The sequence below is a fragment of the Chlamydotis macqueenii genome, chromosome 20 (genome assembly GCF_036417535.1).
Source record: "Chlamydotis macqueenii isolate bChlMac1 chromosome 20, bChlMac1.mat, whole genome shotgun sequence".
Lineage (NCBI taxonomy): Eukaryota > Metazoa > Chordata > Aves > Otidiformes > Otididae > Chlamydotis > Chlamydotis macqueenii.
In genome coordinates, this window is record NC_141575.1 from 10732035 (window position 1) to 10858156 (window position 126122).

General features: G+C 52.4%; 4 protein-coding genes across 11 annotated transcripts; all 4 read right to left on the minus strand.

Moving 5' to 3' along the window:
• Positions 1–1130: 1130 nt before the first annotated feature.
• LOC104482066 (discoidin domain-containing receptor 2) lies at positions 1131–61392 on the minus strand. Of its 6 annotated transcripts, XM_086763985.1 has the most exons (18): positions 61258–61392; positions 33515–33652; positions 29016–29118; positions 26143–26371; positions 22246–22393; positions 21950–22055; positions 19089–19275; positions 15569–15815; positions 14520–14612; positions 13864–14021; positions 13434–13629; positions 11984–12228; positions 9773–9894; positions 9216–9413; positions 6237–6471; positions 4725–4874; positions 3915–3952; positions 1131–3584 (listed from the first exon to the last, which is right to left on the minus strand). In XM_086763985.1, the coding sequence occupies exons 2-18, from the start codon at positions 33576–33578 to the stop codon at positions 3536–3538; spliced, it is 2568 nt and encodes an 855-aa protein (XP_086620111.1). In that variant the 5' UTR covers positions 33579–33652; positions 61258–61392; the 3' UTR covers positions 1131–3535. The 6 variants fall into 6 exon arrangements, with proteins under 6 accessions (XP_086620111.1, XP_086620106.1, XP_086620109.1 ...); XM_086763980.1 differs by lacking the exon at positions 3915–3952; XM_086763983.1 differs by lacking the exons at positions 3915–3952; positions 61258–61392 and adding an exon at positions 61067–61113.
• Positions 61393–75994: 14602 nt separating this feature from the next.
• On the minus strand, positions 75995–83507 carry TOR4A (torsin family 4 member A). Of its 2 annotated transcripts, none has more exons than XM_086763800.1 (2): positions 83404–83507; positions 75995–78878 (listed from the first exon to the last, which is right to left on the minus strand). In XM_086763800.1, the coding sequence occupies exon 2, from the start codon at positions 78837–78839 to the stop codon at positions 77271–77273; it is 1569 nt and encodes a 522-aa protein (XP_086619926.1). In that variant the 5' UTR covers positions 78840–78878; positions 83404–83507; the 3' UTR covers positions 75995–77270. The 2 variants fall into 2 exon arrangements, with proteins under 2 accessions (XP_086619926.1, XP_086619925.1); XM_086763799.1 differs by lacking the exon at positions 83404–83507 and adding an exon at positions 82719–82909.
• Positions 83508–90369: 6862 nt separating this feature from the next.
• ANAPC2 (anaphase promoting complex subunit 2) lies at positions 90370–101109 on the minus strand. Its single transcript, XM_086763835.1, has 13 exons — positions 100644–101109; positions 99302–99924; positions 98662–98794; positions 96624–96798; positions 96357–96476; positions 95750–95867; positions 95490–95671; positions 95199–95340; positions 94497–94572; positions 93728–93931; positions 92188–92317; positions 91607–91842; positions 90370–90871 (listed from the first exon to the last, which is right to left on the minus strand). The coding sequence occupies exons 1-13, from the start codon at positions 101085–101087 to the stop codon at positions 90659–90661; spliced, it is 2796 nt and encodes a 931-aa protein (XP_086619961.1). The 5' UTR covers positions 101088–101109; the 3' UTR covers positions 90370–90658.
• Positions 101110–104689: 3580 nt separating this feature from the next.
• TPRN (taperin) lies at positions 104690–123329 on the minus strand. 2 transcript variants are annotated; one of them, XM_086763837.1, is made up of 4 exons: positions 121044–123329; positions 106786–106969; positions 106384–106511; positions 104690–105999 (listed from the first exon to the last, which is right to left on the minus strand). In XM_086763837.1, exons 1-4 carry the CDS (start codon positions 123306–123308, stop codon positions 105937–105939), a joined length of 2640 nt encoding a protein of 879 aa, XP_086619963.1. In that variant the 5' UTR covers positions 123309–123329; the 3' UTR covers positions 104690–105936. The 2 variants fall into 2 exon arrangements, with proteins under 2 accessions (XP_086619963.1, XP_086619962.1); XM_086763836.1 differs by having other exon boundaries at positions 106384–106514.
• Positions 123330–126122: the final 2793 nt, after the last annotated feature.

The window sequence follows — 126122 nt, forward strand, 5'->3', positions numbered from 1 at the left end:
CGCGTGTACCTTTCTGCAGAGGAAACCTCACGGCAGAGGTTTGGAGATTCACCATGCTGGGGTGGAAGGCTCAGCCCTCCCCTCCCGGCCTGGCTGTTGGAGGAAACAATCCTTCGCTACCTTGCTTCACGCAGGATGAAGGTTGTTCCCATTCCCAACATCGTACGGTCACGTTATCTTGCGTGTGGTGGGTTTCACCCCACTCCAGCTGAAGGGAGGCCCAGAACAGGGATCTCCTGTTTACTGAGCAGCCACAGTGGCCAGTACGTCCTCAGGTCAAAGACCACCACAACCCAGTGCCAGCATCGTTTCCACTCACTACAACGCCAGCGGCAAAACCCTGCCTCCTGCCAAGGTCCTCACTGCGGCCTTGAGGAGCTCAGCCACAGGCCTGGCAGAACCATTCGCAGGCTTCAAAGCTACCCACCAGAAATCAGAGCATTCGAGGGCTGTTCCCATCTGTTCAGGCGCCTGCAGTCCACCCAAAATTGTATCTGAGATAAAAATGCTGCTATGACTCGCCTTTGGTGCCTAAACACTGAGATCTGGCATTTCCAGCCTTTACAAATGTATTTGAGTGTGCCCAGACACCTGAGTGGAAGACCAAGAGGTAACAGGCACAAGATGCACAAGGGGAGGCCCGCTGGACACGAGGAGAAACTTCTCCTCCATGGGAGCAGCTCAGCCCTGGGACAGGCTGAGGGGAGGTGGTGGCATTTCCACCCTTGGAGACCTTCAAAGCCCAGATGGGCAAGGCCCAGAGCACTCCAGCAGAGCTTTGAAGTTAGCTCAGCTTTTCGTGGCGGTTTGGTAAGAGACCTACCAAGGTTCCTCCCAGCCTAGACATTCTGAGTTTGAGATGAAAACATTGCTTACTGGAATGCAGCACCACATTCATGGCACCAGTGATCCCAAGCTGGTCCAGGTCCCCTCCGCCCAAGGGGGCTCAGGCCAGCATCTTCCCAGCATCTCCAGAAACTGCCTTCAAAGTTCACTCCTTTAAACAGCCAGTGGCTGCTCGTTCCAGACCTGGGGGTCACACGCTTACCAATCTGCTACCCAGTCATCAGACCGGAACATCGCTCCTCAGCGCAGACACCCCGGTAAAAGAAAGCAGAAGTTCACTCGTGTCAAGGTTACCATTAGAATTTATTGATATGAGAGAAACTTCGTATGTCAACATGTCAATGGAGGAACAGCACGTCCTGATGTCACAGAAGTACGAAGTCTGTCCAGGTGACGTTACAGTGCTCTGCCATCTCTAAACTCTGAAGCACAGGAGATCGCACACACGGCGCTGCATTACTGGGTACGTTTCTGGGACGGGATAGAAATATTCTGGAAATACAACAAATGCCTGGTTTGCCAGCCACCAGCGCCCGACACGCTGCAGCAGGGACCACGCTGGCTCTGAGTCCCACCACCCAGCTCCAGACAGACAGCGCACACGTGTAATGGTGACTCACCATGGGCCCCTCTCTTCAAAGGAGGGGAAGAAAAAAAAAAAAAAAAAAAAAAAAAAAATCTCTTTGGGGGTGAGATTCACCTGAGCCCGTGCAGCCCCCGCAGGGAGACGAGATGACCTGGTCCCTCCATAAAGGAGGCGCAGAGGCCAGCGCAGACGGAGCCGCCCACGCGCAGCCAGGGGAACCGCAGCCGGGTCTGCAGCAGGACAACCCGGGCACAGCCAAGTGAGCTGCAACGGGAAACTGCACGGCAGGGTTCGTTCTGCGCAGGGAGCACGCACAGCCATGCCGCACTCCGTCCTGCCGCCTGCCAGTTCAGGTTTTCCCTTCACCGTAACGATCACTGGAACTGTTCTGACACTGCCGCTCTCAGCAGCGCCCGCGGCACAGCCAGCCGTTCACACTGTGCTTGTGGCCAAGATAAAAATTATCTTTACAATCCTTACTGGAAATCTATGCTATGCTGGATGCTATTTAACAAAAAGCCAAGTGCTGCGCTTTCATCTTCTCTCAGCTTATGAAATATTTGGTTTGGTCCTAAGTGTCTTGCTGAACGATTCGAGAGGGAGCAGCAGAGTATTCCCCAGGCACCTGGGAAATCCACAATGGATTTATTGTGGAATCGAGCTGAATTCTCCAACTCACTCCAAATGGATTTCAGAGCCCTCTACAATGCTCCAGAGAATGAGCCGTTTGTGCCACGACAAACAGAAACCAGCCCCAAGTTCAATGAGTAAATTGTCTTGCGTTGTGCGGGGAGCATCCAAAATAACACAAACCCAGCGTAAGGGGATGTGTCAGCCCCACCTCGCGGTGCCAGATCTGACCACGGCAACGCAGCAGCCTGGGCCGGAGCGCAGCTGCCTGGCCAGCGGCACCAGCCCTGCTGCAGACCCGAGGAGGAACCGCTGACGCTAGAAAAAGCTGTGCGCGCGTGCCGGGGACGGCCCGTGCTCTGCTCCTTCCCTCCGGCGTGAGCTCTGACGAGCGACACGCGGGTTCTGCTCCCAGCCACCCGCTCTCCCCAAACCTACGTTCCCTCTTCATGTGTAACGGCATTGACTTAGAGATCTCATATTAATGGGTACTTATACAGGATTAATTGCACATCAGTCCATTGTGGCTACAAGTTCATTAGGCTAATAAATCTACGTAGTGACAGTAGTACAGTATCAGCTACTTTTCAATACAAACTCCCTACCCTAGCCTTAATTTGTAGGTCAAGAGAAGATCTTCTACTGTAGTGACCTTCCCATGACCTTTAACATTCATTTTCAAAATTTTTTTTCTAGAAAAAAAAATCCAGTGTGGGGAAAATGCACATATATAACAAAAGCAGTGCTTAACAACCACAGGAAAAAAAGAACATGATCTTGGACTCTTCTATCAGCGTCCTCTGTAGACCCTGGTAGCATGACTTCCAAAGGGTTGCTAAATCCAGCTCCGTCAGTTCTCAAGTCCATCGAACCACTCCCTAGCTCCAGACGTTTCCAGTCCCTCGCTATACATATTGTCTGCAGCAAGGGCAGACAAACACTCGCTAATGTGCACACGACTTCCATTTCATTAATGGAACAGTTTTAAAAGACTGAAGTCCTCACTTCTAGAAATCTGTTCTTGAGTGGTAGTGCTCTCCCTGACCAGTAGCCTTCTATTCCACCCAGGAGAGAGCTCCAAGTCCCTCAAAGTTCTACTCATTTGTTTTGCCCAAAGGTGTACGGGTATCTAAGAAAACCCCTCTCACAGTATTCCCAGGAAACGATTCAGAAGAGGAGATGATTTTTCAGCCAAGTGAGATCCTCTGGTCCTGCGTGTCAGACCATGGCCAATAGAACGAGCAGCTGCCATGGCCATCTCAACTTAAATACGGAACAGTCAGGGGAGGAGAGCAAGGTGGCCTGACCATCTTCCCGTGAGGTACAGGCAAAGAGACACCAAAGTCACTCTGTTCTCAACAGTTTGTCTCTTTTTCTGGAGTCAAATGTTTGATTCCATTTGTTCTAGCAGGAAGTGGTGAATCATGTCAAAAGTGGGACGATCTTTGATATCCCTGCTCCAACATTTCAGCATCAGGTCAAACACAGGGTTAGGACACAGAGGAGTCTGGGAGAGATAGATCTGAAAGGAAGAAAAACACAGCTATTTCAGTGGGCTTTTTGTAAAATAACGGAACCTCTACCAAATTAAAACCAAAAGGACAGCTCCATTCCACGTTTACAAGACAGGGCCATCATGCAGTGAATCTGGCAGTGAAGTCTGGATGGAGCTTTGACGCCATCTCAAATGGCATCGCGGACACTTCGCCAACTTGTTTGATGAGCTGGTCACACCACAGTCCTTTGTCCCTCAGGAAATACGAATGCTTCAGAGACATTAGTCTTCCCAGTGACAGCAAAACACAAACCAAAACCAAGTTTACCACAATAAAATCCAAATACTTTCACTCACCGTAGACAACTCATGAGGCTTTCTAAGCATCGTGACAGCTTGTTAGCAGAGACAGAAAAAACACCTTTTAGAGCTCATCTAAAGCACAGCTTGGCAGAATTTTTCCCCCCCTCTAGTTTTAATACACATCTTTTAGGCTCTTCACTAAATCATTAGTATTCAGGAGACAGTGAATAAAACCTTTCCATTATTTTATTTTTTAACTTGTTTGGTGATAAAGGTGAATTTTGTCAGAGCAGAAAGCAACTGGCATTCCACTTTCTGGGGTACAGTGACCCTGGGTACCGAGGTGAGCAGCAGTGGCAGGCACAGCCCTGCGTGGCAGCAAGGGAGGACAGCGACACAGAAAAGCCCTTCAGCAACTAGAGATGGCCAAAGGCTTCTCTGCCTGTGGAGTATCTAACCCCTGGACACTAACAACTCCTCCTTCCCCACTTCAGTAAGTGCTTCCTCATCTTTCACAGGAAATCCTAGTGGGAGAGAGATCTGGCAAAGGAAAAGAGCAAAAGCATTGTGTAGGAGAGCACCAAAAAGCCAGGGAGGACAGTGCATCAAGGGCAGATGGAAACACCAGTGGCTTATAAGCACTGGTCAGGGCCAAGAGGTTCTTTCCAGTGGGACTCCAAGAGAGGAAAGCCAGTGGAATGAGTCTGGAGGAAGGGGAGGAGACGCAGGACACGCTTGAAAAGAGGAGCAATAGAAGCTGAGACCTCTGCAGATGACGTAAGGCCAGCAGGAAGGCCCCACGGAGACCAACTCGGATGTGACCAGGTGAAGTGAAGGACGGAGAGGTCACATTTGCTTTCTTACCTGCCGGCCCTGGCTCCGGAAGAACTCTCCTGTGTTCTCAATGACCTGCTCATCGGAGAGGAGGCTGTACGGTTGCTCCTTGCACAGTACGAACATCTCCCAGAGGGTGACCCCAAATGCCCAGACATCACTGGCTGTGGTGAACTTGCCCTGTGAACAGACAGGATGGTGTAAGCCCGGCTGCTCTCAGCACACACACTCAGCAAAAAACCAAATCAGCCTACACCCCCTGCAGCTGAACACAAGGACGGAGAACTCATACCTGGAAAAATGCTCGTAAAGAGAGACTGCAGAGCAGGTGGCCTGCTCTCAGCAACGCACAAAGGGACTGAGGTACGACAGTGCTGCTTTGTGGGGCAGGAGCAGCGTGTCCGTAGGACCTCTGGGACAGCAGTAAGAAGGGGAAGCTTTCACCAGGGCAGATCTCTGAGAAAGTCAGAGCCTACCGTCCCTCCTGAGAACGCCGGTATTTGCAGCAGTAGGCAAAGGGACTGCGGCAGGGGGCAGACAGCTGTTGCCTACCTCCACCCAAAACAGCAGCGCAGCACAGAAAAGCCTTTGAACAGGAAGCAAAGCCCCCAGGGCGAAAGCAGAGGCAAAGCAGACTCCAGACTTAGAGAGAGGCCAAGATAATTTTGATCTTTGCACATGTAAGAAGTCAGTGACAGTCTGCTCCCTGTCCCTGCTTTCTGTCTTCGAAAAATGTGCCCAAACTGGCAGCGTTTGGAACAATGTGTTTCTGAGGAAGTAAAGAGAAGCTAAAGATTGCTCAGAAAACAACTGGGGGCTGGAGGACTCATTTGGGCAGAAAACATCCAGGACCCAGATTGCCCAGGCTTATCTGGCAACCCTAGCAGTCTGGCGGTGTTTGGAAGATGTTCGCACAAGGAAGATGGGATGTGACTGTAACCAGGAAAACAGGGTGAAGTTAGAAGAGCACAGGCATATCAGCCTTTATTGCAGAAGTAATTACAATTTTTCTGGGTACTCTGAGGGGGTGTCATAAGAAAGTATAACCAGATGATCTCACCAACTAGCCTGAGAAATAATTATCGGGCTGAATATTAAGCAATTGCCTCCAGACTGGATGTGTTTGGGCTGTTGAACAATGTCCTAAGGGAAGACAGCAGGACCCTTAAACATGAAACAAAGCCCCAACCTCAAACCCAGACTTGGCACTTGAAACTCGTGAAGTTCTGTCCCTGTCCCTCTCGGCTTCACAGCTGAGGAAATAAGCACAGAGCGGCAATTTCCTTACAATTCCAGCAGGAATCCTGAACGCCAGGCACAGAGCAGGAACTGTGGCTGTGATGACCTCTGCGGTATTTGCAAGGACATGCTCCTTTTCCAGGATCTGAGTTATGTCCAACACAACCTAACGGAAATCTCACCTGGGGCCGCCTGCGCACACATTTTGATGCTGTAAGGACCGTTATATCTACACGTGTTACTATTTCAGGGGCACAGCGAAAGATCAGAGGAAAGAGAGGAATGGTGGTGTGCAGTCCCTACCAGGAGGATGCTTTCCCAGGCCATCCAACGTATGGGCAGCACGGCTCTTCCCTGGATACGGTAGTAATCCCCGCTGTAGAGATTCCTGCTCATCCCGAAGTCCGCAATCTTGATGGTGTAGTTGTTCCCCACCAGGCAGTTGCGAGTGGCCAGATCTCTGTGCACAAAATTCAGAGATGCTAAATACTTCATTCCAGAGGCAATCTGGGTGGCCATGTACAGCAGGTTAGAGTAGCTGCATTAAAAGAAAATAAAACAAAGATAAATCAATAGAGTTCCCCAGATTCAACTCTTCTTTGCGTTTGATGTATTAGTGACCTGTCATTTTATTTTTTTCTGTAACAGTGGAACTAAACTGTTACACCTGCCAGGCTAAGCCAGGCTCCTGAGCTGACCAAGCAAGAACAGACAAGCTGTCCCCAAAATTCACGGCCCTTAAAATTTGACATCCCTTAGAGTCTTGTAATAGCAAGCATTATTCGCAAGATTTTTGAAGACTTTATGCATCAGAGCACCAATTTTTTGCAGAGAGACATGAAAAATTAAGCTGTACAATCTCAGAATCTCATCTCTAAAAAACTGCTTAGCTTGATATTTCAAACACTGCCACTAGTGCATGCGTACATTAATAAAAGTATGTAACAACATTAAAGAGAGCCTACTTTGTAAAAATATGTTTAGTATTACTGAAAATATAAACAGATGCATTTTGCATCCAATATAATTTTAATTCCCATCAGCAAAATGAAGATAATATTAATAAAACTGCACGATACACAGACAGAATTTGGACCATCTGACTTTCACCACTCTCCACACACCATTACTCTGAGATGCTCGGCTCGTTTCCCACTGTGCACACTCAAATGCTTCACATGACCAAGCATTTGTCACAACAAATCTAAAACTGTTCACAGGTAGTATTTCTCTGACAAAGCTCAGAAAAAGAAAGTCGGTCTCCTCCTCCTCATGTTCTGGTGGCAATGAGAAAAGCACTACCATGTTATCTGAATTACATCAGCGTAACGCATCTGACGATAATATACCCGTCCTAACAGATATTAATCCGTTCTAATCAACGGCTAAGCGAATGCTACAAGATTGGAAGGCAGCCCTGACAGAGCGCTGGCAGGAGGAGGGGCTGGGCACCACTTCCCTCCCAGCCTTTCAAGCCTGGTGAACACCACAACTCAGCTAGGTGACGCCTGGTGCAGTCCCACAGCCAGCTTGACGTTCCTCCTGATCTGGGTGGACCTGTTGTGCCTCCAGATCAGGAACTCTGCCACCACTTGTACCTTGTCAGCCTGGTTGTTGGCTTTTCACATCAGAGCAGGCACAGCCTCCAGACCCTACCTTCTCCCTTCCCCTGCTCAGCCGCAGTTGTCTCCCTGCCTGGAGCTGTCACTCTTCCCATCCAAGATGCCCAGTCTCTCCTGTCCCACCTGCACCCTTGGCTGGGTCCCATCAGCAGCTGGTTTTTGGCCCCCTGCCTCTGCTCAGCAAGCTCTGCAGGCCTGAAATGTGCGGCTCTGCACACAGAGGTGCAGGACAGGAGACACCTCTCAGCAGACTCATCTTCATTTGCTAGACAGCCAGAGAGACAGTAGGTAGATGCATTTCAAATACCAAAGAGCCATAAGGACTTAAAAATGTGTGACCTCTCTGCAGGAAAGGGCTGGTTGCCACATCTGGTGTGCAAGTATTGGGCTTGAGAGATAGGCGGGATGGCTGGACCTTGCCATTGCCCACAGGCACCAGCAGAGACAAGCTGTGCTCTTGGGACTCATTTGGACTGTCAGTAAACAACTATACAGACAGATAGATACCTGAGCTCCTCACACCATCTTCCTTTCACGTGAAACTCTACCTGGCTGGAAGGGACAAAAGGAGACGCTGAAGGATCAGCTGCAGAGAAAGAAAAACTAGCGGCAGAGCCAAGTAATGGAAACCAAGGAAGTCACATGTGAGTGACAGTGCTGAAGTCAGATGAGAGATGAGGAGGAGACAAAGAAGAAAGGATAGTTTGAGGCTTTGGCCAGGAGTCTACAGGTGAAAGCTGTTTCAGAAGTGCAGAAGGGACAGGAGACCGGCAAGAGCTGGAATATGTTTCTACTCAGATGCAAACCCTCTCCCATCCTACAGTTCCTGGCGTGTCACGACTCTGCAGGATGCCAGTTTAGCACTCCCTGACAGACCACTGTACCCAAGGGCAGAAACACTGGTGTTGTCTGGACATGGCGAGTCCCAACCATCTCCTGTCCAGTCCGTCAACAGAACTTGCTCTGCCTAACTGCCTCGCTCTAACTAGAAATGAATCCAATCCTTGTGGGGGTACATGCTGAAGGCTAAGCAACGCAGCAATTTCTGATCAGTGCAGGTTTCTTTATCGAGCAGAAAACATGTTAGTCCTACACGCAACTCTTCTCTGAGGACAGGATTTCCGCAATGGCAGAGATGTTTTTATGTTAGATTTAATCCTTCCACAGAGGAGGGAAATAAGTACCACTACTGACAGAAAACGGTTTTCTTTGCCAAATATTCTCCTTCTGTTGGCTGACGAAATCTTTCCTACATTCAAGTCCCCTCATGTAGCATTTTTTAGACGTCCAGAGAACATATGAACCTTCTTAAAAACCTAAGAAACATTATTGATTTTCATCCCAAAATTCTTGCTATAATACAACTGGCTTCCCATATTAATGAAATATTTGATGCAAACCCACTGATGTAAACAGATGGTCCCATCAGTAAATCATGTCTAAGATGGTCACCGTGACCAGAACAGCCCACAGTCAGGGACACTTCACAGGAACATGGACCTCCAGAGGCCTCCGGAACAACCTCCCACGCAAAGCAGGAGTGGTGTCCACAGTCTGTGCTGTGGCAACGGCCCGGCTGGAGGAAGGTCACTGGAAGGCACAGCAGACGGAACTGCTAGCTCTGTATTGATTCATCCCAAAAATGGGCTGCTCCTCTTACCTGACACAGGGAATATTGTTTGAAACAGCAAATTTGCTGTAGATCTCCCTCTGTGACAGGAACTGGTTGAGGTCTCCATTTTCCATGTACTCTGTTATCATGCACAGCGGGTCATCACGCACGCACACCCCCAGGAGTCGGATGATATTTGGGTTCTTCAGCCGTGACATGATCTTGATCTCCTTCAGGAAATCATTTCTTGTAAAACAGAAAAAGAGGTTTAAACCCTAAACTATTCCTTTGTCTAAGGAAAGCAGAAGCAGCACGTAAGAAAACCCCTGTTCAGAGACATATACAAGCTGAAAGCTGTTTCTGCGCTTGTGCTCAGCACTGACTCCTTCGCCAGCAAACAGGATTCATACAGCATTTCAGTTTGACATTATGTCTGTTCCTGTCCTCCACTCCCTGCTTGTGTCCTCCTCCTTACACACACCCATACAGCACACACCAGAGACACACGACACTTGCAGAAGTCACCAGGGTTAACCTACGTGAAACCGTTGCTGGGAGAGTATTTGCTTTCCTTCTCAGGTGGTCGGCATTGCAGAGGCGCTTACCTGGCTGTTTTGTTGACATCTGATCTCAGCATTTTCACTGCTACGAGAACCGGCTGGTGAGTGAATTCCATAGATGAGACTCCCAGGAACTCCAGCAGGCCGTCAGCTTCACAAAGGTGCACCTGCGGGGAAGAAAGCAGAGGCAATTATGAGAGCACGCAGAAAAACAGAGGAAAAAAATCACATTGAGGTCACCAGCTTGGTCACCGCTGGCAGAACGACCACGTTAATGATCTAACGAAGGCGATGCTGTTCTGATCAGAAATATAGCCCACAGGCTGGCCCTAGACTCTGGGTAAAATATGTACATACACTATATAGCCCGTGACGTAGGAACAAATGTGGATTGCAGCCCAATGTGTCCCCAGCGCACTGAATTTACTGGTGCAGTAGATTACTGGGGCAGTCCAACTTGCCCAGCAAGCACTGGACACGTTCAGGAAGGTCACTGTGCCCGGAGCTGCCAGCTTTTCTCTGCACCTGCGTGCAAACAGCACGCCAGCAGCACGTCTGGCAGGTACAGCACATCACAGCAGCCATACGTGTACAGAACTGTCCAGTAGCCTGGCCTGATTCACCGCTCAAACTGAACTGAGGAGCATCCAGGAATTACAGACAGCTCTCCAAAGCCCTCTAACTCCAGAAGAAAAGGGAGAAAAGTGCGTGTGTGTGATGTGAGCACCTCACCTGTGAACATATCCAGAGATATATACTCTAAAGTGTACACTGAATTACAAGTTTCTTCAGATAAATGAATAATGACACAAAGTTACTGCCAGGGTTGTAGAAGAAAGGCAGTGACAAGACATTTGGCTTAAGAATTCATCAGAAGGCATATTCAACTGGAGAACTGGGCAAGAGCTGCTGGGGTGGGGAAAGCAGACAAACCTGAGTGTATGGGATAGGAAAAAGGACTGGAGGAGGGGAGCAGACTGGCAGCAGTGAAGGGAATGTTTATATGAAGAACGCACCAAGAACTTACATGAGAAGCACAGTGAGGAGAAAAAGGAAATGGCACAGAAAATGGAACAAACGCACAGAACAAAGAAGAGCACAAAGATGCTGCTGCAGTTACATGGAGAAATCTGCTGCGGTGAAAGTACAGGCACGAGACTAGGAACAGGAGAGCTGCAGTACCCAGAGCATGTGTTAGAGGCACAGGTAACGTCTCACTGAGGCCAGGGAGTGGGTGGTTAGGAGAAAGGCAGAAAAATGCTTGAAAGGGAAGGATGCTCTGAGTGGAGAGGTGAAAAAAGCAATGTGCCATGTTGCTAGAAGCGAGTCTGCACACTAGAGTAGAGGAGCAGAGCATATGATGATGACCAGTTTGCTAAAGACTAAGGAGATGAGGAGAGAAGGGAGAATGCGATGTAGCACATTTGCAAAAGCGAGGGAAAGAGCCTGTGATGTGAGGACAGGAACAGGCTCTGAATCAATCTGCAAGGAAAATGGAGTCGGAGAGCCTGGCTGCTGCTGTTTGACAACACAAAGGAGGAGGAGGAGAAAGCTTTGACAGTTATTAGAAGGACAGGAATGAGAGGGAAGGAGAAACCATAAGCAAAACAATGAGAAAAAAAGCCTCTCTGTTTCACTTTTGGAGCACAGCCCAAGATAGGGCAGGATCCAGGAAACAGTAGAAGGACCTACACTGACAGCCAGGTGAAGAGGTTAAGGATGCCAGCACCTTCCCGGTACACAGAGCGATCCAGAAAGAAGTGAGAGGGACAGGGAAGGGGCTGGGGTAGGGAAGGCGTGCGGTCAGAAGAGGAGCTATGAAGATGGGCACACCACAGAGGAGGGAGCAGTCAGTAAAGGGCTGTGCTTTGCCAAAATGTAGACAGGCAGAATTTAAGGCTGTGACTGAGCAAAAGCTGGGAAGAAAAAAAAGAGGCAGTGGAAGAGTGCGAGCAGGAGAGGGGAAGACCTCTGTACAGAACTAGCAATAGTGTGGAAATGAAGCAGGGAAAGAAAAGGTGAGCTGAAAGCACTGACAGCTTGGAAGGAACTCAAGGAGCAGAGAAAGCTTGACAGATGCACGTATCACGCTGCCTGAGGCTTCTGACACAAACTGGGGCTTGAGCAAGCACAAATGCTAGAGAACATGTGAGGGCACCAGTATGTGGGAAATGCCTGTCCTGGCTTGGGTCAGCATCCAGAGCTCCACCAGAACGTCCTCCTGCTAACGTGAAAGCTGCTTTTACAGGGCTGTACCTCTCCAAACTGTCCTTCTCCCAGCTTCTCCTTGAGCCGTAGCTGCTGCCGTGGGAATTCACCCACGGAGATGTCCTTCTTGGTGAGCGAATCCACAGTGAGGGCTGGGACTGCGTACATGTTGTTGCCAGTCACACCTTGCAGATGAACGATATCTGTTTCGGCGTAGTGAGGAACGTTGTTCTGAAAGCCTTGGTGAGGAGTGGACTTGGTCAGGTCGGGCTCAGCATAGTCCCCACTGCACACTAAGGGGAAACCAAAGACAGGTGGAGTCAGACACACTCACTCCCATAAAACCAGTATGGCCTGGCTTCCACCGCTCTCGATCCTGCAGGCCTCTGGGAATTCAGCCTAGCTGCACACCTACCGCCCTGTAGCAAGGCACACCCAGATGGAAGACTGCTTGTTTTAAGTAGGGCTTAAACCAGAACGAGCCACATTTCTGCAGACCCCACAACTGTGAGGTGCCACTGAAACTGTGTTAAAGAGCTGCCTGCTCTATCCAGCTATGAGAGCGAAAGTTGTTGCCCAGACACGGAGGCATGAGTGATTTCCTATTTCTGATTCATCCTGAATATGATCTGTTGCCCCTAGCTGACGCAGGGATGCTGCCTGCAACATCAAACTTGCTCTGGATTCCCTTCTGCAACAAGAGCTGATCAAGGCTTCCATTTCCCACAGACTCTGTTAGCATGCTACACTACCTCCTATAGCTTATTCAGATAAATATCATGGGATAACTCTTCATAATTAACTCCCTGTACGGTCAGTATTACACAGAACATTTGCATTGCTTCACATTCGTATCCTGACTCAATCCAAATTAATCTCCCCGTGTAGTATAACGCTGGATCTTAGCAACTTGTCAGTGTTTGAGGAACGCAGCGCTGCCCTTCCATTCACTAATCAGCGCTGCCATGACTAAGAACAAAGCACTGCTGGAAACATTCCCTTCTCAATGCTCCAAAAGCTCCCCAGGGGGGGCTGGAAGCCAGGGCATCACTAACAATTCTCTGCTGCATTTCCCTCTGCTTTTTCTGAGGGAATTTCAATAAGTCCTTGCTGCAGGAAAAGGTGCTAAAGGTCTCCTCCACCAGCCAGTCTGGATAGCCCAGGACTGCAGCAGGTAGTGACTCCACTGCCGAGGGGCTGATGAGACAAACGATGTGTGATTGCCAAAGCCAGCTCCTAGAAGACAACCTGGCCAGCATATAAACACAGTCTCCAAAGAGAATAAAACCCCACCACCCTCTAGTGGGGCAGATGCTCCATCTGCCAAAGTGACATGCTAAAAAGTTTCAGAGCTCCAGAACATTGTCTTAGGTCCCTGGTTTAGCGCTGTATTGCACTGGAGTCATAAGACTACTTAGACACTGAGGAGTGGCACATTTTAAAATCTAAGAATAATAAAAGAATAAACACAACTCCTGGAGACTGATGGTGACATTACCTGAATCCTCTGCGCTTTGGGAGAGCTCTGGAAGCTTTTGGAGCAGCGTAGCTGGTTGGTGATATTCCAAATCGAGTGGGAAAGCACGTTCATAGGTGGGATTGGACTGGTGGATCTGGGTCTGGTTGTTGGCAATGGTGTAGCTGTAGAACGAGAGGCGAACTGTGGCATCCTCCTCCAGGATTCGACGTGGGGCCTGCAAAAGAGAAAAAAAATGCTGAGGCAATGCTCAGTTAAGTAATGTACTGGCTGCAACCACAGCAACTTCCAGTAACATCCTGGATAGGGCTGGCATCCTCCCCTGCTGTGAGAACGGTTTTAGCTGCTCTGTGGAGCTGGGGAAACCCTGTGCTTTCCACATAATTCTGAGCTCGTTAGGGCTAACACTTAGTACTGAACTTGTGTCTGAAACATAGCCCCATTTTATTACCTTTTCCAATCTTTTCTGAACATATTGCTTCCAAAGAATGATGATTATAATCATCAGGAGCAGAAGAATAATAGCCACCAGGCAGCCCACGAGGATGGAGGTATTGGAGTCATCAGCTTTCTCTCCTATCCAGGTGCTGGTTACAGAAGATGTGGTTTCTGCAATCACAGAGGTACAAAGATGAATCTGGAGCTAACAAAGCATAGGTTGTTATCTGTGCTGGCTAACTTCCTACATGTCCCTTCCTACGGCAGCTTCCTGAGCATTAACACCAGCTGTGTTCACGTTTTGCTCTTCTCGGAAATTCTCATTTTGGAGGCTCGCAGCTAAGAATTGTGCAGTGGACTTCTGCAAAGACTGTTCTTCACATCGGAACAGATTCCTGCAAGGGATCGCTGACAGAGCAGACAGTTCTGAGTTTCACTGGCTGCACATACGCCTTCAGCCCACTTGCTCTGAGGCAGCCTCGGCCAGCTCAGGAATAAGGAAACAGCTGAGGCTCAGAGGGCTGTAAGATGCAGCCCTTGCACGAGGGCAATAACCAGGCCACACCCAGACCTCCAGAAATGGAGGGAGAGACTACGTTAATGACAATGCGACTGTGAAATGTCCCAACACTTGAGCCCTTGGCATGGCTAAGTGGCAGGAGTCCTTACCCCAGGTCCCCTCAGTAACGTTGCACTCTGTTTCCACAAGATCCGTTGTGCTTGCAGCTACTGTAACGAAGTTAGGATTGACACTCTCCATGTCTGTGGAAAGGAAGGGAAGGTGTCAGTCCAACCACCTCCCTGTTCCTGCCAGCGGCCAGCACAATCCCAATGACTGCTCCTGCTTTCCCAAGCTGGACTGGGCTGAGACCCACGCAGGAGGTCACAAAACTTTTCACTCAGCACTTCCCAGCACCTCTACAGGAGTTAACCTCTACATTGAGCAGCAGGTACCTCCTGAGCACAGCAAACTGCCAGTGTGTGCAGGAATCTTCCCTGAGCTTGGCCAGACATGAGGGACTGCAGAAAGAGCTTTTTTTCTTTTTTTTTTTTTTTTCCTATTTTAGCATGATTATAAGAATCACCACCCCAGCATAGATGAAGAGCCTCCCCAGTCCCATGTGTACAAGGAAAGGTAGCCAGGAGAGGCTGCTACCAGCAACATAAGCAACAAGCTGCAGTCAGACTGCTCCTTCCCCAGGAATGTCCTCTCGCTATAGCTGATTAGGCACCTTCCAGTAGAAGTTACAGCCAGATCATTTTTTTTTGTCAGTGCTGGTGGTTTTCTCCAAGACACTATTCTCTTCCAGAGCCCTTCAAAGCACCTCACAGCACTGACTTCTGTGTCATAGTCAAGACTTGAGAGGGGAAAAAAATAAAACAGCCTCTTTTCATAGTCTGCTAAGATTATTATTATCAGTAGATATAGTTCAATTATTCATAACAAAATACTCAGTAAAGAGAGACAAAAATCAATCCCATAAGGAGCAGGCAATTGTCTCAAAAAGAAGAAATGCCCCGTAGCCAAATTTTTGGTTGCTCTGCTTGTGCTTCTGCACATGTGCATGAGTATCAGCCTGAAAAGCATCCACTGTAGACTGGACCTTTCTGCTGCTGCATTGCCCTTCCAACCCTCTGTTTCTACTACCCTCCTCCTTCCTCCTGTGTAGCCCCACAGTACCTACACTCGTGTCCTGCACCAGATCTGCTTGACTCACCTGACTGGAAGGAAATCTCGCTCATCATCATCCAGGTGTCGGCAAAGTAGAAGCGGCAAAGTATGGCTTTACCCACACGCTGGTTGAGGGGAACAGTCACAAACCTAGCGCTGGGATTTTTGTCATCTAAGACAGTTGCCACTCCAACAGGCTCAGACTCCCAGTCTGCAATCAGGCGTGGTTTGAACAGACACTCCACCTTCTGGAAGATCTTCACCCCCTTGGAAAACATGTTGTTACAATGCACCTAGGAAGAAGAGAACAGATTAATGAGAGGAGGAAGATTTACCGAAACCAAAATCAAGCCCCAGAGATTTTCTGTTCATTAAGATTTTTATTGCTAACACCTCCCTGTACGAATACTCTTAACCCAGAATGAGTGACTTTTTCCAGTATAGCTCCGTCCACTGGTTGTGTGCAATGAGAACATTTGTGCAAAAATCTGCTTTGAAATAGCTCAATGCAAAAGCTACGTTATGGTCAAATTTTGGCAGGCTCTTCAAAAGGCCCATATAAAAATCAAATCTTGCACTAATGTAAAGCCTCACAGACCAACTCTCCATGAACTTATATCTTAAGAGGGGAAAGAAAACCATACCTGAGCTCTAGCCTCTTTTAGAAAGCCTTCAGTATCTGGAGTCTGAGCTATTTCTTTCCAAAAAATGACCAAGCAAGATGTGCAAGCTGAAGAAGATAGCCCCCTGACACAGAGCAGCGGCTCTGCTGTGGTTGCTGCTTCAAGACAACTGAGGATTGAAGTTTTCTTTACACTGCCATGTAAGCCTGCATCCATCAACCCCTCCCAACGGCTCAGTACATCACTAGGTTGTCCCTGCTGCAATAGCACCACTGGTGTGGCTAATGATGCTGGAATTTGAAGGGCAATCACTGATCGCTACGCTGCCAAGCTAACATCTCACTAAAACAAAGGCATCCTCTCGTCTCTGTTACATCGACCACTTCAGACTAGGCAGGCTGCAAACTGCTCTCAGGCCAACTTCACACCTCTGTACTCGGGAGGTTTGTTTTACCCTCCCAAGAACTGGTAGCAATTTTCTCCCCTCGTGCTCTTGGGCTGCACTGAAACCAAGAGGCTCCAGCCTGGGTGACACCTTCATCTCCCTGGGCTGTGGCACTGCAGACCCATCAACATCCAACACCTGGCACTGTCCCAGACCTGCGGTGCTTCCAAAGCAGCAGGCTGTGCAGAGAGGGACACGGCTCGTAAGGATCCTTTACGCTGTTCCACTGGTTTTCTTCAATGCCAATCTCACCCTGCACCTTTTTAAACAAACTAACATGACAGTTTAAACTCTGCCATGCAGACCTGAAGATCTGGTCCACCAGATCCTTCTAGTTTCTGGTCCTGGTGACCAGGAACTAGAAGGAAAAAAGTGACCCTTAAAGTCTTCAGTATCCGTCAGTCTACTCGGTTCTCACAGCCAAGGTGGTCCAACCCTCCCTGGTGACTCTAGAAATTATTTCCTAATGACGGTGGAGCGTTAGCAACCATGACAACAACAGTCTCCAAACTAAGTGCAGCTTTGAACCCCATTAATTACTTGGCCTCCTTGGGGTCTTGCAGTGAATAGCAGGGAAGCAGTAATGAGGACAGGCCTGATGAGCAGCAAAAAGACAAAAGAAGGGTATTTGCATCTAATTAGGAACAGATGAAGCTCAGACAACACTATTCAATAAGCAGAAATAGCCATCCATAACAAGGCAGGACAGCCCGATGCCTGTGCTATACAGCTTGTGCCATATTTGGACAGGAGCTGGCTCTGTTTGCATCTTGGACCGACACACAGACACCTTCTGTTCCAAACACCGCCTACCAATGTCCAGTTTTATAACATGCAACCCTGTAACTTGCAATGCAGTAGCAATATTTGCTAACATTTCTTCTTAATACTTCCTTGGATACCGGTCAAGCTCAGAAAACGGGAATAAAGCTAACAGGTATGAAGAGAAAAAAGTATTTACAGACCACCTGGCCTGTGCAAGATAAATGCAAAGCTGAAAGAGGCAACACTCAATAAAGAATGAAGAATCATTTATGCCAATTCACACAGCTTTGTAATGAAATACTAAATGAAGCAGGTATTTTTATGAGCCGATGTGTTTGTTTGATCAGGATGGCTGTGCTTACCTGACAGATTTTTACAAGGCATTTGATTTACTCCTTGTAACATTTGACTCCAACTAGCGTAGGATGGACTCATGGATTATATTAATTTGATTAAAATTGTCAACTAGTAAGTCTTACAATTTTTAGGGCACAAATCACTCTTCTGTAGGTGTTTTTCCTAGCAGGAATGTATTCCTCGCTCAAGGTTATTTCCTACCTTTTTCAACAATCTGAAAGAGACAGCAGAATCACTAGCAATAAAAGAAATTAAATGGGGGAAAAAATAAATCAAAGTTTCCTAAAATAATCTGAAGCTTTCAGGACTGACTCATTTCAGGGTAGTGAACTCCGGGACAAAATGTAAGAGATGCTTTCTACACTGGACTTTTGTCATGGACACCAATAATTTTGAACCGACTTTTAGCATGATACCAATGTCTTAATGAACACTGGCTCGCTATCCCTTGGCTAGGAGGACTAACATCATCACAAGATTCATAAACAAAGAAGAATCATCCAAAAGCAGAAAATTGGTATCATTCTTTTATGCAGTTTGATGGAGAGCCTGCATCTAGTTCCAGTTTCTGTACCTCCAAAAGAGTACTCGCAGAGAAAGAAAGGACTGGAAGACAGCTACAAAAATGACCCCAGATCTCAGAGGGAAGGCACTGAGAAGTTCAGCCAACTGAGTTTACTGAAGCAAAGATTAAGAGAGTCATTTAATCACAGCGTAGAAGCAGAAAAATTTCTGAGAAGGCAGGACTCTTATTTTTACCAGCAAAAGCAGGCTAAGAGCCAATGGTTGCAAGTTAAAAATAGACAAAATAAAACTAGGGTAAGTAACCACCAAACCAATTTACTTAAGGATGTGGTGGGTTCTCCTTCGTTTGCAATCTCTACAAGGAAAGCCACCAATCCTTTTAAAAAGATTCTGCTGTTTACTACAGACTCAAAGTTCAGTTCATCCTTTTCCTGTGTGTTTAAGTAATTTCCCACAGCACAAGCAAAGACTGAGGCATCCAGAGAAATTTTTGGTCAAAATGGAAGCCACATTCCTTTACCTCAAAGGTCAGGCAGCCCCTAGACACTAAGAAGTCCACATCCTAAACTCATCTCAGCTGCCTCACCACTGCTTCAGGTGTTTGCTTTTTATTCCTTCAAGCCAAATACTGAAAGGAGAGTGTTTGAGCTCTGGAGAGGCAAGCGGTCCCCTGCTTCACCTTTTACATGGGCAAACTTGGGCCATCTCCTGCTGAAGTTCTGCCTGTGGTGGACTCTGCTGTCAGGCACCTTGTATCCTCCTGCTTTGGGAAGAAGACCCAAAGGAGCAATCTGGAAACGTCCAGACCCAAGGCCTGCCCCAGGCTGCTGGAGAGGGACAACGCTGACTACCTTCATGGAGGTGAAGTTCCGTGGCCGGTCAAACTGGAACTCCATTTCAACCGAGCCTGTGCTGAAGCTCTCGTTCTTCCAGCCGACGTAGTCATAGCCTGGCCACACACGGTACTGGTGGCTCTGCGTGAAATCGTCCAGTCCCAGCACACCATCCGTCAGCTGGCCCAGACCACCGTACAAGTGCCTAGCAAGAAAGAACCAACAGTCAGGGAAAATACCAGCCAGGAGAGCTCCAATGTGAAAGCACATGGGTGCTTCAACTGGTACCAGGAACACATCAGTTGATTTACTCTTGACCCATCCTGGACAAGAATTCATTCCCTGTTCTTATGCAACATCATCCTTATTTTGTTCAAGCTGGGCTTTAAACATCTTTCCCTGCCTGGGAAAAGGCAGAAGTTTTTGCGTTGATATCAAGCACTGACAGCAAAGCCAAGCTATGAGCACAGTCTCTTGAGAACAAAAGCTGAGACTACACAAAATGATACTGTACGCTCTCCAAACAGAGCTTTAATTTGCAGCATTTCACCATGGAGCTGCACGGGAGGAACACTGCTCCATCCTGTCCTGGGGGAACCAGTGGGGAAAGTTTTGCAGGCAGGCACAGAAAAGCAGGAAGAAGAACAGTGAGACCACGAGCAGCTCACCCCGCCAGCCAGTTCTAAGTGGGATCATTTCTGGCACTGCTCCTCCTGCAAGAGGAAGAAGTCATTGGCTCCGTTTCCAAGGCTGATCAGATTCTTTGCCCCGGACTCTGCCTCATTCCCCTTCCTGCCTGAGGGCGCAGAGCCCGCTATACAGCTTTCCAGCACTGTCTAGATTAGAAGATGCCCGATGTGATACACTCCTGACCCACCTGCCTTCTGGGAGCCATCCCTGGCACATCCCTTGTCCCGTAGCAGGGAAGGCAAACAGCTCAGCTGCACTACTGCCTGAACCGGCTCCCTGGACCCGTTTCCTTCAGCTGCCCCTCGGCAGACTTTGTAACCCAGGCTGGGCTGCTGCTACGCGCACTGGGGCTCTGCAAGTCCATCCCAGGTGAGTCCTCCCACCACTAGAATTTGCAGATATGCATGCCTTTGAACTCTAAAGTAGGATTAACAGCTGGAAGAGGCAGACTCCTGCTTCCAGGCCAGTCAGGCACATGACCCAAAGGTTAAGCAGTTTGAAAGAGTCCTTGCTTAGCATGCTGGGTTTGATGCCTACATCTGTGGCTCCCTGACACTCCCCAGCAGACTCAGCTTCCTAAGAGTGTACTGGACAGCTAAACGCAACACCCACCTCTTTCTGCGAATAAAAACTTTTTTTTTTTAAATATACAATCCCTACTATAGCAATGCAGCTTGAAAGCATCAGATATTAACACATAAAGACATTGTTACCTGGTGTCTTGCAACATCCCATAACCATGAAGAATGTACTTTCCATCCCATTATTTTAACCTCCATCAAGATAGAACCCAAATAAGTTTAGAAAAATCACCTCTAAGCATTAAAAAAGGCAACAGTAAGAATTTGCAGAAAGTTAATGACAACTGAAACAGGACACATAATAAAAGCACCTTAGGTCAAGGGATGTCACCAGGTCACCGAAGGGACACTGCCAGGTGACTTATGAGGCACTTTCCTGCACAGGCAGGGACCTGCTGCCCCCATGCCCAGGTTTGAGGTTTCAAGCTGTTGAAACACACTCAGATCTGTATTTACAGCAAAGAAAGTGGTCACACTAAATGTCTGAAAAGTTCAGCCAGTTATTTAACATTTCAAATACAGACTCTTAATGAATTCTCCTTCCATAAAAGTCAACCATTGGGTAAACCAGAGACACTTCAAAATACCAGAGACATGCCACCCTACCTAATCTCAGTGATGTAAAAAGTTAACAGACCTTGTAATGAGCTGTCAAAATCCAGTTACTTTAGGCTTTGTGACTCCAAATTGGAAAAGCATCATACCCAAGAAATCTTTACAGTGAGTAATCGGCCACCTTCCTCTCATAACACATTGGCAGTGGTGCCTCTGCTGACCTGGAGCTTCTCACAGGGAGTGATGCAGTTTTCCAAGTTGTTTCAAGTCCATCAGAGCTTTGTTTTCAAAAACAATATCTCAAATCTGTCCAGAAGCTCACAGGTACCAAGTGCAGGCCTAGAGTTCAGGTGTTGCTCACTCTCTCGGATGCCCAGTTTACCCTGGAGACCTCCTGCAACAGTTTAAGATGCAGTCTGCTAAAGAATGCATTTCAGATATCACACTGCAGAAGCAACAAAGGCAACGAAGAGGGGAAGGACCTTCATCTGCTCCAGGGACACTCGGACCACACAGGTAGAAGGTCCAGCCAGCTCTCCCACTCCAATCTGGGGCAACAGAAGAGCAGTGGCACCTTATGATCTGCAGTATCAACGACAGATTAAAGCTATACCTGAACCAACAAAGAAATCAGTGCAACAAACATGGTCACATTAGAGGCCAAGAGTGATGAGAGCTTTAAGGCAGACACACCAGGACTATGTCATCATATCTGCTAAAGATGGGAGCTATGAACAAAGGCAGCACTTAGCTATATAAATATACACTCTTCTCTTCAAAGAGAAGCAACAGCAACTTCCAATAACAAAAAAATTATCTCCTGACAGTCTTTGTCAGCCAGGGGAAACGAATCTGATGCATTCTGAGCCCACGCCCTCCTTTAAAAACATAACACATCAAAGGGCCTGGAATAACAAAGCCACTAGTAGGCTAGCTTGCAGCTCTGGAGGTCTCAAAGATGTGTCTGGGATACAAAATACCAGTGACAGGGTAAGTAGGAAAGAAGAGATCATTTGCACAGTGACCGAGAGAGAACAGGACGACTTCTCCCACCTGCGCTCCTGGTAGCCATCATAGGTCGAGTCATTCAGATAAACGATGGGGAAGCCAGGAGCCGCTATTGTCCCTCCTTCAGGGATGCTATAGGATGCCAAACCATCTAAAAAAGAAGGCCATATACCTCAGAAACACAGCAGCAGCCGCCTTCTATCACCCCTGTCCTTTTATTCATGATGTAGACCAACAGAAGCAGTTCCGTGGGCCTGGGATTCCCTCTGCACACGTGGGGACGCAGGCGAGTCCCCATCAGCGTTGCGTAAGGACTACTTTCCAGCAACATTGCTACTTACCATACCAGACACAGCCGTAGAGCTCCACCCTCATGCAGACAGTCATCGGCATCTCTGTGACAGGAATCACCCGGATAAAACGTGCGATGATGGGAGGTCGAAGATCTTTCAAGACCACATCGTAAGTGTCGATGTTGCCTTGGATCACCTGAAGAAGAGAGATCCTTACCAGCAACTCCTCCCTATCGAGCTGTTCATTCATACAGTGGTGTACTCACACCCTGTCAGTTGAGACTGGGAAGCTTTCCCATGCAGTATCTGCAGAGGATACGCTGCTGCTGCTCCCCTCCTCCTGCCTGGTACACGGCTTACAGAGTGCTGCTGTTTCACCTCCTGTCCTCTGCAGACCCATACCAGGCAGCACTCCGAGGGAGAGGAGAAAGGCAGGTGGCAGATGAATATATACATGGACTACACATAGCAGAAAGCTCCAGTTACTAGCATGTAACCTCCTTCAAGTGAATTTCCACGTACACGCTAACAGCAAGCAACTGAACTCTTGCCCTCACCACTGGTTTACCTGGTAGAGGGTCCTGGTGCCCTTTTTCTACGAGCCAACAAAATTCCAGAGGTGCTGCAGTGTTTGGGGGATGAAGGTGCAAGGAGCTGCACGGCAGATGTCTTGAGCTGAAGTGCTCAGCACTGCTAAAGTCACCCCATCCTGTGAAATGCAGTCTGGTACGGCAGGGACCTTCAGCCTCCACTTCCCCCCAGTTTCACCGCTGTTCTGGGAACAGTCCGCTATTTATTTTGACAGTAAGCATGTGGAAACAGCTGAAGGTGTCAATCCTCCAGCAGCGGACATAAAGTGCCTAGGAGTTTTTTGGTTTTTTTTTTAAGGACTCATACCTATGGAAACAGAATATTTCTGATATAAAAAGTCTGAATTACAAGTGTGAGGGTTCCTGTTCAATGATGCTATGGTGGGAAGGATGAATCAGAGGCTGAGGTTTCTCAACAGACCACGTGGATTGCAATTGTTGATGTACGGGCAATTTAAAAAGATGAGGGAGGCCACAAAGGGAGCAGAAAGGTGGCTCTCTCTTCATGGCAGCAGGGAAGATCTCCAGAGAGTGAGTGTGGCTGGAGAGTCCATTGAGAAGCGAGAGACCTTCCTGTACCACAAAAGGAGGCCGCTCAGAAGACTGCATCTCCCTGAAGAAGAGCCAGTCACATCTGGTGGTTTACTAGACTGCACCAGGATAGCTGTGAACTGTTTTCCTGCACCTGGTTGGACAGCTCTATGAAGGTGAACAGGCCCAGGAGCTAGCGAAAGAAACCAGAAGAAAAGCCAAAAAGGAAAGCTCGCTTCCTCATCCTCTTCAGCTCCTCAGCAGGCTTTTAATCTGCAGCTTCTTAGCATCTCTTTACCTAGAAGAAACACCCATGACTTCTGCCAATGAAGTAGGGACACATAAGCAATCCTCGCCTTCAGGAACCAAGTGACAGCGATTAATCCTTTCAGCTGCCAACCGCCCTAGGACAGGAGACCTGGAAGCCACCTAGGCCGGCTCCACAAGACCTTGTTAGTAGGAGAAAACACAAGAGGAGACAGCGTATGGCAGAATATCCCACATCTTCATCACAGAAGTTGGACAGATCCTCTGGAGTTTACCATTTGTCAGGGAGACAAATATCTGAGGCGGCAGATATGTCAAGCCAAAAAGTCCTACATGGATGCAGTGCTGGACAGAGTAAGAGAAAGAAAGCTTCAGCCATCCCCCTCAGAAAAGGTACCTTTGTACCAGCTCTGTACTGGAAGAGCTGACATCGTCACGTGTCCTACAGACATCTTCTGAGAACCAAACAGAAGACGCACTTTGTGTAGCACCTCCACAAGGTGAGGTTGCTGCTATTGAGCACGGTTTCTCAGGGACTAAAACCCCAAAGCTGCGTGAGGAACAAACTCATCACCAGCTTCAAGAATGAAGTGGCGCTGCTGGCGAACAACTGTAGGTGGCTGACCCCAGAAGTTGATGAGGGACCAGGACTCAACAGCACTGCACAGTGCAAGATTAGTGCCAGAGGAGAGCACCATCCTGAACTGGTGTCAGAGACAAGGGGACTGCAACATGACCCTTTGCCTTTACAGAGCAAACTAAAGCTGGAGGTGACTTTCCTAGTGAGGAGCAGCATGTACGTGTCTGATGACCCAACATCTTGTGAGATCTGAAACTTAGCAGCACAGTGAAGGGGTTTGTTGGGTTGTTTTGGTTTGCTTTTTTTTTTTTTTTGACTGAAACCGTGTGATTTCCTTGGGCAGAGACATGCCAAGATGGGCTCTGTGACACAGAAATATCTGAAATATCAGTGATTGGGCATCTAGCAACTGCAGGACTGGAAGAGACATAACGCACACAAATAAGTAAATTAGGATCTTGCACCTCCATCCACACCTCATTCCAAGGCTTGAATGATTTTACAGGACATTTTTACCAAATTCTTTGACCAGACAGCAGTGCTTCTGAAACATGGATCCGCTAATGGAATATGCCCCTTACTGGTGACACATTTTGAAAAATGTTTTATGGAGTCATTTTTCAGAGGAGCTGAAACTGCAGCAATTGCACCCCATTGTGTATGGCATGTTCAGAACAGCAGCAGAGGAGCAGAACCATCTTCTCCAAGGACATCAGGAGGGAAAACTTTCTGGTCTCATGTGATGGGGAACAGGTACACACACTGACAGAATGTAAGTGGACTTTGACACACAGAATAGAACAGAGGACGGCTCAAATTAGAGCATCATACACAGCTGAACACACGCTCATTACCTTATTATGGCCTAAGAAGGACATCTTGCAAAAGCTGACCTATCCCAACTTGTAACACCTGACACTAACACAGTCCTGAGAGCCTGAGAACAGGGCTCTGCACAGGACTGGAGGGCTCTGCACAGGACTGGGATGGGGGACAAGAAGCACTCAGCTGCTCGTGGACAGCGTAACCAACTCAATTTTGATGTAACCTGAGATGTGGACAGATCTCACTTAAGAAAATACCAAGGAAGAACAGTTAGCCCCATGGACCTTAAACTTCCCCTCCCATCCTGCCAGCACTGCCTCTGTAGCACGCACCAGAACGCGAGGGGTGGGCAAGATAACAGTAATGACCAAATAGCCGATCAAAGGTCTGAGTGAGCAAATAATTCAGTACCAAGCTGGAAGCTGCTAATTAACACTGCAACACACACCCCACTGTGACTTCCAACGCACCCCCAGCACTAGAAAACATCACCACGCCCAGTACCTTTTCCAGTCTGGCTTAGGTCTTCAGACTCCACAAGCCAGCCTGAGGCAGGGTGATCGGGTCAGACGAGCTGCAGACGGGAGAAAGGGATCCCTTCCCAGGGAAGTTTAATAAAGGCTTACGAGCATGAGCAGGGCACAGCTAGCACTGAGTTGTGTGCTCAAAGCTGAGACAACTGTGGCGGAGCGGGGACGCCCCTGAGTGTGTGCTCAGCACATCTCCTACCCTCTAAGCTCCCTCCTTCTCACTGCTCCCTACATCAAACAGTGCTATCAGACATCCAGAAACTCATCGCCATTCCCTGTCACCCTCTCCTTTTCTTTTTAAAATCACAAAGCAGGCACCTGCTCTGCAGCTTCCAATTTAGAAGCAAGTACCTGTTTGGCAGAGGGACATTCACAGGATGTTTTGAACACAGAAATAAGGTAGTGAAGAGCCAGCTTTCAGTCATGGCAATGGCTGGGATTTGGGGGATCAGGTCAGCAGAGTAACAGTCCAACGTCACAGCAAACACAGGGCTAAGGCAGAGGGTGCTGAGTGCCTGACAAAAGAGTCAGGATAAAGTACGTAGAGGACATGCCTTCTACAGTCCAGCTCTCTCTGACTTGTCTTCTGCGTGCTCCACAATTCTCTTCCTACCACACTCACCTTCCTTCCCTGCCGATCTTTCCAGGAGATCCAGCGCTCTCCGTTGCGGCTGTAGTCAATTCGGTAAGCACGGGCAAATTCTTTGCCTGTGGCACGGGCATGCCGTCCCTGAGTCCCGATCAAAGTGATGAAGAAGAGCTTGTGCAGGTCGATTTGAAGGAACTGTACATCTTCTGGTTGCAACAAGCCAGCTGGACACCAGGCTCCATCTCCCTCTTCCCTTTGTAACCTGAAGGGAAAACCAGACACATTAAAAAACATCACTTCCAAGGATCCAGTCTTCCCAGTAACTGAGGAAATACCTTGAAACTTTGGGAACTGGAAGAAAGAAACCAAATCATCAAGTGAGACCTGACAGCTGGCTGCCAAACACCTCTCTCCTTTGGGGTGATGGTCGATTGAGACTTACCACAGTCCTGTAGCCAACTTTGCCCTGTCCAGAACAATTCCTTCAGTTTCGGATACCTTTCATTAACTGTCAGAAGTAATTTCTTTCCCAGACACGCACTCTCACACTGATGAGAAACAACAACGCTGTACTTGCATACCTCATGCTTTTTGGCACCTTGCTGGTAATGTGCATACTTGCTTCTCCAAAACCCCACACAGTAAGGCCTGAACCTCTGCTTGACCAGCTCCTACAGCTCTAACAAGCACAAAGAGGAGCTATCTTAAAAATACATTTTAGAAAGGAAAAACTCTCCCCATCTACAAATCATCTTGGGTCATCTCGACACATCTTTCACCTTCCCTCACTGAGCAGAGCTGCTTGTGCAGGGCACTGCTAGGTACACGATGTGAAGGTCCCTGCTCCAAAGCTGAACACTGTGTCACCAGCTGCAAGGACGAAAGCTTTTTATCCCTGGAGCCCGCATGCCCAGCAGAGCGCTGCAGCAAGCAGCAGGTGGAGCCACTGAAGGAGACACTGCCTCACCTCGGCTGATGTGGGCTCAGCTGTGCAAGGCACAAGGTGGTGAGAGTTTCAAATACGAATCACAGAATGCTTAGGGTTGGAAGGGACCTTCAAAGGCCACCCAGTCCAACCCCCCTGCCAGGAGCAGGGACATCTCCAACCACATCAGGTTGCTCAGAGCCCCGGCCAACCTGGCCTGGAATGTTTCCAGGGATGGGGCATCCACCACCTCTCTGGGCAACCTGGGACAGTGTTCTAACACCCTCAGCGTAAAACATTTTTTCCTAATATCTAATCTAAATCTGCCTCCCTCTATTTTAAAACCATCACCCCTCGTCCTGTCACACCAGGCCCTGCTGAAGAGTCTCTCCCCACCTTTCCTGCAGCCCCCTTTAGGCACTGGAAGCCGCTCTCAGGTCTCCCCGGAGCCTCCTCTTCTCCAGGCTGAACAGCCCCAGCTCTCTCAGCCTGGCCTCACAGGAGAGCTGCTCCAGCCCTCTCAGCATCTGCGTGGCCTCCTCTGGAGCCTCTCCAACTGGTCCATGTCCTTTACCCAGGCACAAAAAGAACAATTTACACAGGCACAAAAAGACCACTTGGGCTTTTTAGCAGCAGGGATTTCTTAGCAAACAGCAAGCCCTTGAAGCACCCTTGTCTTTTGGACAGCTATACCGTTTCTAACTGATTGGATCGGTGAGTGTCAGCCTCCGCGCAACAAGGAAGGCAGTGCCCAGAAGGAGACACTGAAGGCCAACGCACAGCCTGGAGAAGATTTTTGACTCAGGTTGGTCAGCTGTTTGTGCAGGACTCTCTTTCAGTGAAGTGGCAAGCAAAGTTAGTTATAAGAAAGGCAGGAAGGGTGACTGCGAAATGACAGGGACAGGCATACGACAACTATGACCTCTAAAGATAAAGTCAGCTAGAGGGTGCCTTCATGTCTTCACCCTACGGACATCCAGCTGCCCTGGCAGAGATGATGGTAACAGATGGTGAGGGATGCCTGAAGTACTTGCAGAGCTGGAGATAAGCCATACCTTGGAGAATAAAAAAAGTCTCCTAGCTTTCGGAGCCACAGGCTTGTTCAAACTCCATTAAAAACACACAACACCTAGCTTCTTTGGTCTACCACAGACTAAGGAAAAAAAAAAAAACAAAACAGAAAACAAGCAGTAGGAGAACTTTATGATTTTGGACTGCCCAAATTAATCCTAAAAATATAAATATAACAGTTAACAGGAAATTCATAACTAACTTGCACTGAAATATCTTTGATATCATTATGAACAAGTCTAAGGAAACTTAGAAATGTAAGTATTTTGTGAATCATCAGTTAGTAGCTTTAAGAGAAATGAAGTGACAAAAAAATGAAAAGGCAAGCTTATGAGAAGACTGCTTGACATGGAAAAAGCAGCCAAGAGATTTTCTTGGACAATTCCTTAACTCTGCAGTTTTTGAGTCAAAGCGGACGCAGCCCATTTCCTCAGTATGATGCTGTTGAAAGATTCATCCTCGCAAATGACTTCCTATGATTTAGTCTAAAGCACTCCACAAGAATCCCAAAGGTACTGTCCCCAGCTGACCTATAAGCCATAAATCCATCAGAGATTCATTCACAGAACTACAAAATGACCAGGGTCGGAAGCCACCTCTGGAAGTCTCCAGCCCAAACTCCGGCTCACAGCAGGGCTAACTCCAAAGCTGCAGAGCTCCGCCACCTCACTCTCATGGAAGAATTTTTTCTTAATACTGACTCAGAATTTCCTGTGCTATAGTTTGCGAGCATGACCAATACTGGGTCTATGCACTAATTAGATCTAAAGTAGAAGCAGTGAACAAGCTAAGCAAACCTAAGGTTGCTTCAATGATGAGGGAACTTCTCCCTCAATCACATACTAGATATCTAGAAGGAAAAAAAAAAAGTATTAGGGTTGGTTTTTTTTTTGGCCAGAGACTGACCTACCGTGCATACTGGGGTCCTGTGGAATCATACCACTGGCTGGAAGCAGTGATGTCTTCATCCCGTATCGTCCCTTCGTGCATACCCAAAGGGTAACGGCATATAGCTGGAAACGGGAACAAAAGCAAGTAGAAAGTTAATACCAATTATTTCTCAATCACCAGACATGTTTAATTAAAAGGCTATCAATGCCTAGGGAATAAACATGGTAATGATAAAACAGAGAATGCAAATAAAGAGGATAAAATAATTACAATAAACTGAAACAAGTAAATACATTCAGAGGTAGTATCATTCAGTAGAGTCTGAACTTTACAAAGAAACATTTTAAGAACATGAAAGCCAAAACCAATCTAGTGTTAATGGTTGCGTGGACCTATTTTTAAATTAAAAAATATTTATCAGTAAATGATGGTCATCTAGTACAATCCCGTTGAAAGGAAATCTTCAACCTGATCTCCAACCAGATCAGGTTGCCCGGAGCCCCGGCCAACCTGGCCTGAAATGTTTCCAGGGATGGAGCATCCACCGCCTCTCTGGGCAGCCTGGGCCAGTGCTCCACCAGCCTCAGCATAAAACATTTCTTCCTTATTGTAAAAAAAAATTCTTCTTCTGGAATCAATTGGATGCTTGACTTGCATTCAAATAAGAACTATTATTTTTTTCACCCGTCCAGCAACAAGTTGAACAGCTTCTATTACAGATGACTAGACGAGCTTATGGCAACATCTGCTCTGTCGCGTCACTGCAGGTTAGAGCTTACGTTTGAGCCCAGGCCCCTGCCCGTCCACACTGCGCAATCCCAGTCTGTCCCCCGCCTCCAGCCTCAAGCAGAGCAAGTGCTTCTCTCCAGGCACGAGAAGGCTCTCAAACTTGGTGCCTCCAGGGAGTACAGACACAACTGGCTCAAGCCGCAGAGCTCTACAAGCTCAATACACCAAAGACAGTGCAGATGTAGCTTACAAATTCAAGCTGGCCAAGCTCTCTCCCCTGAGATAAGTTTTTAAACATGTCCTGGAATATTAGAGATGTTTCAGAAAACTCATAGTCTTAATGTGTTCATTAAGGCTCAGTATTCAAAACAGGGAAGCAGGATTTCTGTCAGACTGACATCAACGGCAGATTAAAAAGAGTGTTATATGGGATTAAATAATGAAATAATTAAAAGACAAAAATGCAGTCAATGGCATGTCCCGTAAAATAGCAAAAGGCCTTCACTATAGGTTTTGGGCGTTTGTCCCCCGAGCTGACAGCAGCCCCACCACAACAGCCCCTGCTCCTCCCCGGCCTGCAGTGACACAGCCAAGTGCCAGCACTTGCTCCAGTCACTCCTGAGTGGCACGCGTGTCGGTTGGCATCCTTGCTGCTACGTTGCGTGCTGCCCTACCAGCAGTGCCGCCGCCTTTCCCTCAGCAAGGGCGCTGCCTCGGTGTCCTCCTCATTCCTGTATCTCAGGTCTGCTACCCTCGGACCAAACTGGGATAAAGCTGTTCACTAGGTTCAGAAGCTACAAGAGGGATGAAATCCACCTTGTTGTCACCACCATGACAACTGCAGGCCAAACAACTGCCTGACAGATTTCAGTGTAGAAATGTTTGCAAGCAGAGGTGGTTTCACCAGGGTACGGCTGCAGCTGCTGTCAGGCACAGCACCAATGAACACGTGCTGTTCTGTACATTCTGAAATAATCTTGCAAAGGAGATGAGTGGTGAGGTGACAATGTTTGCTGATGATACCAAATTATTTAATACAGAATAAAGCAAGTTATGGGAATACATACAAAATCTAGAAAACACCATTATACCCCTGTCTGTATTCATGGCCAGATGCCAGTCACATATGGAACAGAGCTCTTACTCCTTCCTTCTCTCATCAAAAGGCAGCAAAGGCAACACAGAATCAGCAGCCTCATCATTACAGGAGAGATGAGTGAAGTCTGACAAAGATCATTCATATTCTGAACAATAACTCACTGTCTCTCAAAATACCATAACAGGCATTAAAAGACCAGGTAGCAGAGTTCAAAAACTAATATATGCATCCTTAATCTATTCAACACTCCTAATGCAAAGGTTCACGTGGGTTCAAAAATCAGCTAGACAAACGGACAGCTACCACAGGCAAACACATAAGTGCTGGCTCAGAAAGCTCCTGAGCAGGAGACAGCAGCGAGCCGAGAGCGTAGCTGGGGTGAAGCACTGCTGTGTGCTTGCCCATCTGTGTGCTCTTCCAGAACCAGCAGGGATGGGACCCTGCTGCAGTCAGGACACCAAGCTGGATGTCTCTGGTCTCACCCAGAACATTCCTTCATGTGTCTGAGGTTCCTTAAGGGGCCTGTTTCCAGAAGAATCCACTGGGAGCCAGCTGGTGTCTGGCTGGGATCAGGGATGATGACTGCGGCTGCTGAAAGCCAACTGAGGGCTCTAACCCTCCTCTGATACTGAACAGTAACTGTAGGAAACCAAACTAGCCTCACCTGTCTTCACTGTTACCTGTCCCACCACAGACCAGTACAATCTGATCTATTGCTGGAAAGCTAGTATGTTGCTAAACTATGGGCAAATATTCAAAGATTTTCCAAAAGAGTTGAGTCATCATCTGAAAGTAGAAAGTGTTCTTGTGTTTCTGCAGTGGGCGACCTGTCTGGTCATACCTTATCTAAAGATCAAGTGCACTCCCGAGAGCAAAGCCAGATGGAGAGCTAGCTAGCTGGGAAGGACTCTGGGGTCTGGGACTTACTGCAATCCTGAACAAAAGTCATTAGTTCACAAATTCAGGGCTGGCAGATTGAAGCCAGAGTGGCCCTGGCATTGAGGGATGCACTCTGCAGGTAGCTGTGGCTCTCACCAATACAAGCAGTACGAGGCTCTCACCAAAATGCAGATCCTCTCGAGCAAAGGAGCTCTGTCTAGGTGCCACCGGGACTCCTGCTCAGACATCCCTGACCCTTTACATTCAGGGACACACTCACCTGCCGTGCAGACAGGATACATGGAGGCTCAGAGAAGTGTCACAGCCTGTTAGTGAGGTCAGAAAACTGACACTGGGCAGAAGGACTGCACAGGATTCTTCCTACGTAGGTCTGAAATCAGCCACAAACCAGCCCCTTTGGTTTAGAAGGCAGCGCAGGAAGTATTCCAGACCACTCCTGGAGCAGATCAGAAGGTCAAGATACTCACTGGAGCACATGGCCACCACAGCCAGAGAGCATTAGCTGGGCTACGGGGGTGCTGGAGGCTGGGTGGGAACAGGGCCCCTCCCTGGGGCAGGGAGGCAGCTGAGCAGCTGGGGGAGCTGAGAACCCAGAGCTGCTTGAGGAAGTCCCAGGCAGAACTGGGAAGTGCGAGCAAAGCTACAGGCTCATTTCTTGGTGGAAACGAGTACTGCAGGAGGGTGGGAGCACAGCCCTGCGCTCAGAGCCCACCGCACCTCCCAGGATCTGGTAGGGGGAACTATTCCTGCTCCTCCGAGTGTGCTAACTTCTGTACTTACCACCACCAAGAGGGATCTGCGTGTGACTGACCCTCTAGTTGCTGTCTCCCCTTCTCTCACTAGGTTTTAGCCACCAGACCCAGACGGTAACCCTAGTTCAAAGCTGGACATATAGGGGGTGTACAGTGCAGGGCATGGCCGTGTAACTGGGAGCACAGGAGTGCCTGCTGAGCTCCCCCACAGGCCCCACTTCGCTTCTGGCTCATTGCAGCGAAGCATCAAACTTCTTCAAAGATGCACAGGCCAGAGCCAGACCCAGCGCAAGGGCTCCAGCACACACAGCCAGACCTCGCAGAGCGAACGAAGGCCCTCAGGGTAGCGCTGCTGCCTCACCACACCTCCAGCCAGGCTGGGAAAGGATTGGACTCATTTCACAGACTGCCTCCGGCTCAAATCACCTCATTACAAGGATTGTTGCAATATATTGCAGACCATCATCTTGCTCATCTCCATCACGATTACAACTTGCCAAGTGCTGCAGGACAAGAGGCCATGCCCTCCACGGGGACTCACAGGCTCACATCCCTGTCTCTGCTCTAGCTTTGTGCCAGGTCAGGTTTTCTCCCCTTCCTGCCACACTCCTCTCTCCAGAACCCCTCTTCCTGGCCGGAGAGCTGTGGCTTAGGCTTTGCTAACTGGTAATTTGCTTTCCACAGCGAGTACAGTATCTCTGAGCCAGTCTAGAGACAGGTTTGCTCTGCAGGCTGCACGGTCAAAGCGATGAAGGGATGATCAGAGCTCAGGACAGGCCTGCTGGGAACAGGAAGGAGTACATCCATGTGCCCGAGCCCTCCTGGGACCGTCAGGAGAGGCGTCCCACTCCAGCACAGCCGTCAAGGAAGACTGGCCAGCTCAGTCCAGAGGAGGACACTCAGGAACTGCATTAGTGATTATATTTACGTGCATTTGTTACATTCATATGCATTCACCATGAGAGGCAAAGAAAGGCTGAGAAGGAGCATAGAAAAGGTGGGAGATCAGAGTCCTCCCCCAGGCTGGCAGCTCCCTACCAGGGTTGACTTCGGCACCAGACGGCTCAGGCAGTGAGGCCAGCAGCAGCATGCAGAAGATCATGGTAGCAACCGGAGGCACTGCGCAGGGTCAGATGGGTGCGAGTCCTTCAAAGACAGCAGCTGCCATCTACATTTCTGAAAGATAAAGCAAAGAGAAGATGAGAGTCCTCCAAAGACAAGACTCCTCTGTGCAGCAGACTTGCTATATGTCATTGCCTCATGATGGGCTGGACGATCTTCCATGCCTTGAGGAGCATCTTGACCTCAGCCCTACTCTGACCCACCACCTGACCAGAGACTTTGTGAAGAACCAGTGACTGCCTGACTACCTATACGATCTCTATGAATGGAATTCAGCTGTTAGGAGCTCAGCTGCCATGACCACCGTGCAGACACTCTTAACTGCTCTTCAACAAGTCCAACGCAAAATAATCTCTCCCTGTTGATTCTTCACTTTCCTTATGATATTAAGAAGGACTGAACCTGCATCTACAGTGAACCTGGACAGTCCAACCAGGCTGCCCAAGCGGGGCTTGTCCACCCAACACACACCTCTACCCGCACCAGCTATGTACTCCAAGTAGCCAAGTGGTCACTCTGGAACTCGTCACACAACCTTTCGATAAATGTCTAAACCAGGGTGAAAATAATCCCTCCTTCCATATCCACATTGCAGCCAGAAGCACACGTGCACTCACACATGCGAGCACGCTTAATTTCCTGTTTGGAAACAAGGAAAATAGCAAAGGGCTTAAACTCTGGCAATTTCAGTGGAAAGCCATGATAACACCTAAAGGAACACAAGCTCGTATTAGCAAAGTGATGTGAATTTTTCGTGTCCACACTCAAAAAAAAGAGCCTCAGGAGGGTCTCATCCTCGACGATGGCTTTACAGAAGGCAGGCTGGAGGCTCTGCCTCATATTGAAGTGTCAGGCATAAAGAAAACAGACCAAATCAATAAACGAGAAGTTGCCAGGACCAGAAGGTGTTTGTTCAAGAATCCTCAGAGTGGTAGTAAAAAGGCAAAATTGAATGTTAGGATTTATTAGTGAAGGAAGAGAGGATAAAAAAGGGGCCATCACTACGCCAGTGCATACACACGTGTAAGAACGACGGAACATGAGATGCCATTAGCTCAGACATTTGGAACAAAAGGCTGTATTTCTTCCACCCACCATAATTAAACTGTACAAGTCGCAGCCAGGAGTTGCCGTGGATACCAAAACAATTGGATATATTCACAACACAAAGACACACCACAGCTTCTCAAATCCAAAGGTAAAGCCTTTGGCTCAGGAAATCTCCCAGAAGCTAAATCAGGGTTAGAATCACTGAGGCTTGCCCTGTTTTTGTTCTGTTTCCTAAGGATTTGCTACTGGCCATTGTCCCTGCTAGATTCAGTCAGAAAAGATGGCTCCGAGCCTGAAAAACAACTGAGGGCCTTCTTGGGAAAAGAGCCAAACACGCACGAAGGAGGGAGGGGAAACTAACGATCGGTGGACGCTGCCCAGCGGTGCTGTGCCCAGCCACACAACAGGGCAAGCAAACAAAAAAACTGCCAGGACCCCTCCTGCTTCAGCCACCTCCACGTGAGCGCCCTGGCAAGGCTGGGAGGAGGCTGACAACAAGGTTCTGTGATTTTGTGTGATCCTGGGCGGTGAGCATGCGAAACCAAAGCACTGGAGAGAAAAGGCAGCCCACAGCTCAGCAGGAGGGTCTGGCAATCAGGAAAGAGCTTCTGACCAAGCACTCTCTAGCTCGGTGTGCATCCAAGGTCATGGAAGCAGAACCTTCCAAAGCAGGACTTGTAAAGGGAACAGTGGAGAGCTCAGCACTAGAGGAGACTATCCTCCCACAGGACCTGAGGAAGGAAAGTGTCAGAAACATTAAGGCTTTAACTTCAGGAGGAGGTGATGTGTAACACGGTAGAGAGCTGTTTGGTGGAGTATGGGGTGCCCCGACCACGGCCCAGGCGTCTGCCCAGATCAGCTACCCCACGTACCACACGTAGCCTGGGCTAGGGAAAAGCTTTCTGCTGGGTCCCCATCACTGAACAGAGCTGCAAGCTGCGGAAGAGGGCCTGGTAAGAGAACAGCAGCTTGGAGACATCTCCCAGGTGACTTCTCAGCTGGAGGTTTAAAAGCTGCCAGCTGTACTGGAGCCCTCGCGTGGCAGAGGACGAGCACACATACACTCCACGTCCCCATCACCCCTCTGGATCCTAGAAACAGAGCCCAGCAAATGGGGAGAGGATCAGGTGTCCATACAGACACAGGCTAGCTCCCACCAAACCACCCTGGGATCTCCCTCTGTAACTTGTCCCGGGTTAAGGGAAAGGATGGCCAGAAAGCGCTGAAACAGTAATCGCACACAGCTGGGTGAGGACCGGAGCCCACAGGTGAAGCAAAAAAGAAATGTGAGCACCCCCACACATCACCATAAGTGTTCAAATGCCTTGGCTTCCCATTTGATCCAAAAGCCCGGCAAAGGAAAATCAACAGCAGGGAGACAGATGCCCGCAGCAGAGCACAGGGATGAAGGAACACCATCCTCTGCTGTCAGCGCAGAGCTCACAGCCCAGCTGCGATGGGCTACGGCCCCAAGTGAAAGGTACCAAGTTGAGATTAGCATAAAGATTTTGTCTTTTGACAAAAGAGTAGTTGTGCCAAGTGTCTCTCATCCTCTCAAAACGACATGCAAGTCATGACAACGGCCACCAATATCACAGCAATATAATAAACGCGCCACCAACAGTACCACTACCTCATCTGAGCAGGTACAGACCAAACGCTGTGATTTAGGCGCCCACTTGCTGCGTGCAAGAACGTAAAAGCTAACAGGAGGGAAGGAGGAATGGGTGGAGGGTGGACAAGGGGAGTTTGGACAGGGAAATCTCTTCCCTGGCAAGAAATGTCCGAGCACCACATCAGCTCCCACCACTGAGCCAACAACCAATGCTGGAGGAAAGGCACGGGCTGCGGCAGCACAGACAGCTGTCTGTCCCACCCCATCCTACGGGCTGCAGCCAGCGCCCTGCGAACCAGGGGCTCCTCAGGACTCGATGGGTATCTGGAGCTCAGCAGGTCACACAAATAGCGCGGCTTGGGGGAACTGCAAGCCAAAACTGGAAGGTGTGGCCACAGAGACCATCCAGAAGAGAAAAGAAAAGCTTCAGAGCTGGCCCTAGAGCTCACCTGTCTGCAGTTCCATGCCTACGACAGCTTTGATTTTGGCCCTTGCCTAAGGAGCGTCCAAGATGAGCAGGATGAATCCTCTCTGGATGTGTCTATTTTACTGATGACAGAGGAAACCCAAATGGCCGGCCTGGACCAGCCTCACCATTCCCAGGTGACCACAGTCTGGCAAGACAAATTCTCACCTTCCTGTGCAGCACTGACAAACTATTCCCAGCAGTTCAGCCCCTCGCAGGGACCCCAGCAGCTGTGCTCAGGCTGTGCTGGGTCTGCCCTCCCCACCACACTTGGTTCCCAGTCCTGGACCACCACAGCGCACGTTCGGGAGTCCCTGGAGAGGTGCTGCACACAGGGAGCAAACAGCACCATTTCTCATCTTCCAGTGCTCTACAGCAGCTGCTGTTATCTCGAGAAAGGACACCAAGGGTGTTTTTCACTCCCATTCTGTAACTCAGGGGAGCCTCAGCTCACTCAGGAGCTCGCGCTGCTGGAAATCGCTGCTTGGAGAACTACTGATGCTGATTTCTGCTGAGTCCAAATCTCAGCTAGTAGCAGACTGGATTCCCAAACTGCACACTTCCAAGTGCTAGAACATACTGCTACAACATACTCCTAAATACGAGTCTCTGTACAAACTGCTTGGACATCATCTTCCTCATGAGTTTTTCTGGGTAGATAACTCAACGCTTCTCTTTGCAGCTCTTTCCGCTGCACCACAGTCCCCTGCTGTCCTCGGGCCTTTCCTCCTGACCTGCCCACACATACGCAGAAAGTGCCAGAACTGAAGCGCAAGCCCCAAACCAGCAAAAACAGGATTAGCAACATCCTCAGAGGCAAGAAAGTGTTAAACTCTGTTCTCAGGACTGAATGGATCAAGTTGCTAATTGCTAACAGCTGGCTGCAGGAGAATAAAATCCTGTTACAATCATTGTGAGTGGAAAAAAAAAAAATCTACTTGCTGAAAAACTCCCTAAGAAATGCAAAAGAGGGCAGTTTTTCCCAGTATACCCAGCAGATACCATGTCTAAAAGCCAGCAGCTCACCATGAACCAGCGCTGCCCCCAGCACAGCACCGGGCCTTCAAGCAGAAGTGCTGGGCACAGCGGGTGCAGGAGGGAGCTGCTCTTCAGGGATGTGCACGAAGAAGGTGGGACTTGGAGCTCCTCCAGGTACTGTTCTCCCTCCAGAGATCCATTATGGAGGTCTGGCATGTTTGCAAGCCTCTCTAGATCCCAACTGAAACAGGCATTTATTTTAACTGGTTCCTTCGCAGGTCGTTACCTCGGAGCGGGACCTCAGGGTCTGCCGCAGGATCCCATTACAGATGCCCAGGACTACAGCAAGAAACTCCATGGTCCGGATCAAGGCTCACAGCTGCATGTATGAGGCACGCTATGTATGACAGGAGGATCTCTTCTAAATCAAAGCACCCTCAGAAATGGTTCAGGAAAGGTCAAGAAGACTGGATAGTATTACCTGACATTCCTAAAGGAATTCAAGGAGGAAACAGCAAAGCTACTAATTGGGACAATATCTGAAGCCTGAAGAAACAGAGGCTGGAAAGTGTGATTCCCATTGTTGTAGCTTCAGAACGACGGTGGAACATTGCTTCAGAATTGATCTGATAGCCCAAACCCAGCAGCCTTCCTCTGGAGCGCACATGTACAGCCCCTGCAGCTCCAGCTTGGACCAAACAGAGTTTGTGGATGAAAATGCTTAGCAGAAAGGATTCTGATCACTTCTTCAAACGTTTTTCTTAGTTTACAATTCAAATACTTCTTGCTGCTCTTATCAATTTTGGGGTTTTTTAAGAGGACTTTTAAGCACCAGTCATCTCCTCCCTGTACATTCCTACATGCCATTAACAAAGATTCTGCCTTTGCAACTCGGCTCGCATCACGCTACGAGTGTGCGGGGACAACAATTTTCAGGCAAGGCACTATCTTCTGATGGAACCAACTGCTGTAAGACTGGGAAAAGCAGAGCAGGGCTGCTGGCCTGAGAAGGCAGCCATCCACTCCAGCAGTGCCACTGGAGGATGGACAGATGGGACCAGTATCAGGACAGCCATGCCTCATGGGCAGGAGCCCTGTGAGGAGCAAGCAACAAGTTTTTCCTGATGTGAACTCGGAGCATGGTCTCTGTGGCCACCCCTAAATTCAATCAACCAGGCAGCATGGGGAAAGGCCTCTGTGTGACACATGTGGCACCTGGACAAACCAACTGCAAATAGTGACACCAAAAATCAACACGCCGGGCAGCAACAAGAGCGCTGGGAAGGCCCAGCAAGATTCTGGCATGAAACACAAGGCTGCCACAGGAGATCTTGGATACAGGAGATCTTGGATACAGGTCAGAAAGAACAAAAACCCATGGCGATGTCAGGAGTGTGGTGGAGGACGTAGACAGGAACAGCGACACCACAAAGTGATGTCCGGAGCAGCAACAAGGCTGGACAGAAAAAAGCAACCAGATTTCAGGTGAAAGGGTTGGGGTAACCATGATGCATGTGAGAAGTAAAACACAGCAATGCGAAAAGTGAGACAGGAACAGGCTCCAGCGGGATGTTTGAGGTGGCATCAGCAGACCTGTCACCACAAGAGACACAAAATAAGAACACGTGGTGCTAAGGAAAGGCCCACAACATTCAGGAGTGGCACATGGGGCGGGGACAGGGACAGCACAGAGCTGGGTCTGAGGCAGTGGCAGAGGAAAGGGAACACTGAGGTCTGGGGGTACTCTGTGGTCACCCTCTTGAGGGGCGAGCGACAGGACTGTCCTGAGGTTGAGGAGGGTTTGAACCTCGTTTTCCATGTTATAGCCAAACATCTAATGGGGCTATTATGAAAAAATGGCACCTCATTCTTGCTAGATTTTAGGAGAAAAATAGCATTCCAGTCACCCTGACACAGCCATTTCACACCAGGAGAAGGTTCAGCCCACGGACTGAGGCACGAACGAGTGCCTTACCTAGCGCCTGCAGAGACGCGCGAGTGTTTCGGCAAAGGAGCTGGAGACCCACAGATACTCCAGTACTTTCCCATTGCCTGCTGGCCAGTCCCACAGGAGCAGGGTGTCCTTGGCCTGTGAAACTGCACAGAGCATTTCTGTCACAAAACCAGACTTGGGGATAAATGAACAAATGCCATTTAATCCTTCAAAGTGACGGGCCCAAAATTAGAAACCTTTAGAAAGACAAAGCCAAAAATAAGGAAATGCAATTCATCGCACTAACAACCGGTTCTCAGCTCAGCCAATCCAAGAACACAGCCACCCCTCCCCTCCAACCTCAGGGCAAGGGTACTCCGCTTACCTCATCCCAGGAACCTGGAGGGACTTTCCATGGCCCAGGCAGACCCGCCAGGCACGTCACTATTCTACACGGGACACGAATGCACACTGTCCCCCAGGAACCCCAGACCTAAACCCAGCAGCAGGGGCAGGGGAGCCTCACTGTGCTCCAGGAAGCCCTCCAAGATACAGGTCCCCTCAAGTGAGGAGCAGCCTCTGGCTCCAGTGCCACTGTTTCCGTACGCCAGATGACACAGGGAGGGTAGAAGTAGCAGGAGAACAGATGTGCTCAAATGAAAAGCTCTGATTATCTCCTTTCTCCTTGCCCAAGCAGCAGCGATCACTGTCGCCTACCTGTCCCACACAGGGCAGGCACCGGGAAGCACCTGGCACATGGACATTGTCACTCTGTTCCTTACACCAGCATCTCTCTCTAGCTTTTTATTTTTTCTTTTTGAGGAGGCTGTGTACTTTTTTTTAAACTATCCTTAGAACATATCAGCTACAAGTTAGCAACAGTCCTCTCAAGACCTACAGCCTTCCACAGCGAGAGTCTCACATCGCAACCATATACACGGCACGCTAACCACACAGATGACAGATGGAGTACTAAGAGCACTCAATATAAATCACCTTCCTCCCTCCCCGCTCTCAAGGGGCTCCACCGTAACCTTTCACTTAACTGTACTCAAACTTGCATTCAGGAGGAGCTCAGGTTACAGAGTCGCAGAATTATTCAGGCTGGAGGAGATCCTCAGGAGAGCATCTAATCCCACCTCCTGCTCAAAGCAGGGTTAGCACCAATTTCAGAGCAGCCTGCCAGGACTTCGTCAAGCTAGGTCTTAAAAGCCTCTAAGGATGGAGGCTCCTCCACCTCTCTGGACAACCTCTTCCACTGCTTGACCGTCCACAGAGGGAAAACTTCACTCCTCCTTACCCCAAGGCAGGACCTCCTGTTATTTCAGTCAATGGGCACTGTCAACCCTCCTGCCACACACCTCGGAGAAGAGCCTGTTTCTATCTTCTTCGTAATTTGCTCTTAGGTATCCTAAGATACCTGGCTCCATCAATCTCCTCAGTGAAGCCAAATTTCAGTATGAAGTCACTTAATGTTTTCTCTCAGGTCACCACTCAGGAGAGCGGGGCTCCATCCAGGCTGTGAGACAGCTCTGGTCTGATTTTCCTATGATTCCCGCTGGCTTCTTACAGGCAAACCAGGGAAGAGATGAGCTTGTCCCATACTGATGCTGGAGCACAACTCCACGGTGCTCTGTTTAGGAGCTGCGTGGATCATATTCCCACTGGTAACTATCTTTGAGAGGTATCGGGTGGCACTTTCTAAATCAACTTATTCAACGTAGCACCGACTGGCAAAACAGAAACTCAGATATTGCCACTTTAGCTCAGCGAGAGGGCAGGGACTGGTTACACCTGCAGCAAATAAAGCCCCGATACCCCCAGAACTGCCCAGAAGGGTGTTTCTCAGCTCAGAGCCCAGCAGCTACCAGCAGTGGTGAGGCGCCCTAGCAGAGCATGAAGAGCCAGAGATCAGATCCTGTGCAGGGCAAGGGGGCCCTGCCTTCACTGCCCTGCCCAGGAGCGGCCCCGGGGACCCGGCAGGCTCCTGCTCCCGCAGCAGAGCCTCCGCTGCCTCCCGGGAACAGCACCGTCCGGTCCACAGCGGGGAACTCAGTCGGGATCCAGGTATGTGATGTCAGTGCAGCTACTGGCAACCAGTGCAGGAATCTCATTAAAAACCACAATCTGAAGACTTTTCGGATGGGATCTGCATTCCACCAGAGCACATGGATCACTGAGCATGTCCTTTCTCTAATTAGACAGAGAGTTACTAACGCACCAGTTCCTCCAACTGCCTCTTGATTACCTGCTCCCACTCCATTTTAAACCATTGCTACAACATTTATGTCATCCCAAACCTCTGGAACTCCTTTGCTCTTCCCAGATTTATTACACAGCAGCAGCCAGGATTCAGAAAGCTGCTTTGCTAATTTGTTTCAAGCAAACAGGCTCCAATCTCGCTCAAGTTTCAAAGCCTTTAACAAGTTATCTTGTGTTTGACATCCTCCCTCGCTAGCAGCGTGACAGAACATATTTCGATAGCCTCATAAAGAACAATCCAGCTTCTCCTCAAAGAGGAAATATTTTACTTCTCAGTATTGTTATTCTCAATCAGTTGGGGTTTTTTTTAACCTTTCCCAACAACATAAACAGGATTGATGAAATTTATTGTTATACAGATATTAAAATATTTCTCACTGCCCAGAGATACATTTGCTATGCTGTAAGCCTTCCCTATTGTCTACCTTCCAGAATACCTAGTTTGCAGTAACAGCTACTTATCTACAAGTTTTCTTTGCAAAATGTTCCCAGGGGATTCTTTCTAAAAGATAAAACATGATTACTGGGACAGACTTTTTGCAAAACAGAAGGGAAGCACACAAAGAGCATCATATCCAGCAACAAGCTGAGGCGCTGCTGGTTTTCGCAAGGGCAGAAGCCAAGCTCCAAGAGACGGTTCAGTGCAAATCAAACCAGAAATGCTATTTCGGAACATCTGCTAATTTAGCTGGCAATCTAGTTTCCATCAAACCACCACAGAAATGCTGATACTACCAAAAGCTATATATATATATATTTTTTTTTTTTGTAAAATGTCTCTTCATATTCTTAAAACAAGAATTCAGTGCACCTGTCAGGGGAACACGGACCTTGCCCTTAGCTCAAAGAGCACTACTGCTCCCCTGTAACCTTACCAAAAAAATAAATGTTTAGAAGTGTGAAAAGCCATGCCATACATCTACAAAACCACAACAACAGTTTGAAAGAACACAAAGCAGTCTGCAAGTTTAATTTATGAAGTGCCTGGCAAAGATGGGAGCAGTGAGGGGCAACACTTCACGGATCAGCGGAAATCGCTGCTCCAGCCTGGAGACTCCCGTGGGGATTTCCAGGCAGGTCCAACCATGTTCTGCTGGGTTTGCTATTTACTAGTGTAACCCTACAAGATAAAATTTAACTTCTCACATACAGAGATGACACTTCAATTAACTGAATGTTCCAGCAAAACACCTAGCATGACTACAGATGGTTCAGAGAAGATCCTTGCTCGCCACAATGTATTTCATACAGTCAAACAAAGTATTTTGCCTATAAACAAAGGAAAAGAGGTGGGGAAAAAAGCTCTAGCAGCATTTCACAGCTCTGGAAAGCCAGAATGGCCAATTCTGATCAAATTTTCTCCAGACAGACCAGAAAACAGGAGCCCGCAGAGAAGTAATACGATTTAGCAATTACACAGAAGGCAGGTAGCTGTAGGAAAATCCTGGATTGTTTGAGGCAAAGAGGAAAGAAAGAGGAGAGCAGCAGGGGAAAAAAAAGAAATAGGTAAAACAATTACATCTAGACCAAGAAAAGGATCCCATTTACCTCTTTTCCACATTGAAAATGAACTGAAATTTAAAAACAACAAATTAAAACTGAGGAAATGAAATTCCACGGCATACCATAGGCATTCAGCCTATGGGACATATTGCCACAGAGCAATGTGGGAGTAATTCAATAAAACATTGGAAGTGGATCTACATAATAGGAACATCTGTGATTCCATTAGCAGGGGAAAAGGAGCACACTGGAGATAAATTTTCACCCAGCCAGGCATAAGCAAACCAGTAACTAACGTGACCAGAAGGTTCTCTCCTACACGGGCAGCTTACTCCACGTTTGTCTGCATTCAAGCTCTTGGGCTTTCACGCGCGTCGGTGCCAAGCAGCCTGAGATAAGAGGGGTGCCCGAGTAGGTGGGCTGTGATCTATCTCAGCCTGGCAAGCCTCCGTCTGGGTACGGAGATCATGTTTCAGTTTTCGGCAGCTTATTGTGCAGCTTCTCGAAAAGAGAAACAACTTTACCCAACTTTTTTGTTTTTTAGCAGAGATTATTCTCTGCGAGACAAAAAAAAGGCAGATGAAATTTCAGCCAAACTTATTTAAAAAATACCTGCGGAGCAGCGAGCAACCCTGGAACGGTCCAGGGGAAATACAACTATTTTGGAAAGTTCTCAGCACCTGAAAAAGTGAGTTTACTGGGGAACCAGTAAATCTAGAGGGGCTGCTACAGGAGAGCCCCATGGTTAACCCTAATAACAAGGATTCTCAGCTTCCTGCATATTCATACTCCTGTGTTTTAGGTTAAATGTGAGTCTGAGAAAGTTTGACAGCAACAAAAAGTGCAGTAGGTGCATCAGGAGGAGACAGGGAGGCTTGCATCTCCTTGGGGGAAGAGGTGAGTGAACTCGGGCAACGTGCAGCCACAGAACTCGCACGGGGCAGGAGCTGCTGAGGCTCGGAGGGCACGAGCGTGTCCCTGCCGGCTTTCCCACCGTCCACAAGCGACTCACTGTCAGCCCCAGCTTCTGCCTATCTGACTCAGCCTTAGCCCTGAAACACTGCAGGCAAGCATGTCTGACTGGGAGCCCAAACACCACGGGCTTTCCCAGAGAGCCACAGCCCAGAAACCACTTCTGTCCCAGAGAACGACACCAGCCAGCTTCACATCTCTACCCAACAAAAGATCCCGCGCGTCCCAGAGGGCCCTGGGCATGCCACGCTGCGGGAACACCCACGGGCTGGGAACCCTCCCGCAGCAGCGGGAGGGAAAAAAGAGTCACCATCTTCTCACCAGCACAGGGAGGAAAGCCTTCACCTCCTAGCACTGCCACCGCTACAAACCCCCCTCCGCTTTCAGCAAGCCTCCAAAGGCCTTTGTGCTCCAGGCAAGGACAGAAACACACTGGGGAGAGCTGACCGCAAGCCGAGAGCCGAGTTACGCTGGAAGGACCCTACCTGCCTTGCCCAGGGCCTGCCGAGCAGAGGGAACAACGGCCATGTCTCTTTTGAGCTCCATAGGTTGAGCCAGGCTGTAGTTTCAACATTCCTTGCAACTTTCCACCAGCACACATGATATGTTCAAACTTGAGTAACTCCTCCCTCCCTCCGCACACACAGACAGGCCCAGGAGATGGCCCTGCCTCTATCATCCCAGTTCCTATAGCAACTCCTGACTGAGCAGATGGAAACAGAGCTGTTTTCTAGGCAAATCTGCCTTCTTGGATTCCTCTGCTCTTCCCTGCTGTTGGCCCCTCCTTGCTCCAGCACTCTCCCTAGGGGCTGCTCCGCTGGCACTTGGCCCAGACTTCGTCTGGAGGAAGGCCAAGCTTTGAATTCATTTAGTAAAACCACAACATAAAGCAGCTCTCCTGCTCAGGAAGCAGAGCCCGTGTAGTCCCAGGGGCAAGCCAGGCCCCGGCACGGCACCACAGAGCCAGCTTGCACCTTCTTGTTTAACACAGCTGCCTGCGCACGCAGGAAAAATCCCGGCAGGGGCATCGTCACGCCGCGCTCCTCGGGTTCATTCTTCACCAGCCTGTGTCGCCCACGGGGGTAAGGTAAAAAGCAAAGACAGAACGAGTCATTTATTAAGCAGGGCCAGCCGACGGGATTATTGCAAGCAAAGTGCAGGGCAGGGCACTTCAGTCGCTTGAGGGAGAGCCCAACAGCAACACTGGGGCTCCATGCATGTTCACCACAACAGCTCCCCACCATTGCTTTCCCTGGGATGGGGTCCCACAGGAGTGAGGTTCACAACCGCAGCTGCCAGACAGCTGTGTGACACCACATTAACTTCCTTTTCACTTGAAAATATAGAAATAGAGGGAAAAATACAAAGCTCAATACCAGAACATGGCACCTGGGTGGATAATGACCAAGGGCGACAGTGGGAGCCTCACAGGCAGGTGACATTGCTAAGGCTCCACGGTGGCAGGACAGGCAGGACTGCAGCAGATGGAGCCATAGGAGGCACGGCCACGGGGCCAGCAGGCTGTGGGCATCCTGGGGAGACCACCCACACGTGCCAGCAAGGCAGCCCTTCCACCTCCAGCATCGGCTGGGCTCGGCCGTGCTGGGGGGAAACAGGGGAAGGTGTGTGGCAGGCTGAGGCTGTGGTCACCTGGGTGACAAGGCCACTGGGATTTGGGAGGAACACCTCCCGGGGTCACTGGTGTAAGGCCCCATTTAAGTGATGAGCAGCAGGGCCCACCGAAGAACAGAAGTACTTTGCTTGACTTGCCCGTTGGGAAATGCAGATGCTGGCATGCCTCCAGCCAGAAAGCTGCTCGGCAAGGCAAGCGCTGCGATGTCCCATTCAGACATCCCAGCACGGGGAAGCATCCGGTGCTGGGGTGGGAAACGGGTGCTGGTGCTGTACAGGAGTGTCCCACGTGGAGACTCCAGAGCAGGAGGCTGAGAAGCAGAGACAGCAGCGTGGCCATTCAGCCCATTTTCAAAGATTCCCATATGCGACACCAGGCTTCAAGCAGGAATCCCAGCAAAGCGTAAACAGAAGCAGCAGGTATTCTAGGCGTTCAAAAGAGAACGGTCACACATGCAGTCAGATGGCATCTTGCTGCCATCTTCCTCCCTGTCTCCTCATCCTATCCCAGCCACACAATCCACCTGTGTACAGAAAACTGAAAACTATTTACCTTTTTCCTTCCCCTTGGGTATTTTTCCACATTTGAGTGTGTTAATTAGCTCAGAGGGACGGAACAATCCCCAGGGCTCATACATGGTTTGGGACAGAAACACCTGACCAGCAGTAGGGTGGACATGGAAAGACAGGAGACCTCTCCCTGCCTGGGAAGCCGTACTCCAGGAGGGTGTCACTGATTCAGATAACACACTTACAAGGCACTGTCCTGCCAAAACAAGGATGCCTGCCCTGTCAACATAACGGTGCACAGGGCTCAAGCCTCTGAGGTAAGCTGGGATCAAAAGGATTCCCTTTGGAGGACACGGGGCAGTTTGTGGCAGAAGGTACCTCTGGGCGTCCAGGAACAGGGAGTCCAGGAGGGACATCAATGAAAGCATCAAAGCAGCTGCACATCACAGAAACAACATCAAGGGTCTAGAAAAAGCTCCCCATTCCCACATGCCACTGAAGAGCAATGGCCAAACTTGCAAAGAGATCTGAGGAGCTCCTTTCCCTGGGGAAGGACGGGGCTGCGGAGGCACAAAGCACTGCTAGCAAACTGCTGATCTTGCAGTTCAGCCTTGCTCTGCCTTCAGCACTCCAACAGGCTCTGCCGGATGCCCTCTGCGATGTAACTTGATCCGGCGGTGTACGTTCGCTAATCCATCCAGGCATAAAGCACAGCAGAAAACAGCCCTTTTTGCACTGGAATGAGCCCAAATATGCGCAATAACAGATCCCACTCAGCTATTACAAACTAAAGCACTTCAGAGTTTTGCATCTCGCATCGCAGAGGGAGCATACTTCTGCAATAGCATCATCGCTTCTCAAATTGTGTATTTGAGAGACTTCCTCATGACCTCATAGCAGCACATGTGACCAGTAAGTCATCTTCTCAAAGGACTAGAAATAACATCAACAGACCCTGTTTTGGTTTTGCACAGAGCAGCTTTCTGCAGCACGAGCGGGTTTCCAAGCAGCGAGGGAGCAGAAGTGGCTCGGGCCAGGGCTGGCATTTTTATCGTTTCTCCAGCAGATTGTGTTTGGCTCTGGGAAAGATCAGTCCAATTAACAGATAAAAACCCATTAGCAGATACCAAATTCCATATACAAATTTAGGCACAAAAGTTTGTTTATCCCAAAGTAGGGCAATTCAGCTGGTTTTAGAGCATCTGTACATTATCGTGAACCCCTGAAGCGTTTCAAAAGCATTCTCAGAAGAGATAAGAGGTGGTCTCACAAAAGAGAAAATAAGGCCTTGGAAGTGTCTAAATGCGTTTAAAGCAGCTTTTTTTTTCTTCTAGTGGTTACAAATAACCTGCTATGCTGAGTAGCAAAGCAGAAATTTGAAATTTGTGGGTGATGAACCGGTGAGGTGTTCGCACTGAAATCAGGAACTCGCCCTTTGCTCTCCCAGAGCCACTGCCTGACCTGGTGGCACTGGAGAAATAAATGAACTCCGACGAGCAGGTTGATGGGAAGGTGAGAAACAGCTCAAGACAGACAGATGGCCTTGAACATCTGAGCAGACCCCTCCTCTGTGCTGAGCACAAGGTTCTTGCAGAGGAAGAGCTACATAATCCCACTGCAGAAATGAATGTGAAACAGAGGCATGCACCAGAGCTGTGGCTGTGGCCAGAGAACTGCCCCAGTTACCAATGGTGAGATGGGAACACGCATCTGAGCGTAAGGCAAACACTAACTAGGATAGCATTAAAGCTTTTTCTGCCAGGTGTCTCCTGCAGCAGCAGCACAAGAGGCTGCTCCAGCAGTACTGCCAGACCACCTGTCCTTCCACACTGGCTCTGCTCCATGGTTCTTATCCTCCTTGCCTTCCCGCCACCCGCCTAGCCCAGCCACGGCAGGACCTCTGCGTGCCTTTATCCTCAAAGGCCACAGCACGGCCCAGCGACCCCAGTAAGCACCCATGTCTCATGTCAGACAGGACCAGGACACCACCTGAGCAGCCTTCAGCTAAGCAGGGATAAAGGAGTTGACGAGCATGGGATAGCCCCACTAAGGAGACTGGACCTGTACAACATGCAAGCTTTTTTATTCTTTCGGTGAGAGGTGGTGAAAGCCAGCTCCCGCCCTCACCGTTCCAGGAACTTTTGATGCACACAGAAGCTGGCTGCAGAAGTGCTTTGTTTACAGCCTCCAGCCCCCTTCTCTGCTTACCACAGTGTGAGAGCACAGACACTCCCACCCCACCCCAGCTAAAACATCTGTTCAGCCTCGCTCCGCCAGTATCATCCTTCCACTGCAAAGAAATCCACCTCCAGCTGTAAACCTGGGAAAAGAGGGAAGCAGGGCAGAGCTTGGCACGGCGGGGAGGGCAAGTTTGGGATGCGTGTGTGACATCCTCCAAGCAACATCGACAAACCACCCTTACACCCAGGCACTGACGAGAGCTGTTCTGCAGGATACGGGAAGACTGCTCAGAGATGACACGCTAGCACACGCAGTGATGTATGTGGACACCTGACATGGGACAAACCCTCCCCAAGCGGTTCAAGAGAAAATGGGGTGCAAATGGAATGCTCACCTTCCACCACACATCTCCTACCCCGTGCCGAGGAAGCCCTTCCTGCTCTGAAAGGAGATGACAAGAGTCCTCAAGAGGGCAAACACCACAGCAGTATGGTGTCTCCTTCACCCCTCAGCGACTTCCTAAATCTCTAAAACAAGCACAACCTCCGATCCAGCCACGGGACAGGCACATCCTCCTGCTCCCAACAGATAAAAGTTCTGAGCCGAGCTGCTTGCTCCCGGGCGCACGGGCAGCTGCCCAGCAAAGCCCTGTCCTGCTGGGACACGGAAGCAGGGGAGGGCTCAGCACCGCTTTGCCACCACAGCTCCCTCACCCAGGAATGAGAATGGCTGGGGAGGGGGCAATGGAGGAACAACAACTCCTCCCCAGCCCCCAAAATCTCACTCGGAGCTTTAATGCTACCAGGAGAGACCCAAAGAGCAGCAGCCTCCCATTTGCCCTGTCGTTTAAACACCACTGTCCCCGGCTGCCACACAGACGGGGGGTAAGAGTGGAGAGAAGGAAAGCAGTACTTACACTCCCAGGTCAGAAGCAGCGCAGTGAGATCAGTTTAGCTTCAGTTGTTGTAATGACAAAGCCCCAGGGAACACCTCACCCAGACAAGGAGTAAACTCCTGGCACAGAGCAGCGCTCAGAACACCACACTTGTAAACACGCTCCCTGGCCATCTTCACTGCGGCAACTGCGAGAAAGGGGCAGAGCAAACCATTATCTGCAAACACACCCCCCTCCCTATCCCTGGACACCGGGACCAGCCCAAGCTGGACATCTCCAGCCTCTCTGCCTTGCTCTCGTCTGCACAAAGAGCCAGGTTCCCTTCCAGTGTCCTCCAACAGATGAGGACTGCTGCCACCCCAAGAAAGGGGTCAGCTCCCATGAGCTAGCAAGCCTCTGCTCTGGGCTTCTGACACCTAATCCCTGGAAGCAGCTGATGTACTCAGCAAGCACAAGGCCTCTTTCAAAGCTGACCTTTCCTCCTGCAGCACTAGATAGTACGTAATGTCCTGAGCATTGTCCTTCATGCATTCCTCTCCCACCACTGCAGCAGGCCAGCTCCTCCTGCCCTCCACCCCTGTAACGAGTTTGGAGCAAGGCAGGCAGCGTGAGGAGAGTTCTGACAAGCAGAGCTGCACAGGTCCCAGGACCGCTGGGGACAAAGCCTTGCTCTCTCACCCCTGGCGATACTTCCCCAAGTCTGTTCCCCTCTCCCAGAAGTTTCCCAGGGGAATGTGTGTTGGCACATTTCACCTCGAAAGCCACAAACTGTGGGGACCTGAGAAGACCATGTCTGAGTGTTAATTCCAGCTCCATCTCAGAGGAAAGCTAATCAGCTCCCTTCACTGCAGATTTTATTCCAGAGACATGGAGAATACAAGCAGAAAGCCAAAGCAAACCATAAGCACTGGCTATAAGTTTCAGCGAGGAGGAACAGCGCGTGAGAAGGGAGAGATTTGGCACCAGCCATTTGCTGTTCCCAGCAAGGGCCACCAAACCAAGCGAACCACCGAACGGGCAGAGCCCAGCTTGTGACAGCAATGCCATTACAGCTCCTCCACCTGCAACGCAAAGATCCCTGCAAAAATAAGCAGTGCATGGAAGAGCTGGTGCTAAAACAAGAGCTGCCAGCCAAAGTCAGCCTCTAGCTGACAGCCCTGAAGCCCTGTACAGCTGCTGCTCCAGGACCCTCCGGCCACAGAACCCCAAACCTGACCTCTGCACTCCTGTCCGAAGCCAGCATGCAGAGAGCAGCTGACAACAGCAGTCACCACATTTCTGCAATTCCTCAGCAAGGACTATCATCTTCAGATAACCAGAAGACTGCAGAAGCCCACACTCCCAGCCCTTTTCACTGGCTCTGGCATGGAAACAAAAGGCAGGAGCGTGCTCTCGCATGCGCGGGGCAGGATACCAAAGCAACCATAACCCACCCAAGGACGCTGCTGCTCGCAGGACTCATCTGACACAACGGCTGGTTTGCACTCTAACAGGAACACAAGATGAATCTCCAGAGCAGAAGGCAGTGCCAAACAAGATCCGGACCAGCCCACAGGAGCTCTCACTTTCAGTGCCAGTGAAGGATGCACATCATTTCTGAATCTCCCGGAGACACGAGGGGATGCAGAGTCCAGGGATGCAGCCAAATTTGAGTCTAGCTACGAGACCTTAGCTAGGGAAGCTTCCGCCTCCTCAGCAGCTCCTCGCATCTCAGCCGTTTCCTTCCCAAGCCAGGCTTCCGAGCCTACATAAGCACAAGGGTGTTGCAATCCACAGTTCTGTGTGAAGAAATCCAGCCCAGCCCAGACACAGCAGCAGGCCTCTGGTCTGGCCTGACTACGTGCCATTCCCGGACACCCACTGCGTCCAGAAGCTTGTGGCATTTCTGAAGGCAAGTTTATGCTCAGATGTAGAGAGCTGTTCTGCTCCCACTAATACTCAAGACCACGATGGGCAACTTAGATGTGCACTCCAACAGGAACACTCATCTCATGATCCGGTATTTTTCCTGAAATAAAAGCAGCAGACTCTGGGGAAAACCCTCTCCTCCTGTTGCGAGGGGCTGAGGAGGGCAGATAAAAGGCAACTACATGCCTTGTGTTTGTGTGGCCTCAGCCTGGGCGCGCAGCTGGCCGGCACCCCGATCCCACACACAGCTTCGGGGCGAGGGATGCTCCCAGTGCTCATCCTGTGCCTCCTGACAAACCCAGCTCGGATCTGGGCAAACACCACAGCTAATACCGAGGGGAAAACACCCATGTGCTCATTCCAACAACGGAACATGTCCTACAGGCGCTGCTTCACCTGTAACACCCTGTGCAAACCTGAGAAAAACATCTAACGGGATCCCTGCCTCTTCCTGCAGAAACAGCACTAGGGTCTGCTCACATTCCCCACACCAGCACGGAAAAGACAGAAGGACTCAGATACATTACACGTCACGTTAGCAGCCCTCCTGGGACACTTCCTAACAGCTCACTTACATGTTTTTAAACCTGCAGGATGAGGTAACTCAAACTGAAATGCATAACCCATGCTTTACGGTGGTGCACTAGGTACAGCTCGCAAGCAAAACCAAACAAAAGCTGATCCCACATGGTACGCTGCTCCATCCCCGGACGTGTTCAAGACTTGGCCAAAGCCACGGCTGAGGGGATCACGTGCTGGAGACAGTCCCACTGCGGGTAGGAGGTCAGGCTGAAGACCTCCAGATGTCCCTTCCAACTAATATTTCCATCATTCTGTGATAGCAAAGGAGAAGAGGCAGAGTAATTATTGTTTTATGAAAGTTTTATGAAAGACTCGCATCGAGTTTCTCTGAAGAGATCTCTCCAGATTTTATCAGCAGCTTGGTTAACAAAGATGTGGGCACTGACACAATCAGGACTACCGCTGTACTGGCAGGGGTACTGGAGTACCAGTGTCCGCACCTTGATTCATTGCACAGGTCTCAAACAGGGTCAGCACACTGCGTCAGACTGTCCTTGCACAAATTTACACCCGCCACAAGAAATTTCGTCTTGGCATTTAACGTCAGCTATGTATTCAAATACAAAAGCCTGCACTAATTCCAAGAATACAGGTTAAAAGCAAGACAACCAATAGCTGTCCAGACGTTAGAAGCAACTAGAAAAATCATTTCCCACTGTAAGACTTTACTCTGGGGAGGTCTCAGAAGCACTGCTGCTATTTGGTGTCCTTCCAGTGCTGGGGTGAGGCCAAAAAGTGCCGTAGCAGAGACCGAACCACATCTATTCACTTGTGGGTTCAGTCCTCGGAAAGAAGGCAGCACGTCTGCTGGAGGTGCTCCGTCTGGAGGGGGACGGGGAAGCAGCAGCAGACGCTGAGATGAGAGAGGGTCATCGGCCACCAGAGAAACTGCCGTCAGCGCCGTTCCGCCCAGCTGTCTGCCCATGGTGCTGCCAGGACTGAGCCATGGTACCTCCACATGGCACCGGCCAGCAGAGCTTATTTTTTCAGGGTAAAGCACCATCCAGGTTGGGCCAAAGCATGGGAGAAAAATGATGGTATGTAGATGGATGGCGTCAAACTGGTGGAAAGAGGAAGGGCACTTGGGGAAGTTGGGTTATTTGAATAATACCCATTGCAATCCAGACAAATGCAAAACACATGCACTTAAAAACAAAGTCCATGAGACGAATTTACAGCATCGGGACCCCTGTCCAGGGAAGCAGTGAGGAGCTCACTGCACGGCTAGCTCTGCTAGTCTGACTTGTTCTCTTCAGCAGCTGAATCATCGCACACATGGCCAACACCTCATCCCAAACAATAACATGGCGTTGGAGGCTCACACTGCACATGTTCTCACAAGCACCCTCTGCTCAGCTCCACGATAAATGCAGAAATGAAAGACAAACAGTCCTGCAAGATCCCATTACCCAGCATGAAGACATGACAGCTTGTCAGGAACAATAGAAACAGCCCTGAGCTTCGTGAAAAGCACTCATCACAGGCTGGCGTTCTCGTACTGGAGAACACTAGTACTCTGGCTATTTCTGCTACAGGTTTGGTGGGTTGGTTTTGGTTTGATTTTTTTGTTTGTTTGTGGTTTGTTTTTTTTTTTTTACTTTTTGACAGGCAGAAACAAATGAGCACAAGTGAAATAACACAGCAGCAATACAAATGGACAGCAAAACCTGACGCTTGGCTAGTTTAGCTCTCCATCAGAAGGGAACACGAATGACTGATACCACTACCAAGTGATCTATGCAACAAAAACATGCCCAGATTCTCACCCTTCAAGGAAAAAGAAGAGCTGCAAACGCAGCGTGCTCTGCAGGCTCTGGCTCTGTCCTTGCTCGTTCTTCAGCAACTCGTCGTTACTGATGGGTGGGACGTTTTTACACCTTAAATGCTATTCCCAGAGAAACTGAACTAACTTCTCATTTTCACTGCATAAATTCATCTGGTTGGAAGAAAATACCCCACCCAACTCTTCTGGCCTCTAAGCTGCTGCTGGCAGACTCAGGACATACGACAGTCCTGGGGAAGAAACACAACTGTTCTTTGCTTGTCTGTCCCTCCTCTTGTCCTCTCGCCCTCTCCTCCATCCCCCACGGCACATATGAGCCGATCACCTCCCTACCACCTGGACAAGAGCTGACTTGTTTCAGGTTCATCAGGGACTGCAGAGCTTCGCAGACACATCTGGGCACAGTACCCGAGCATCAAGAAAGGGAAGTCAAATCAGGTCAGGAGAGCATCATCCATGCTGGGAGCCTTTCCAAGCAAACACCCAGAGAGCTGCTGCGTTAGGAGCAGACAGCCCCAAATCCAAATTTTGGAACAACTCCACCCATTTTAATTCCTTGCTCATGCATTCTGCAAGCATTAGTTCCGAGCGGGCTGGCGTTTTAACAGCTCCATACTTGAAGCTTCACGGACAAAACAAGGTTTACGCAGCACTCTTCGGGGTACAGATCATCACCTCCCGTGTGTACGCACCCCTTGACACAGCCGGCAGCCCTGCGGCGATCATCATCCCGTCTCCAGGTGGACAGACAGCCTGCGAACAGAGCCAGCAGGATCCCATCCAGGAGCAGGGTGAAGAACAAAATGGTTGAGCTGCTATGAAAAATACACAAACTCATTGCAATCCGTCAGAGCAACAAGTGTTTTACCAGTCCTTTCCATTAAAAGAAGGATCCTGGGATTATTAGCCAATGAATCAGGGCTTGGAATCAAAGCAACTTATGGTCACAAGTGTTGTATCTAAGGCATAAAATGCAGCACAGAAGTAGATATTTTAACCTGCATTGTACTACACACTCACTTCGTGCCAGACGAAGTCTGATGAGCCTGCGTATAGCTGTCTTCCACTTCCATAAGCATGACTTTCCACCCCTATAAACTACCTGTGTGAAGTTATACATTGGAAAGAGCTTCAGATAAACTCCCACAGAGCAGACGTGCTTAAGCGACAGGCAGCATAGTAACAGGAAAAAAGAAATACAACCGAGTCCGTGCTCAGCTCTAAGATTTACTTTCAGCTATTTGTTTCAGAAAGCAAGGAGTGACCCACAGAATGAGGCTCCCCTACAGGCAGAACAGTGATGGGAAGCTGCAGGTTTTAACATATGTTGCTTTACACATTCTTGTCTCCAAGTTGCATAACATATTGGTAGATTTCAGTGTGGAGATCTGAAATTTTCGCTGCCCAGTCTGACTCAAATATTTATTTATTTGTTTTTAAGAGAGATCGGGAACAAGTGGCTCCTTGGCTCCTATTTCCATAATCAATATTAGTACAACACCTCCCTCCCAACCTGTTTTTGTACAGCTAATCCTTCTTGATTTGGAAGAAGCCACTTCAGGCACGAAGCAGCCTTGGCATCAGTAAGGTGCCTTTCCACCTTGCCTGTGAGAATGAGTTGTACTTTAAAGCTGCTGCCAACAAAATTTTTCAGATTGCTCCCCTACACTGGGAACACCACCCAACATCACCTTAGAACAGCTTTGCTTAATTTTCATTCTTAAACAACAGCTGTGATTATTTTGGAAGAAGAGGCCTTTCTATTGAGGACACCTTAATCCTGTTGCCATCAACAGAAATGGAGAACAGTGTCCCTTTTGAGAAAGGCCAGAGACTGGAGGGATCCTTCCCCTACAGCAGAACATTAACATCAAGGCTTCCCCGCTCAGAATGTTCTCATGCATTAACAGCAAAAATATCATCCATTCTACATAAATTCCTTTGCTGAAGCCAGCAGAAAAACGTCTGTGGAATTAAGGCAGATGAGAGCCTTCCCTCGCTTGGGCTTATCCCAACACCACAGACACTAAGGAGAGAAACAGCGCTAAGGAAAGATGAAATACTTCCTTGCTATCTCCTGCTGCTGTCCAAGCAGCAGGACGCAGCACTTGAGAGCATTCCTCTGTATTCTTTATACTCAAAAAGCTCTTGCTGGAGCACAAAGTCACCCTGAAGACGGATGCTTTCGCAGGCTCTAGGTTTTTTATGTGCCATGAGGACACTGGGCATGTGACTTGTGTGTTAAAAGTTTCTGGCTCACCAGTATAAGTTCAGATTCTTTCCCTGCAAAACACACTGCATGACCTCATCTGCAAGCAATCAGCCTGAGAAATCAGCTTGTTAAAGGAAGCTTCTAGGAAAGGAGAGATGTCTCTGGAGAATTTGGGGGCCTATATAATTCTAACCAGTTTGTTAAACCCCAGCTGCTCTTCTCCCCATTGGGGTCACACAACCAAGAAAGCGTTTCTCCTCCCACACAACTCCAGACAGCAGGACAGTTTGCCAACACCTAACTGGAGCATCACATTTTCATTGTCCACAGCCTGAAAGCACTCTCATTTCCATGCAAATTCATTTTAAGCAGGCGCTGGAAGAGCGCAAGAGCAAACTCAGTGCTGCAACTTGAGTAGCATCCGGAAAAGCAATCCATTAAACATGCAATGGTGGTGACCTGAATGCATAACATGGAATATCATCCTCATTTCTGGGTATGTACTACAGCATTTCCCCACAATTATCACACGCACAGAAAGAGAGGAATAACTAGTACAGTGGGAGCTCTGAAGAGGAGTAAGGTAACAATAAGCTCCCGGGAAAGCCAGCTTCACCCTGAGATTGCTGGAAGTGACATAACAGAATTTTACCTACACTTCTGGCGATGCTGGAGGAGCATTCAGAGCCCTGCTCTCCTCCCCATGCTACATCTGCACGAGGAAACATCCTTTCCTCCCCAGTGCAAACCGTGAGGAAGCACGAGCACTGCAAAGAGTGTAAGAAATGAAGTGCAGTGTTTGATTCCCAGAGGACACTATCAGTTTACCTTTGCAAGGCCAGCTCCACCTTGTTCCTTCAGAGGGAGCACAGTGGTGAGTAGAACGAGCAGCGTGACTCTTGTGCCCACAAACTCAGCCACGTCTGCATCCCCTGAGCCTTCAGAAGGAGACCCACTGTTGCACCCCAAAGGGGAGGCAGGGCAGACCAGATCTCGATCCTGCCTTTCTTCACCTTCTTCCACGCAAGCTGTCACACTGCATTAGCTGTTCCCAACAGCATCTCCCAGGCAACCCTTTCTCAGCTGCCCCTAGTTGGTCATTCAAGTACTTTGAAATGCTCTCCTTAAAATTCTTGCATAGAAATCACTGTTCAGTGTTCAACACAGCACACAGGAGGGAGGGGAAGAAAAAAAAAAAAAAAGGAAAAAAAAAGCTAGCCTGTCTCTAACAAAAGAGATCAGCAGGACAGAACCTTTGGCTCTTCCCAGCCATGGATTATTCCAAGTGAAGTGATTATTCACCGCTTCCAGCACCTATTTTCAGTTCAACTTGCAAAAGTAACTCTTATGAAACAAACAGAAGGAAGCAAAGAGCAGAGTGGAAAGGCAACACACATTTATTACCATGAGAGCAGAGGATCAAGTTAACCACACTGGGTTCTCCCTCAATTTGTCTCTTTACTTAAGGTATTTATTACTTTTTGAAAAGATTACCTACACTTCAACCCATAGTTCCTGAAGCCACTGTAAGAATCACCAGGAGGGACACCGCGCTGTACGCTGCAGGATGACAGAGTCATAGTGAAATTGTTTTGGTCACCAGTGGCACCTTCTAGCTCCAAACAGAACTCTGAACCTGACGGGAATTTGAAATATTGCCCTAAAGAAGCTTTTTGCTCACTGCATCTTTAAAAAAGAAACACATAGCTCTATTTGACTGCAGACATTAAAGCTGTTAGGAGAAAAAGAGTCTCCTTCAAGCTTTTTACTCCCTAGCCAAGTTCCTAATTTTACTAGATTAAAAGCAGACACCCCCCCAAAACATATATCAACTACTAAAATCAAGGTACAGGACAACCAGCCCCAAATCCCTGGGGAACCATATCTCAGAAAATTCAAAGCATAAAGAGGAGGAGGCAATATTGAAGGGCTCAGCTGCCTATGGAGCAGCTTCTCAACCAAATCACGAAGGGGAAGAAGAAAAAGGAGCTTTTCCGGCTCAAGTTCCAAGTCCTTTTTAAAAATCAGTTTATAACCACTAAAATAAACACAGTAAGAACAACTGTGCACTAACTGGGAACCTGCAAAAACAGCTGCAGTTTAAGAGCCGCTCAGGCAATGCCTGGCAAACACCAGCAGATACAAATGGCCCCAGGGTATGGCAGGACGTCTGAAGAATGAAACTGAATTTTCACCCATGGGCTCACAGAGAAACTGCCCAAAGTTGCTCCAGCCAGGGCAGGCCAGGCAGAAGCAGCTATTCTGTCTGTGCTGCTCACCACCGTGGTGGGCATTTGCTCTGTTAGATCTGCCTCCTTCCCAAATCACTCTCTCCTCCAGGTGCCCAGGCCTCTCTGATGTCCTTAGCTGCCCCGTGCTGTCTCAGCCCAGCCAAGAGCATCCCAGTGGGCCTGGCTTGCCACGGGGAGAGTTTCAGAGCATGACTGCACCGTTCCCCAAGCACATCACCTGGGTGGCCATGCTGCTCTCCGCACTGGTCTCCCATCAGCAGGGGCTCTAGGCTGTTACCCAAAAGCCCTCTCACAGGACATGGCTGGTCCCTCCAGAGCACAGACCCCCACGGCAGCCAAACTCCCCAGGAAACAGCCACCTCAAAGGGAAGGGCAGGAAACTCAGAACAAGCAGAGCACTGCCAGACATCAGTTCTTGAACATTTCAACCCTTTTGAAGTCACTCTAGGACATCTTCAGGACAACAGCACCACATCAGATGGTACAGAACAGCAGCAGCAAGTAGCACCTCTAGAGAAAAATCACCCAGTCCTGCTGCCATGTCAGCTTTGGACTCCAGCAGACAACTCCCCAGTATCTGGAAAACCAGAAGACTTTCTGCCACTCTCTCCTCAATGACCATTTCGAACTGGAAGATCCCAACCTCCCCTCAGTGCTATCCAAGGAGCTACCTCAAGCCTCGGTAGACAGCCACATGCTTTGAACATCCTCCTTCTCTGCAAAGTTGACAGTTTTCAATTACACCCAGTTCCAGTTGCTCTTGGCTCTCCCTCCTTCACCACAGAGCTGTGCTCTGCACGGCCAGGCTTGTCACTGTGCACAAAAACCAAATTCAGGAAAGACGCAACAAATAACATCCTCCTGGACAGTGAACTGAATGAGAACAATGAAAGCCCCTGGGACAGGCAAGGAGACAGCTCTGGGGAAGGAGGCAGGTCACCTGGGCATTCCCAGGGGAGGAAAAGGACAGAGAGCCTCAGGGTCTCGCAGGGATGGCTCCTGAAAGTTTAAGATGCTGCAGGTTTCAAACTGTAGCATACAACCATCAGAAGGTCACAGATCACTTGCTAGCAGCAAAAGAATGCTCACACGCCCTGACATCTGCCCAGGGGACAGGCAAACACCTGGGTAATAGATTTAAGTCTTGTTAAAACACAATTACTTTCCTCAATTATACACCAGAGGCCAGAGCCCACAGGCTGAGCAAGCCACATGCGGCATAGCAGCTAATTCACAAAGCGCTTCTCTTGATTTCGACAGCCCACGTTACCCAGACAATCAGACTAAACGGACATGGGAGCCTTTCTAATTTTACAGTCCACGGAGAGAAGGCAGGAATGGCTGATGGAAGAGAAGCACGGCCTCTCTGCCCACACACACCACTACTCCTGGCTCCACAGCTACAGAATCACTGCTATGTTTTTTTAAAATATTTTTTTTTTTTTTTTCCAACGTAGTCACTTGAAGAGAAAAAGAAGAGCTTGGCATTTTAAAGTGAAGTGTTTCAAAACGCTGGTTTATCTTTCAACCTCAAAAGAAGAGAAATGTAAGGGAAACAAAATCTCAGTCGCTCCCTCATAACATTTTTCCATTTCTGTCTCCAGCAAAGCAAAGCACCCTGAGTTCCACTTTTATCACCTTTTTCTTGTCTTTCCTCTTCCCGTTTGGCTGAAAGGATCCCACTAGAGAAGCTGACATGAAATAGTCACAGATTCTCATATTTTATTAAAGAACATTTAGAAACCAGACCAGCCAAAGAAACAGCCAGCACGTTCAGCGCAATACGAAAGGGAAAAGCATCAGCAAACAAAAACTTACGTATCAAGTATCAAACAGAAAAAGTCAAAATAGAAGTTTAAAAGGAAAGTTTTCCCACACAGGGCAAACTTCAGAAAAAAAGTTCTTCTGCTTAAGAAAAAAAAAATGGAAAGCTTTCTTTCATGAAGGGAAAAAAAACCCCAAACAAATGAAACCACCAGCCAGCAGGAGTGCCTAACTCTCAGGCTTGCGAGGAAAAATCGGATCTCAGGACCCGAGCGTAACCAACAGCGCCGTTCCACACGCCCTCTGCTCCTACCTCACACAGCCCAACAGCTGGTACAGCCACGAAGAACCTGCCCAAAGCTGATCCAGCTGCAGAAAAGCAGAACAAGAGACAGGCCCGGCGCTGGCAGCCGGCCGCGTCCCCGCTCCGGGTCGGGGCTCGGCCGCAGGGACGGTGCCGGCGGCCCAGGGCGCTGGGCAGGGCGAACCCGCAAAACCCAGCCGCACCTCCTACCCGCGGGGAAACGCCAGGTTCGAGCGGGGCCGGACCCGCTCCCGGCCGCGGCAGGCAGAGGCCTAACAAAGAAAGCAAACCCCGCAAGAACTGCGGGCAGCGTCCGTTAAAATCGGCTCTCGCTGCCGGGCACTGCCGCACACCACCGAGCTGCCCAGAGCGGTTTCCACGGGGCCGGGGGCTCCCGCACGCACAGGCGAGCAAACCCAAGTGCTGCGGCGGTAACCGCAGCCACGCACAAAGCTGGGTGCCCCGGTTTGGGGTGCGGGGCTCAGCAACCCCGCCCCGCCACCGCCGAGCGGCCCCTGCCCACCGCGGGCTGCCCCGGGAACCGGGCGGGAGGGACCCGGCCCTAGGGGCGAGCGGCGCCTGGGCCCCAGGGACCCCGGCTCGCCCGGGCGCTGCTCCCCAAGTCCCGCGGGGTTTACCGAAACGCTCCCCGAGCCCCTCCCGCACCTGCGCCCGCCCGCGGGGGACGAGCCCTGGGCACAACCGCGGCGTTCCCGCCAGCCCGACCCGCGGGCGGCCGGTGGGGCGGGGCGGGGCCGCCGCCCCGGGCAGCGCCTCCCCCGGTGGTGGTGGTGGTGGTGGTGGTGGTGGTGGCGGCGGGCAGGGCGGGGTGGGGACGGCGGAGCCGCCGTCCTTACCTGAGCGACCGAGCGGCGGCGGCGGGCGCGGGCGGGCGCGCTGCATCACGGCCCCCTTCCGGCCGCCGGCGGGCGGGGGCGGGGGCGGCCGCGGCCTCGCCGCTCTTAAAGCGACAGCTCGGCGGGGGGAGCGGGCCCGGCCGCGCTGCGGGGAGCCCGCCGCTGCGGAGCCAGCCGGGCACCGTTGCTATGGCAACGCGGCGCGGAGGGCGGGAGCCGCGGCTCGGCAGGCGCCGGGGCCCGGGGCTGGGCCGGGGGCCAGCGCTGTGCCCTCCGTGTGCCCCAGTGCCCCGCCATGTCCCCGTGTCCCCCCGTGTGCCTCAGGGATCTGCCGTGTCCACTCGTCCCCCGTGTCCTCAGAGCTGTGCCCCCCATCTCCCCGTGTGCCTCAGAGCCCTGCCATGTCCCGTTTGCGTCCCTCAGGGCCCCGCCATGTCCCCACATCCCCTGTGTGCCTCAGGGCCCCACCGTGTCCCTGTGTGCTCAGGGCTGAGTCGTGTTCCTGTTTTCCCCAGGTACCTCCGGGCTGGGCCGTGTCCCCATGTGCCACAGGGCCCCGCCATGTTCCCAGGTGACCCCGCACACCTCAGGGCCGTGCTGTGTCCCTCCGTGTCCCCTCTCGGCCCTGCCACCTTCCCAGGTTACCTCGTGCACCTTAGGGCCCTGCCATGTCCCCCTCTTCCCCATGTACCTCAGGCTGCCGCCATGTTCCTGGGCCACTGCTCTGCACCCCGTGCTCCCCAGTTGCTGCCACCCACCCCAGATCCCCTCATTGCCAGTGTCCCATCACCGCCGTGGTGCCAGCGGGTCCCTCCCTGCCACCCCCAGCACCGTCCCAGAGCCAGTGCCCACGCTGTGTGGCCACGATTGCGCTCGGTGTTGTTGGGCCACCGGCCGGCGTGTGCTGGGGGTGGCCTCTGAGGACGCACAGGGGCTCAGTTACAACGGCCTCTCCCGCATGTGCCCCTTTTTAACAACCTTGACATCATTTCATCTGCTTTTTAGGATGACGTCAATAAAGATGGACAGCCCTAGGGCTGTCCAGACACGTGGTCACAAACAAGCTGAAGAAATGGATGGCGAGTGGGAAACTCTTCTGAGCAGGGGAAGGAAAGGAAGGAAAACACTGGTTAACAGGGAAACGTGTGCTTAGAAGAAATATTCAATACATCAGGTAAAAACATAGCCAAAACGTTAGACTAAGCCAGCTGGACAGAGTGACACAGTCTCTGGGTTTAAAGTAGATGGAAGTTTTGAAGATACTGTTTAAGGGCAAATACCGGTGGAGAACGTTGCTTTGCTCCAGGAAGCAGAAATGCTAGGTGTCAGGGTAATCCCATGGTCCTTACAACCAAACTTTTTGTCTCTTGTGAAGAATTTTCACTCATACTTGGCAGTGTGAGTGAACACAAATCCGTTTTCAATTTCAAGTCTCTGAGCCCTGTTGAGTGGCTCTTTAATGTGGTGAGGCAAGGAGAGGTACAGACCCTGGTGTGTCTTCACCGGAGAGCTCATTGATTTATTGGTTTCTTACCATGTCCCTTGACTGCTGTCTTCTTTTGTCTGAGTCTTATTTACAGTCGTCTTCTCAGGCTCCCCTTTTTCAGACATCCAGTTGTGCAATGGAGTAGCGCAGTATGTAACATCTAGGTGAGGCAGTGCAACAAAAAAACCATTTAAATATTTTTTTCCATTACGCTCCTGGGACACCATCAGTCCAACTTGGAGTGAGCCAGAGGGTGAATAACGCACCTAATGAAAACAGCTGTGTTTACAATTCCCATGGCACGCCTCCGCAGGGAGCAGTGGCCGTGCCCCTCCTGTCGCAGCGAGGGGAAGCAGTGCCGGCTCCTACTTTTGGTGGAGAATCAAAAAGCTGCCGCAGAGCTTTCTCTGCGAGTGAGGTTACCAACAGCCTCCTTACAGCTCTGAGCAGCTCTTTGTCTGCTCTGGATGGGCATGGGGAGAGGGGGGTCAAGTGTTCGTGTTGTAGGATCAGGGAAACATGGCAAGAGGTTCCCATTTAGGAACATCTTTGGAGTGCTGCATCCCACAGCACGCCTGGTCCCATAGGACACATCTATAGCACTAAATTAAGCAGTTCCTGGGGACGCTGTTTGATACGGGAATGTGATCATATGTAACAACAAACTGCCAGAGCAGTCCCTGGTCTGGGTTTGGGATAGTGCATCCGTCAGACTCCCCAGGGACCATTCCCAGTCAGGGAACATGGTGGGAATATCCCAGGGGCTGCTCCCAGTACTCATCTGGATGTTGTTTGCCAAGAGATTTTACCATCAGGGACGTGTCCTGGAGCAATGGACTCTGTTCCCGGCATCAGGGCTGGGGGACTCTGGGGCAGCAGGAAGGGTGGGCTGGGATGGTCCAAGGAGATTTGGATAAGGAAAGAGGTTGGAGGGAGGGATGGTATGAGGAAAGAAGGGGCTGGGGCTGTAGGATGGATCTGGATGGCTCTGGAGTGGGCAGAGCAGGGAACTGGGAGCTCTGGCAGAAGATGGAGTGAGACACAGGCTCTGGCCCAGGGACTGCAGGTGAGGTTGGAGGCCTCTGGGGCAACAGAGCTGGCGTGCAAGGGGCTCCCCCCCTGCAGAAGAGGCAGCAGGAGCCACAAGCCCTGTGCAGAACTGGAAATGCAAGTGCAGGGCTGGGTCCTGGCATGTCCCAGCTACAGAGCCTGTCTGGATACGCTGCTCTGCCGACCGCGGTGTAGCGCAGACACATTATCCCTCTGGGCACCACAGGGCTCCCAAAGCCATCCCGCCAGGCCGCCTGGTCCCCTGTGAGCTCAGCTGGGGCCGGCGCGTGAACTTCTGAACCGCCCCGGTGATGCACAGGCCTGGCAGGAGCTACAGCAGGGCTGGGCGAGGGGCGGCTGGGTGAGGAGCAGCTGCGTGGCAGCGCTCGCAGCACCGGCTGCGGAGCAGGGACATGTGCTCCTAGCAGTGCCCATCGCTGCTGCCCGGAGCTGGTCCTGTTTCACCACGATGTGAAACGCTAGGCTTTGTGTAATAGACTGATTGTAATCGTCCTTTTTGTATTTAGCTCATGTAAGCCACCAGGTCTGACATGAATTTTCAGTAGTTTCATTGGTTTAGGCTGTCAACGTCTGGCTTGGATGTTGGTTGACGGCAGCCTCTGTTACATCTGCATCACCATGTACCTCAGCTCGCTGTCCCGTGCTGTATGGGACAATAAAACTCACATGCAAGGCTCGGTGATGGGTGTTTTATATTGAAGACATCTCTGTATACATTTTGCAGGCTTGTGCCCCAGCACACTAGTTTGTTTTGATTGCTAGATGCTGTTTTGCCAGCACATCAGCTCCCTACAAGGCACTGACAGCATCCTCAGCAATTTCTCGTGCGTGCGTCAATACAGGTTCACATCTGGATGTCTGCAGACCACTGCCGTCGGGTCCTGTTCAGATCCCGTCTCTGCTGCCCTCTCGTGACGCCTTTTGGATGTGCTGGGCCTTGGGAAAGTCCATCACCAAGCTTATAACCAGCTCTGACAGATTTCAACACCAACACGGACGCCATTGTTGAAAGCTCTTTTTATTTTCAACCATCTTTACAACTCCAGAGTTTTACAGAACTCCACACTCGGTTATCCCTTGTGACTGCGTGCATCCCCTGCCTGCGCAGGGGATGTGGAGCCCCTCTAAGGCCTTATCCTGGACCACTGCTCACAGCAGTCATATCCCAGCTGCTCCTTGTTCCAGACAGCTCCCTGGCTGCACACAGGTTGCTCAGGTTTTTTTTCAGTAGGAATTCAGAAGCTAAATTCTGTTAGTGATTCAGCTTTTTCAGCTGCATATTTTTGTGATAAGCAGATCTCTCTGAAACTGCCGTGGGCTGCAGCTCCGTGCCGTTCTCCGTGGCGGCCTGCATGCTGCACTTGGCTTTTCCACACCTCCTCTGCAACCACTGCGTACGCGATCCAGCTTCCTTCCATCCCTGGGTAACGCCTGGTTGCTCTAGGTCATTACAAAACATTTGAGCTTTGCTCTTATCAGGGCCTGAGGAACTAATTGGTGTTTCCATGAGAAGACCTGCTTTCTGAGACACGTTGCTCAGTGAACAGCTATGTGAGGCATGCCAGCTGACTGTCGTGATGTGGCTTGGAAAAGATCTGAATTAAGTCTCAGGTAAATGTAAGAAGTTGGCCAAGGAGGTGGTGTAATCTCTGTGCTCAGAGATTTTTAAAGCTGGGCTGGACACAGCCCTGAGTAACCTGGCAAAAGTGTTCTGCAGGGTGGAAAGTTGGACTGGAGACCTGAAGGGCAAAGCTGGGGGCTGCTAAAGTGTAGCGTGGCCTTTTGGGATTGACCCTTATGGTGAGGAGCCCTGATATGTGAGATATGTGAGGCCAGAGCATGGGCCATGGCTTGGAGAAGATTTTCCAGGTGGCCTTTCCCCAGGCCTGGGCTCCCAGACATGTTCTTCACAGAGTGCTGGGCTGGGGAAACCCCAGGCAGACTTATTCAGATTTTGCTCAGGATGCCTAAATTAGGGCAGCTGAAGCCCAGCCTCAGGGATTTGGTGATAAAACAGCCCAGGAAATTCAATAAGCTCAAAGTATCATCCACGGAAAATCCTGGACTCTGCATTTCCAGCAAGGAGCCACGAGTGGTTCTTTGCAATAAGCCCCATGGCTGGAGAAGGAGCAAAAGCAGGTCCTGAGCCAGATTTCTTTATTCCTAACTCAGGCAGCCTGCTCGTGTCAGCAGCCACACTGTGAGCTATGTACCCCCCAGACACCATCACATTCACTCTGTTCAAAAAAATCCACAGACATACTGCCCTGGAGCAGTGGCCAATTCCATATTTCCTGCACAGAACCACAAAGTGTTGCTCAACTCCCAGTAACCCCCAGATAAACGCTGGAAGGGTGAAGTGCTGGTTAGAAGGGACCACTGCTGATCTCTAGCTCAGCCTTTCCCTTGACCAGCCCTCTTTCCCAGCAAGTCCCATGGTTTCCTTTAGGAAAACCTCCCAGCTTTTTCCCGAGATGATATCTTAGCCTGGTGCTGTGGCTCGCGTCGTGTCCCCTCCCATGCCTGACGCAGGGCTGTGAACCCTCTCCCCATGCTGGGCACCAGCGTGTCGGTGTCCGGGTCCTGCTCTGGCTCTGACCCCGCTGTTCTTGCTGGTTGGGCAGTTTTATTTCCCCAGAATGGTCAGCACTTTTCAGCATGTGGCAGAGCAGTAAACCTTAATTTTAAAATCTCAGATGAAGCACGTTATGAAAGTCTGATCTTAGCAGTTTTATTCTGGCAGTGTTACAGAGGGAGGAGAGCGCGCAGGATCTCTGCACTCTCTTCGGTTCGAGAGCTGAGCTGCTTTCCTCTAATTTGGGAGAACTGACAGTAAATTACAACATGCAAACAGAGGCACTGAAAAAAGTTATGCAACAGTGACAGGCAGGTTAGCGCAGTACAAACCCAGCCCAGGAGTGTAAATCTAATTCCTGCAGCCTTTTGTTCCAGCTCTTGGAAACCCAGTCTGTAATCACAGCCGTGAGTGAATCAGCACAGCTCTTGCTGCAGCCCTGGATTTTCTTCGATGCTTCTTCTGGCCCTGTGTCAGCATCCAGAGTCCTCGTGTCCCCTCGGAGCGGTGCAGGAGTTCACGGGCCACCTCTGCTGCTGATGGTGCTCCGGCAGCTGATGTCCGAGGACAGGAGTAGAACAGCTTCGCACGCACAGCTCAGTGCTCTGCTCGGAGGAAACTGGTCAGGCATCGCCTGCAGAAGGCGTGCCGTTGTCTCTTTGCTTGTTGTGGCACATCAGCTGTGGTTTGCCTGAGAGGCTGGTGCCCATAAGCGGATGAGAAAATGATTGCCAGGGCCTCTGAAATAGCTCTGTCTTCTCTGGAGCCGTTCCCTGCAGCCCCGAGCCGTGCAACCATCAGTGATGCTGGTGCACAGAGCGGCTGCTCTCTGAGGCTTTTTCCCCCAGCCGGTCTCTCTTGCTCAGGATCCTCAGCCAAGACCTGCATGAGGATGATGCCAGCAAAGAAGAGCAGCCACCGCTTGACTTGGTCTTTCTCCTGACGTGGCAAATATTTTCTCACCTGGGCTGGGTACAGCACCTTCCTGGCTTTCCTGCTTCGCTTTGTTAGAAGGCCTGAAGGTCTTCCAACAGTTCGGACAGCAAACATCGGCCCGGACAGACTTTCTGAATTGTTTTTCAGCAGATCTGTGCTGGAGAAAATATTGTCTCCGGTGTAAGACAGCATGTCCTTAGCAGCCTGCCGGGGTAGCTCTGCAAGCTGGGAGAACTCTATGGAAATATCTCTTTGCTCAAAAGTGGTTTTAATTCAAAAAGCAAATTGATGAAATAATATTAAGAAATATTAGTAATAACAACACTGGTTTTATTCGCTCTCATTAAAGAAAAAAGTGCAGAACCCCAGAGCTGAACCCTTGGCGTGATTTATGTGTCTTTCTGGGAAGCTCTGCTTTGATTTCTCTCCCTGCCCCACCTGTGCTATAAATACTTGCTTTGATGAGTGAAGCTGTGGTGGGAGGAGCTCAGCTGACTCACAAACCGCTCTGGAATGTCTCTACCCCCAGCGCCCTGTATCTGCCCGCGGGCACTGGCTGCTATCAGGAGTGTGAGAGCACGCTCCAAATCTTCTCCTCCCTGCTTCTGTTCTCCTTTATTCCAGCTGTCTATCACAAGACTTCGCCTCGAGACATTTCAGTGCTTTTGAAAGTGTATCCTTGACTAAAATTCACCTATCTGCTAGGAGGAACCGAAACGGAGTCTGAGGACAGGCGTGCTCTCACCTTCCTCCCCTGCCTTCCCATCCCATCTGCCGCTGTCTCTGGCCTCGAGCTGGAGGGATGGAGGTGAAGACCCCAGTTTCTGTTATGGCCCTGTGCAATCTCAGCCCTATGCCCCAAAAAATGAGCAACCTCAGTGCTTGCTCTGGCAAGCTCAATCGTAGATATGCCCAGAAAAGGAAAAAAAACCCTACTCGGTTCGGATTCTTTGTGCCTTAGGATGACTAAACAGGGCTTGAAAGGGCTGAGAGCCCGCAAATCTTCTGGAGAGGTCTCCAGCTCTCTGGGATCTTTGTCGTGAACTTAGAAGATTTAGCTGCAAACTTCATGTACCTCTGTCAGTGTGGGGCACCTCACACCTGCATCTTACAGGTGGGAACGAAAGATGGACTTCTGCAAAAGGGTATCCAGCTCTGGGTGGGTAATGTAAAATCAAACATAACTTGATCTCTCCTAAGTCTTCTCAGGCAGCCTTTAGCCACCACAAAGCAGCAAAGGGCAAAAATTCAAATTTAAAACTATTCTTTGATGTTTCCTCTTGCCCTTTGGGCTCCCTAAACTTGCTTTCTGCTTGTTGGAAGAACAAAATGATGTTGGCCTGAAGTCACAAGGCATCAAACTTCTGTACTTTCAGCATTGTAAATCTCCATCGTGTCACCTGCTGTCATGTGCAAACTCTCAGTCATCGGGTTTATTCAACTGGAAACTGGAAAGTTGGGGGCAAAACCAAAATGTAGCTACTAACACAGTGACTACAACACATGGAGTCCCATTTTGAGGTAGGTACCGCCCAGCAGCTCCAAGGCGACGGCTCATTAATTCCATGTGGCAACGCTGCTCATGGCTTTTGCAATCATCCCTACTCCACAGTTAAACCAAGTGCTAGAGCTGGTAACTCACCTCTAGACACCTTCCTCAGGACAGTCTCAGTGGCCAGATGAGTGCTTAAACCCGAGACACAGCCAGGGCTTAAAGACAGAACTGTAGTAGTCTTTGGTCATCCTTCCCCGCCCCAAAAGGCAAAGTCCAGAGGGCTGGGAGACAACTTGCTGTTTCCAAATTCACCTACTTGTTGGCAAGGCAGACGGCTCAAGCAGCGTCTCCAGTCACCATCTCCCATGGGAGCTGGTCAGAGTGGGGTAAAATGGCTTGTTCCTTAACGCTGACGGCTAAAGCCGTGCTCACCGGTAGTTTTCCAGCTGCACTCCCTCCCAGGCATCTGCCTCCCACGACTGGTGCAATGTTGTCAGGCAGCACCTGAATCACACCGGTGGCTTAGAAGAAGCGTGCGATAAGAAAATAATTCGTGTGGATTGCTGCTGCTTTGCCCTGTGGTGGCTGAGCCCTCGGGCCCGCCCTGGTCCCAACATGCGAATGAGTCAGGCTGGGGATTATAACGAATCCTCCTGCTCCCAGGCCGTGGGTTTCAGGCCGGCTCGGCTCAGTTCGGAGGGGAAAGTGCCACAGGCAGCTGCCCAAACTGGACACCAGATCACCTGGGTGTTGAGTGAACAGTGGATGTTAAAGGCCAAAAATAAAACATTCAGTATTACATTCATCGATCCCCTTTATTTCAACCAACATCATATCCAAGGAGAGAGACGGATCAATTTAGTTTCTTCCAGCTGTCCCATCATGAGCTGTGTTTACCTCGGTGCGGTTAACGAGCAGCTCCCGATGGACAGAAATGCAGCCTGTCCAGAAGCTGCCTCCAGCTCTGGCACCAACGGTATCACCTTGTGTTAGCCACGTCGAGGTTTCTCAGTGAAGTTCTACATCTTGCACCTCTCGCGCGCCTAACCCATCTCCCCAGCATTGTCCAGCACCCAGCTGCAGGGAGGCGAGTCGTAACCCAACCTCGAAACGAGCCCCAGGAAGAGGGGGCTCTACCTGTAGGAACAAATCCTGTTCTCATTGGCAATCATCGTTACCCATTAGCTTATTGTCATGAGAGTATTACACAGGGATGTATTTATAACTCCCAGGTGAGCTTGTCCAAGCAGGTCACTGGATCCTCCTCAAGTGAGAAGAACTAACATGAATCAGCACTGCAAGAAGCAGATCTTCTGCCCACCAGTTGCAAGGAGAAGAAAAACAATTTATGTTGAGCTGGGTCCAAAGAACTGAGTTTCATCAATCCCCTCTAACTTCAGTGTGTTTCACCAATGGGTCACCAAAGCCAAAAACTGAGCCTGGGATGCACCAGGAGCAGCATTCAGAGGTGGAGGGGCTGGATCTTTGGCATAGGGGTGCAACCTGAAAGGCCTTGGCATGGGTCATGGAAGGAACAGAGCCAGCATGGAGTGTTTTTTGCAGCTGAAGGCTGTAGCACTGATGGAGCTGAGGACACTGGGTCGCGTCAGGCCAAGGTGCTCTGCAACATTGAGTACTGTGTTCTGACCTCGAGCCATCCATAATTGCAGTGCTGTTTGTGCTGAAGAAGTCTGCAGGGAGGGGCAGAAACGCTCATTACATCATCTGAAATAGTTGGAGCAAACCCAAGGCACACCAGCCCTTTTTCGCGGTGGAGAAACAAAAACCTTGAAGCCAAGGACCAGCTCATACTCAAAGCAAAAGCTCAGAACTGCCTTTCCAAGGCCCCCGCAGCACCCAGCGATGGCAGAACCTCACCGAAGGCCAAGCAAGCCTGACTCAGAAACCTTCATCCCACGGTGGGGGGCGGGTATCTGAAGTCATCTCAGGAAGAACGAGGTGGTTTGCTGTGATATATCGGGAACAGCACGCGATGGTAACGCCAAGTTGTGCCAGCTACAGGGGTACATACCTCTTCGGCTGCAGCCTTGGAAAGCTACAGGGAAACTGAGCGCCGTGGTGTGAAAATGTGGGAGCTGGGGAGGGCTGGGTGTGAATGCAGCACCAGATTCCCCAATTTTGGAGAGTCATGCCTGCAACTCCTTATGAACCTGCACCCAGCTTGTTTGTCGGGTGGCTCAGAGAGTTTAAGACAAAACTGTAAGTTCTGGGAACATCTTTCTCCAGCATTTTGAAGATTTTTTTTTTTTTTTTGCTTGGAACAAGTGAGATACCACATGGGTCTGGTTTGAGCGAGAGCACCTGGATAGCACAGCACGTTACAGGAGCAGGAGGGGGGCAAAGGTGCAGGTGAAAACAGAGGGTTTGGCTGCAGTTAATGCTTTTCCTTTTCGTTCACATATCACTCGCTGTCCACAAAAACGTACACACATCTCACAGGGGTCAGGTGCCAGGATCTGGTGAAGGACGGGCTCCTTAGGACTGGATTCTTCATGGAGTGTTTCCCCTCACCCTCTGGGAAAGCTGGAGCTGATGCCAAAAGTTACCAAAAAGAAAAACTGTGGGGATTGGCAAGGTGTCCCAGGCTGGGAGCTGGGGATGGGGAGAACATGATGGTCCCTCCAAGCACGTCCCCAGAGTAAAGCCCCAGGGAGATGCCCCATTAGCAACAAAACCAAGTGCAGGGCACGATGCGCCCACAAAGATGTCCTGCAGCTCAAGGCAGCAGAGTGATTGCTTCCAAGGCTGTAGCAGCAAAATAAGCAGGGCCTGGCCCACAACTGCTGGTTAGCATGAGCTTGGCCTGAAGGAACTCACTCTGTTCGAGAGGGAAGACGTTGGATGAGGGTAGCTGGGTATTATGGTAGGGTAGCTAGGGGTGGGATGCAGTGTGGGTGTCTTCCGTCAGCAACACGCTGACAGCTGAATCATAGAATCTGTAAGGTTGGAAAAGACCTCCAAAATCAATCCAACCATCAAGCTGAAGCTGTTGCATCAAGGAGTACAGAGCTGCACGGGTACCACATGGCCCAGGGGTCCGACCCTGCTCAGGGAGCCCAGAGCAGGAGCCGTTGCTCAGGAAAGGTTTTCCAGGTGGCCTTTTCCCACGCCTGGGTTCCTGGGCAGGCTCTTTCCAGGAGGCAGGGATGGGGAAATCCCAGGCAGACTTACTCAGACTTCCTCAAGATGCCGAAATTAGGGCAGCTGAATCCCAGCCCGAGGGATTGTTGATAAGCTAGCACAGAAGATCCTGGACTGTGTGTATCCTCCACGGAGCCGTGAGCGGCTCTTTGCAGCGATCTCCACAGCTGGAGGAGGAGCAGGAGCTGATGCCAAGTCCCACACTGCAGAGCTCCACTCCTGCATGGTGGCCTGGGGAGCCACCAAGCAGCTCTATGCCTGTAACCGGAGAGGACCACACCGTGCTGGGGAGGTCTGCCCCGTCTGCAGGTGGTTCCTGGAGGTGGCTGCAAGTCCTTTGAGGTAGCTTTAGATGTAGATCCTGAAATAATATCTCATAACTATCAATAAACTGAATCATTAAGGGAAAAGCGTCAGGGGAAGTCAACAGAGTTCTAGATTAGTTTAGTTACATGATTAACACTTGTGCCTGCTCTAGGCTCAATGCTGGCTGGTTCCCATGTCCTTCTAACTCATCCCACCTGGGAAATCAATCAGTTTGGGGAGCTGCTTCTTGGTCTCATCACACTTCCCCAGGCTGACCGTTTTCAAATGCAGGTGCTCAAAACTTTGCACCTAAATCCAGGTATTTCAGTAACTGAAGCACATCCATTACAGAGGAGTGATGTCAAATTGGTGTGATCGCTGAAGCCTGGGGACTGCAGGTAAGACCAGCTGCATGCTGGGCAGGAGAAGGTTACAGCTGAAGCCTTGACAGGCATCAAGGGATGACAGAAAATGGGCAAAGCGAGACCTTGTGAGACCACTGAGGCAGAGTCCTGTGGCTCTGGCTAAGCCATCCTCCCCTGTCCCCAGGCTCACTGGCAGCAACTCTGCAGCATCTCTAATCCATCCATCTTGGTGCCTCTCTGCTGCATCTACAGCAATTTTCCTGCAGTTTAACCTAAATCTCCAGAGCCAACTCCACACCCTGCCCAAGGAGGACTTTGAACCGAGCACCATCGTCTCCCTTCTGCCAGTCTTTTGTGTATCTGAAACCTCTTATCGTGCTTCACCTGAAACTTTCCCCAGGCTGCCAAACCCCCCTTGCTCGCTCCGCTCCCGGAGCTCACTTTGCGGGCGAGACGGCTGGTGCGGCGCAGCGCCGAGGGCTCCCTCCCCAGGAGGGTGCCCAAATATGGCCACAGTGCTCCGGCGAGGCACGGCGAGCGGCCCCACATTACTTCATCCCTTGGACATGCAACACACCTATTTATACATTTTTTATGGGATGTTTGCCTTTCCTCACAACCCCGTGGTGTTATTCCTCATGCGGAGCACGAGCGCTGCGATCCCCCCCAGGCTTGTTTTCCTTCCAGCCCTTCGCCCTCTCCGTCCGGGAACGTGCGTTTGCTCACTCCCACCTTCCTCTGCATCCCTTCTTCCAGACCTTTCCTCCACATTGTGCTTTTCATCCCAAGCCTGTCTTCTGCAGTGCTTGCACACCTCCCACCTCCCCATCCCCTCCAAATTCCATGGGCGGACAAACTCCCACCTCTGCCTTTCCCACCGTTTGGGGAATGTTGAATTCCTCCAGCTCTGGAAAACTCTTCCCAGTTCATCCCAGTAACTATTAACAGCTGACACTGTCAGAGGGGGAACTCAGCCTCTATGGTCACAACCTGGAGAATGTTGGATGTTGTTTCTCCCATCCCCTCTGTATGCTCTCAGGTAACGCATTTGCTCCCGTATTTGCCCGAACCTTCCTCCTCCTTCCCCAGAGAGGGTGTGTTTGTCCTCCCTCCACCTTTCAGAGCCTTACCCCACCTCTGTGTGATCTGAAAAGCCATTGCAGACAGTTCCTGCTGCGCCCTCAAGTGAGTTGCATCATTCACAGCTATTGGGAAAGCTCTCACCTGAGCCGTCCTTGCCCGTCTCTGCCCTGCTGCAGCCCCTGTTCTTCCCCTGCCGTCACCGATGTTAAAATTTGCTTTCCTGGTTGCAGCTCATCTGTTCAGCTAAGACCACAGGAGTTGGAAAGAAAGCCACAAAGCACAGAACCTTCTGGGGAACATCAGTGGCTTCTCCTTGCCCTGTGTGTAAGAGCGTACGGGTAGTGGATGCAGCGGTACCTCAATTTGCATCTATCTGCAAACACTGCTCGGGTGCTCGGCCAACGTCACGCGTCCTCTGCGGGCCATGGTAGAGCCATCACGGCCAGAGGCATCAGCCAGCGAGGACAAGGTCCTGCTGGGTGGGCACGCTGCAGTAGGAGCGGCTCCAGCAGCGCCTGCGGAGCTGGGGGACCGGGCGAGCCCAAAGCTGACAGGGTGCTGCAGAGCTGGGGGACCGGGTGAGCCCAACGCTGGCAGGGTGCTGCGGAGCCGGGGTACAGGGCGAGCCCAACGCTGGCAGGGTGCTGCGGAGCTGGGGGACTGGGTGAGCCCAACGCTTGCAGGGTGCTGCGGTGCGTAACAGAGCAGCTCTGGTCCAGTACTGCACCATTGCTGCAGCATCTTCCCACTGCGGAAAGAAATGGCAGGGAGGACGCAGCTTTGCAGCCAGGCTGGCCGCATCAGCCAGCACCCGTCTCTGGAGGTGGCCTTAGGCTCGCTTTGGTTAACGGAGGCAGCTGGGATTAGCTCCTTTTTAGGAACATTTCAATACAAACCTCTTTTCCCGGAGGCAGCTGAAGTTAACCAGAGCTCACGCAGAACACGCGCGCGCACTTGCCTTCCTCTGGCTGGAGCCGAGCCACGTCCGTGGAGCAACACAGGGCACATCCCGTTCGGACCGCGCGGAGCAGGCAGCCGCGTCCCTGGTACAGGAGTGCCCCAGAACCCCGGCCACCGCGCTCCTGCCTGGAGCATTCCACGCCCAGAGCTTGGTGAAAGCAGTTCACTATCACCGTCTGTGTAAAAGAGAAACCTCCCAACACACGTGTAGGAACAATTTGAGAGTCAACTGGTCTCCAGATTTCAGCCCTTTCTTAGGAACCACTAAGGATTCTCCTGCAACTGGAAAATGGGAGAGCCTGGCCAGGAGGTTGTCCCTGATGATGCTCCTATGGGCAACTGGGGCTGTGGACACAAGGCCCCCCTCAATGTTCCCCACCAGCTGCACACTTGGCCTGATGGCCTTTCATGGCCCCCTACCCCAAGGTGCCTCCATATCAGGGGACAACAAGAGCAGGGCTGGTCCCTCAGGGAGGAGGGAGCAAGTGGGAGCAAGATTCAGCAGGGCCCACCCTACAGTACCTGCATGGAAGACCAGGGCACACCTGAGATGGTGGCCAGGTCCAACCAAGAGCCCAGAATAACCCAAAAGTCCAGATCTAGTAACACCATGGTGACAAGATGGGTGTAGTGTGAAGCCAGGAAGACAAACCACTGATCAAGGCCAAGTCCAGCCATGGCCAGGCAAGTCCATGGTGGTGGGGCAAGCCAAAATGCCAGGCTACAGGCTGAGGTCGTGGGTCAGCAGAGCCCATAGCCAGGCACCAATGGAGCTGAACTGGACACCAGCACTCCTCCAACACAGCTCCCACAGGGACTGATGACTCCAGCTGAGCTTACACAGCGTTCCAGAGCGTGCTTAGAAAACTCTTCCCAAGCAGGGAAAGCTCCTGGGTGTGAGGAGCTGTCAGGTGAGACTGATGTGGGGAAGACTAATTAGTCCCTTCAGACCTGGTGCTAATTAGTGTATTTTCGGTACTGGGAGGTGCTCCTGGAGGTGGCACAGCTGCTCAGCCAAGGCCACGCTTGCCTGCTCTCCAGCCTAGTCCCTCTGCGGGGCTCTGGGAGATGGAGGAGCTGTGCGGCAGATGGCTTTTGGCACTGCTGTGGTGTAGGTTTTGGACCTGGCTTACCACGAGTGTACCCCGAGGAGCTGCACACACCCACTGCATCAAGGTGGTCTCCAAAAACCACACAGCAAAGCTGTAGCCCTTGCTCCCAGCCCAAGCCACTGGCAAGCACAAGCGTGGCAGTGCGGCTACGCTGGTCCAGAAGAGAAATTTGGGAGGAAAACCACATTTCAGTCAAATAAAAGAAATGTGCTTTGAATTATTTTATTCAGGATAGTTTGGATTTATTCCTGACACAGCTCTGGAAGCAGGAGTTTGTGATGGAAGTCTTTGGTGACCAACGATTGGAAAGAGGCAAATCAAACAACCAGTGCAAACATCCACAGGATCACGTGTATGACAATTCACAGCAAAGTGCAGAAGGGGATTTAGGCACAAACCCAGCACCTGAAAAAGCAATGTCATGAGTATCTGCTCAGTTTGTCTGCTCAAAACAAGGACATGTGCTTTTCCTGAGGTCCTTCCAGGCAGCGTGCCCTCCCCTGGGTCTCAGTGGCAAAGAACTTCTTCTTGGCCTCGCAGGATGGGGAACAAGCCCAGGATTCCCGCTGTGCTCGGCCCAGACAGCCCAAACCGTCTTTTCCAGTGTGTGTTGCTTAATACCTCAGTTGCTATTTTGGGCTTTCTAGATAACAAGCGTGGTGAAGTGTACCCAGACGCAGAAAGCAGAAGAGTTCTCAGGACGTGTTGCCACCACCAGACCTGAAACAATCCGGCGGTTATTTCTGCACCGGCTGGTGCAGCCAAGCAGTCTTTAAGACAAGCCCAAACAGATTTGCAGGGCAGAAATCTCGCTGGAGGTGCCAAAGGTGAGCTCAGGCATGAGCTCAGAAGAGCAACATCTCAGGAACAGGTCCAAAAAGCAGTCTCTGGAGCACATGGTCACGTAGGAGCTGAAGAAGGCAGAGCTCTGACTGCCTGTGCATTTGGGGGATGAGGAGCAGTTCTCCCAGGCCAGCACGGCCTCTGCTCCGTGCACCACCGGCCAGGACCAAGAAAAGCAAAGAGCTGAAGACTGTAAGACACGGCTACGTCCACTGCAGAGACAGTAACCCAGTTACTATTTCCTCCTCCAGTTTACATCCCGCAGTGTCTGTGCTCGTCTCACAACTCCTTAACTACAAGTCTCCCAAATGAGCACATGAGGAACAAAGCATCTCACGGTTAATGGGACGTTGCTTGGGCTTTTTTGCCCGTGCCTTATTCACAGAACATTAGGAACAAGTGAAGCATCTGGAGGAGAACAGAGACCATGTTGCAGAGGCGCCTGGGCTGCCGTCCCTCTACCTCAGCCAGGACAGTCAGTGCAGGCCTGAGAAAGGACACCTTGACCAGTCTGCTGTAAAATATTCCTCCACAAGCCCAGAATTTTGCAAATCCTGAGAGCAGGACTTGGCCTCTGCAGTAAGTCCCCATGGCAGGTTGACTTTGGGCACTGCAGTTGCTACAGCAGGTTGACTTTGGCCACAACCTGCTTGCAGCCCATCTTGGAGTACTCCTTGTCCCCTGTAGTGTAGTAACTGAGCTGACTCGCTAAATTTTCAATATGCTTCTGGTCGAGATACAGCCGCTCCCTCCTCATCTGCTCTAGGAAGCAGTTTATGACATGACTCTTCTCCAGAAGAACAAAAGGGATGATCTCCGCAGACTTCCAGAGAGGGTGGACATCAATCACTACAGGCTGGACGATGCTCAGCAGTTCTTCAACACCTCTTTGCTGATGCAGAAGTTCAGCAGATGCATTCTGGATAACAAACTTCGTTATTTCATCACCTCCTATGTTGCTTATTAAAATGTAGATGGCATTGAGGAACTCATTGGTTTGATTGGGTTCAAAGAATCGGCTGAGAGTATCCAGCAGGACTGGAGACATGAGTTCAACCTCATCCAGAATAAACAACGGTATCTTCTCTTCTATTTCGGCTCTTGTAACCATGTCAGAGATCTTCTTAGACAAATCTATTTCGCAAGTAAGAGGAGCCACCCCATTGGGGCAGCGGTGCATAACAAAGTACTGAAGCACAAAGTCATTGTCCATGACGGAACGAAAATGTTTGGCCAGCAGCCAGCCAACATGACTCTTCCCAACTCCGGTCGGGCCATTTAAAGAGATCACCAGAGGCTTGTTGTGTATGTGGGTAGCCAGATAGTCTTTCAGCAATTCCATAATACTTTCCACAGCAAACTTCTGCCCAAATACTTCCCGGTGCATTGTTTTCTCCAAACCGTCCAGGTCATATTTTTGGAGGTTATCGTCCAGGTTCTCTATCGCGTTGAGAATCTGGAAGAAGATAATAACGACGAGCAGGAGGAGGCAGCGTTTTGCCTTGCTCTTCTCCTCTGTTGGAAGGTATCTTTTTGTTTTATCTGGGTACAGGACTATCCTAGATTTCCTCCGATTCTTTTTCTGCCTGCATTTTTTCATAGCATACTGGTCCACGGATGTGTCAAAGGTGAAGTACTGGGAAGTCTCGAAGCCGGCCTGGTTAAAGAAGGACACGGAAGGGCCGTACAGGCTAGTTCGGTTCAGGGAGAGCTGCCTTTGAAGCCGCCTTGTATGGGCCAGCTCTGAAGCCTTTTCGCGAGGGAGCTCTACATGCAGACAGTTTTTCTTTTGCACCCGGTATCGTCGTCGCAGGCGGATGATTGCCCTCAAGGGAGACGAAATAGAAGATATTTTCTTCGAAGCAGCAGGGATTTCAGCATCCGGTACTTCTTCCTCATCGCTCTCATAGCAAGATGCCTCTCCTTTTGCATCACTTGCAGCACAGGGCATTTCCCCTTCCCCGCCGCTGTCAGTTCCAGGCATCTCTCCTTCCACGCTGCTCTCAGCGCAGGATACTTCTTCTTTTGTGTGGGTCTCCGCACTAGGCGTCTGTCCTTCTGCATCGCCCTCAGCGCAGGACACGTCTCCCTCGGCGTCACTCTCCGCACAGGGCATCTCTCCTCCCAGATGCTCCGCGGCAGAGGAGGCTTCTCCACCCGCCTCAGCACAGGGCGGCTCTCCCTCCATCTTGTCTGGTTCTCACAGCCCGTTCACATCATCTTCCTTCTAAAAAGAGAAAGAACAACGTAAAATCAATCTTTGTACCATCAGGAAGTGTCCAATAACAGTCAAATTAGGCAGATATCCCACTGCCCAATGGGCAGAACCATCACCTGTAGCAATTGGCAATGGCAATGCGGCAGAGAGAGACTTTCCGACCCAAGCTAACTTTCTGAAGACGCTCTGGACATGCAAAACTGCAGCTGGAGTTCAGTGTAAATAAATGCAAATCGATGCGTATCACAAAACCAACCCCACCTCCACACACAGAAGGAAAGCTGAGAGCTGGCTGGAGCTGAAGCCGGGGGCTCTGCCGTGAGCGAGAGGCGGGACACCGGCCAGGCAGATCCATGCTCTGCCCCAGAGCTGCCCCGTCCCATTTCCTCACGTCCGCTAAATTTAAGCAAGACACAAAACCACAGCTCTGCCCCAGCCTACGCACGCACACGCCCCTATGGAAACAGTCACCCATACGGCCACGGAGACCTTTCGGGCTGTGGGAGTAACTTGCTCTGGGATCGCTCTTGCCGTGCAGGTTGTGGTCGCACCGCATCTTCTGGGGGGGGTGGATTTTTCCCGGCTGTGCCCACGAGCGTGCCAGCCAGTGGCAGTCACTGCTGGCAGGGAGAGGAGATGAGGGCAGTGACCGGCGGGTGCTCAGCCCTCGGCTTGCAGCTCCCCCGGCTGCCCACGGATGGGGAGGGCTCAGACGGGCTGCAGAGAACCGACGGGGTTGTGACTAAGCCTGCCAGTAGCACATGGCTGTGGGGAGAGGAGTGGGGCTGCCCCACAGCATCCCGACCCTCCCACCCCCACGGTCCTTCCCTGCCCCGTGTGCCCACTCACTCGCAGCCCTGGACACGTGGTGGTCACTGCGTCCTTCCCACACAAGATCCCGGAGCCGCGCAGGAGAGCGCGGGGACACGAGCATCCCTGGGAAGAGCCACCTGCACGGAAACGCGTGGACAAACCTTGGTCGGCGAACAAGGAGGAGAGGCCATTCTCCAGCAGTGAGATGTGATGACAAGAGGAGAAAGCAGCTCTCCAGGCCTGGATGACCCCACGCACGACCACCTCCGTGTGCTGCGGTGCCGGGAACGGCTCCGTCCCTGCCCAGCACCAGGCTGGTAGCAGCAGCAGCTGTGTCACGGTGGGAGGGCATTTCCCCGCGGCCTCCGAACCACAGCAGCGCTGACGCAAGGGACAAATTGCCGCCGCGACATTGCCAACCCCGAGAGCAGGAAGCCGGCACGGGCAGGGCGAGGAAAGCCGCTTTCATCGGCCGCCCAGAAAAACCAACCCTAGGTTTTGCCAAAGGCCCCAGGTCTCCAGGGAGGAGGAGGTCCCGAAGGGTTTGTTATTAACTCGCTCCAGCTCAGCAGGAAGTTACCAACCTGCAAAAAGTCACGCTCCGGCGAAGGTTGTGCTTCCCCCCACCGTGGGGTGATGCAGGCGGCGGCCCGCCGACACGCAGCGTGCGAAAGGGCGGCCGGGGAAACGGCACAGGGAGTCGCAGGTGCTGGGAAACGTTCCCGGCCGCCTCCTCGCTTCGCCCCGCTCCTTTCCCAGCTCCACCGAAATGCCAGGACACGCCAAGCGAAACCTTTGCTGCCGCCCTGGGGACAGGCTGAACTCTGGACGTAGCGAGCAGGGGCGAGCGACTCCCCCAGTGCTCGGTGCTGGATGAGCTATTCCTGCACAGCAATTAGCCCCGAGTGCTAATTGCTGACCCCGTGCAGGATTTGGCCGTGCCCAGAGCAAAACCAGCCGGACGAGATTCCTGCAAGTGAGCAGGGAGATGGCACCGGGCAGGAGGGTGGGGGCCGCTGCCACCTGGGATGCCACCGCCAAGGATGCACTGGGGATGCCTGGCTGTCCCCGCGCCACCCTGGGATCACACCCTTGCTCGTCCCCATGTCCCACGCTTCGCCTTGCTCACGCAATGCCTGGAAGTCCCCGATGGGCCGGCCGGCCCCAAAGCTGCTGGGGAGCAGCCGCCGTGGCGCAGACCAGCATGGGCCATTGTCCCCAGGGAGCGGGGACACTGCAGAGCTCAGCCTGGGGCTGGGACCCTCTGGCCAGAACGTGCCTCAACATAAACACGGGGTGAAGCTTTCTCAGCCCCAAACGCACGCGGGTGTGCAGGGGGGCAAATAAACGCCATGCGGGGAGCTGTGGGAGTTTACGGGAAAAGGTTTAGGGAGCAGCTGGGTGCTGGCGCGGAACCATGAGACATCCCAAACACCGCCCTGCCGAAGCTGCCGGCATGCAGCAGGGCACCAGCCCACCCTACCCGTAGCCCTGGCCAAAGCACGAAGCCGTTCAGCTCCTCGGAGCCTGGAGCCGACTCTGCTACCACCGCCGTGTCCGCCTGCAGAAGCCAAGGTCCCCGCGAGGCCGGTGGGAAGCGGCAAGGACCAGCGTTCGTTAGCCAGGAGGTGCTCCAGACCCTCTTTCCCCAAACAGCACATCCACCCCACCGGCACGGGATGCCCAGCGCTCCAGCTGAGCTGAGCGAGGCGGGGCGGAGGGACCAGATCCCATCCTCAGCAAGAAATCTGCCCAGTCATGCATACGATCACCCAGAAATAGCGTGACTCAGTGCCCAGTACCTGCTGGTACTTACACAGACCCACATTCTCTAAGAGCAGCCCCCGCTTGCTCAGCGCGGGATCGGGGCCGCGGCAGGCAGCTGTGCCAGCCCGGCAGCGCTGCCAGCCTGCGGAGATGCGCTTTTGGCAACTTAATTAGCTGTTCGGTGAAAACAATGGGAAGAACCCCACAATAAGGTCTACAGCATCACAAGCGCTCGTGTAACACCGCTCGCTCCGGCTCTGCGCCGAGCCCGGCTGCACCGCAGGAACACTCCCACTTCGCGCTCGGAAACGCTCCGGAGAAGCCTCCAGCTTTCCTCCTTTAGCTTTTCCCCCAATGTTTGCGTCCACGTGCTGCCCTGCTCCTGCCAAAACAAGGTTTCCACAACAAACCCTGCGTGGGCAGGCGGAGGCAGCCGGGCGGGGAGGGGAGCGGGATGGGGCAGCCTGGGCAGACAGCGGTCGCGGGCAGAAAATGCCCGGTTTGCAGGAGACGTTGGCCTGACGCCAGCCGCAGAAATGTGTCTGCGGTTAAAAATCCCGAGGATGGCATTGGAGAGGAGGGAGCTGCACCCCGAACTCAGGCTCTTGGGGATAGCAAAGCAGCTGGGGAGCGGGAACAGCTGGAAAATCCCAAAGGCTGATCCTGCTGCTGGGAGCCAACCCCTCTGTCCAAATCTGAGTGTTTCCAGGGGGAAAAGCGGAGCAAAACAGCCCCTTGCAGCGGGGGCTGCGGATCGAAGGGCGTCGGGGGCCAGGAGCGCAAATCCTGGATTGCGGCAGAGGTCAGCGCGGCCCCAGCGCAGGGCACAGCCGTGGTCCCCAGCTGCAGCTCCCCGTGGGCACCGCTTAGAAACAAAGCTGAGAAACGTGGTTTGCTTCGCATCCAGGCGTACGCCCTCCCCAAAACCACGGCGCAGGGGTGACAGCCAGGGCGATGCAAAACCCACCTGCACCGCCCTGACAGCCTGCTTGCCACCAAACCCCACTGGCCCCGCTCCCCGCCCCAATTTTTTGCTGAACCCCAAAGACCGAGAGCAATGGGAAGGGCAGCAAGCAGAAGGGAAGAGCCTGGAGCATCAAAACTGGTGGGAGCAGGAGAGTCCTCGCAAATCCAGAGTGGGTTTTGGTGGGAAGGGGCCACTGGGGACCAGCAGGAGGTGGCGGGGATGGAGCCCGAAGAGGCCGAGGGTGCCCCGGTGATCTGGCGGGGTGGGGAGCGGGACGGGGGAGCTGGACCGAGCGCAGTTACCCGCAGCGTCTCCCTCAGGGCCGGCCGCCGGCACTCCGCTTCAGCCACCGGCCTCGGATGGGCCGGCTGCTCCTCCGTCCCCGCTCTCTCATCCGTGTAAAAACCCGACCGCGGAGAGGAAATGGCGAGGAGGAGTGGCCCGCAGCAGCACTTCCTTCTCCCCGCGCCATGGGACGGTTTTCTCTCCCCCCTCTTGCTCAAAGCCCTCCTGGGCGGCTGCCGTCACGGCAGCACTGTAGGAAGAAACACGAATCCCAGGCAGCCGCGGCAGGACATGGCCGGGGCAGCGCGATGAGCTCATCACCCGCGCGGCCTCGAAAGTCTCGAGTTTTGGCAAAACATCCCCACCCTCCTGAGTGTGATTAGCCCGGAGCCTGTCACCCGTGAAGGTCAAAGCGGTGATGCTGCCAAGAGAATGATGCAGCGCCGGGGCAGCTCGGGGATGAGGCTTCTCCCTAGCACGGAAAACAGAGAAACTGGAAGTGGGAAAAAATAGAGTCTGGAAAAAAATAGCAAGTCCAGAGTAGTTGATTTGCGTGTCTCTGGGCTCCTGCTCCGCTGCCCCTGGTCATCCCGACGACCCCGCTGAGGCGTTCGGCCCCTTCGCAGCCCCCGACCCCGCAGAGGAGGGACGTGGGGACGTGGGGACGGCTGGGCCAGGCTGCATGGCCACTGCGGGACCGACCTCTGGAAGAGACAGCATGGGCACCCCGACCCTCGCTGCACACAGACTCCCTGGGGAAAACCGCTTCTTCTGTCAGCTGCAATGAGGGAGAGGAGGAGGAAGCGGCAAGGATTTTTCCGTGCCCGGCGGTGCCAAGGCTCCTCACGGCGGCTCCTCCTCACCTTTCCTGAAAAACAAGCCGGTTTGGCCAAGCCAGAGCAGCCCCAAAGCCACTCAAGCTCCCACTTTGGGATCAGCCCTCAGCTGGATGCTGCTCCCTGCAAGAGCGGCTGCCCAGACCAAAAATAGGGAAAAAATTCACAACCAACCGCACAATTTGGGGTGTTTTGGAGCATCACAGCCCAGATCCCACCTTGGCTACGATCCAAATCCCCGCATGTCGCTGGGGGGGATGCTCTCAGCAAGGTCCCCCCAGCCCAGACCCAAAAAGTCTCCGTGACCTCATGCTGGGTGGCTGAATGTGCCTCTGCTGCAGCTGAGGTGGGATTTGCCTAACAAATCTTTGCAAATGTGGGCATTTCTGTGTCAGGAAGGCGCAGGAGCTCAGCTGGAGGACAGCCACCGGCACGGAGCAGCTGGGACCCGCTCTCAGGACTGGGAATCCCAGCAGGGTTGACCCAGGGCCAGAGGTGGGCACAGTTGAACACTATTTAGGAAAAAAAAAAAAATAAAAGCACTCCAAAAACCCTAAAAGAAGCAACAGGAGGAGCAAGAAACTCCCAGCCACCACCCGAGGGCTGTTAGCAAACTTCAACAGCCCTGAAAAAAACTGTATTGCTGTAACTGGGAAGGAGCGGGAGCTGCGCTCAGCGCCCCGGGGCAGGTGGGAAGCCTCCGAAACACAGCGGGAAACCAAAGGGAAGCAGGGCTCGAAGCGCGCTGCGAGGGATGCTCATCCTGCTCATGCAGCGGGGTTTCTAAACCCTTTCCAAGCTGCGAGGACAGAGAGAGATGCTGGGGGCCACGGCCGGAGCAGAGGGTGACGCGCTCACAGCTACAGTGGGGACGTGGGACCGGCCTGCGTGGGACCCCCGCGGCGCTGGGGGAGCTCGATGGCACGTGGGGACAGGACCTGAGCGGGGCAGCGTGGCCACCACCAGCCCCTGTCCGACACGGGGGGCCAAGCACGGCCGCGGGGTGCCCGTGCGGGTGACAGGGCGATGCAGGGCTGGCACTTGCAGCTGGGGACACGCTCCCGGTGTCACCACCAACCAGGTTCCGAAATCACCGGCTCAGTCTGGGGTGACTGCCAAAAAAGCCACGCTGTCCCTCCGGCATGGCCTGTTGGGCAGGGGGGACATGGGGGACAGGACCACGGAAAACAGCCCCTCGTGTTCCTGGCCAAAATACCGCCTGGTGCTGCTGCCCCTGCCACAGCCCCAGGGTGGGGGCTGTGTCCCACCCATGGGGCTTTGGGGACCTCCAGCACCCCAGTGCAGGGGGAGCAGGCTGCCACGGGGAGGGGACATCCTGGGGAGGGGGGACACACGCAGGCACTGGGGCAATGCAATGGCGTGGGGGCTGTACGTGGGGGGCAATGCAGTGGGGTGGGGGGCTGTACGTGAGGCGCAATGCAATGGGGTGGGGGCTGCATGGGGGGGCAGCGCAATGGGGGGGACCCCCTGTGCCATGGGAGGGCCATGTACATGGGGGGACATGCATGGGCATCGGGGCAGTGCTGGGGGGGGGCATGGGCGTGCAGGGGGCCATGGCTGAGCACTGGGGCACTGCGCCGGGGGGCTACAGCACGCAATGGGGCAGCGCAGTGGGGTGGGGGGCTGGAGCAAGAGCAGGAGGGGTCACACTGGGGCCGGCCATCTCTCCCCCCAACCCCACCGCCCCCCACTCACCTCGGGGCCACGAGCCCTGTCCCCTGTGTCCCCGCGGGTGTGGAGGCTGGGCCCCCGCCAGCCGGGCCCCACGCGGGGAGGAAACGGCTGCTGGGCCGGGATGGGAGCGAGGAGCGGCCGCCACGGCCCTTCCTGCAGAGCCGCAGACGCAAATCCTGCGCAAACACGGCCTCTCCCGCAGCTCTGCCCCGCCGTGGGGCACCCCAGGGGAAACGGGGCAGAAAGCCCCGGGGACGGGGAGATGGCGACCCCCGAGCCGGGATTTTGGTACCAGTCACTGACCAGTACCCGCTGGTTTGGGTACCAGCAGGTGACGGGCAGGTGCCCATTTTGGTACCCACCAAAACGTATCGCCGGCGCTCAAGATGGCTGCACCGGGCCCTCGCCGCTGGGCGCCGACCTGTACCACAATTTTAGATTTTTCCCTCTATTTTTTGGCACGTCACCTTTTTAGCTGAAACACCTCCCGTAGCTGCGACCCCGGACGCTTGCAAACGCTGCTGGCCCCTCCGCCTCCCCGGGAAGCCGGAGCAAGGCCAAGAGAACCGCCGGGGCCAAAAGGTCCCTCAGGGTGGGGGGCTGCAGGCGGCCAGAGCCTGGAATGGGCCCAGGATGAACCCTGGCAGTGCTGGAAAAAAACCTCGCCTGGAAAAACTCTGCGAAAAAGGAGGAAATTTGTCAAAAAAAGGTAGAGACTGAAAATGCCACGGCCTTGGAGCCGCCAGGAAAATTTATATGGAGGTCAGAACCCCACCATGGGTGTGAAGCCTGGAGCAGGCAGGCGCCTCCGAAACAGAAAGTGAGAGCCTGTGAGCGGAGAAGGGGAAATGGCAGCGGGGTGGGGACACAGACACCCCCGAGCAGCCCTGCGGGCCCCCACCCACAGCCGGCCCCTCCTGCCTCCCCAAGAAGGGAAGAATCGAAGTCTATCCTAAAATCATCCATGGTGGGCCGCAGCGCCCTTGCCCCGCGCTCCACAGCTGCGTTAGCGATGGCCTGGGCTGTTGAGTGGGTTTTTTTTTTCCTTTTCTGTCACCCACCTTGTGTCGATCTGCCCCGAATTTCTGCTGCTGCTCCAGCCTCTCGCTTCCACGGGATCTCCCCACGCCGTCAGCCCCCCGCATCCTAAACCCAGCGCACCAGCGAAAAGCGCCAACGGCAGCGCGCTCGGGGTAAATCCGGCCGCAGCTCAGCGACTGCCCGGGCAGCACAGGGCCCCGCGGCCATCCAGCCAGACCCCACGCTCTCCCCAACCTCACGCTTAGCAAAAATTTCCAACCTTCGTAAGCAGCCCCGCTTTAACACGACCTAAATAACCCAAACAGTTTATCCGTGGGCTGGGGAACGTCCCTCGGAGGGACGCCGCATCCTGCTTGGGTCATCGTGGCCCTTCTAAACAGTTTATAAATAGAGCAAGGTACATGAAGGCGAGCGCTCTTTTTGAAGGCAAACGAGGATTTTGATCTAATTTCTTTTTTTAAAGCCATTTGAAGAGTGCCGATCCAACGACCGCTCCTAAAACCCAATTGAAATCCACTGCTCCTTTCTCCTCCAGCTGAGCTCCATCCCCATCTCACTAAAACAATTGAAAAAAAAAAAAAAAAGGGAAAAAAGCAAAGAAAAATTGGTTTGGCAGCTACACCCCCTCACGTGCCGGCCTCGGCGGCGGCGCGGGGCTGCCGGGAGGTTGTGGTCGCGCTGCGCGGCGCCGGCCAGGCTCAGCACCAGGGCGGCACGCGGGGTGGGTGTCGGGGCCGGTGTTGGGAAGGGTCAGGGACCAGCGGCAAGCGTTGCCGCGTCCGGGAGGCCCTGGGGTCACGCTGCTTTTGACGTTGGGAAAAAAGTGGAAAACTGGGGGGAAAAATGGGAAATTCGGGAAATAATTTGGAAAAGATGAAGAGCAGTGAGTGCGCACAGCCGCTCCCTCCTGTGGTGGGTGAGACAGTCACCTCGCAGCGTCCTCCTGCCAGCATCCCCCCGATGCCATAAACAGCGACACGTTTCACAGGGGAGGATCAGAGAAAATCGTCGTAACGCTCTCCCACATAAACCAGCGCTCACAGAAAGGGTTTACGGTGTCAACGAGGGCGTCTGTGAAACACCCCCGAGGAACTGAAGCCATTTCCAAGCTTCTAAGGAGTAAAGAAATGGCATTTTACACGCCTCTTCCACCTATAAATATTTTTTTTCTTTCTTTCCTCTAAAAGTGGAAGGGATTTGCAAAGGTAAGGGAGCTGGGACGGGGCTTCGCCTCGGCCAGCAGATGCAGCCCTGGCCTGAAGCAACGCGGCTGCACGGCAAACGGCGCAGGGAAGAGCCCAGAGTCATTTTTTTTAATCCAGCTTCCTCTGTTCAGGCTGAAAAATTGCATTTTCAGCTTGTTTGCATTAACTTCAAGACTTTTACTTTCCATAAAACTGAAGCGCTCATTAAATCAGAGTTTTTCCCATTGCCACACTTTGAAACGACCACACTCCAACTCAGCCGGTGGCTCTGGAGCCCTCCCTCCCGCGGGGAGAGAACCGGCGCCAGGTCCCCTTGGCAGTGGCAGAGCTCACCTCTTGGCTCAGGATGGACAAACTCATCACACCCCACAGGCCCATCCCTTGGGGAAGCGTGGGAAAAATCAGCACAGGAAAGATGCTCGTCCCGTGCCCTTCCCTGCCCCGGCCTCGGCGGCACCACCACGGCTTTGGGCACAGCCGGGACAGGTACGGCTTGGGGCATGCTCACCACCCCGCAGTGCGGGGTTGAGGAAGCACTGCAGGAGGAACAGATCCGCCTGCACCCGTGCACAAATAAATATTTTTGCATCGACAGGCAAAGCTGAAGCAGCCGAGAGTCACTGGCAGCCGCGTTCCTTGCCCCGCCAGCCGGCCCTGGCTCCCGCGGTGGCCGGGGACAGCCCCGTCTGCCAGCAGCCCCGCCGTGGAGCTGCAAAGCTGGTGGTTTGTTTGATCTCAAAAGATCAAAAAGGACCATTTCCCCACCCCGCCACAGCCGCAGCGCGCCCAGCCGTTCGACGGGCAGCCACGAGGCGCAGAGCGGGACGGGCATGGCGCACCCCAGGCACACACCACCCTGGCTGCCTGCTTTTCCAGACGCTTCCATTTGCTCAAACAGTTTTCTTTCCTGAAAAAGTAAAATTAAAATAATAAAATAAAATAAAATAAATTTCAAAAAATTAAAATAAAAAATAACTTAAAATACAAATAAAATTCCAAAAGCTGCGAAGCGCAGCCCTGGGCTCCGCACGGCAGCGCATACAGGGAAGTGGTGTCCCGTAGGGATGTCCGCGCACATCTTGCTCCCTCCCGCCCTCCCAGAGCACGTGGGTTTTGGACGGAGCCCAGGCACCTGCGGGCTGCTTTGATTTACTCAGCGGCAGGTGAGCGTCTGAGCGAGAGCTGAGCAAGGGCAGGAGCCGAGCAGCCTTTGAGGGAGCGTGGGGAAGTCACCAGGAGGTGTTTGCTGCAAGGGAAGCCCCCCAGGACCTGCTGGAGGAGCAGGCAGCAGAGACCTCGCTGCGGTTCGGCAGGATTTTGTGTCTCGTGTCCTCAGCGCACAGGTCCCAGGTGTGGCTCCCAGGGACGCCCCCAGCCACATCGCCCAGCGGGGGCAGCGATGACGAGGCCAGTGCCCCGTCCTGGCCACCGCGCCCAACCTCGGATGACAACAGATCCAGCCAGCGTCCTACCACGGTCTGCTGGGGCTCCTCGTGCGTTCCAGCATGGATTTCCCTCCCTGCTCGAGGTGATTTGGGATCAGCTGCTGTTCATCTTTCCTGGCTTACCTGGGGTAACATCCTACACGTTCACAGACTGGGGTTTATTTAAACAGAGCCCCTACAGCACAAGGGCCACTTTAAGCCTCACAACAGAGCACACTGACCAGCTCCTGGTGCCACAGGACCACGAGTCTGGAGTGGAGTGCCGTGGGGAAACACAAACGTGTGCTCTCACGCGCGGAGGAAAAGCCGTAACACACACAAGGGCGAGAGAAACACCGTACCCCTCTGCCTGCGGCTGCACCAAGGATGCCCACAGTGTGGGACCTGCATGCCTTTACGCACAGAAAAATAAGGTTAAATACTAAAATATAGGTTGTTTGCTAGGTTCTACAAGTCTCTCATGCACCCGGCTGTGCAGCACAGCCCGGGGTATGGGCTGCTCTGGTGTTCAAGTGTGGCCCTTGGGTATCTCAATTCCAGCTGCTGCAGGGCCCACAGGCTGGGACAGAGGTTCAGCAGAGGAGGGGAAAGATTTCTTGGGCTGTGGAAACTCATTCCTTGCTCCAGAAAAAGCGAGTTTTTAGTAAAAGCCAGATTTCCCCAGCACATTCCTCCTGCCGAGCAAAACCCACCCAGAAAGCCGGACAGAGGAACCCTGAACGCTATCAAGCGGAGACTGAACACGATCCTGAAACCCACTGCTCGACACCCAGCTTGGGGGCATGGCGTCTGACCCATGGAGCTCAGGGACGACCCCATCTCGCTCCCTCGCTGATCGGAGCTCAGGGACGACCCCATCTCGCTCCCTCGCTGATCGGAGCTCAGGGACGATCCTTTCTCGCTCCCTCTTGCTCGCGGTGGTGCCAACACCTCTGAAGCACACCCAGACGATGCACCCTTGAGGGCAGCCGCCACGGTGCTGGAAGGGAGCCGTATATTCAGGCCACAGTAAAGCAAGCGCCTGGATAATCCGCTGACTTATCCTCCAGAACTAAACAGCTTGCCCTGAAGAACTCCTACGTCTCATCAATCTAAAGCATTCCTCATCCCACAACAAAATCATTCCACACAATTTAAGAGTCCCAAACCAGGGTAAGCGGACTCTGGAGTCTTCCTCCTGCACAAGTCAAAGGAGACAGCACAAACACTCGCTTTTGTGCAGGGTCTCACTCATCACAGGCAGCTGCGAGACGCTGCTTTAGCCACACAGAGAGACCCAGACAGCAGCTGGAGCCAACAGCCGCCCTCCCAAACCCTCCCGGGGCTGCAGATGGAGGCCCAAGGAACAGCAGAGGGTGCCCGGCAGACTGGGGTTTCCCGCCTGCCCTTCCAGCGTGGGAAGGCTGGTGCTACAAGTGCGCTGAGAGGAAAAAAGTTGGTACCATCTGAAAAAGGAGACTGCTGGCTTTTATTAACCAGTGAAGTGGGCCCAGACCCTCACGTATGGGAGGGAAAGCAACGCAGGGAGCAGGCCCAGTCCCAGAAGTTGTGGGGTGCACAGCCCAGGCTGCTGCCGAGCTGTCTCCATGGGAAAAGGACACCGGTTTGGGGAAGAGAGCACAAACCCCCAGAGCAGAGAAACCACCCAGGAGGATGCAGAGAGCTGGGTGGCACTCAGGAGCTGAGCACGGGCACGGAGAAGTGACACAGAGGGGAGAGCAGGGACACTCACAGCCTAGTTGCAGTTCTTGGGCAGGCGATAGACACCTCCAGAGTAGATGAGCTGCTGGTCCCGGACCTTTTTCTGGAGGAAACCCTGCAGCTCCTGTATATCGATTTCGGTAACCACCGGGCCTGTCATCACAAACATCTTCAGCATGCTGTGAATCCTCTCCAAGGACAGGCTCTCCAGGTTGGTCAGCATAGCCTGGATGTACGTCCAGAAGAGCTGCAGAGGGGGACAGGCAAGCAACGGTGAACCACGCGAACATCCAAACCATGAAGAAAAGGGCTGCTTCAGCACGCCATATCCCAAAAGCGGGGCTGTGGCTGGCAGCGAGTTCTGCTCTCAGCCATGAGCGTGCGGTGTTTAAACAGGAAATATCCCAGAGCAGCATGAGGCGCTGGGACACACAGCTAGAAAGCAGGATCTGACGTGTGGTACGTGCATGACCCTCAGCGGATGAACACCAGTATGACAACCGCGTGTTGCACAGTGGCACAGCGCACACAGCATGACACACGGGCAGGAAAAGCACTGGAAGTGTCCAGGAACCACAACACAGAGAAGGCAAAGGGCCAGCTGTTAGTGTTGGGTAAGCCTTTTTGGCAGCCTAAGTGCCAAAAAGCGTTGCTTGTGTCAATCCAAATAAGTTATGACTGTTTTCAAATATGAAATTATGTCTCAGACTTTTTCTTTTTTTAAACTGAAAAACCCCACATTTAGAGATGCCCAAAGGGTTGCCTTTTCTGAAGGCTGTGCTAGCACCTGCACCAGTGAGCGTTAATCAGGAGTTACACCCTTCAAAAAACTCTCACGCTGGACTAGCCACTGCAGTGGAAAATGCAAATCCAACGTACAAACTGAATCCATCACCTCAATCAGGCTCCCCAAAGCCAAAAGCACAGGATGTTTGCACCATCCTGCTGGCTTCACGAGCAGCCAAGACGCATGGATGGGTACCTGCAGCTCCTCCTCTTTCTGGTCAGCCTGCGATGCCATGGCAGAGTCCCCCTCCTCATCGCTGTCTATCAGAACAACCTTCTCCACCTGGTCCTTCTGCTCCTCCTCAATGACGGTGAAGGTGCCTTGGGGCTCTTCACGCAGGACACCCTGCTGCAGCCACAGCGTCATCTTACGCTTCAGCGATGTCACGGGCACCTTGAGCACCTCACTCAGCTCTGTCAGGGTCCACGTACCTGTGGAGACCACGGGTATCGGAGAAAAGCACAGGACACCTGCCCACCTCCACCGCCAGGGTTAAACAAGAGGATGGGGAAGGCTGGGGAGCCGCTGCCAGGAGCGAGCAGCTGCGTGCAGTGACGGCCTGAAAGCAGACTGGGAGCTGAGCTGTGGCCCTGCTGGGTGCTGTGCCCGAGGAGGAACCTCGCTGAGCCCTGTGGTAGATCCGAGCCCATGAACCAGGTCTTGGTCCTGCTGCCAGAGCTCTCAGAGCCTGCAGCCACCCAAGCAATGTGGCCTTCCCACCCCCCCACGGAGCACACAGACACGGGTGGCAACGCCGAGTCTGCCACGGCACTCACTCTTCGTCTGGAAGTGCAGGATGATGGCGGCATGCACGGGAGAGACGGACAGGGAGAGGGTGCGATCTGCCAGCTCCACATCCAAGCTCACAAGGCCCAGGTGGTACTTCCAGTTCAGGGTCCTCATGGCCTGGAAAAGGGAGCAGCAGTCCCTCACAGCAGATCTTCTAACAGGAAGCAGTAAGTGCTGCGTTACTGCAAACACTCCTCATCACCAGGGTCAATTGTGCTCCCGTACACCTCTGCCAGGTACGAAAGCTGCTCTCCTCCTCATGAGCCACCCAACACTGCCACCACCAGCCATCCCCTGCCCCCCAGGGGAAACATCCTCTGCAGCACAAGGCGTTGTTCAGCCCTTGCCCAGGAGCTGTGCCCCTCTCCTGCCCGAAAGCCAGCCACTCAGCTCTCTGGCAGGGTGAGCAGAGGTTGAGGAAATACCGCAAGACCAACTGGGCCACTCAGGACAAACTCCTGCCAGAGAATAAACACTCATCTGGGGCAGGACTTCCTCGGAAGAGGAGCAATCTCTTCTGATACTGATGTGGAAAGATCGCTTGCTTTGAAAGCTGAGGGTGCTTGAGGAGGCTGCGTCCTCTTTGCATCCTCCCCTAACTCATTTTTTGCAGGCACAGAAATGAGCTGGCATCCATGTCTGGCACACAGCTACGGCAGAAGAGATGGGATCGAGAGCTGTGAGCTTCCCGGCCTCATGGCATCTGCCATGGAACATCGGCATGAGACACCAAATTGTGTCCAGGTTGGCTGCAGAGAGCCATCTGTGTGTGTGCACACAAACTACACTGGCATGACAGCTGTATCCGAATCACGCATGCTCCGGAGGTGTGCTCTGCACTCACCAGATAAGAAGCTGCAGGACGAGGAAGCCAAGACCACAGCTCTGGAAGTGACCTAGATCTCTCCTTGACTTCCAGACCAATGCTCCGGCTTCCAACCCGTTCTGTATCCGCAGAGCAAGATGCACCTTAGCCCTCTCTGTTCAACTAACTGCCACGATGGAGTTAGGGACCCTCCAGAAATGAATGGAACAACCCAGGAGAGACCGCAGGCAGAAGAGGAAGCAACATTCACCTACCTCCAGACCAACAGTGAATCTTAAAATGAGACCAGCTCCTTTTCAAGAGGACAAACAGGGGAGGAGAGTGCCAGAGCACCGAAGAAGAGAGGCCCAACAAGGACAGGATGTCACTCTTACTACTACAGAACTTAGGCCAACAAGCTTAGACCAGACTTAAGATGCCTGAGAACTTCCATCTCAGTATCCATTTAACTAGCAAATGCTGGCATATTTTAGAAAACTCTCTTCCCTGACTGCAATCACTGTAACAACGCAGGCACGCCATAAAGAGATAAACCCTTCTTCTGGCCATAGCTAAGCTAGTGCAGCTTCTAACCCCGATTCACACCTGAAGGACTTTGGGATTCCACCGTAACAGCACAGCTGTACTAGCTGCTACAATTTAAGGAATGTGTCCGAAGTCTGAACAGCATACACCTTTAAGGAGGGTTAAGGTTGCCTCACCTTTAATTTCTCATACTTCTTGGAATAGGCTTCCATGGCTTCCTTGACCTGCTCCGGAAGCTCTAGCTTCTCCTCTTTCAGCGGCGGCCAGAACTCACTTGACAAGATAACGGCAACGAGGCTGAACGGTGGCCTCTCCTCCTCTGGGAGCTTCTCTTCCTCATCACGGATGTTGGCATTAATGCGTCGCGAGTCGGCCATATCCTGGAAAAGGCAGAGGAAGCTAAGGCAGTTCCTTCTCCTCCAAGTCAGTGCTAACCCTTAGTAAAGGCAAAGCTTAAACAAGGTGACCAGCATTGTTTCGAAATGATGACAGCAACATTGGGAAGGACACGATCATGTGTGTTCACTAGAAAGTCTGCTCCATACTCAGAAACATTTCAGGGGAGGCTGGAGCAGGGCTTACAGCTCCACACCAGCCTACACAGGAGTCCCTCCAGACCTGTGTTCTTGTGACAGTGCTCCAAGGGAATTAAACTCCCGCATCCCAACCCTAGAGGAGCTAGAAGAGCCCAGCTCTCCAATGCCAGAATACTGTGCTGCAGGAAGGGCAGGAGAGGCAACAGCACCAGAGCAACCATCCCCCAGAGTCAATAACCCAACCCACAGGGCTTAAAGAACAGCCATGGTTTGGAATGCACCTCTGCCTGTCACAAATCAGCTCCCCACTTTCCTAAAAGACCCTTTTTGGGTCACTCCTCAAGTCCCTCCCCTTCCCTAAGGAGCTCAAACACCCATGACTTGAATTAAAAAAGAAAAAAAAAGTTACTTTTAACATGACTTCACAATAGTGCATCTGAGCTTCCCCAAACCGCAGCTTCAGCAGCTCCACGTTGCGGATTTCCCTGAGGAGAGAAACAACAGATCAGACCTGGCTCCTCAGACAGACGAGCCTGGCTTGGCCTCTACCCCTCACAACGCAGCCGAAAAAGCTAGTCCCTGGCACGAGGGTGCTCTTCGTAGGAAGCCTTGCAAGGCACATTATCTGAACAGGATGCTTTCTAGCATCTAAGTAAGGAACAGCCACTTCCTCTGTAGGCCAGCAGCTTTTTAGGCCGTCCTCCTCGACAGCACAGCGCAACCTCTGCGTTTGGCAAGCCACTCGCCGGAGGTTGCCCATCCCAGGCGTGGCTCACACTAGCTTCTTACTTTGACACTTCCTGCTGACCCTAAGCAATCTGCGTGGGTCGTGAGGGCCACCAGAATGTGTGGGATGGAGCTCAGAGGGGGTCGGTGCCTCCAATTTCCGACGTGCTGCCCTATTAGTGCAACCCAAGCGCAGGACTGAGCAGGAAGCAGTCCAAGAAGAGGTGAGCGTGTGAAATTCCAGATGCAAACCCAAACCTGCAGATGAAGTGGCCAAAGACATTCCTGGCTCCAGAAACAGCCATTCCTAGGACCAAGTCTGCAGCGTGCCTCTATCAGGTGATTTTACCACAGAAAGCTCTGGGGTTGGGCACTTGGACCTCACCTCTCAGCGCTGTAGTTGAACTGATGCAGCAGCCGGTCGGCCAGAAGCGTGCGGTATTCGTTGATAAACAGGTCCTTGCTGCCATAGATGCTCACCAGCAGGCTGATGATGTCCGAGGACCGACGCTTGGAACTTGATTTTCCTAGTGAAATCCAGCAAACGACAGTGGGAGATGAATAGAGACCTGCCCCAGCCCAGCTCAGCTCTAGAGGGCTAGCAAATGAGCTGCTCAAGATGACAGCCCACCAGGGAAACAGCAGGCCACCAGAACTTCTGGTCTTGGTATCTAACCTGGATCTGCATCAACCGGGTCAGGAACCCAGTCCCCTGGTTCTGAGATGTCATCGTCACTCTCCTGGCCGTTCTCCAGCGTCACCGGGTCAGCTTTCGAGAGCTCGTTTGCAAGATCACCGGAGCCCTCAGCATCTCCTGTGAGACCGGCCACAATCTGCCGCACCGTGTCCTCCCGAGTCCTGCCAACAGGCAAGGGAAACAGAGTGAGTGAAGGGAAGGGAAAGGCGACACGTAAGAGTGCCCCACCAGCCTCTTACCTCAGGTACTTCCGGATGGGCTCGCAGGCGACCTCCAGGATGACCATGGAGGGGTCAAGCTCCCGCAAGGCCTTGATGGCCGAGATATACAGGGTGATGATGTCGGATGTGTTGACTCCTAGCGGAGAGGGGCAGAGTGTCAGAGTCCCAGAGCAGACTAACGGCTTGCACGCTCCAAGCCCTCTGAGCTACAGAGGCGAAGGGCTTGCTGCCCAACTGCCCCAGCCAAAGGGAGAGATCAGATCCACATGTCTGAGAAACCAGTTCCAACCACAAACGCAGGCTCAGAGACCACCATAAACCCGCTGAGCCCTGACCGTGCATTAGGAGCACAGACCACAGACAGCAGAGAAGCCTTTACCCACCTGGATCAAAGCTGAACTTCTAGCTCAGCTCCTCACCGTACTGCAAAAATGAGGCAAGGGGCTGGGATATCATCAGATACTGCTGCACGCACACTCGAACATGGAGAGCTTGCGATGTGCACAGCCCGACTGCCTCTCACGCATCAAACACAAAGTGAGACGATGGCTCCCACTAGATTCCCGCTCATACCCAGGCTCCTTACAGTGTTATGACATACGCAGGGATAAAAAAAAACACCTACCAGGATGCAGAAGTCGCATTTCCAGAGCACTTTTCAGGGAGCTGAGCAGCTGCTGCCTCTGGTTAGTCCTCTCCAGGCAGAACTTGAGGTCCTCCACAGCAGGCTTTGAGTCTGGGAAATCTACAAACCAAGCAGCGGTTAGAAACAGCGCCACGCTCCGTGGGAAGGCAAGAGGAGACAGCGTGGTGCACCAGGAGATGAAGACACATCTGTCATTCATCCAGTCCAAGTCCAGGAGTGAATGAACACTGAATGGGTCACACCTACCTCGAATAATGCTGAAGAGCTCCTCAATGCGCATGCTGGCGTAGATGCGGTAGAAGAACCTTTGGACGTGGCACCGCCAGCGCTTCAAGGTGCTGCTCGCTTCTGGGGAGGAGCGCGCCAAGGCACCGTCTTGCAGAAAAACTCTGCTGAGCCAGCCAATCACTTTCTCAATCCACTGCACAAGGAGAGGGAGAGCACAGAGATGGTGAACACCTGGGCCCCAAATTTCTATATGATTCCTGAAATCAACAAAGAGCAAGCAAGCCATCCCAAGGACTCACAGACAGCCAACCAAACTCAGGCACTTGAAACCAAGACCTCAAATTCCAGCCTGGTTACTGAATAATAAACTAAAAACCTGAATAGAGAGCATCAGAAGGTTAATTTTTGATATTTGAGATTTAGTTTTCTAAAGAGAAATGTGTAATTGTCAAATTTCAAAGGTACTCAACTATAACATCCAGATGTTCAAAAGAAATGCTTTTTTTTTTTAAATTTCCCCTTTGAAGCGGCAAATATGTGGTACTTCCTGGGATAATATTTGAGTATCAATAGCTACTAGATATTAATATTTTTTGATAATCAGATTCCAACAGCCTGAACAAAAATACGAAGTCAAGGTCTGGCTTACTGTGCTAATTTGTAATCATCTGCTCGACTAAGCAAACACTGAAGAAACGCACAAGTTCTGCCAGTTACAGGGCAGGACCAACCTGACAACTACAGAACATCTGGGCATCGATCCGAGCAAAACTGGGGAAAAGCTGATAAAAAAATTCTCCTAAAGGACAAAAGGAAAGGACTACAACGGATGCAAAGGAACTCAGTTTTAAGGAACGCAATTATCAAACCAGCTCAGGTTCCCCATGAGTTTATCCCCATGAGTGCTCCTGTTACTGAACATCAGCTGACGCTGCAGGCTGCTGCTGGTGTGTCTCAAAAGGGGGTTTGCTGTCAGCACTTCTACTTCCAGCAAGCTGCTTCTCAGACTTCTCCTATTTTACCTTTAGCTTGCCAGGCTTGTGCTTTTTTTTTTTTTTTTTTCTCTTTTCCCCTTAAAATTATCTCTTCCTAATTCTGACATGCTCCAATATTCTGTGGCCAAACACGCTGGCCTTTCTGAGGAGCTGGGAGCAAGGGGACCTTCTGCAACGTCTGACAAGTAGAATGCGGTTGCATTTTCTCTGGTGCCCTTAAAATGTCCTTAAACAATCTCCAGGTCATCCAAAAGCATTTCACACTAGGTCCAAGAAAGCAAGTGTTGCACAGCAATTAAAGGGAAGTAAATATAAAATGACCGCTGATGTTTGCTGACGACAAAAGCGGCTGGCATGGCAAACAGCAAGGAAGCTAGGGCAACCACGGAGAGCAGCCTGGGCTGCATGGCAACCTGGCTTCACACGTTGTTCTGCAACGCGGGCAAAGGCACGGTCACGCGTCGAGGAACAAAGAGCGCAGGGCAAGGCTGCAGAGCCAGGACTGTATCCTGGAAGAGCCATCACCTAGAGAATTTTATTTTAAGGTCATAGTGGGTAAACAGGCCAGTGGGAATTCTGTTTAAGGTAGCAGGAAAACATCTGGGTAGGTGCGAGGAAGGATTTTAATTCCGTATGTGGCCCACTAGCAAGATCAACACCAGAGTATCATCTCCCATCCTCGCTTCCTATTTTAAAGGGGTGCTGAAAAATTGGACAGAGGACAGAAAACAGCCACACAAATTGTAATGATGGGCCCACCGACACAGAGGGAGGCTCTTCTGCAGGCTAGGTGGCACCACATGCTCTTCAGTTTCTAAACTGGAACCACAAAAATGCCCTCATTACTACGGACATCACCAGGTGAAATACAACGGTCCGTTACGCACAGGTTAGAGCAAACCTTCCCCTCTAGCATAAATAAAAACGGGGAGTTTTAACCACATCTTCCCCAGCCCTGGACCAGGTGTTTTCAGGTGGAATCTGCTTTTTGCCTGAGCTGCTAAAACGGCAACAGGAGCAGCTGTGCATCCCCAAAGGAAGAGCCCTCGTGCCTTCCTTACCTCCTGGAACTCATTCAGGAAGGAGTGCTCATATTCCCCCCGGCATCGTTGCTCCATCCTCTCCTCTATCATCCGGTGCAAGATGGTTGTGACAGCATCGGCGCTCACTCTCTCCAGCAAATTCAGCCGGCGGCTGCAGACACAGAGAGTGACCCAGTTCAGAGCGTATGGAAGCAAAGGTACAAGCAAACAAAGAAAATCTAACTACCTGAAGGCACCTTCCTCCCTCTGTGCTCCACAGATGCAGGTGTAGCTCTGATAGCCCGCACAGATGCACTACATATGCCACACATGACACTACTGCTGTCCCATCCTCCCTAGAAACATTATTTTCTAGCCATCAAAAGCTTTTTCATTTAGAAGAGTTCACTCCTTTGTGGAGAGAAGGCCTGAGAGCAAGGGGAAGATACTCTCACATCCAGGGAGAGGAACTTTCTGTCTAGAGATCTGCTCTAGTTCAACCACCAGCTGGCAACCAGCTGCAGAAACGCTGTGTCAGGTTCTCTACCCAGTACCACGACACAGCCTGACCTCACACGTAACTCCTCCTGCTTTCAGGTATCAAGAAAACTTGCTGCTGCTCCCGCTCTGGACTACCTGCTTGTTCTGAGTGACAGCCACCACCCCGTACCCTACGTACAGAATGTCATTGAGCTGCTGAAACTGCTCCATGGCTTTGGGGCACCAGCACTGCTCTCTCTTGCTGCTGCAGCCTGCGCACAGCGGGCTGTCTCCTCCGCCCTCCTCTGTATCACTCTCCTGCTCGGTCTCACTCATGCTGCTCTCGCACTCGTTCGTGCCGTCTTCTCCTTTCTTCCACTGCCGCATGTATATCCTGAAAGTGCGGCTGTAGAACTGCTGGATCATTTCCTGGAAGGACTTGGTGGTGGAGAAGAAAAGGATAGCTTTGAACATGGTGTAGACCTTTTCCTGTAGCATCTGAGCGCCGGTCCCCAGGAGCAAGCCTGCCTTGGTCCACTTCTCCAGAAGTTCCAGGCTGTTCAGGTAGGGGTCCAGGCGGCGCTTGAGAAGACAAAACGCGTCCAGAAGGAGCGAGGAGCACTGGGGCTCCTCCGCCGTGTTCTCATACTGGCCGATGCAGTTCCAGAACTCAGGAGCTATATTGGCCTGAAGGTCCGTCTGCAGCACCTCGATGAACCACTCCTCCACGATGGAGTGCAGGTCATAAGACCGCAGCACGTCCAGGGCTGCGCGTAGGTCGGCATCCTTCAGCGGCCCCACAGCATCGGACCTTGGCGCTGCCTGGAAAGCGGAAGGGATACCAAGTTAAGCATGCGTAAGGGCTTCTCCAGGAGTATCTGTGGCAGAAGAGACCGCTCATCTCAAAGAGCAGGGGCCAAACGCACACGGGCTCTGCTGGCAAACAGCACCAGGTGGGCACCGCTCCTCCGCGGAGCCCTGCTGGGGTCTCAGCCCGCTGCCGGAAGCCAAGTGCCACCTCCCCAACGCCGGCCATTGCTGCGGCTGCTGCGGGACACGTGCGGTGGCGGGAGTGCCACGAGCCACCCTCGGGTCCCCAAAATGCCAGGCTCTGGGGCAAAACCCTTCTCAGGCGATGCTGGCTCCCTCAGGCTGCAGCACAGATGGGGAAGCACCCCTCTTTTTGGCACATATGCTTCCCTGGCCGGTGTGATGGGGAACAGGGGGACGGCTGGACCCCCCACGGCCTTTCCCTAACTCCCCCCTCGGGGAAATGCCCCCCGATCCCCCTTCCCAAGCCGGCAGCCCCAGCAGCTTCCACTCCCAGCCCCAACAGCTCCCGCCCGCAAACCAGACCCGCGAGGGGAGGGCACCGGCCAGGACGCGGGGGACGAGGCTGGGGCCCGGTCGGGGCCTGCCCCACGCCCACGGAGGCGGCCGGTCCCGACAGGGCCCGGAGCCCCGAGCGCGGGGCGGCGTGAGGGGAGCGGGAAGCGGCGGGCCCCCCACCGCCCCGCGGGCCCAGGGCCACCCCCGCTCACCAGCCCCAGGGCGGCGGGCGGCACCAGCGCGGTGCTGAGCGTGTGCCAGGCGGCCGAGAGCCCCGCGCCCGCCGGCGGCTCCATGCGGGCCGCGCCGCAGGAAGGGGCGGGGCGCGGCGGGCGGTTGGGCCGGGCCGGGCCGGGCCGGGCCGATGAGCGGGGCCGAGGCCGCGCTGCGGGGCTACAACGCGGAGCTGCGGGAGGGTGAGCGGGGCCGGGCCGGGGGCCGGCGGCAGGGCCGGGGCCGGGGCTGACGGGTCCGTGCCGCGCAGGGCTGGCGGAGCTGCGCGCCCGGCGGGAGGAGCTGGACGGGCGGATCCGGGAGGAGGAGGCGGAGCGCAGCCGGCTGCAGGGCCGGATCTGGGCGCTGACCGAGCGGCTGGTCGGCACCAGCGAGAGCCTGGCGCGGAACCTGGCCGCCCGCAGCGAGCTGGACCGGACCATCGCCGAGACCGAGGCGGCCTACGGCAAGGTACCCCCGGCGGGGCCGGGCGGGACAGAGCCCCGCACAGCCGGGCCCCGCTGGCGGGAGCACGGGCCGGGGGCAGCGAAGCCCCGCGGTGCCGAAGGGCGGAGGCGCCCCTCGGCCGGGCCCTAACGGCTGGGGGCAGCGAGGCCCACCGACCCCTCTCGGGGGGACGAAACGAGGAGGTCGAGTTAAAGCAAATACAGCGAGACGGTCCTTGGAATGGACCCCTAAAAACCACCTCACAAAGCAGCATTTGGGGGGGAAACAAGGGGGAAGCCAGAGACAAGGCGCTGACCCAGATGGGCGTGAATTCGTGCAGGTAACGACAAACCGGTGACAGCTGGCTGCTCACCGCACGCTGCTTCTGCTCAACTTTTCCTGTCACTTCTTCCATCTTTAATGGAACCCTGCCACGATAATAGCATAAAAGAGCAGACACGCTGGACCAGTAAAGGGGTGGGAAGGGGCGAACAGCGCAAGGGCTGTCACCCATTTCGGTCACTGGGGTGGCTCCGGCCCTTCACCTGTCCCCTGTCCTTACGCTCTGCCAGGCAGCAACTGCTTCGTCCTGCACATAGGATAACAGCTGAGTTCACTTTTGAATGACCCATGGGTCAGCTTTTTAGAAAAATAAAAGGCTCTTTCCCACCCACTTTCAGACAAGCAATGCTCTCTCCTCAGTTGGTAGCAAGGAGCGGTTTAGTTGAAGGGCACCCTTTCCCCATTACCTGCTGCCCACCTTCCCACGCAGCTTTTTAATGTTGTCACTACTCTGTGTCTGATCCTCTTCATCTCCCAAAGTCAGTACTTTCCAGTGACAATTATTTTTCAGATGAGGATAAAGCTGTTCTCTCAGCCTGCTTCAAGACCTGATGGTTTGGGGGCAAAGAGGGGGAGCTTGCGATGAGAACTCAACACCTTAGAAATTGTGTTGTAAAGCTACATGTGCAAACAACACCTTTTAAAAGAAACCTTCCCTGAGATACAAGCCACAACTCCCCATCCTACAAATGAATTCATGTTTATTGAAATTGAAAGACAGTCACAGTAGGTAAAAAGCAGAGGGAGGTAGGAGAGGAAATGCAGACATCCTGCAAACAGAAACCAAAAGCAAAGTTCCTTTCCTGTGGATGCACATCCCTTGTCTGTAATCGCGCTCCTTGCCTTCCCCCAGTTCCTGATAGTCACAGGACTCCACCTTCTTCCACGGACAAGATGGCAAGATCCCACCAACGCGTTCTACCAGTGTCTCGTCCTGCGGGGCACTTACCTTCATCTCTTCTCTGACCGCTTAGCGGTTTCCACAAGTTCATAGGAGCAATTTCCGTAGGAGCATACATGATCTCTGGGACTACAACCCTTCTATCACATTCTGTTACAACTGTCCACCGTGTTAAAACTTTAAAATGGTGAGATGGACAGGCACGATCTCCTAAACCTGTTGTAGTCTTGCTCCTTGTGCATAGTAAGTGGGAGTGTTGGATTATATACAATATAAGCTACAAATAGGAGAAAATTAATAAAAGGAAAGATTTAGTCTGACTTAAGGACATTGTAGAATTGAGTTAGTCTTTAACCAAGAAACCTAAAGCGTGCAGTTTTAACAGTGGAAGACAGTTGAAACTGGGTCAGCTGAGCACAATTTAATACTAAATACTAAAAAGCCCAGGAATCAACATCTCCCTTAAAAAAAAAATAAATAAAAATTCCAAAACTAAAGTTCATCCCACAGCCTGCTTCAGGAGGTTCTCTTCCTCATGCTCCAAAATGGATAAATTCCTTAAGGTGCTTTGTATTCAGAATGTGGGCGTGAAGCAGAGAAATTCCTCCACACATCAGCCAGGACAGTACATCACCAAGAATTAAAAACTGTAATACTCGATCTTCTACGGGCTGGAGAATCCCTCTTGCTGCAAGGAAGATGAGCTGAATTCAAAGGGAACTCGTAAGAGAAACAGTTTCTGTAAAAATAAGCTATTTCTATTTGTTTCTATCCCCAGCTTGTGGAGAGTTCTCAGACATTGCTAGATGCCGAGAAGGAGGAAATTGAGAGTGCTGGTAAAGCCAGTGAGCCACAAAGCACTGTGAAAGAAAAAGAAAATCAAGCAAAGGAACAAAAGCATTCCTAAACTTGCTTTTCAACCTGAACGCCCTGTTGGTCTGGAACAGCTGCTGTTCTGGTACAAGGATGGCACGTTTAATAAAAGTGTTTTGCAGAAGTAAATTTTCCTTTCAGAAGCACTTTGGTAATAGGGATCTACTCATGTTAATCCTGACATGCTAGAGGTCAGGGTTGGCATCCTACAAAAAAAAATGCCTTTTATTTAGAGCACAGTGATACTGATGCATATCCACAGAGGTGAGCAGGCTCGAGGGGCTGCAGGGAGCCTGGCTGGGGGCTCGAGGGGCTGTAGGGACTCTTGCTGGGAGCTCCAGGGCCTGCAGGCACCCTGCTCTTATCAGCTAATGCTTCTGCCCTCACAGCAGCATCCCCCTCGCTTTGCCCAGAACCAGCCTAGCGCCCATCTGTGCCACAGGGATCAGAGTGCACAGCCAGGCCCTGCGCAGGCAGCACCCGGTGAGGGCGCAAATCACAGCGCCTCCCTGGAGCCAGGCGACTGGAAGAAGGCGCAGAGAAGTCAGCAGCACCACAGGGCTCCGCTTGCTCCTGTTGAGAAGCACGCTCTGCACTCCCACCTCCGCTGAGCCTGGCCTAACCACAGCGCTAGCTCACCAGGAACAGCACGCAGAGCAGTGTTGCTCATCGATCCCCAGCAGAACAGTCAGAGCTCGTTCTGCACCTTGTCCCTAGCTTTCATTGCAAGCAGCTTTTGCTTCACCACCTGCCATTTTTTTAAGTTGCAAATCTAGAGACAGAGCTGCCTTAAACTGGCCTGAGCTTTTCCACAGTGCAAGATGCTCACCGGGATCTTTTCTTTAGCTGTGCATAACCTTTTCTTCAAACATTGTCCCCGACCTCCTTTGCTGTGTGCACAGCTACTGGCTCTGGGCGCTGCTCAGTGTTCAACTCCACGTAACCGACTCATCCCTTAAATCTAGCTGTCACAGCAGTCTGGCATTTTTGCTCATTCTACCCTCAGCATCTTGTCCTGAAGTATTTCATGGGAGAAGCCTCAGCACATGGGCTTCTCTGCTCTTTCCACTGCCAACCACACACTGCTTCTGGGAGGCCACACAGGGAACTGCTCTCGAGTTAGCTTTAACAGGACAAGCCCTGGAGAAGTGCAAGGAGGTGGAACGTGTTCCTTTGTGGCTCCTCCACCCACTGTCTAACAAACTGCTGAGGTTTTTGTGGTTTGGGTTTTGTTTGTTTGTTTGTTTGTTTGTTTTCCCACATTATCTTTCCAGAAATACCTAGGGACCCAGGGGAGAAGAGGAGAATAGCCAGAAGTAGGTATGTCCTAACATTTAGTCTTGTGTTTTTCAGCAGAACCACCGTCCTCCTGCTGCTACAGTGTACACCAAAACAAGTGCCAGGTATGGAGAGCATTTTCAGTCCATACACCAGTGTCAGCTTGACCAGCCATTCGTCATCCCAATATAACAGACAAGCCAATAAAAGTGTCAAATTTAATAAAAGCTACAAGCCACGCGCTGGGGTACCACTCATTCCATGAAGCCCAGAGAGGCCGTATCTATTCCAACTGCATCTCTTTTAATCCCAAAAGTACAAATCACATTAGCAGCAATGTTCCATCTTTTCCAGAGTGCAATTTTGACCCTGAGTTTACCGTAGTAGAAAACATAAATGGAAGATTCTAGCAGATTCTTTTGCATATTGGCTGCATTAAACAATTACAATAGAACTATAAAAATCCTAGAAAAAAAAAAAAACACCACATATTCCTTGTTCAAGTTCTGCAGAATAAAGGAGTGAAGTGGCCCTCCTGTGTTTTGCATGAGAGGAGCAGAGCAAGCATGGCCAGAAGGAAGCCACCTTGCCAACCAAGACAGATAAATCTTCTAAATCTAAATGGGCCTGGCCCCATTAGATGCTGGAACAAAGCAACAAGAGGAACTGGCAAACTGGAGCACAATCAGCTGGTAGAGGCTGGGTGCCAGAGTTGGGTACAGACAGATCAAAGCTATGGCCAGTGTTTGGGAATCCTCTAGAGCTGGTCTGGACCCTTCTTTACAGATCAGTGCAAAAACGACATCTAAAGCTAAAGGCGTGTATTCCCCTTCCCATCCCTCACACAGCGCGTTCTGCTTCCTTCACAAGAACGCAACGGGCAAATCAGTTCCACGCTGGTTCAGTGAAACTGGACCCAGAAACACGCCGGGAACAAACCGTGAACCTTCAATGGTTTTCCAAACCCACACCCAATCTGGCTATGGAATCACAGCCACTTCTGTGAATCCAGCCAGATACTCCCAGTGCTCAAACTGCAGAACCGTTCTTCACTGGGGCCTCTGATGGGAGAAGTACTACAAAAGCCGCCCAGACCCCAAGCAGTGCCTGGATGGGCGGACTCCAATAAGCACTAAGAGAATCCACCTCCATCCCAGGATTCCAGATCTGTTCTTGAGACACCTGCATCGGCAGCTGATCTTGAACAAGGAATATGCAAGGCCACAGGTAGGATACACCTTAAAAGTAGTAGTTAGGTCCCAGAATTCAGTGCAAATATTTTCCAAAGATGCCTGATGGCATCTAGTCCACCCTTGGCATCAGGATCCAAAGAAAACCGTGGTGTGGGAGGGACCCAGAAGCTTATTTCCGTGGTGGTTGCATGGACATCTGGAAGGTGCACTGACACGTTTTGTCCAGCAGCCGCTGCTGCAGGCTAGAAGATGAAGCGATCAAAAATACAGGGCAGGCTCGCTGCTGAAATCGGAGAGTCCTCCCTTCTCTGCTGGGGTGAGCTGTGGAGAAAGCAGAGTCGACATGGAGGTCAGCAAACCCAAAGCAAATGCGTACCCACTCCTTTCTACGGTGAAGGCTGCACTGGCAGCTTGCCCGGGGCTAAGAAGTGCGTTTAATTCCCCCTGCAAACGTGCCCTGGAGCGCAAAGCCTGCCGGCTGCCTTAAGTCTCCTCACACAGGCAGGGAGAGGCAGGTCTGGAGGTGGCAGTGGGACCTTGTGCTGATCCCTTTGCGAGTGGTGGCACACCTCCCTGGGCAGCGCACACACAGGTGATCAGTGGAAGGCACATCCCGTCCCATCCCATCCACTGTCCAGACCAACCCCAGCACTGGGATAAGAGCACGGCAGGACAAAACAAAGGCTTTTTTCTTTAAAGTCTCACCATAACTTGGTTCCCCTGGGAATCAGCTTCAGTTGGGAGGGTTCCCTCTGCAGCAGGCATCTCCTCATATTTCTGCTCCTGCCACTCGCTGAACTTCACGGAGTGCTTTGGGGTGTAGCTGGATAAATCTGCTGGAAGGACAAAGCTGACATGAATATTTCTCGCTGCCCCAAAAGGAAGCGGGATCAGGATCCTGGCAGGGGCAAGTTGTAAGCTTGCAGAACCATCAGCAGTTCCCTGTTCCAGTTCAAGCCCTGTCCCCACTAAGCTCCAATTCTGCTGTCAGAAGCCACCTCCGTTAGCATTTCCACCTCCATGGAGCCCCATGAGGGTCTGTAGGAAACGCGGACGGTGTCAGACACCAACAATAACCCCACAGTGCCAACGCAGTGCCTGGCTCACCTGAGTTAGGTGTACTGGGATGCAAAGTGCTGTTTGGGCGTGGAATGTAAAAGGTGCAAGACTTGTCCTCCTCTGCTTCAGAAGCATGTCCGTCCTCTTCCTCCTCCTCCTCTTCTGCCAGTGAGCTCTCTGACGGGTACTCAAACATAGTCTGCAAACTTGTCTCATTGAAAGAGATCTTCATCTAGACAACACGAAAGGAGAATTGTTAGAAAGCAGCACAAGAAACCATTGATCAGGCTTCACCCTGGTTTAATGCAGCCATTGCACATTCCTCCCTCGCACCTTTCCCCATGTGCCTTGCCAAATCTCTTACCACACTGAGAGAAACCACAAAGGCTGATAGCCAAATAGATGGGATGGAGTCAGGAGGCTGAGAGGTCAGGAGTACCCCCGGCTTTTTGCCCCGGCACACACTTTGCCATCGTCCGACACTGTGGTGCCCGGCAGCTGGCGCGTCCTTCAAGAGGGACCAGTGTTGCCAGGGAGGACAGGAAAGCATCCCCGCGCTGGAAAGGTGGCAGCGCTAATGCCTGCCAACTCATTTGTGTACCCATGCTCTAGAGAGTATAAACATCAGTGATCAGGGCTACAATTTTGGGAGGACATTCTGGCAAAAAGCTATTTAAGCTAGATAAAAACAGGATTTAATACCAAAAGTGAGAAGATGGAAGCAGCTGAAGGAGAGATGGTAACAGGCGGTAGTAGAGAGGGAATATACTGGGCAAGTGAGAGATACTTAAAAATTGTGTTTTGAAACCAGTTTTATTTAGTATTCTCACTACAACTGGGAGACTAAGAGTGAGGATGACTCCAACATGGGAGTTCATCAAGAAAAACAGAATTTTTTTCAGAATTCAGAAATACTGGAAAGCAAGAATACTGGTCATTCAGAATACTGGAGAGCAAGAACACTAGAAATGGGACAATGCTTAAGATCAAGCCTTCCTCTAAGAGAAGTTCACCACCTGTGAGTAACTGAGAAAGAAAATTTTGGATTGGCTACAGGACTGAAATCATCATTATGATGCTGCTTAAACTGGGAATAAAGCAGGGCATTTCCACTGGAAATGGGACTGCCTGGCTGCATCCTCCCTGTAACACCCAGCAGGTAGCGGAAGGCAGCAATCGGACTCCCCCTTTTCCTTTCTCCAGGCTGAGCAAACCAGCTCCCTCAGCTTCTCCTCAGATGCCGTTTCCTCCAGCCCCAGGTGCGCTTTGGTGCCTCCGCGGGACCTGCTCCAGTTCCTGTCTATCCTGCAGCAGGACACCCAAACCCAGACACAGTAACTCCAGATGTCCAGCTCCAAGTTGAAAGGAAAAGCTGAGGGAAGGGGTTGTTCCCCTGCAGCCTTACATGTCCTAATCATTAGCTACCATTCTGCTTAGAAGATCTGGTTACAAATCATCTCAGCAGGTGGGGAGGAGATTCCACCCGTTCACACCAGCACAAATGAAGGCTGAGAAAAAGCACAACAGCTCTTTGTAAGTACACCAAGAAAATAACACCAAGGAGCGGAGCAGAACTGCTCATGCCAGCAGACAACAGACAAACAAGGAGAATGAGCTTGCCAGGAAGAAATTTACGCCAAACGCAGGGAAATATCCAGGCCAATGCGGATCAAGGTTCAGGAGCAGCTGCCTAAAAGGGTGTTGTGATCCCTTTGCTTCTAACTACAAATAAAACTCAGCTAATAGGGTTATGAACAGAATTAAAAGGACGTGGTTGCTTGTGACAGGCGGCAGGAGCTGGGTGGTTCAGAAGATCTCTTCTGATGCTGTGGAACAACCAGCAAGAAGGAAGCGCAGCGCGTTTGCGCTATGTGCCAGATTTGCAGTTTCCCCTCGTATACAAAATGCACCACAGCTGGGAAACGGCACGTGGCCCCGAGCAGCTATCACGCAACCACGCGTGCTGCTGAGATGCAACAGCAGCCACCGCCTCTCTGCATCTCCTGCACACAGAGCATCGCTGCGATGCCGCAGCTGCCATCGGCATCTTCTGAAGCCAAACCTGCACCTGCGTGGGGTTGCCAGAGCCTGCAACCGACAGCGAGCGGGAGCCAGCCTGCTGCTGGTTATCCTGCACTGCCCGCAGGCACGCTGGAGCCCTGCGTGTGAGGAGGGTTTTCAAGGCAAAGCAGGGAGCATTTCACTGCTGCCTTTCAGAAAAGCAATGAGGGGAGCGTGGATCAAACCAGGTAACAGAGTGAGAACCTAACGCCTCCCCCGCACTACAAACGCACGATGGAGCTGCGTGCTGCTCTGTCCGAGTCTGGGATGTACCTCGGGCACAGGCTGGCTCCCTTCCCCGTGCTCCCAGGAAAAGGCAGGCTGGAAATAGCAGAGAGGGCAACCAGCTGCCTTTCCCCATTCCCTGCTCAGAGCTGCTCTGACCTTCTCCATAGGGAGAGGAATGAGTATATTTCAGAGAAAAGGGGTTGGAATAAAATGTCTCCAAAGATCAGAGCATCCCAGTTGCTGTTCCCCGAATTTCTCACCCCTGCTGCTGACCTAGATGCTCCCTGATCCGAGCCAGGCGGCGGAGCGGGCAGCAACTGCTCACAATGTGGTGTCTGTGCTGCGGGGATGAGCCACGCTGCCAGGCACGAAGGCCACAAGGGCTGAGGTGCCCAGGGCTCCTGGAAGCTCAGGAGCCATCCCAGAACCAGACCCTGCCTGCAGGCTGCTTTCCAGTGCTGGCAACCGTGCTGAAGGGCAAGAAGTACTTGGCTAAACACAGAAAATGAAGGAGATGTGAGAGATGTGCCTTCTTTTTAGAATTTAGGCTTGGGAGATGGAAATAAGTTGCTCTGGTTTTCTGCTATCAGGAGGAAATCTTTAAGAAAAACAACTTTAAGTCCAATTCGGACCCAAGCTGCAAGTAGTGCAAGAGGAGAAAACAGTCTCACCAGGGAGCAAAAGAGTAGAAAGCAGCAGAAGTGACCAGGAGACACCCCGCAACGGCAGCATGCCAACAGCCTGGCCTAAGCCTTGACTAAAGCAGCTCCCCCTTGCCCGCAGCTAATTCGACCCGGGCCACGCGTGCTCCCCGGCGCCGGGCTGGGTGTCCCACTGAACACCCTGCCGCCGAGGTTTGCTGGGCACCTGCAGTGGAGAGGTTGTGCGAGGACATGTTGAAGCTCTTCAAAAAGAGCAATCATTAACCAGAGCGGTGCCAGCCCCACGTGCCCCAGGCCCCGGCCGTGGGAGAGCACTCCCAACAAGAGAATTTGCTGCTTCAGCAACGCCTCTGGCTGGGCCGGCCTGCTGGGTGTGAGTGCACCCTGGTGCAAGACCTCCCCAAAAACCACCTCGGCCCGCTCTACGGTAGCGTCCCACCCCCCTGCACCCACTGCACTGCTGCCAAGGAGGAGGAAGAGCCCTCCGGTCGCTCTGCAATAAAGCTCCCGGACGCACCCAGGCAAAGCAAACACCGGAGGAACAGCCAGGCCCTGGCACAGGGTTTGTTCCTGAGAATGGACTCCACACCAGCAGCCGCCTTCCCCGAAACCTGCACGCTCCCCCGGGGTGCTCTGTCAACCCTGCCCACACAGAGTGAAAGCCGAGGGGAACGCAGCCCCAAAACCTAAAGCGATAAACCTGTCGAGAGCCGTCGCATCACACAGGGTCCCCACGAGAGCTCCCCTCCCCAAACACGAGGCCGGCTCAGGGGAAGCACAAAGCAGCTCTGCCCGATCCAACAGAAGATGGAGGGCGACTTATTCAGGCAAAACTGGGGGACGCACGGGTCGATGTGACTGCCTTAAGGAACCCTGCGAGCAGCTGGTGAGCAGAACTGAGCGCTGTGCGTAAGGAACACAGGCAGATTTGGTCCCAGGAACCATCTAAAAAGAAAAACCAGGAGCCCAGTAATGGCACAGATGACAGGTTTGCACAGCCAGCAGCCAGCCAGACCACATAGACTTTTACAGAAACACAAAAGGCGACAGGGATAATTTTCTTTAGAAGAAAAACATGTCCCAGAAGGGCCAAGCACAGTCCCGCCCAGGCAGCAGACGCTGTGCATCCCGTCTCAGCAGCGCTTTCCCCATTTCTGCCTCAGCAGCAGCTGCCAGTTGTGGCAAGAAAGAATTCCGCACCCTTCAGCTGTGGATGTTTGCAGGGATTTGCTCAGCCAAACGCTTCACCGAGAACCGTGTCACAAAACCAGGGTCCAACCCAAAACAATGTCTATATAAATACTGTCCCCAGCAATCAGAGCCACACTGGAAAGAGTAAGGCAGGCTTTTCAGGGAATATTGCGCTATTCCGCCACCAGATTCCTGTTGCCATAAAAAAAAAAAAATCATTTATTTGCTCGGATTTGAACAGTAACAAGTAATAGAGTACCCATGAAGGAGAAGCTAGGCTGGACATTGCCCAACAAGCATAAATCCGAGTAGTCACAAATGGCTCACTTAGAAAAAAAGAGTCAACCTTGCAGGCCGTCAGGACCGAGCGCCCTGTGTACAGAGACATATCAGAAATAAAAATAACCAGTTTACAGAAACCAGCCTGTGATGTGAACAGTGAAAGTCAGCAGACACCTTGGCTTTTGGAGGCGAGGTGGGAAAGTCTGCCTGACTCCACAGTTAATGAAAGAGCAAACACTTGACGGCTTCTCACAAACCAGGGATGCCATCGCAAGTCTTGGGAACAAACCACAGGGCTGATCTGCACCCTCAGCTCCAAGCTTTTCTCTTCTCTGCCCGTTATCACATTTGCTTCTTGGCAGGTGTGGCAAAGCCGAAGTGATAACGTAGGGTGCTTTACATCGTTTGAACAGAAACCTCTTTAGCAATCCAATTCCTCAGCTTATAATAGTAAGAAAAAAAATTGTTCTAGGCATTAAGAAAAAAAAAAAAAATCACCCTTTAACTACATTCCAGCAAGGACAGTGAGGGTCAGCACACTGACCCCCATCCCAGCAGCCTGTGATGGGACTGAAAATCCCCGAGCCCATTTCCCTTCCCTGCAGAGCCACTGCCAGCAGCCGTCTCCCAAACCCGCGGCTCCCGCGCGGCATCCCTGCTCAGCGTGCAGAGGGACCGGATGGGATGGCAAGGCATGGAGCACGAGCTGGAGTTTGTTCCTGCCCCTGCTAACATCACAGGGTGCCTCCAGCACACCCAAACCCGCCGCGCTGCTGCTGCAGGGACTCAATAAGAGAGCAGCAGCTGCTGCGCGGCGACCGGAGGGACGCAGCAATTTTTGGTACCGTGGTTATGCTACCCAAGTACTTCACAAGATCCAAAGAGCCGAGCAGCACCAGGGATGAAGATTTACTCTTTTCAGGTACTAGTTTTCCTCTAATCATCCTTTCTCCGCAGGCAATACAACCCTGAAATGACAAAATTCGGGGCTGCAGGACTCCCTAGGCCCCGCGCAGGCTGCCAGCGTGCTGCTGGGCGTGATGTCAAGCAGCTGGTTTAACAGCTTTTCACACCTGATCAGCCAGCACCACCTCCCTCCTCAGCAACAGCAGCAGAGGGGTTTTGGCTGGTATCTGCAGGAAGGGCGGAAAACAATTCAGCATGAACACAAAACAGCGAGTGACTGAAGTCTCCGACAGAACAAGCATGGACAAAAAAAAAATAAATAAAAATCAGTGGTTTGAAGAAAAATGATGTTGTGCTTCTGTGCAGTCTTACATTGAGCTTTGCTATGTTTGTTGCTGCACTGGCTGCCCAGAGATTTGGACAATGGGACAAAAGCAGAAGACATCACACCAAATACCTGAAAACCACAGCAGCAGACAGCTGGGAGTGCGTCAGGAAGCCTGTTGATACAGAGCATCCCAGAGACATTTGCAAGCAACAGCAGCCCAAGCTGGGCAGGAAAGCTCCTCAAGCACCAGAACCCGTCCAGTGGCTCGGTGGAGGCTCTGCCTAGCAGAGCTCGGGATCCGTGCGACGAGATGGGTCTCAACACAGAGCAACCTCCGCGCTGCCGTGGGGCGAGAGGGAAGGTCCCTGCGCGGATTAATAACTGCTTGGGAGACTGCAAACAGAGGGTAGAAGCAGATATTTTACAGGGGACAAAGATCCCCAAAGGGTTTACCCTGGTCTTCCCATCTGACCCAGTCTGACCATTCTCACAGACCAGCAAATTCAGTACAAAGAGTTCAGAAGCTGCGTACCGCTGCAGGGACCTTCATTTTTTCATTACAGCCTGCAGCCAATGACCCAGACTCTCTTATGCGATGCAGTTTTCTCTCTGAAACTTTTAGATAAAAGATTTTGGGAAAAATTAGACTATTCATAGGAGTTAGAAATGAGCTTATCTGCCTACACTTGTCCTGGAAATACGGCCACAGTCACCCTGAATTGTTGAATTCCAGGCACAATCTCTTTGCACAGCAGCCTGGAAGAGTATCCTGGGGGCTGCAGTAGCACCAGCGTATTACTAAGACATTTGCTGTCATTCAAGAGAAGATAAGGAGCTTTTGTACCTCTAAAGCCTCTCCTTGACAGGGGAAGAAAGGGTTTTCCCCTGACAGGTACACCTAGGAATGGAGGGGACTTGAGGCTTGGTTCCTGTATCAGATGAACCCCGCGCTGCTACGGCTGAGGCAGCTCAAGCATGGCTGGGAGATTGCAGGTGGCACTTCAGAAATGTACTTTGCTGTCATTCTGTACAAAAAGAAGAGTTTTGGGGCACAGGAGCTAGCTGCTCCACCACAAGCTCGCTTGACCACGCTTTTCCAAGAAGCGTTTCCCAAGAGGAACACTGAGTTTTGCTCAACCATTAACTGCATCACAGAATTAGTTACTGAGTAGAGCCAGAAGTGGTAAAGATTTACAGCAGCAGCATGTCAAGGGAGCGCTGTGTTGGCGGCAAAGGAGAGGTTGCCTCCAGGATCGCATCCCAGCTCCCAAGCCACAAGGCAAACAAGAAAGTCTCCATTTACAAGGCAACCCACAAAGCCCGCTCTGTGTAATCAATATGTTGAAGCACATGGCAGATAGGAGCGATGCATGGAGATTCGAAATATTAAACTCCTCGTACAAGACACGGGGACGTTTCAAATTCCTGATGAGAAGGGACAGCGTGGGGACAGTCTCTTGGTTAACTCTTCCCTTGACTGCACCAGCCAAGAAGAGATTCCAGCGCCCAACCAGCCATGGGGAGCTGGCGTCCCAGCCGGGCACGGCACAAAGCAACCATTCACCCAAGGATCCCTTCACTCCTTCGCGCATCTGCAGACAGAGGAGCCAGAGCCTCCCACAGTTTAACAAGCAATTAAAATAGACTTCCGTGGCCCATAAGAACTGGGCAAATTTCCCTACGTATATGAAGCAGATCTCCTCTGAATACACAAAGAGAGCAGGCACAACCAAGACACCATCAGGGCCAAGACTTGGTATCTGTGATTCACAAACAACGCGCAGAACTCCCAAACGGCACAGGATTCTGCTATACAGGCAACTCCAAGCCTGCAATTTGTGGCACCAGGGCAGTGCAGCGCTGGGAGATGCCACCCACAAACATTTCTGAGCAACCAAGACTGACCAGAGCAGTCCAAACAAATACCTCGGTTTGGAGCAAGTGAACCGTCTCCAGCTGGAACAGGACAGATGGAGCGTCATTTCCCAGGAAATACAGGGAGGCTGGGAACAGAATTACTTCTCACCCTGGGAAGGAGCTCATTCTAGACTTCAGGAGCAAAAGGCTTCAGTGACATGAACAGTATTAGCTGCATGAGAGAGTTCACATCTCTCTTGCCCTTTTTTCTGCACTACTAATATGCAAAAGCTACTTCCTCGAAGAGCAGTGACTAAGGGCAGCAAGTTCACCGTGGGGCTTACGGATATGCCCTCAGATCTGCATTTTCACGAGCTGCAAGCTAGGCAATTTCCCTAAGCACGCAAGAAGTTTGCTCTCCCAGCATCCGAGATATTTTCAAATGCCTGCACAGCAGCAGCTCCATCCTGCCAAGTTCCCGAGATCATCTGAAGGGCACTTCTCAGAAAACATCAGCACCACGTTCCTCCAGTCCAGGTTTTCCCAGGATGTTTGTGAAGTTTTCCTGTGTGACACAGATGCTTCACGTGACTCTTCCCACACAAACAATCCAGAGACATTGTTCCAGCTTCATGGCATACCCGCGTCCCATTGCAGTCACTAGGAAGGCTCTGGGTTTATAAACACATTTTCAGTTGCCCGGGTTTCGCACAGGAGGGGAGTGAGCACAAACTCAAGAGGTGAAGGAGATGCTGCCGCAGCTCTTACTGAGATGTCCTTTACTGCCACTGACCCTAGAAACCACGCATTTCAATTTTTTCTACCATTTCCCACATAAAACACAGAGAAGCAAGCCTTCGCCCCTAGCCAGCCTGAGCGTGTACTTCCTCAGCCCTTCTGAGGAACACCGTGGAAAAAACAGAGGGGGAAGGAAAACCCAAACCCAAGACAAGCTGAATACTCAAGATGGAGGGAAATTACACCCCATCTCCAATCTTGTCCACAGATTAAGGAAACCAATTAAGATAACGCTAACTAATCTGTGTGATTAGAGTTCAGAGCACAAGGCATTCCAAATCTCCTCTCAAGCTGGGGCGGGCTGAGCCCGGGGCACGTCCTAACCAGCTTCAAAGGCAGGTTTGTCTCTTATTTGCATAAGAGTTTCTATTTTAGCCCTTCTGTCCCATTCCCTGTGCTGCCGACAGAGACAGGCAAGCAGGGGACGGGAGGAAGAGAACCAGGGGGAATTTGGGAGCAGCTCAGACTGCCGCTGCGGCACGAGGCGAAGCATGGGAGCAGGGAGGCCATGGAGAATCCCAGAAAATTTCCCACTACAGAGATGAGATAAAGATGATTCATCTGCTCGGTCAGGGTTTAGTAGAACAAAAGCACCAGCACTTCAAGGAGCTGGCAGGCAGTGGGGCAACAAAAACCAACCTGCCTCTCCGCTGACAGCCTCAGGTCCAGCTTGCGAGGTGGTTTAAAAACTAAAACCGCAACAAGATCCTGATTTCCAGAGTGTTAGCCATCAACATCGTAGGCTAAACATCAGCAGAAATAGAAAATGGCAGGGAAATTGCACTGTCTGGGTGGAAGAGCCTGCTCATATCTGACAGCTAGTGGAAATCGCCTCTGCCGGGGAGGAACCACACCTGATCATACCAGACATGTATTTCCTGAGCGGGACTTGTCACTGCTGACCTCATCTACCAAAAATTCAATACAGCCATGTCAGATATGTACTACAGCCCCTCCTTAGTGATGTATTTGCCCCAACAGAGCGTAACCGTGAGACAGAATGCAGAACAGAACACGCAGCTCTCAGAGCTAAATAATGCAAATCTTTGTCCTGACCCCTCCAGAGAACAGAAACAAGGGGATCCAAGCAATTCTCGCAGAGAGATTTCTGCTTCTACCACCAGGTTAATCTCTGTTATACACTGCAAAAAACTACTTCAGGCAGTCACCAGTATTCAGATTCCACACCGTGCAGACCTGCTCCAAACAGGTCTGGGCAACAGCTGGCAGCGTGCATCCTGCCAACATCTCGAGCCTACACTTGGTTCTCACAGGAGAGCATCTCCAGCAAAACTGAACAGATGGAAAGCCACAGAGCAAGGAGTTCAGCAGGTTAGACCAACAAAACTGCTGCCCAGTCCTGCCCACAATGAAAAGCTGAGGGATGTTTAGTTTACAGACACCGAAGTGGGCATCTGGAAGGCATATTGAGGCATCGTGCAGCTCAAAACGTTAGAAAATGGACTGTGCTAAAGTCCATGTAAGCTGGGACTTTTTGAAGTTCAGCTGAACATCTTTGAAGCAGTTTTGCAAAGAAGCAGGAAAGCATTAAACTCCAACTATCTGCATCCCATCAACCTTGTTCTTGTAGCCCTGTTCACACGAGGCTGCAGCTCACCTTCCACCACCCGGCAAACTGCTGACTGTGACAATCAAAAACCACTAAAACCATCAACAATGTGGTGTCTGATGGCTCTCAGGTCCTGTTAATCACAGGACTTTGGGTGGCCTGGCCAGAAGCCACCCTTGCGGCAGGATCCCCAGGAGGTGCCAGGTCCTGGAGAGGACAAATGTACTGTGACGTGAGATGAACCACGGGAGTGACCAGACACAGGGGAGGAGCACAGTTGGGGGAAATTCTGTACAGACAGGGCCTTCGTGGACGAGTCCAGCCTGAAGACGCAACTACAGTTCTGAGGACTCCAGCTGGCTCAGCAGTTTGCAGCGCTTTCCAATCGCTTGCTCCAACATGCCAGTCACATGTTTTACAGAAACCTAGATTTCTATCGCGCTGACAACTTTATTGTACATTATTCTGGCAGGTAACCAAACCCAGATTGATCCTTGTCAGCTCAGCCGAGCTAGATTTTATCCTCTGAGATAGCAGATTCACATCCTGCAGCAAAGCCTTCCCTTCCTCCCGGGGCCGCTATCAGGCTGGAGTGTCCTTACTTCTGCAATAACAGAGCACGAAGACAAGCACCGAACAGAGGTCACCAGCAGCACTCTGCATCCTCTCCTCCACTCCCTGTTTAGAATAAAGGTCAGTAGGTCTCCTTCCACCCCGCGCACGTATCCTGTCCTCACCGTCAGCGCCGACAGCAGCTGCCCAGCACTCTGCTGGAAACCCAGCGCATCCGGTCAACGCTGCGAACGTTCACTTCGCTTTCAAACTGAAGTCACATCCCTGCTGCTTCATCTGAACTAACGGCGATACCGCCTGGAGAGCTCTCCAAACAGCCGCGGAGCGGGTGAACGGTCCTGAAGGGCATCTTAACACCTGGAGGAGGGCAGGAGCTCAAACTCCCTGCCCACATGGGCAGCCCGCTCCCCGGGATCAGCACACCCGCGAATCTTGATTGTGTCCCACCATACACAACTCCATGTTCACCTTCACAGCCCTGGGTGAAAAATGACTGTCCCACCGCAGCAGCTCTAGTTGTGCCATAGAGTTGGGAACTCATTTTTTATTCTGACACAGGGACAACATTTCTCTCTCTCCCTCATCAGCCCAACATCCAGCTCCAACCCCAAAACAAACAGCTGCTTCACATTCTTGAAGCGTCTGGAAGGAGTAATAAAGCTGTTTTTCCTGAAAGGCCTTGAACACCAGCAGCGTCCCTCAGGCCACAGCACAGTCACAAGCTCTGCAGCCGCGAGCAGGGGCCGGAGCTCCCTCCACAGAGCAGAGCAGTGCTGGAACCACCCCCACCCTGTCCCAGCCACCCTCCCACTCCAAAAACCTACGGAGGTTGTGGACCAAGTTGGCTCCCTTTTGCTGGCATCTCTACCACAATCAGGGAATCAGTGGACGGAAAAGGGAGGTCAAACTTCCCCATCTGAAGAAAAACACAATTTGCATCTCGCAGAACAATCAGTCTAACTGCCACAACCGCCTCTCTCCCTCCTAATAAATCATTCGCCCTGACTGCAAGCGCAGACACTCGCCAATCCACGGGAACGTGACATTTCCAGGCTGTGCTAGATCTGCGTGCCCAGTTTCCTGCTGGGCATCAGCAAGGAGATGAAGTTTTCCAAGTCATCGAAGTTTCACTAAACATCGCTTTCTTGAGTCTGGAACACACTTAAAAGCCCTTTCAGCAAATCCAAGGCAAGGTTTGGAAAGCAAGATGCTCAGCAGGAGGTGGGCTCATCCAGCAGGATAATTCCTGGAGAGAATCACCCCAAAAGACCTGGGTAGCTGCTCACTGAAACCAGCACCAGGTTTGATTTTGATAACCCCAAAAGAGAAAAGGACATTGGTTTTACCAAAGAACTGCAGCTTCCAGCTCACAGGAAATGGCTGCTTCTGCCCAATTCAGGCCAAAACCGAGTTTCAGAAAGCCTCGACATATCTACAAAACAGAACCCTTGTTTTTGGCCGGTTGCCTTGGCGACACACAGCGATCTCTCGGGAAGAAACCAAGGAATGCGTCCTAATACTAGCTCCTTCCTTTTCAGGCATCAACGCTCAGCCTTATTACGCAGAGTGCAAGCCACAAGCATCCTCTAGGTTAAGAGTAAACAGAAATCTTTCCATTCGCTACAGCATCAGCATCTTCTAAGCCCTGGCCACAAAGTCAAACTCCATGCTCGCCTTCCCTGGCAGGAAGGGAACTGACAGAAAACCCAGTGTTTCTCCCATGACATCGCCACATTTAATTTCACCCAGAAACCTGTGTCTCCACTCCTTCTCCTCAAGGTGGACCTTGTTTTCCAAAGGGTCCCCGTTTGTTTCAGCCCCCTGAGCTCTGCAGTGTAACAGGCAGTTCCTTCTTTGCCTCTCTTCTCAGAAACTAGATCTTTATTCAAGTCTCAGCAGGACATCCCCCATGTCTAATTCTTAGCAAAAGCCGTTCCAGTTTTATGTGCATCTCGCAGTATTTAGCACACTTCATCTGCAGAGTGGAACAGTTCAAGCTATTAAGCCGGTAAGAGCAGAGGTGGAGAAGCTACACGATCTGCCCAGTGTCACACAAATCCAGCACTGAACAGACAAAACAGTTGTTAACCAATTTCAAAGAGTCATATTTTAGATTGGGAAAGGTCTTCTGGAGGTTTCTAGCCCAAGCAGGTCTGACCCGATCAGTCGCTCAAGGCTCTCCCCAGGCAAGTTTCCAACAGCTCCAAGGTCAGAGATGCCACCACTTCTCTGGGCTCCTGTTCCAGTGTCTGACCACCCTTAAACAACCCCGTCGCTGCATTAGCCCTGTCCCCCTCCCTCCTTTTTGTACTGTTAAGGACAGCTTCCACCATGTACCATTTAATTGGTTTCAAGGCTTTATTCTCTCACCAGCAAGGCTGCAGCCCCACAGCACCACCCTGCAGAGAAATCAGCTCCTCTGACTGCACCAGAAGCCAGGCTTATCTAAGAGGGAAACCCGCACGGTTTCCTCTGCATTTTCTGCTCCACCCCAAGAGTACCTGTAACTGTAACACGTCTTCTTGATATTTTCACCATTTACACTACGCACCTCATTTGCTGTAAATCCAGTTAATACCCCAAAGTGAACAGAGCAGAGCCAAGAACATTGCTTGGAGTGAGCGCAAGGCAGCAGGTATTTAAGCAGCAGAACAATTCCAGTCTGATTAAGCATTTCCCTGCGGGAGGACAAGGAAAAGCTGCAGGAGCACTGAGCGAGAAGCAACACTCTCGCTTATTTGCTTATTCCGGATCTCATGGCCTTCATGCTCCAGATCTGCTCCCTGCATTAGTCACAACCAAATTAACACAGACTGCGTGCTCTTGTGAAGGAACTCAGCGTTAAGCCATGAGAAACAGCACTCCCTGCCTCCCTTCCAGGTGAGATACGCCCTACTCAAAGGATTTCCTCAAATTAGAATGCTCAGCGCCTCAGGCACCCACGTGGGTTCAGCCCATCAAATATGTAGTCGAATTTAGGTAACGGAACGTCAAACAGCTCTTCCCGCTACGGAGAAACATGTCACGTCGCAGACGTAGAAATCAGGATTTGTCACCTCGGCGTGCTGCTTTCAGAGGCGAACAATTCACGCCTACTCCTCCGGCACAGCAAAATAACCCACTCTTGCAGCGCGGCTGTGACCTTATCACACCCAGATGCGTTTTATCAAGCCATACAAAGATTAACTCTCAATTTAAGGCTCACAAGGATCTACGGTAGATCCCAAGCAGTGAGAAAACCTGGCATTCCCTGCAAAGGCACTTGGAGCAATCAACACGTTGCGGATCTTCAGAGGCGCAGCCGGGCACCCAGAACGAGCGGCCAGGTGGTACAATCCCATCGAGGGGAGTTAAGCTGTTGCTGATCCCTTTCTGCCTAATAGAGACCTAATTCCTGCGCCTCTATCAATAGATCGCTAATGCGGGAAAGATGCCAACGCCCCGCTGTACCGTGTCACAAACCAGGCAGTGACCACGGAGAGCTCACCACCTCCAGCACACGCCAGGCACAGCGAGCAGGGCTGCAGAGCGGGCACGTTCGCAGCCGTCCGAACCTCACAACTCACCTACGTTTTCTAAATGCCTGAGATATTTCACTTGCCATTACCATACCCCCAAGAAGCGACTGTGGGAGAGGTCCTGCAGTTATCACAGGTCACAGCCCACCCCCCGTCTGCTTGGTTTAACACCACCAAACGCCCCCTCCCTGAGGGCAAGCCTCTGGCTCTCAAACAGACCAGAAAAAAACACTGCCTGTCTTCCTCCCCCCACCCCGGTGCCTCATGGCCAAAAGTAGCACTGAGCTACTTTCAGCCTGGCTGTTCAGCGCAGAGGCACCCCAGGCAGTTACCTTCTTGCGGCGGGAGCCTGTCTTGCTCATGCAGGACCTCTCCAGGGACAGGTACCCCCCGATCACTTCTATCTCGTTCACTGTGGGGTAGCGCTTTTTATGGGACGTCCCCGCTTGGGGCCCATCAGCGTTCTCCACAGCTTTGCCTTTTCCTCTGTTCTCCTCGTCATCCTCCTCTTCCTCCCGCTGTGGCCTTCCGCTGGCAGCAGTGAGAGTCTGCGGCCCCGAGGCAACGGGCTTCCTTTTGGGCACGACAGTGAAGGTGCTGCCTCCCCTCTGCTGGGGAGCAGAGTGTGGTCTGTAGAGGGGCACAGAGGAAAACTCCATCTCCAGGTCAGGGCCTCCAGGCTGATCCGCCAAGCTCCCTGTCCTCGTGGCCGAGTCGGCCCTGGGGGAAAGCTCCCCGCTCTCCGGCTCCACAATGTCATCGATGTAAGTCACAGGTACCAATGGATCCAGAGGCGCTGGCAGGGAAGTGACAGGCTCTTCCTGCTCCGGTGCGGAAGCCCTCAGCGGTTCCTTCGGTGCCTTCTCCTCCAAGGACAGCGGTGGCGGCCCCGGCCTGGCGCTCTGGGCCGAGGGCAGAGCCGGGCCGCCCTCCCGGCGGGGCACGAAGAGGAAGGAATTGCGTGAATTCAGGCGCAGCTTGGCCAAGGCCTGGGCCTGCAGGTCGTGGGCTGGGATGGCAGCCAAGTCAGGCTTGGGGGCCGGGAGGATTTCGAAGGAGCCCCCGGCCCGGGGGGCAGAGGCAGAGAGCGGCTGGGTGGAGCCGGTGGCACTGGGGACCAGACTGGCACTGGGCAGGGGCAACACGGCCGTTTCAGCCTCCTCCGGCTTTGGCCTCCTGGCGTTGGCTCTGGCATGGGAAGCGCTGGCGGATGGCACTGGTGGCCCCTTGGGTGGTGTGGGACGGCCGGCCGGGACGGCACCGGGCTCGGGGACGCGGCTGCCGGGGGGCAGCCCCCGGGGGGTGACAGTGAAGGAGTTGGAGCCGATCTTGTGCAGAAAGCAGTTGGCCTGAGGGGCTGCGGCCTTGGGGGCGGCTGGGACCGCCTGGGGGGCTGCGGCCCCGGGGGGAGCCGGGGCTGCCTGGGGAGCTGTGGCTTGGGGGGTGACAGCCCGGGGTGGAGCTGGGACCGGCTGGGGGGGCGTGGGTTGGGGGGTGACAGCCCGGGGTGGAGCTGGGACCGGCTGGGGGGGCGTGGGTTGGGGGGTGACAGCCCGGGGAGGAGCCGGCAGCGGCTGGGGGGTGACAGCCCGGGGGGGAGCTGGGACCGGCTGGGGGGCCGCAGGCTGAGGGGGAGCCGCCCGAGGGGGAGCCGTGGGGTGGGGGGTGACAGCCCTTGGGGCAGGGGCAGCTCGCAGCGGCTGGGGGGCAGCCGGAGCCGCCGGCGGAGATCCCGGTCCCGCCTTCGGGGCCGAGGCCCGGGGGGAACCGGGCGCCCTCTGCGGAGGTGCCGAGGCCCGGGGGGAGCCGGGTGCCACTTGCGGAGGGGGCGGCCCGGCCCGGGGGGAGCCCGGCACCGCCGGAGGAGCGCCCGGCTCGGCCCGGGGGGAGCCCGGTCCCACCTGCGGAGGGGCAGCCGGCCCTCCCGGCACGGCGCCGGGCCCGGGCCCGGGCAGCGCCTCCCCGCCGCGACGTCGGCGGCCCCGCGGCCGCTGCCCGAACTTCTCCAGGAGGCGGCTGACGGTGCCCGGCTCGGCCGCCTCGGGCGGCTCCGGCGGCTCGGCCGCCTCGTAGATAACGACCTGGTCGGCGCGGATCTCGGCGAGGGCGGCGCCGCGGCGGGCCAGCAGCTCCCGCAGCGGGTCGGGGCGCCGCGGCGGGGACGAGGAGGAGGAGGAGGAGGAGGAGCCGGCGGCCGGGTCCCGGCGGCGGCCGGGCAGCGCGTCCCCGTCGGCGAAGCAGGCGGCGGCGTCGGGCTGGGACTCGATGATGAGGATGTTGTCGGCGCGGATGGTGCGGATGCCGGGCACGGCGCTGTACAGCTCCAGCAGCTGCTGCAGCGGCCGCGCCGCCGCGGGGCCGGGGCCGTGCCCGGGCAGCCCCTGCCGCAGCCGCCGCCGCTCGCTCTCCAGCCGCATGAAGGGGTTCTCGCGGAGCGGGCCCAGGCTCTCCGCCACCACCAGCCGCTCCCCCGCCGGGGGCTCCGGCTCGCCGCCCGCCGCCCCGGCCAGCTTGGCCCGCTTCCGCTCCAGGATCTCCCGCTTCCAGGCGGGCTGCGCCCGCGGCCCGGCCCCGAGCGGCGGCTCCGCGCTGCTCATGGCGGCGGCTGGGCAGCGCAACTCCCGATGTGCCGCCGCCGCCTCCGCCCGCCGCACCTGAGCACGCCCCGCCGCCGGCCGCGGCACCGCCCCGGGGGCCGCCCTCCGCGGGGCGGGGCGGGCGCCATGACGGGGCGGGCGGGCTGGAGCGGCCCGGGGCGGACCTCGTCCGCGGGCGGGGGGAGCCCCTCGGGGCCGGCCTGTCCGCGGTCCGGGGGTTGTAGCAGACGTGGCGTTCAGGGACACGGCAAGCCCTGTCCCCGGGGCTGCGGACCCGCAGGGGTCCCTGCTGCCCATCCCTCCCCTCGTCCGCGGGAGCCCCCGGGCACTGGAGGGGGGGACAGGCCCTGCGGGGTCTCTGGCCTGCCAGGAGCCACAGTGATCGACCCTACCCCAAACACCCCTTAATCTGCTCTTTCCCCCCATCCTGGACTGGCCAGACGGTGCCAGACGAGGAGGAAGGCAGCGGAAAATGCTTTTTGGGGTCACCCGGCATTCGCTCGGCCGTGGCCTGAAGCAGGTGTGCGGGCACGAGCAGCCGTGGTGGGCGAGGAACAGGCCCTTGGCACCGGAGGAGCGGGTCAGCAGGCCCGTCAGAGCAGCGCCGTAAGGAAAGCGCCGGAGGAGACAAGTGGAGGTTTCCACAGCACACGGCAGCGGAGCGGGAAAGCATTTTTCCTGCTAGCTTCGCTCTTCAGTGACGGCTGCTTGTTGGGTACAAAAGCACGGGGAAAAGTGCGGCCACGGAGTTAGTTCCAGGCAGTGCCTGTTATCAAACGCCAGCAGGTTTATTTGGGAAGCGTGGGCAATTGGAAAATGATCGCACGACTGCTCAGGACTTTCCACGGTTCTGATAACGCTGTGTGCTGAAATCCTCAGCCCGGGAGGCGTGGGGGACATGGCACGCCGTGACGTAAATAACCTTTGGCCAGAACTTGCCGAGGTCCCAGCCTGCCCGGGAGCTGCGGAGCCACACCCCAGCGTGCCCGGCTGCTTTGACGTGAGCGACTTCACCCCTCTCCAGCCGAGCTGCTGGAAACACAGGTGTGCTTACGGGAAGGAGCACCGTATCCTGCTGATAAGGCTCTTACCTTTGCACTCCTGAGCCAGAAAAGAGCAATCGCACCTTCTACAAATGATACCTGGAAATGATACTACTGAAAATGGCATGTTGCTGCCACAGCCGTGTGCCGGGAGCCGTGTGATGCCCAGATGTGCCGTGTGCCCCACGGAGCTGCTCTGCTGCGAACCGGCAAACCAGAGCTCGATGGAAGGAGGCAGCTCTTTGTGGTTCAGCTGAAACAACCCAAGGGTGATTTAAGGTTTACACGACCCGCTGTACTCGGCTGAAGCACAGGCCCACGATGCACTGTCCCGCACTCTGGCCCTCGCTGGGGCCCACAGCGGGTGCCCGCGGTTGAGGATAAAGACTGGGCAAGCGGGTAGTGACATTTCCCCGCCTCTGGTGACTCATGGCTCAGGCACGTCGAGAGCCAACAATGTGCCTTTGTACTCTGCAGATCTCAATGGATTTCTCTTTCGTGGTCTTGTCTGGTTGGCTTTTGAGCCCGTGTAAAGCCCATAAATCCCGAAATAATGAATCCCACAGTTTATCTGCACCTGGTGCAAAGAAAATGCCTCCCTTTGTGGGGATTGAACCTGACATCTGCTAGTTTCACTGCATGCCCGCCTGCCTTTATAACAAAAAAATAAATCCAGCCATTATTCATCTCCTCCCTCGCCAGTCAAGATTTGAGAGCATTCTATCACTCCTGTCAACTGATTCTTTCCTAGGCTGACTCAGTGAAACCATGTGAAGGACTGGACAGTGAAACTTGGCTGGCAAGCGAGGCTTTGGGGCTAATCCCCTGTGTCGCTGTGTTTACACCCGTGGTGTAACATGGGGTAGCACTATGCCGCAGCAGTGCTTGAGTGCTCTTACTAAAAGGCTCCTGGGAATCCCGCTCAGCACTCCTATTTTGGCACAAAAACTTGATTCCAAACCTCAGGTGTGACGATGGCAGGGGACGGCATCTGGAGGGTGTGATGGCAGAGTGCCACCGTCTAGCGCTTGCATGAGTTCCCGGTGTCCCAGCAGCGCCAGGGCACAGCTGATGCGGCCGCTGAGCCAGCAATGGGACGCGGCGTATACGACACGTCAGTAGCGGACATGGCACGTAGTGCTTGCGAGGGCGTAGGGCTGGCGATGGTAGGATCTGCTGGGACAGTGCTGAGGACACGCAGGTGACAAGGGAACAGGGGAAGAGCAGGGCTCAGCAGGACTCGGAGATGCGTGATTTCACCCTAAAGCCCCGTGAGACATCTCAGTTCCTCGCCCTTTTACAGGGCAGAGCGAAACTGCCTGCACAGCTCCCGCTGTGGGTTTGTGTCCATCAAACCACTGCGTGTAACAGAGCACAAAGGGAGAGGGAAGGCGGCGATAGGCAAAAACAATCCATTGCAGCGGGGCTTCTGCAGCAAATTTGACGTGGTACCCTACGACACTGATTTAAAAACAGGACAGTGCCGACACGGAATGGTTCCAGGATAAAGAATAAGGGCTGGCCTTCCGGGCACCCAGTACTCTGGGCACCAGTGATGCTGCGGAGGCCTTGGGGAGAGCAGTGGCCAAGTCCCTGACCAGAAGCTGGCTGGGCAGTTGGTGGTAAGGGGTTAGAAGTGATTTCTGTCATCTGGCCCGCTGCTGAGATGGATCCGGCATGGACATGCCCCACCCCGCTGTGGTGGTGGCACACGGAGAACATCATCTCCAAACAGGGAGGATGCAGAAATGAAGGCTGAGAGATCCCAGCG

Excerpts from the sequence above, each read along its gene's own strand:
- LOC104482066 (XM_086763980.1), bottom strand. The coding sequence starts at position 33,578 with ATGATCTTCTGCATGCTGCTGCTGGCCTCACTGCCTGAGCCGTCTGGT. Across the intron at positions 22,056-22,245 it reads CTACGGCTGTGTCTGGTATG|ATGGTTTGGCATCCTATAGC; the intron begins GTAAGTAGCAAT and ends CTTCTTTTTTAG. Across the intron at positions 12,229-13,433 it reads CCAAAGCGCAGAGGATTCAG|TGTGCAGTGGGGACTATGCT; the intron begins GTAATGTCACCA and ends GTTTCCCCTTAG.
- TOR4A (XM_086763800.1), bottom strand. The coding sequence starts at position 78,839 with ATGGAGGGAGAGCCGCCCTGTGCTGAGGCGGGTGGAGAAGCCTCCTCT.
- ANAPC2 (XM_086763835.1), bottom strand. The coding sequence starts at position 101,087 with ATGGTCCGGTCCAGCTCGCTGCGGGCGGCCAGGTTCCGCGCCAGGCTC. Across the intron at positions 92,318-93,727 it reads AGAAGTATGAGAAATTAAAG|GCCATGAGGACCCTGAACTG; the intron begins GTGAGGCAACCT and ends TCCCTTTTCCAG. Across the intron at positions 91,843-92,187 it reads CCTGCACTTCCAGACGAAGA|GTACGTGGACCCTGACAGAG; the intron begins GTGAGTGCCGTG and ends TGGTCTCCACAG.
- TPRN (XM_086763836.1), bottom strand. The coding sequence starts at position 123,308 with ATGAGCAGCGCGGAGCCGCCGCTCGGGGCCGGGCCGCGGGCGCAGCCC. Across the intron at positions 106,515-106,785 it reads TCCCAGTACACCTAACTCAG|CAGATTTATCCAGCTACACC; the intron begins GTGAGCCAGGCA and ends TTGTCCTTCCAG. Across the intron at positions 106,000-106,383 it reads CCCAGGGGAACCAAGTTATG|CTCACCCCAGCAGAGAAGGG; the intron begins GTGAGACTTTAA and ends CTTTCTCCACAG.